We start from the raw sequence: 116,547 nt of genomic DNA, 5'->3' as shown, positions 1-116,547 counted from the left end.
AAGGACCCTAGGTGGGTTGGCCTCGCAGCACACTTGTCATGCATATTTTTATATATATAATCACTGATCATAATTATCACTGGCTAAACTTGTACAACATGTCAAAAAGTCCCCACAGTAAGATCTCCGCTTGGGGGATCATTCACACGGACAATTCCTGACCCAAAGGCCTGCAATACTGTTGAAAACCAAGAGAGGGAACCATACTCCAGACTTGATGCAAATAACCAATTCATAGTGCTTGAAATCCAATACACGATGTTTATGGGTTTCAGAATAGACAAAGCAACAATTAGTAGCAGTAGTGATGTTTTGGACATGTTTTTCCTACACCTGACATACAGAGGCCATGTCGTAGTTGTTCACTGTCCCCTATGAATACGGCCTGCCAGATGAAGGACTATGTCCAAAATGTCACTACTGCTAATAGTGTTGTGTCAATTCATTCTAAAACCCATATAGTTTACATTTATTGGACTTAAAGCAGCATGAATGAGTTATTAGCAGCACGTCTGGATTTCCCTCTCTCGGTTATCTACAGTATGCCCCTGACAAAGCAAAAAACTGACATCCTCCATTGTCATTGCTTCTAAGAAAGAATAGCTTGTAGTACAGAGCCTCTGAGACGGAGTATGCTGCCCAAAAGCCTGGCTGTTCGCATGAAGCAGGACTTGAGCGACCCTCCAGGAACAGAGGGGAAGGGGGGGTATATTATTTGTAATTTTGTTGGCAATTTTTTGGTTTTGTCGATTCAGGATCAGTCTTCAGGCGGCTGAGATGTTTACCACCATTTTCTAAATGCATTAAAGGAGATGTCTCGAGGAAGCAGTGATTTTTTTTTTTTGCCCAGTCCCCCTAATTAAACATACATTACTAATTACCCCTGTAAATGACTTTCCTAGCTGGTTCGTACTTACCGTTCCAGCGTTTCAGTAACTTATAAAAGTTTCCCCAAGATGGCCGCCGGCTTTTTCCCCGTCGCTCGCTGCAGCCCGACGTGCGCGCTCCCGAGACGCTGCCAGCTGTGTCTCCATGGCAACCGGACGCCCCGCAGCCGCCGACCAGACGCCTCGCAGCCGCCGACCAGACGCCCCGCACCGCCAGGCAGCAGGTAACCGGCGCTAGCCTCCGGCTCCCCAGCGCTACGCTCCCGGCTCCCCAGCGCTAGACCCTCAGCCCAGGTGAAGGCCCCGGAGCCCAGCGCTGGGCTCCGGGGCCTTCACCTATCAGTGAGCATCACCCCCGGCCTAGCGGCAGCCCCCCCCCGGCCTAGCGGCAGCCCCCCCATCGCAGCGGCAGCCCCCCCATCGCAGCGGCAGCCCCCCCCCGGCCTAGCGACAGCCCCCCCCATCGCAGCGGCAGCCCCCCCCGGCCTAGCGACAGCCCCCCCATCGCAGCGACAGCCCCCCCATCGCAGCGGCAGCCCCCCCCGGCGCAGCGACAGCCCCCCCGGCCCATCACTTACCTGGACAGCTGGACGGCAGGACAGCTGGGCGGCTTCTCCGGCAGCTCGGCAGCTCTGCACCTTCCTCTAACAGAGGAAGGTACAGAATGGCCGCTCCAGCGCGCTCCCGAGCAGTGACAGCTCATCTGCGCATGCGCAGAAGAGCTGTAGCGGGGAGCACACTGAAGCGGCTCGTGCTGAATGGAGAAGACCGGACTGCGCAAGCGCGTCTAAAAAAGCAAGCTGCCGGCGAATTTAGACGGAACCATGGAGACGAGGACGCTAGCAACGGAGCAGGTAAGTGAATAACTTCTGTATGGCTCATATTTAATGCACGATGTATATTACAAAGTGCATTAATATGGCCATACGGAAGTGTATAACCCCACTTTGTTTCGCGAGACCACCCCTTTAAGTACTGTTCTGTGACTGGCCAGTGTTGATCATGTGAGCAGCACTGGCCAATCACAGAATAGGTATAGTGAAACACAGCTGTAGTGTACAGACGTTAATGTATGGAAGGTTCTGAGTGATCTATGTAGTCTCAAGCTTTTGTGTATTGTCAGTCTGTTTTATGTTGTATGAATATGAAGTGTATTGCCTAGCTGCAGCACTGAATGCGTTACAATCTGAGTTATGTCTGGAAATGTAACTTTTGTAAGTCATGTGACCTTGTCCTATAAATGTGGTTGTAAGGTGCATGATTGGGGCTTTTTGCTGTTGGGTTCTGACTGAGCTGGCTAGCATTGGATTTTGGCTTTTTGGAGCTGTACGGAGTAGTCTGCTAACATGCAGGTACCATATATTTCTGAGCCTGCGCAAAGTTGCGTCTGGTGCTAGCTGTTAAGCATGGCCAAACTCTTGCTGTAACATCCGAAATCAATAAACATTTTTATTTTAAATCAAGGCATGCAAAGGGTTCATAGAGGGAAGCCCTCCCTCTGTGACATCATTGGACCCCTATGATATAATCGTGAAGAGCCAATGGGTTGCCATGGCAACAGAATGCCAGATACTGGTGTCCCTGCTGGCCATTGCCTATCCCGCAAGTGATAAGGGAATCACCAAGGCAGAAGAACCAAAATTATAGTAGCACAGGTTTCATAGAGTTGCTTTTTAAACTTTGTGTTTGTTTATTAATTAAAAGTTAATTAGCGGGCCTCAGCATAAGGCAGAAAACGGCCACTAAGGCAAAGGGTCTGACTTAGTGGCAAGACGCTAGCAAATACATATCAGTTGTCTTGTCATTGGTTGGGACGGGTAGTGATGTGCTACTGATGGGTCAGCCTTATAGGCGCATACGTGAGTGCCATTGGATCCTTTGGGGGATCAATCAATATCGATCACATTTGCCATGGTTTAGAGGTCAGCCATTTACCCTCTGCCCTGGACTCCATATTGATGTGCTATCTGACATTTTAAGTCTTCTATCTCTACACATATGAAGTTTTAACCCATCTCTAGTCTAGTACTCTAATCTCAGAATTCAGTTTTTCTGAACATTGCTAGGGGATTGGTAATATTTATGTTTTGTGCGCTAAGCCCCATTAAGATGGGACAAATGTTTATGGCTCACAGCAGGGCCTCAGGAGCAGACTTCAGTTCTCGCTCCCTCCCGCCCCTCTCCATTCAGTTAATACTGAATGGCTGCTATTTACACTGAGCGATCATCGTTCAGCTCATCGTCCATTGTTTATGCTGCATAAACGATGAGTGATGAGTTTAACTATCACAGTCATTGGAGAATAACAGTACCTACTTACACCTACAAATAGTCTTTTGTGGACTGACGGCCCCTTATAGAACCGTTTCTTTACATAAGCATGCAATAGATAAGGGCCCTCAATGACTACCATATAGGCCAAATATCTCCATAGGAAATCATCTCCTGTGTGTCGTCCCATTTCAGGAAAGCACAAAAATGTCATATTTCTGTAGTAAAGGGTTTTCTGGTTAGGTGATGTTTTTTATGCTTTTTCTTTCTGTCCTCTGGATAGGTGATAACTGATAGATCGGTGGGGATCCGACGGCCGGCCTCCCCTGCAGTCACCAGAATGTTAGTCCTGAAGTCTGCAGAATGAATAGAGTGGTGGCCGTACACGCACGCTGTTGCTCCATTTATTGCAGTAGGACAGCTGCAGTGGCCATTTTAACTTGTGAGCCACCACTTTGTTTATTTGGGAGACCTCAGGACCCTTATTCTGGCGATCAGGGGTCCCAGCAGTAGGGACCTGATCTATTGTTTTTAAAAAAAAATGTACTAAATCTGAAAACCCCTTTTAACTCTCTTTTTTCATATCTTAATGGCTATTCAGTGTTTGTATGTGTGTATCTGTGTGTATATGTATAATATATATAATATGTGGGGGGGGGGTATACATAGATTAGTGTTTGTTTATAATAGTCACACAAATATATTGCATGTAGAATATCGTCCGACTCCTCCTACATCATTAGGGTGCGTCACACAGGGCCAAGAATGATTTCGGTGTGGACTCCTGCACGGTGAATCAGCATATGCTGCAGATTTCACGGTTTTTAACCTAAAAGGTGAAATCTGTGGAAGTCCACACTGAAATCCAAGACAAAATCCTCACCGTTAAACTGCCTTAAATGACTGCTAATCTTTGTGTGACTTGGTTGCTTACGACTCCAGGCGACCCCCTCGCTGGCGCTCCTTGAGGCTGACGCTGCGGCCGGCACTGGCTTCCCCTCTGACTGCTGCGGTTCACTGGTCCCATCAGGTAATAATCCAGTCCTTAATGTCTGTTCCGTCTGTCCTCCAACGTATTTGGCCCCTAGATGGGTCTCCGCTGCGCTCTTTGTCTGCCTGGTCTTTGCTACAGGATAGATCTCCTTGGACTCTCTGAAGGACTTGCTGTTGCCTCTTCTTTCTTCTCCATCTGCCACTGTCACCATTTCTCCTCTTCTGGCTTCTCCAGCTGTTCCTGGCAAAATCCAATCCAGTTATATTAACATCTTGTCAGCAGCACCAGCAGTTCTCATCTGGCTTCAAGATGGCGTCTGACTGACCAACTGCCACTTTCCTTCTGGAAGCTCCGCCCACTCCAGGCTCCGCCCACTTCACTGCACTATTCAGAGGATTACTGTTATGTCTTGTCTTACAAGAACTAAATTAAAGGGCCAAAATCACCCCTTACAACAGTAAAAAAAAATAAAATTATATATAATATATAGTGTGCAAATGATCCAATGAGTCCAGATAGGCTGGCCTCACACAGCGCATTTTTCATGTGCTTTTTATATACGTTATCACTGGTTACACTTGTACAACGCACGTATGTTATGGAAAACATATGTTTTACATGTGGCTTTTCAGATTTTTCTTTCCTTGCATTTCATAAGTCAAAAAGCCCCACACAGTAAGATCTCAGCTTTGGGGCTTATTCACGCGGATGGATGCAATTTTGGTCTGCGTGTATTTTGTGCATTTTTCACTCACACAAAAAAAAAGGCCCAACTGACGTCACCTCTTCTTCACACTGTCTTCCGGCGTAAACGCAGTATATAAGCATGTAACAGCTGTAGCATAGTTTTTTTACGCTTCTATAGATTTAAATGTGCGATTTTGGTTTGTAAATACGGCTCACAATAACACATGCTGCAATTTTATTTATTTATTTTTTAACTAGCGCACGTCTGAATACACCAATGCAAATCAATGGTATTGTATATTGTCTGCATTATGTCCGTAAAATATACAGATAGAGCATATGCTTGTGTGAGTGAGGTTTTAAGCCGGGTTCACAGATTCTGGTCAAAAAACTCAACCAACTTGCAGCTTATTGTGGTTTTCAATCTATAGTTAATGACTGTGGGATTTGCTAAATACATTACTGTATTATCGGGAAGGAAGGGGGGCTAACCACCAACATGGAGAGAGATCTGGGAGGAGTTCCCCAGGGGATACTAATAATCCTGCAATATGGCTGCTCATATCATGACCTTCTGTTGGCATCCGCTGCCTTTTATCATCCAGTTGTTGCTGCCCGGGATCAGCCTCGCTCCTGCCTGTATCTGTGGTGGAGCTTCTAGTACCAGCTGCCCGTGTAATTGTAAATACATTTTATTAGTCTATTATAAAGCTTTAACCAAAAATCTGCATCTGCATTCTAATACAAATAATCAAGATATTTATATTGCTTGTTGTGGTACTTGATGGATGTTCAAAAATTAGATGTAATTGTGTTTGTGTCTAAACGATACCATAGATTCTACTTCATCTTCATGGACCCAAACATCTGCATCTCCCACTGTGTTCAGTCTACACCTAAGCCAGTACTGGACAAATGCTAGGAGCCAAGTATTTTAGTGTACCTACTAACTTGCTAATGGTCTACTTTGTTGATTGTTCTCTATTAGTGTCTTTAGAAGTTCCCATTGCTAGGCCACTAAAACCCAGCTTGGCTTCTGGGGCGGTCTATCCGGTTCCTGACGTCTACAGTATTTTAGACAATCTTAGTCTAAGCATCAGATGTGTAGAGTCGTATTAGGTGCTGTAGTTCCGTTGGATAGCCACTCGCTGGACAGCGCTGGTGATTTTTCACATAGTAATAAGCACATCAGTAGCAGAAGACATAACCTGAGGTGCCAAGAGCTGTGTCATTAACACTTACTTTACAAAGTGGGCAAACTGTCTTAAATTTTGGCAGGAGAGGGGAATATGTTTCCAGTTCAAAACTAAAGGGAGCAGAGGGGGCTGGCAATGAACTCAGAGACTTAGCAGTCTCTTGGTTTTCAGTGGAGTACCACCATTCTGGAAATTGCAGGACACTCCACCAAGAGCTTTCTTCCATACGCCACCCATTCTGAGGAGAAAAGAACAAGAAATGTTATTAGGAAATGTTAAGGAAATCCTCCCATTTGGTTATTTTTCCCCATCTGCAAAAGCTCAGGCATATAGAAATATTACTGCTACTACCTACATGCAACTTTATAGTTGTACTAGCTGATATACCCAGCTTCGCTTAAGTTAATTTGGTACAGGTGTTTACCTATTTGCACCCGAAATTTTTATGAAGTCATGGTTACTTCAGAGGAGACGAGGAATAAAATATGTATACACATAGAGAAGCATTAGAGTCTCCTCAGACTGCATGTACCAATGTCCCTTTGCAGAATGTGCCACCACTCCCATTCTCCTCACTTTTTATCCTAAAAGGTAACACCCCTTTTATTCAAATGTAACCCCAGACTAGAGGTTGCAGCCCTTTCTTAGCCTTAAAGGCATGCTCCATCTGTGCAGTCCATGGCCGCTTCCTTATGTACTTTACAGCCTTTCAGTATATGCATATAGAGGTCAGTTAGATTGTTCTCAGTATATACACATAAAGGTGAGGTAGCTTCTCCTCAGTATATACACACAGAGGTCAGTTAGATTGTTGTGCCAAATTTCACGCTTGTACAACACCAGGAAGTTACATTACCAAGTGGAAAAGAAAAAAGTGACTCATGCGCTCAGGGTGCGGTACCGACTGTGACTGCCTAAAAGGAGCACGTATGCGTGTATGGACCAGTGTAATCCGTAGAGCATAAAAGAAGGGGACAGAGCTCTCTGTGGTAAAATAAACGTGTATTTATTTATACAGAGCTTCAGACGTCAGTGCAGTGCAACGCGTTTCGGAGCTGAAACGCTCCTTTCTCAAGCACAAGGTAACTAGGTCCGTGTCACTCTAGGGGTTACATAGGGGTGCACTTACTTTTGCAATTCGCATTGAATAATCGAGTTCTGACCCCTTTACTTTTCCTATTTAGGATCTAAAGAATGGTCATGCCAAATTTCAAGTTTGTATGGCACCAGGCAGTTAGAGAATTAGATTATGTACATTACATAGGGGTTCCAATGCTTTTGCACTTAGCATTGAATAATCAAGTTGTGACCCCTTTACTTTTCCTATTTAGGATGTAAAAAATGTTACTGCCGATTTTTATGTTTGTACGACATCAGGAAGTTAGGGAATTAGTGGCCAGTCAGTAAGGGCTTACACACACACACACACACACACACACACACACACACACACACACACACACACACACACACACACACACACACACTAATATCTATCTATATGATATAATATATATATATATATATATATATATATATATATATATATATATATATATATATATAATACTCTAACTTTCTGGTGTCGTACAAACATGAAATTTGGCAGCAACATCATTTAGATCCTAAATAGGAAAAGTAAAGGGGTCACAACTCGATTATTCAATGCCAATTGCAGAAGGAAGTGCATCCGTATGTAATGTATTTTCCCGGTGTCGTACAAGCATGAACTTTGGAACAAGTATTCTTTAGGTCCTAAGTGAGGAGAGGCACATTCTGCAGAGGGACATCAGTACATGCAGCCTGATGAGAATCTTATGCTCTTCTATGTGTATACATATTTTATTCCTCGGCTCCTCTCAAGTACACGAACAACGCGTAAACGCCTGTATCAAATAAACTCGGGTGAAGCCGGGTATATAAGTTAATATGTATAATTTACTTGAGGGGATGGGGGTGGCTAGTGGATGTTAAAATAACAACAATACCTAAGTTTAGGTAATATGGTCAGTTTAAGTTGTTCCTCAACATATCACTAGGTGGCAGTGCTGTATCTGTTTTTCAGATCTCTTTTTAAGACGAGGTTTGCACAGGGACATAGTTCATTTACAATAATAGGTAGATGATTTCAGTTCTGTCCTGGTTCTGCTCTAATGGAAGAATGTAAACGCCAGACATTGTCTATCAGTACTCACTGTTCAAAAATGTATGCTGAGCTGTACATTATGGTAGTAGCAGAACTGCATCTAAAGTCAGGAAGGGTATGGTTTCTTTTTAGGTAGAGCGCCTAGTGAGGAGATTTATAACGCCTTCCATACTCTTCTGGGAGATTTATGCAAATAGGAAGATGGAACAATGCCTCTACAGTGACATGTATTAGAATGCAATATTCCTGCAAGTTAATGTCAGACATTTTAACAAGCCCTTTAACAATGGCTGGGAATATAAGCCAAGCCAGAGTCTTGTCTAGAAGGAAAAGATAAACCATACACAGACGACTGTTTCAGGGTATTTACCCCACAGCAGTGTGGAGTAGGTTTGCTGGCTTGAAGCCTATGATGTGGGTAAGCAAGTGTATGGTTTCTCCTTAGGAAGAGTACCTAGTGAAGAGATTTATAAGACCTTCCATGCTTCTCTAGGAAATTTATGCAAATAGATGGTGGCACTGCAGAGGCATTGTCCCATCTTCAATTTGCTTCTATTTCCCAGAGGAGCATGAATATATGCTAGTTAGCCGCTGTGTTCAGAATAGAACAGTCAAGCAGGGAGGTGTCTGTGATACTGAAGTTCGTTTCAGGGATGCATGCTGGGATTTGCACTTTCACTTTTCCTGAAATTCCACCCATACAAGCCTGCTGGAGTGAAAACTACCACAGGAGCATGGGGAAGTGCAATGGTTTGTAATTTGCATATAGAGACTGTTCATTTTGCTTGAAACACGTTTGTTTGCTTTTTTTTAGCTCTGTTTATTTTATGTGACACTTTGAATATTTTATACTGCAAGTAGCTAACCCTTTTAAGGGGTTTTCTGGGCAAAAAAGATCTATGATCAAGATGGGTAATCAATAATTCCAGGGACCCCCACCAGTGGGCATTAATAGCAATCAACTGATCGCCTGACCTGCTGTCAGTGCAGTGACATCATCAGGGACGAGAACATAATTGCCATAGCTGGCTATTCTGCCATAGAAATCAACGGACGTTGAAGCCGGCAATTACGCTTACGACACTTCCGCCTCTGACATCGGGTTTGGTCACGGAAGTGTAATAAGAGGCAGCACTCCTATTGACTTTAATGAGAGTAAAAAGCCAGCTACGGCACTTCCGATGGTGATGCCCGGACCTCTGCACTGACAGTGGCCCGGGAGATCTGATGATTGCCTGGCTTCCTGAGCAGTGAGTCTTTGCCGAATTAACTATTGATGGCCTATGCTCAGAATAGGTAACCAATAGTTTTTGCTCAGAAAACTCCTTTTAAGCTTGGGTTGCAAGTATTGACAGAAGGCCAGGCGGTCAGCTGATTGCCAGAAATCTTAAGGCTTGGTTCACACTGGGCGGATTTGCCACGGAAATTCCGCCCGAAATTTCGGCGTGGCAAATCCGCCTGCGGCCGCCTATCCCGGGTTTAGCCAGCCATGTGGACGAGATTTCTCAGAAATCTCGTCCACATGGGATGGCGAATCCGCCGCGGCAAAGCTGGCAGAAGCCGGCGTGGATTCGCCGGTCTCAGCATGTTCATTTTTTTCTTCTTCTGCTGTGGCTGTGCTCTCCTCTATGGGAGCGCCATCCGCAGTGGAAGAGCGAGTGGCCAGGCCGCTTCAAAACCCGCTGCTAAGTGCCGCGGGTTTTGAAGCAGCCCTTCTTCCGGCGGAAATCTTGCGTTTTTTTGCTGCGGCCAAGACGCGAGATTTCCGCCAGGATTCTGGTGTGTGTGAACGCAGCCTAAGAAGTGGGTGCTTGGCGGTTAACTATTAATTAACCATCTTCAGGATAAGTCATAGATAGTTTTTCGCCAGAAAACCCCTTTATAGGGGTTGGCCACTTGCAATACAAAATATCCAAACCAGATAGTAAACAGAGCCATAAAATACTTATTTCAAGCAAAATTAACTGTTTATATGTAATTAGCGTGCTACTTGCAACTTTGTCCACGTATTTTTTATCTAATCTGTGTTTTGCTGTATATTGAAACGTAAAAAGTTGAAATGGTGAAAGGAATGTAACTGCAATATGCTATGTCGGCACAGTTCTGAACACTGTTTTTGGTCTTGTCTAGAGATGAGCGAACGTACTCGGATAAGCACTACTCGTCCGAGTAATGTGCTTTATCCGAGTATCGCTGTACTCGTCTTGAAAGATTCGGGGAGCGCCGCGGAGCGGGGAGCTGCAGGGGAGAGCCGGGAGGAACGGAGGGGAGATCTTTCTCTCCCTCTCTCCCGCCCGCTCTCCCCTGCTCCCCGCCGCAACTCACCTGTCAGCAGCGGCGCTCCCCGAATCTTTCAAGACGAGCACAGCGATACTCGGATAAAGCACATTACTCGGACGAGTAGTGCTTATCCGAGTACGTTCGCTCATCTCTAGTCTTGTCCTCTTTTGCTAGGATATAAAGGTTTTGTGGGTGGTATACATGTGAGCACGCCACATATAGTTGCCCATGAGAAAATCGTGTTTTTTCTAAATGTAAACCTGCTACCTTAAGTGTTTGCCCTTGAGCCTTATTGATAGTATTAGTCACAGCTAATGCTGTTTTTAGAGGGAATTAAAAAGACAAATCCATCGGTGTTATTGGAATGCATGGAATTAAAACACTTTCTCCTTTTACAATGCAGTATATTGGAAGAGACGGGTATCGTTGTTGGGAGGAAAGCCAGAGGTCTGTATCAGGTGGTCTCCAGTACGCTTGTTGCGGAGGAGGAAGAGAGGAGCTTGATCATGGCTGAAGCATAATAATCACACAAGAAAGGAGGGAACATGGCCAGGTTTATATAGCTAGAACAGTAGTAGGATCTAGGAACAAGGCTAAAGTATGCAGGGGAACTTGTACAAGGGCCTGGATGGCTCCACAGGGAGAGCCGCTGCTCTGAGAGAAGGAGGTTCTGGGTTCAAATCCTAATAGCGAAGTTAAATTAAAAAAAAAATGCTCCCCACATACAATAATAATCGTATACTTGCCTCTCTTGGCTTCACTGCAGATCCAGCAGTGTATCCTCAATATGCTGCAGCCAATCACAGCACTGACTTCTGCAATTGGCTGCAGCAGCCTGTGATGTCCCATAAACTGCAGACCTGGTTCAGAAAATATAACATGTGGGAAAAAGTGAGTACACAATTGTTATTTTTATACATAGGGGGCAGGGATTTAAAACAAATTAACTCTGATTTTTCCAGGACTCAAAGTAGTCATTATTACTTTGTAGAGGGCACAGAGGGGAACTATTACTAAGTGGGGGAACAAAGCTGGCACTATTTCTTGTGGTGGTTACCACAAGGGAATTGTTACTATGTGTGAGCAGTATTACTTTGGCACAAGAGAGGACACTTACTGTGGGAAAACTGTGAGAGGCATTGGGGGTAGTGGCATCATGGGGAGAGTGTACAGAGACTTCAAGAAAGTTTTATGGCCGGATGGGGAAGAAAAGTGAAAATGGATGACCTCCTTCACAGAAGATGTCACTTGTAATCAATGGAGGTAACTACACTGTATATAATTGGTATCTAACTATTATATGGCGAATGCATTATATACAGGTTATTAGAACAGGACCACTGTATCTAAGCTGTAATGCTATGAAGGTTCTCTTATAGATATGCTGTCTGATTATATATTGTGGCAAGGTGGAGCACAGAATGGCCTGCAGTGGGGTTGCAAACAAGCCTTTTATAAAATCTATATAGATATCTATCTAAATATATAGATTTATACATCTTTAGATATATAGTTTATGTAAGGCTGAAAAAAGGCCTACTGTGTGTATAACTTCAGCTGATGGGGATGATGATTATCATTATTCTTATTATTGCTATTAATGTTATCCCAGAAGGCAATACACCACATGAGGTTTAAGTGAATTTTCCTCATTTTAGGGAAGAAGTTACATCCTGACTGCAAATGTGACAATCAAAAGTAATCCTTTGACTGACAAACCTTCAGAGGCAAGCTAGGAAGTACAATATAATCATCTGCTGAACTAACCTGCACAGAGAGGTGAAGAGTGTTGAATGCTCTCCAAGCCTATGATGCGTAAGTATGATGCTAGAGGAATGATAAGGGGCGGTAGACCAGGTGGTGCTATGCAAAAGTTTTACGACTGCAGCGCTGCATTGTGGGTGGCCGCAGAAGCCTGCCAGAGCCTGTGCCTTGCGAGTAAACATGTCGTCTCCTCAAGCAGGGGAAGGCAGGGTTGGAAGGCTGGATTGCAGGCGAAACCTTTTTCGGGTACAAGCAAGAGTTCTAGCGCAGCTAACCAATCACATTATTTACACTTTGCTTGCCTGCCTGCCGTGGATTATTCTAGGGGTCTTCCCAGCTCTCAACATTGTATCCACTGAGGGTCTACGTCTGGTAGATACTGTTGGAAGCAAAACTGCAGACCAGTTAATATGCCAACTCCACTGCATATCGCTTATGATAGTGTTATTATCCAAGTAGGAAACCTTGGTCAGGCATAACGTCATTGTACTTTTGAGTTACAACATATCCTGGGAGCTCGCTTGTGCTCCAGGTATCGTTCATGCCAGGCCATTTCAACACACCTGTGTGACCCACAGTCACTGCTATTTAAAAATTGTCAGGCCCCTGATTTATAATTCGGAGCAGACAGCAGCTGACGCCAATGATCAGGAAATACTGTACAGGCATGAACCTTCTTGCCATTTGATGCACCACCGACCAGGCATAAGGCCTTGCCCATAAGCATTCCCCAGCCTGCAAGAACTGAACTTACCTACCTGCTTACCTATCTACCATATTCCTCTCCATGGAAGAATTGAGACTACCTTTTAAAAAATGAGGACAGCAGCAGCAGAGACCAATCAGATTTTAGTAGACCGCCATCTCACCCTTGTGGGCTGAATGAAATTGTCGTTCCATCCAACATACAATTTATCCAGCTGCTGCAGCTTCTCAGGGAAGATAGGACATGTCTGCCCACTTCCAGCTCCAGTGGAGACTGACTTAAAATGGCCACTGTGCTCTGGTATTGATGGTTCCAAGCTGTGCGTGTCATAATAGAACCTTAATGACATCAAAAAGCAGCTTCAACTGTCAGACATCCAGGCTTATTGTATACAGTCTACCTATCTGCTGTAACATTATAAGGAAGGAGAGGGAGGAGGGATACAGGACCTTTATGAGTCAGGGAAAAATAACAGTACTCAGAAGCTCCAGGCATGGGGAGCAGGAAGACTCAGGCTGAGCCCTTCTACAGAGGAACGGGCTGGTGGGTGGAGCCAGCTGTCAGTGCTGATAGCAGATCTGGACACTTGACACATGCTCAGAGCAATCATGGACATGTCAAGTGACATGACCCTCCATCTTTGCCATTTTATAGGCTGGATTGCTTACTGAGTGAAGATTCACATGTGCAATATGCAGAGAATATAACTAACTGATTTCAATTGGTTCCTTGTTGTTTTCCTCACTTTGTGTGCGTGAGAAAAAACAGAGGATGCTCTACTTTTGCTTTACCTAAGGTCCGCAAATGCAGTGAGAAAAGACACATCTGGAAGTCAAGAAGCTAAATGGCCATTTAAAATCGGGGCAGGGTTGTGTCCTAACTGCAATTAACCATGGCCCTGTAAGTGCAAAAAGTAGAGTAAAATACGCCGATTTGTATGCAAAAAGTCTTATTCATTCCGCAAAAATGCATCTCTGAGGTTTGCACAAAAACCCCTATGCCCGTATGAAGCTACCTTGACTTACAGAAAGGTGTTTCTCAGCCTGATGGCATGACTTGCCAAACCAGGAAAACCGCACAGTACTCCTTATTTATATAAATTGGTAAATTATCCATTTTCCTGCCTGCCACAGATTAGAAAATTGTCAATTTAATATGGCCAACCCCTTTTAATTTTAGATCTGGGTTCCCCAACTTGTGTCCGATCCCCTGCTGCGTGGACCAGGGTTATGGTGATCCAGGATAGCAGAGGAAAACTCTGTAGGATAGACCAAAAAAGAACAGATCGACATCTGTAAGTTGGACAAACGCTTAGAGAAGGACTATCAGAGACGGGGCAGCTCAGGTAAAGTCTGCAACAAGCATCAATGTACCTAGCAATGGACAGAACTCTTTGCAGCAGCCACCCCTCATTGCATCTCACTGGGCTGCAGGTTTGTCATTGTTCAGACCTGTTCACATCATGTTTCGACCCTATGTTCCATAGGGTGCCATTCACCTGCTGGGGTCAAAAGATTCCTCTTTTGACCCATTTTGGGCCTGTATAGATCATTTTTTATTCTACAGAAAAGTATTGTTGACTATGCTTTTCTATAAAGAGTTATCCTACAAATAAATGTATACTCTGCTGTATATAGGGTTTTTTCTAAGCTTGGGAGTCTATAGATAATATATATGCCACTATATGCTTATTCACTGGCATACATCAGAACCTTCTGTCAGAGGTGCACAAAGTGACTAGGAGGCTTATAAAATTTGATTGAAATGTAACAAAGAGCCTCATGTTCAAAAATATTGCTGAGAAGCACTAAATCAATGTTTGATATGCAGTTGTGTGTCCATGTCTTTTTTTGCTGTATACGTTGGGCATTACTCCCAATGCAGTTAGTTGCATGTAAAAGTAAATGAACTCTTTTGGAATTAGCTGGGTTTCTGCATTGATTACTAAAATATTATCACAAGTCACAGTCATAGATAAACACAATATAACTAAACTAATAACTGCAGACACTTTTAGATGGAATGATTGTCAAAAAATTTCAAAACATCGTTGAAACTAGCGAAAATGAATGAATCGATTAAACTCCGCCAATGATCGAACGACACAAAATAATCGTTCACTTTTTGTTCATTGGTCATTTAATGCAGGCATAAAAATAATCGTTGGTTCATTCACTAATCCTTCTGTTTAAATAACGTTCATTCACTCGTTCTCATTCACTTATACAGCGATTGTGGACAACTGAAGGATTTCGTATTTGAACGAACAACGATGTATCTTCCTATGTAAACAGGCTGCCCAAGCGAACGATAATTTGGCCACTCTAAACTGACCCTTACAAATGGTTGTACTGTTCATGTCATTTATTGAGTACATTCAGTAAACATCCAAGGTGTGTGTGGGAAAAAGTAAAGGCCCATTTAGACACAACGATTATCGCTCAAGAGGTCATTTGAGCTACTTTTGAGCGATAATCGTTGTGTGCATTTACATGGCAAGGTGATTGCTCAAACGTTGACCAATCACCTTGCGCTCTGAGCTGGTGATGCAGAAGACAAGCAGGGCCGCTTGTCTTCTGCATCCAGCTGTTCTCTGCTCAGAGCGCTCGGCTGTTATACAGCCGAGTATGAAGAACATAGCGGAACCGCTGTGTTCTTCATACCCTGCCTGTGTTCAGGGAGCAGGATACAGCTGAAATAATAGTATCAGCTGTATCCCGCTGTAAATTCCTGATAAGTTCGAGCTTTGTCTTTCTGCATGCTGAAAGACAACGATCAGTGACGACTTAAAGAAAACTACATGATGTCAGTGCAGTTAGACACAACAATTATCACTCAAAAGATGGCTTTTGAGCAAATTTTGAGTGATAATTGTTGACTTTTTCAAGACCTCATTGGCAAAAGTTGTTTCAGTTAAGGAGATGAGTTTGATAGTTCGGGTATCACAGTTGCTTTGCTTATTAACCCCTTCCAATCCCATGTCTGACTTCGTCCGACATTGAGATTTCCCTGCATAGCTTCGATGTTGGGCAAGGTCTGACGCATGCTTCTAAGACTATGCAGGACAGCTCTCTGAGTAATGGGCATGCTGTTAATATCACTCTAAGAGCACAGCAGGCAATTCTGAAAGAGTTGAGCAAGAACCCAGAGGTAACAACTCTACAAACTGTAAAAACCTCTGTTCATGTTCTTCTATTGGGAAAATGCTGAATAAAAATGGTACTCACAAATACACCATGAAGGAAGCCGCTGCTGTCCAAAAAAAAAAACATTGCAGCTCTTTGAAGTTTGTCATCTTTGGAAGTTTCTCAATGCTTTCGGGAAAATGTTTTATGTATGGATGAGACAAAAGTGCAACTTGATAGCACTAGTACACAACACTGTTTGGATTAAAAAAAATACTGTATACAAACACCTCAACCAAACTGTGAAGCATGGTGGAGGGAACATCATGGTTTTGGGGCTGCTTTTCTGCCTTATGGCCTATACAACTTGGATTCATTGAGGGACAAATTGATTTCTAATGAATATCAAACCTTTTACAGGAGAACACAAGGACAGCAGTTAATGGCCTCAAGCTGAACAGGTGTGTGATGGAACAAAACAAGCAACCCCAGGCAAAGCAGCTAAAAGATGGTTGAAGATTTGTGTTGTGGAAGGACAAAGTCAGAGTTTTAACCTTAACTCTACCAAGATGCTGTGGCATGACCTGAAAAGGGCCGTGCACACAAGACTTCCTAGAAGTATTGATGAACTGAGGGAGGAATGGTCCAAACTTTCTCATCAACATTGTCTTATTTACAACTGCAGCAAATGTTTGGTGGAGTTTATTGCTGCTAGAGGAGGGTGTATTGAATACAAGGGTTCACATATTTTCTCTTACTGCACTCAATTTGCTTACTAAAAGACAAATAAGGAAAATAGAACACCACCTCTGCAGCGCCACCTATTGGATTGCAGCATTCCTTCAAATCAATGTCAGACCCTTTAAACAAGTCTTTAAGACCATAATTGGGAATGGAAAACCAATCATTGTCTTAAAGACTTGTTTAAAGTGTCTGACATTGATTTGAAGGAATGCTGCCATCCAATAGGTGGCGCTGCAGAGGTATTCCATTTTCCTTATTTGTATATTATCCAGAGGAACTAGGTGCTCTCCTTAAGGAGAAATAATACCCCTTCTGTATGACTAATAGACAATCTTCTCCATCTTTTTCTTTCCTCAGGACTTGATATGTTCAGATATTTGTGTCACAAGATAACAAGATTTTCAAAACAACATGACTTCATGACTCTCTATGACCAGATCTATTCTATTCTAAAGTGCCTATTGTGATTTTCCAGTGGTTGTGTTGTGAATTGCAAAACTCAAGTGTTTTGCTAGTACACCACAGTATTTAATTTAACTATTTTTATGAATTTCACTTATTGATCAAATTATGGATAAGATCTGGTGAACACCTCTGTATCTCTTTCTAGGACACTAGTTACAAAAATATTACATATTACAGTTTCTCTTGTTTTCACAGATACCAAACTCTATTTGTAAAGCCTTTTTCAATGTACCAAGTTTACAAGTTTAAATTGTACCAGGTGATACTGCTTTGCACAGCTTAAGGCTGGTTTAAACACAACCATTCTCGCTCAAAAATCACTCAAAGCCATCTTTTGAGCTAAAATCGTTGGGTCTAACTGCACGGACATCGTGCAGTTTTCGTTAATGAGTCGCTGATCGTTCTTTCAGCATGCTGAAAGCGAATGATCAGCCTTATCAGGAGTTCACAGCGGGATACCACTGATACTATTGTTTCAGCTGGTAGCCTGCTCTATGAGCAGAGCGGGGGTATGAAAAACCACAGTGCTCCAGCTGTGTTCTGCATACTCCGCACGGAGCGCACAGCTGTATACCAGCTGAGCGCTCTGTGAACACAGCCGGGGTATGAAGAACACAGCACTCCAGCTGTGTTCTGCATACCCCGTTCGGAGTGCTCAGCTGTATACCAGCTGAGCGCTCAGAGAAGAGAACAGCTGGATGCAGAAGACAATCGGCCCCTCTTGTCTTCTGCATACCCTGCTCGGAGTGCTCAGCTGTATACTAGCTGTGCGCTCCGTGAACACAATAGGAGTATACAGAAGACAGCGCTCAGCTGTCTTCTGTATACCCTGCTCAGAGCGCAAAATAATTGTTCAAAACGGTCTATCAAACTGCTGTTTGAGCGATCACCTTGCCCATTAAATGCACACAATGATTATAGCTCAAAAGATGTATTTTGAGCGACTTTTGAGTAAAAATCGTTTTGTCTAAACTAGTCGTTACAATAATGATTTTTATCTAGTAATTGTTTCCTAAATGTACGCTGACATTCTTACTACATGTTTCATCAAATTAATGGTCTTACCATAATTATGGAAATTACTATTCATGAGTTTAGTGAACATATTAAACAGCAGTGGTTACATTTTAACCATTATGCTAACACATTGTTCCAAAAAGCCTTCTGAACCCTGATTTAAACTCTGATAAATAGCCTGACCAACCAGCTTCCTCTGTACTTTAAACATGTTTCTGTTAACATTTGGCCCAAATAAAGGTTTTATACGAAATCTATCATGTCCCAGCACAGTATCAACACCATGCAATTTTCGAAAGTATTATGTGTGAAATTTTCTTTCCTAATAAAGGAAGCAAATGGTAAATGCAAAGAAGACAGGGAAAGTTAGATTTGTAATAAATCATAAAATACAACACATGGGCTGTCTAAGTTTTTGTTCTTATTATATTCAAATTTCCTCTTATCCTTGTATTTCCTTTTTTATATTTGAGATGGTGTACGGCTGGACAGGGGCACTTTTAGACTAGCTGTGACAGTGGACAAAATCAAAAGGGCAAAATTAAAAATTTCTGAAATATTTTAACACCACAGTCAATCAGTCATGGTAAGACCAATATTACCAATCACACCACATACCATACAGTTAAATCCAGTGACTCATAGAGGACATGTTCTGTAATTGTAGTCCTTCACTTTGCCTGTTTTTTTTTATGTGGTCCACACTATCATAAAGACTTCTTTCAGCCATGACTTGTGCTTGCAGAGCTAACTGTTCAGATGTCATTGTCTCCTCACTTTTCCAGAACGTTCCCTAACTTTTGCCAACCACCACAAACTCCCCATCCATCTTATACCCCTAATGTTGTGCTTATTGGTGCCCCATTTTACACTATTTGTAGCAGCTGGGATTCCTCTTGTTACTGGTATCTAATTTGTACATTCTAAACTGGATACCACATCTATAGGATTATGCAGGCATGGCATGGAACCGACTCATAGAAGTGTGGATTGGTGGTACTCGTAAAAAGGGAGACAAAAATGTATTCTACTAGCAGAGACCTGCATGTTAAGGTCAGCAGAGGTACCAGTAATTATCTGAAGTGCTCTTATGACCTGACTGTTGGAAGTAGAGCTGAGAGACTGGCAGGGCAGTCATTGAAGCTGCCAAGGGGAGTGGGAAATGTGAGCATAATAATATATATATTTATTCTTGGGGCCAGCAAGAACAGCTAACTTGTGTGGGGGCCACAGAAAAAGGGAGCTATTTACTTTGGGTCCACCAAGGAGACATTATTATTTTGTGGTGGGCACAGTATGGGAGCTATTACTATATAGGGTATAACAGGGTTTGCCTACAGGATGGCAGTCTACTGGCTTAGACTACCACATTTGGCACATCCAGAACACAGATCACTGCAGTTGATTGTGGTGCAACTAGCCACAACCACTATTTTTTTGCTTTTTAAGCAGGGGGAAAAAAGTGCAAAATAAAAGTCTAGCCTGTCCAGCCCCTGAGCGAAATGCCCGTATCTTCAAGCACGTCTTCATTGATCCTGTTATATATCCTCCCCCCATTTTGAATTTGGGAGCAGAACACTTTGTGTCGCTAAACCGTGCATTGTAGAAGGGACATTTCCCAACTGATGTGCGCGTCTGTGCTCAATTGAAAAAACAAACTTTTGCAGTGACATGAACCATAGGCTTACATGTCTGTTTTTCTCAGTTTTGATACATCCTCTTGAATGAGTCTTGGTCAGTGACAAGTTTCAATTTTCACCAAGCCTGAAAAAAAAAAATCGCTTTCACTTATCAAGGAAAGAGCGGCTGTATCAGGAAGGCAAACTAATGCTAATCCCTTTCCAATGCTTTAAAAGATAACACTTCAATGTTTTTAAGTACTAGTGATCATATGGAACCAAATGAGGAAGAGATAGATATTACTAGTATGACTAGATCTTTAGATGGGGAACAGACTCCTGACAACATTGAGATCCACTTTGATAACAGTAGAAAATCATAGAAAAAAACCTCCTAGGCCTATCTTATAGATACCAAGAGGGTAAAGTTCCCTATTAGAGATGAGCGAACGTACTCGTCCGAGCTTGATATTCGTGCGAATATTAGGGTGTTCGGGATGCTCGTTACTCGTAACGAGTACCACGCGGTGTTCCGGTTACTTTCAGTTTCCTCTGAGACGTTAGCGCGCTTTTCTGGCCAATTGAAAGACAGGGAAGGCATTACAACTTCCCCCTGTGATGTTCAAGCCCTATACCACCCCCCTGCTGTGAGTGGCTGGAAAAATCAGATGTCACCCGAGTATAAAAATCGGCCCCTCCCGCGGCTCGCCACACATGCCTTGTGACTTAGCTGAGGGAAAGTACTATCGTGCTGGAGCTGCTGTAGGGAGAGCGTTAGGAGTTAGTGTAGGCTTCAAGAACCCCAACGGTCCTTCTTAGGGCCACATCTACTAGTGTGCAGTACTGTGTTAGCACAGTATTTTTATTTTTTTTTTCCAAAATTGGATCTGCAGAGCATTGCGCCCTGCAATAGGGACAGAAGTGGGGGTTAGGCAGGGAGAGTGTTAGGAGTTAGTGTAGGCTTCAAGAACCCCAATGGTCCTTTCTAGGGCCACATCTATCCGTGTGCAGTACTGTCCAGGCTGCTGTTAGCAGTGTTGCATATTTTTTTTTTTCTTTCTCAAAACCGGCTGTGCAGAGCATTGCACCCGGCATTAATACTACAAGGATAGAATTGTGTAGGCAGGGCCAGAAGACATACATTATTCATTGAATACACGCAGTGTGGGTGTTCCTTGTAAAAAGCAGGGAAAAAATTCTATTTGGCCTGCCTCTGACAGTACTCAGGGCTCTGTGTACGTGTGTGCCGTGCGCTGAACGTTCAGAAAAAATCAGACGCAGTCAGCTACGTTTTACCGCAGGCGTGCGGCAATTTTTTTCCTGCATGGAAAATCCCTGATCTGCTGTAGGTAGCGAATTACTTTGCATCACTGCAGTTCTGGGACAAATTGGCAGGGCCACAGCACAGTTATTAAACTTAGTATTCATTGAATACACGCAGTGTGGGTGTTTCTTGTAAAAAGCAGGGAAAAAATTCTATTTGGCCTGCAGGCTTGCGCCAATTTATTTCCTGGGTGTGAAATCACTGGTAATACAGCATGCTGAGGGGTAGGGGTAGGGCTAGAGGACATGGACGCGGCCGAGGACGCGTAGGCCCAAGTGAGGGTGTGGGCACAGGCCGAGCTCCTGATCCAGGTGTGTCGCAGCCGACTGCTGCGCGATTAGGAGAGAGGCACGTTTCTGGCGTCCCCACATTCATCGCACAATTAATGGGTCCACGCGGGAGACCTTTATTAGAAAATGAGCAGTGTGAGCAGGTCCTGTCCTGGATGGCAGAAAGTGCTTCCAGCAAGCTATCATCCACCCAGAGTTCTGCGCCGTCCAGTGCTGCAAATCCGAATCCTCTGTCTGCTGCTCCTCCTTCCTCCCAGCCTCCTCACTCCACTACAATGACACATGCTCAGGAGCGGGAAGACTCTCAGGAACTGTTCTCGGGCCCCTGCTCAGATTGGGCAGCAGTGGTTCCTCTCCCACCAGAGGAGTTTATCGTCACTGATGCCCAACCATTGGAAAGTTCCCGGGGTCCGGGGCATGAGGCTGGGGACTTCCGGCAACTGTCTCAAGACCTTTCAGTGGGTGAGGAGGACGATGACGATGAGACACAGTTGTCTTGCAGTGAGGTAGTAGTAAGGGCAGTAAGTGCGAGGGAGGAGCGCACAGAGGATTCGGAGGAAGAGCAGCTGGACGATGAGGTGACTGACCCCACCTGGTGTGCAACGCCTACTCAGGACAGGTCTTCAGAGGGGGAGGCAGCAGCAGGGCAGGTTGCAAGAGCCAGTGCGGTGTCCAGGGGTAGAGGCAGGGCCAGACTGAATAATCCACCAACTGTTTCCCAAAGCGCCCCCTCGTGCCATGCCACCCTGCAGAGGCCGAGGTGCTCAAAGGTCTGGCAGTTTTTCACAGAGACGCCTGAGGACCGACGAACAGTGGTGTGCAACCTTTGTCGCGCCAAGATCAGCCGGGGAGCCACCACCAACAGCCTCACCACCACCAGCATGCGCAGACATATGATGGCCAAGCACCCCACAAGGTGGGACGAAGGCCGTTCACCGCCTCCAGTTTGCACCGCTGCCTCTCCCCCTGTGCCCCAACCTGCCACTGAGATCCAACCCCCCTCTCAGGACACAGGCACTACCGTCTCCTGGCCTGCACCCACACCCTCACCTCCGCTGTCCTCGGCCCCATCCACCAATGTCTCGCACCGCACAGTCCAGCCGTCGCTAGCGCAAGTGTTGGAGCGCAAGCGCAAGTACGCCGCCACGCACCCGCACGCTCAATCGTTAACCGTCCACATAGCCAAATTTATCAGCCTTGAGATGATGCCGTATAGGGTTGTGGAAACGGAGGCTTTCAAAGCTATGATGGCGGCGGCGGCCCCGCGCTACTCAGTTCCCAGTCGCCACTACTTTTCCCGATGTGCCGTCCCAGCCCTGCACGACCACGTCTCCCGCAACATTGTACGCGCCCTCACCAATGCGGTTAGTGGCAAGGTCCACTTAACTACGGACACGTGGACAAGCACAGGCGGGCAGGGCCACTACATCTCCCTGACGGCACATTGGGTGAATTTAGTGGAGGCTGGGACAGAGTCAGAGCCTGGGACCGCTCACGTCCTACCCACCCCCAGAATTGCGGGCCCCAGCTCGGTGGTGGTATGTTCGGCGGTGTATGCTTCGTCCACTAAAGCACCCTCCTCCTCCTCCTCCTCAACCTCTGTCTCGCAATCTAGATGTGTCAGCAGCAGCAGGACGTCGCCAGCAGTCGGTGTCGCGCGGCGTGGCAGCACAGCGGTGGGCAAGCGTCAGCAGGCCGTGCTGAAACTACTCAGCTTAGGAGAGAAGAGGCACACGGCCCACGAACTGCTGCAGGGTCTGACAGAGCAGACCGACCGTTGGCTTGCGCCGCTGAGCCTCCAACCGGGCATGGTCGTGTGTGACAACGGCCGTAACCTGGTGGCGGCTCTGCAGCTCGGCAGCCTCACGCACGTGCCATGCCTGGCCTACGTCTTTAATTTGGTGGTTCAGCGCTTTCTGAAAAGCTACCCACGCTTGTCAGACCTGCTCGTAAAGGTGCGCCGGCTCTGCGCACATTTCCGCAAGTCCCACACGGACGCTGCCACCCTGCGCACCCTGCAACATCGGTTTAATCTGCCAGTGCACCGACTGCTGTGCGACGTGCCCACACGGTGGAACTCTACGCTCCACATGTTGGCTAGGCTCTATGAGCAGCGTAGAGCTATAGTGGAATACCAACTCCAACATGGGCGGCGCAGTGGGAGTCAGCCTCCTCAATTCTTTTCAGAAGAGTGGGCCTGGTTGGCAGACATCTGCCAGGTCCTTCGAAACTTTGAGCAGTCTACCCAGGTGGTGAGCGGCGATGCTGCAATCATTAGCGTCACCATTCCTCTGCTATGCATCTTGAGAAGTTCCCTGCAAACCATAAAGGCAGCCGCTTTGCGCTCGGAAACAGAGCCGGGGGAAGACAGTATGTCGCTGGATAGTCAGAGCACCCTCCTGTCTATATCTCAGCGCGTTCAGGAGGAGGAGGAGGAGCATGAGGAGGATGAGGAGGAGGGGGAAGAGACAGCTTGGGCCACTGCTGACGGTACCCATGCTGCTAGCCTGTCATCATTTCAGCGTGTATGGCCTGAGGAGGAGGAGGAGGAGGAGGAGGATCCTGAAAGTGATCTTCCTAGTGCGGACAGCCATGTGTTGCGTACAGGTACCCTGGCACACATGGCTGACTTCATGTTAGGATGCCTTTCTCGTGACCCTCGCGTTACACGCATTCTGGCCACTACGGATTACTGGGTGTACACACTGCTCGACCCACGCTATAAGGAGAACCTTCCCACTCTCATTCCCGAAGAGGAAAGGGGTTCGAGAGTGTTGCTATACCACAGGACCCTGGCGGACAAGCTGATGGTAAAATTCCCATCCGACAGCGCTAGTGGCAGAAGGCGCCTTTCCGAGGGCCAGGTAGCAGGGGAGGTGCGGAGATCGAGCAGCATGTACAGCCCAGACAGTGCAACAGTCTTTAAGGGCCTGGACAGCTTTATGGCTCCCCACCAAGACTGTGTCACCGCTCCCCAGTCAAGGCTGAGTCGGCGGGAGCACTGTAAAAGGATGGTGAGGGAGTACGTAGCCGATCGCACGACCGTTCTCCGTGACGCCTCTGCCACCTACAACTACTGGGTGTCGAAGCTGGACACGTGGCCTGAACTAGCGCTGTATGCCCTGGAGGTGCTTGCTTGTCCTGCGGCTAGCGTCTTGTCGGAGAGGGTGTTTAGTGCGGCTGGGGGAATCATCACAGATAAGCGTACCCGCCTGTCAACCGACAGTGCCGACAGGCTAACACTCATCAAGATGAACAAAGCCTGGATTTCCCCAGACTTCTCTTCTCCACCAGCGGACACCAGCGATACGTAAGCAATACGTAGGCTGCACCCGCGGATGGAAGCTACATTCTCTCTCACCATCCAAAACGGGGACATTTCTGCTTCATCAATCTGTGTCTAATATTCCTCCTCCTCCTCCTGCTCCTCCTCCTGAAACCTCACGTAATCACGCTGAACGGGCAATTTTTCTTAGGGCCACAAGGCTCACTCATGTAATTTTTCTAAACAATTTTTATATGTTTCAATGCTATTAAAAGCGTTGAAACTTTAACTTGAACCAATTTTTCATTAAACTGGGCTGCCTCCAGGCCTAGTTACCACTTAAGCCACATTAACCAAAGCGATTAATGGGTTTCACCTGCCCTCTTGGTTGGCCAGGGCCAATTTTTGTGATGTACATTAGTACAGTTGATACAGCAATTTTTGTGGGCCCTCGCCTACAGTGTAATCAAATGAATTTTTAGCCCACCTGCATTACAGCTGACGTTACATCCGCTGTGTTGGGCAATGCAATGGGATATATTTATGTACCGCCGGTGGCTTCCTGGCACCCACCCATGCTGTGGGTCCACAGAGAATTATAAATGCATCTGTTTCCACATCTAAAGAACCCCAGTCAGACTGGGGCATGCAGTGTGGGCCGAAGCCCACCTGCATTAAGCACGACATTACTACCTCAGCTGTGTTGGGCAATGCAATGGGATATTTCTATGTACCGCCGGTGGTTTCCTGGCGCCCACCCATGCTGTGGGTTCACAGGGAATTATAAATGCATCTGTTTCCACTTGTAAAGAACCCCAGTCAGACTGGGGCATGCAGTGTGGGCCGAAGTCCACCTGCATTAAGCACGACATTACTACCTCAGCTGTGTTGGGCAATGCAATGGGATATTTTTGTGTATCGCCGGTGGGTTTCAGGGAGCCACCCATGCTGTCGGTCGACAGGGACTTCACAATAGGGAGTTGGACATGCCTGTGTCTATGAATTAAAAAGCCCGGTCTGACTGGGGCATGCAGAGACACCTTGACAGAATGAATAGTGTGTGGCACATAGGTTCCCCATTGCTATGCCCACGTGTGCAGCTCCTGATGGCGGTGGCACAGGATTCTATTTCTCATTGCTTCTGTACAGCATTGTGGGCTATCGCCCCGCCCCTTTTAAAGAGGGTCGCTGCCTAGCCGTGCCAACCCTCTGCAGTGTGTGCCTGCGGTTCCTCCTCATGGCAGACGCACTTCTAAATAGACATGAGGGTGGTGTGGCATGAGGGCAGCTGAAGGCTGCGCAGGGACACTTTGGTGTGCGCTGTGGGGGGGAGGGGGGGCGGTTGGTCAGCATGTAACCCAGGAGAAGTGGCAGTGGAGTGTCATGCAGGCAGTGATTGTGCTTTGTTGGAGGTAGTGTGGTGCTTAGCAAAGGTATGCCATGCTAATGAGGGCTTTTCAGAAGTAAAAGTTTTTGGGAGGGGGGGGGGGCCCGACTCTTGCCGCTATTGTGGCTTACTAGTGGGACCTGTGAACTTGAGATGCAGCCCAACATGTAGCCCCTCGCCTGCCCTATCCGTTGCTGTGTCGTTCCCATCACTTTCTTGAATTGCCCAGATTTTCACACAAGGAAACCTTAGCGAGCATCGGCGAAATACAAAAATGCTTGGGTCGCCCATTGACTTCAATGAACCCTCGAGCATCGCGAAAAGTTCGTCCCGAGTAACGAGCACCCGAGCATTTTGGTGCTCGCTCATCTCTATTCCCTATTCCTGCTTGCTGCTTTAGGCTCAATGATCACATTTCCAAAGCTCTAACTCATTTAGAAGACTTATCCACACTAAACTCAGCTAGCAAGGGCCATTGATAAAACTCTCAACCACTTAGATGGCTGCAGCTGTCACTGCGGATGGCCTGTGAAATCCACATCATCTCCTACCGACGGCGTGGCATCATCTGTACTGTGCATGTGCCGGCCGGAGGGGTCACGGTCCGGACACTGGTTTGGATCCCACATGCGGTATCTGACCTGGCCATGTGTATTTGGCCTTACACAGATGTCTGGGACTCTCACCGTTCAGTCCCCCTCTCTCTCTTTGTTCTCAGCCACACAGCAGTTCCTTTAACAACCTGGCTCAGTCCCAGCGCTCCCTGCGGACTATTGCACTCTTGGTCTGCAGCACTCTGATAGCACCTCTGGCTCGCTGTCCCAAACGCTGCGCTCTCCAAGTGGTGCAGCAGAAAAACTTTTCATTTTACAGCAGAGTTCTCAGCCAATCAACACTTGCAACAGAAAAAAAAAAAACTGCACTTCCAACAAATGGGAAGGTCCACATAAGCCATGGCTGCAACAATTACAGTAACGAACACGTGCTTCAGCACTCATACATATTTAAAGTTTGGGTCTGGATAATTTTCCACTGCTGACCAATCCTCTGGTAGTAGATGGACACATGTATGCCATTCAGGACCCACATCTAACAGCTGATAGTCTGACCTACTGTCAGTGCAGTGGGCCAAATGTTGTCATCAGTGGTCATCACATTAAGTCCAGGCACCAGCTTCACTCGTATTGAAACCAATGGGAGCGCTACCTTGCTCCTCCACTTCCTGCTCTTCACATGGTCAGGACTAGAGATGAGCGAGCATACTCGCTAAGGCAAACTACTTGAGCAAGTAGTGCCTTATGCGAGTACCTGCCCGCTCATCTCTAAAGATTCAGGTGCTGGCAGGGGAAAGCGGTGAGTTGTGGGAGTGAGCAGGGGGGAGAGAGTGAGAGCTCTTCCAACCCCCCGTTCCTCCCCGCTCTCCCCTGACGCTCCCCGCCCCCTGCTGGCACCCAAATCTTTAGTGACGAACAGGCAGGTACTCGCATAAGGCACTACTCGCTCTAGTAGTTTGCCTTAGTGAGTATGCTCGCTCATCTCCAGTCAGGACGTCCCATCCAGTCCTGACCAGGAAGTAGCAGTACAGCACTCCCATTGATTTCAATGAGAGTGAAGCTTGTGCCCCACATTTCCTCCATGTCCGTTGATATCAACATCTGGTTTGCTGCACAGCGGGCTGGATGATCGGCTGATGGTAGGCAATCCTGACCAGTGGAAGAGAAGTCTTTCAGTATTTGTGTAAAATTGCACAACTGCTATTTATACTAACTACATAAAAAGTGCGAGGCTCTTTATACACCTTTTGATCAAAATATGTAGGCTGATCCAGCATCCAGCTGAACCTTATTGGATGAGTTCCTAGCTCTATAGAAACCTCTCTTTGGAATAGAAATGGATAGGAAAGCTGTATATCTTGCTGTATACTGTAATTGAAGTGTATGACAAGTGTAGGTAGCCACTCGTGCACAAATGCACATCAAACAGAAAACAAAAAACACTCAGCACTTCCAACAAATAAATTAAATGTGAAAGGTGTATATAAGCAATAGCTATGCCACTAGTGACGTAGCATACATTGCCAAAATAGAAAAATGGTTACCAGCAGCATACTTTAACTCCCAATCTGGGCAGGACTGCAGGAATGCAACAGCCGCAGCGGAATCTGAACAATATTCGCAGAGTAAATCCAGAACACAGATAACGCAGCAGCATCAATAGGTGCAAAGAGTTGTAAAAACTTTATTCTCCCATAGCAGAAAAAAATAACAGCTACGCTTCTACCCTTTTGGTCTTTATCAAACTAAATAACCACTGAATATAATGCAGTATGAATAGTCACATAGTCACAATTATCCCACCAATCACATTATTAAACACACTCAGTTATACCTCCCATCTGTCAATATTATATTCAGTGGATATTTAGCTTGATAAAGACCAACAGGTAGAAACGTAACATACATTGCCCTGACCAAAAGTGCTATGCCATGTATATACACTATATCAGCAGAAGCAGCAAAACTGCACTGGAGTTGGGTGTCGGATCTCTGTTCGGGTGCAATATCGGAAATCAGAATGCTTAGAGCAACATTATTGGTGCAACATGATATCTCGATGTACATCATTGTAATATGCTGTAGTTAAAGCACTCATACACTTAAAGCTTTATTTCCATGGGCGTATATCGGCCAGCGTTTTCACGGCCGGCCGAAAAATGCTATCATCTGGGGCGTAGGAGCTCGTGACCGGGCGCACAAATCTAACGTTTGTGCGCCCGTTCACATGACATGGGCCCCTGCCCATATGCACCGAGGTCACCATGCTGTCGCCCCTCCCTTCCCCACGCAGGCTCACCTCTGCTCTCCTCCCTGCTCGTTCTTTGCAATGGGAGGCTCATATTTAATGCACGATGTATATTACATATATACGATGTATATTACATATATTAATATGGCCATACGGAAGTGTATAACCCCACTTTGTTTCGCGAGACCACCCCTTTAATACAGAGCTACAATTCGGACAACCCCTTTCAGCTATGGCTGCAATAATTACAGTAACACATGCTTCAGTACTCATACACACTTAATATCTGCTTAAATATGCACAACTGTTTTCTATACTAACCACATAATAAATACAAGGCTCTAAGGGAATAATTTAATCAAACCATATGGGTCTACCTGCCATGTCAGATGAACCTTACAGGAAGAGTTTCTAACTCTACAGACACCTCTCTTTGGGCTTAGAAAAGCCTCCACCTGGATGGGAAAGTTGGATATCTAACTGTATATCACTGAACCACCTGGGAGAGATGGGTAAATGGAGTGCATGACACATGTAGGCAACCACTGCTACATTAATGCACGTGCTACAAAAAAACTAAAGTTTGCACATCCAACAAATACCTAAATTGTGAAGGTGCACATAAGCTATGGCTGCAACAATTATAGTAACAAACATATGCTTCAGCACTCATACACACTTAATATCTGCATACAAATGCACAACCATTGTTTATGCTAACCGAATAAAAAATGCAAGCACATAATTTGATCAAACTATGTGGGCCCACCAGCCACATCCAGGCAAACCTTGATGGATCCTCAAGATAGGTCATCAATTATTAATTGGCTTGGGTTTCACGCTTGGAACCCCAGTTGATCAGGAAGTGAAAGCAGACTGAAGTTATAAGTGCTGGCCACAGGGTCCTCAGCCAATCAACTATTTATGACTTTTCCTGATGATAGGTCATCAATAGTATTTCCCTGGAAAAACCCTTTAAAGGTTTCTCCCAGAATTAAAAGCAAGCCTCGCTGTCTTGCATTTGTAAAATTAGTAGTTTTCAAATGGCCTATAAACAATTTTCTAAATTGAAGTGTTTCTCAGCAATTCTCCCCCCCCTCCTAACCCCCCCAAAAATCTCATGAGGTCTTTTTGTTTCTGCCTAGCTGCTAATGGAGGCATCCTCCATTGGTTCTCTTTCACAGGACAAGCATGTAGATGAAGTACAAAAAAATACCAGCGCTCCAGTGTTCGAAAAAATAACAGACAGGTGGTATATGGGGATAATATAACACCCGATTATACAGCATATGTCACTTACTTCTCAGGGGTGCTTGTTGAAAAGCACCCCTGGGTCCCGGAAAACAGGCAGAATCCCAATGGTAGGTCAGGAAATCTTTATTGTGCGACGCGTTTCGGCCGAACGTTTCGGCCTTTCTCAAGCATAAATTCACATACAAGCCTGCACAGTCAATCCCTATTATGTCTGTAACAGCTATGTTTCTTTTTCTGTGCAATGTTATAGAATCACAAAGACAAATGTTTCTAAAATCAAATGTACCCTAAATTAATGGCTGCGCAAACAATGTCAATAAATAAAAAACATGTATTACCCCCAAATAATAATGGAATCTTTATTCACATCACATTAAAAAAAACAAAAAAAACCAAATACTGTCACAAAATTAAAAAAAAAACCAGAATATATCATTCTACATGTTTTTAAAATTGGCAACTAAAATTTTTTCAGTTTAGAGGCCAATGGTTTGTAGTTAATTTTTTTTTGTCTGGAGCCCTGCCTTTAGATAGCAAGCCACAGATCTCGCCATAGCTCACAGTGCTCATTACCCCTACAGTATCAGGATATCACTTGTTGCTCTGTTAAGTTGCTTGCTCACTTGGTGTAAGTAATTGGTTATGTAGAGAGAGTCTTAGAAAGACACAATAATTCCACAATCAGGTAGGTATAGGAAAATCTGCTTATTAAAAAAAGTTATACAATAGGGACAACCCCTTCATTTTTAGCTTCAAAAACTTTATTGGAAATACTGCAGTTGAGAACAGGTTAGAGAGCCAAATAATCCCCATGCGAGGGGTACTAACAAATGGAAAGTCAAAACAAGGTGGTGACCACAATTTAAGTAACACACATCAGTAAAACACTTTAATTTTTAGACAACAGGTTTTTGGGTTCAAGGTTAATTGTTGAATTTTTCTAAAACTTCTACCATCAGTGGGTTTTTGAAACTAATTAAAATATTACTCATTTTGAGTAGTGTGTTTTTTTTTGGCTGCGAAGATGTTTCCAAACAGACCGTAAATAGGGCTTACGACACTTCCTTTCAAGGCTATGTTTGAACAATTTAAAGCATAAGAATCCAGAGGTCACTTAGATAATGATTGATTTGAGCTTGCAAATCTGTTTGCTGAACCGTTCCATCAACTAAAGTACATTTAAGTTAAAGTTCTGCGCTCATTCTTAAAACTCACCTAAAATGATCACTAGCAAATATATGTTTCTCCTTCTTTTCTTGCCTTATGCAGGTAAGATTTTTCTATGTCATTTGAACTGGGTATGTTTAATTATTTTTAGTAAGTATTTGCCACCACTGGGCCCAAGGTAGCCAGTATATTTAGAATTTTTTTAAAAATCTGTCCATTAGTCTCCTCGCTATAATGGATGCCTTTGCTATATGTTGTTTTCACTGTTGTTATACTGCAAAATTTTATGTTTCATTGATTAGAATATGGGGGGCTCTGGGCTTGTTCACACTAATCAAGTAACTGGACTAAATTATTGATGAATGATCTATCCCTAGGAGAGGATATTAGTATCAGCTTTTTGAAGTGGCTATGGCATTTGGGCATGTTAACAGCCTTTTCATATAGCTGAATGATAGGGATGTCAGGAGTTTGACCACCATAAAAACCTGCATGAAGACGGGAAAAAAATGAATATTGTTTTGTTGCTGTTTACTCTTAGATTTTTAGATATTTGCATTTCAATTAATTTGGTGCTTTGTTGATTAAAAATGTTGAAAAATCAGTTATATAATGGAGTACTATGGTACTATATAGACATTAGATACTGTAGAGAGTTGACAATCGTTATTCTTATTTAAGTTGGTTTGACATAGGTCCATTTTTTGTCCCCTGCGAAAGCTACATGCAGACCATTTCTCTGTACTAACTCTTACAGAAGAGATATAGTATTGCATGAATCCCATTTAACCCCTTGAGTGGCACGCCCGGAAAATTTCCGGGACGAGCTCCACTGCTCATAGCAACATAGCCCGGAAGATTTCCGGGCTATGTATCACTATGGGAGCTGCAGAGCACAATGCCACAAGCTGTGACAGTGTGCTCTGCCTGCACAGACCCACAGAGAACAAAGCAAGGGCTTTGAAAAACCAGCAGAAGATATTGCCGATATGCCGACAATCTTCTGCTTTGTTTACAGGTTGCCATAGAGACCATCGGCTTGTCAGAAGCAAGCCAATGGTCTCTGTGGCAGGGAGAGCTGGTTGTTAGCTGTCAGAGGACAGCTAGGTACTAGCTCTTACAGCAGAGATCAGAGAAAACCTCCGATCTCTGCTGTGTTAACCCTTTACATGCTGCAGTCCATGTGACTACAGCATGTAAAGGGCTGTCACTGCAGCTTGTAAAGGGCTGTCACCATCGGACCCCCGGAATGTGATCAGGGGTCCTGATGGGTCCCTGTGGAAGTCCCCTAAAGGGACAAAAAAAATAAATAAATTATAAAAAAAAAAAAGTTAAAAAATTATAAAAAAAATTATAAAAACACTTGTCTCCCTTTACTTTGTTAAAAAATCAAAAATACCATCACACACGTGGTATCCATGCATCGTAATGACCCAGAGAAGGAAGTTAATGCATTATTTAACCCCTTAATGACATGGCCCCTTTTTTTCGTTTTTCCCCATTTCTTTTTTTCCTCCCCCCTGTTTAAAAAAATCACAACTTGTCCCGCAAAAAACAAGCCCTCATATGGCCATGTCAATGGAAAAATGAAAAAGTTATGGCTCTTGAGACGCAACTGCAAAATTAGTTGAAATTCAATGATTAGACCATTTTAAAAAACCTGCCCTGGTGGGCACGACAGGGTGGTAGGAAACCCGCCACTCAAGGGGTTAATGAATGGCTGACTATGTAATATATAGTCACATCAAGTACATCGTAGTGGGAGCTGCTCTTTCTATGACATAGAAGAGACAATCCCTTTAAAACAAATATAGAACACATAGTTTAAAGGGGTTGTGCCACAATACACTTTTGTCATGTATCCATAGGATAGGTGATAAAAATCAGAATGGTGGGGCCTCACCATTGAGATTCCCATGGATCCCAAGAATAGAGGTCCCTGTCCTCCATCCTCCTCATTGCAAGCTCACTGCATGCACTCTCCCTCCCCTTCCTCAGCCCCATTGTGAGAAGGAGATTGAATGGAGCAGTGGTCGCGCATGCAAGGTACCATTCATCCATTCATCTATTCATCTTTATTGGGACTGTCAGAGATAGCGGAGCGCATGTACTTGGCTATTTCCGTCATCCTCAATAAAATGAATAGAGCGGCATAGCACATATGCAACCTCCATTGCATTCAATCTGTTGTTACTGGGTGGGTGGGTGCAGTGAGCCCACAGCAATGACAAGGGGGGGACATAGGACGCCCATTCTCAGGATCAGCGGGGGTCTCAATTGTTAAACCACTAAGATTAGAGATGAGCAAGCACACTCGGTTAAGGCAGATACTTGAGCGTGCATCTGCATACTCGTCCGAGCAAATGCGGGGGTGGCGGCGGGGGTTAGCAGGAGGGGGAGAGAGAGATTTCTCTCACTCTCTCCCCCTGCTCCCCCCCCCGGATTTGCTCGGACAAGTATGCAGATACTCCAGAAGAGCGATGCTTGCTCGAGTATCTGCCTTAACCGAGCGTGCTCGCTCATCTCTAACTAAGATCAGACTTTTATTACCTATCCTATCTATTGTGGCTCAACCCCTTTAATTTTGATATTGGAACTACTATAATTAAATCTTAGAACGGTATGTTGCTTACTCATGACTACGCAAGGGTGAACAACTTTTTTTGGTCCAAGAGCTACATTTTGCCATTGTGGTTAGTCCTCCATACTGAGATATTTGTCAAAATGGAATTTGTGCTTATTTATGTTTCCTTATGCTAGAGTTGTCACATTGCTGTAATAGTCACTGGCTCAGGAATCTCCGAATCTCCAGTAAACATTTTTTTTTATAGTTTTAAGTGATGAACTTGATGCCTATATAAAAACTGAAGGAGCATGGATGGTGGGTAAACAAAGAGGATTTTACACAACAGTCAATGATTTGGAATGTGCTAAGATGTGTGATGCAGAGCAGAAGTTTACTTGCAGGTAAGTTGCGTATAGAATTTAATGTGTCCAAGGGAAAATGTTTGAATGTATATACTAGTTCAGGGACCATAGAGGCCATGTAAAACGACTCTTTAAATAGTATCAACGGTGTCATTTGTTTAGGAACATCAATTAAAAAAATATTTTACTTTATCCAAATATACATGCTCATGACATTACCCTGCTATAACGTGACGTCTTTATATAATACAGGTTTGACCATATTTGGAATCATGCAATAGCCCTGTATATGTTTTAACGTATCTGGGATCATACAGTATATTAGATATTTGCATTATGTGCTATTGCAACATACAATACCATAATATCCAATAATATACTTAGCTATGTTTTCACTTAATTGACACTTTTCACTTCCAGAATCACTCTTAATAGTTAAAGAAGGTTGGCGTGAAAAGGTAAATCAAACTCCCAAGTTACCTGAAGAGCTCATGTACATGGCAGAGCTGCAGTTGGAATATAGCTGCACGTAATCCCTTCCCCTACCACACAATCATAGAATGGTAGAGTTCAAAAGGGACCTCCAGGAGCATCGGGTCCAACCCCCTGCTCAGTGCAGAATTCACTAAATCATCCCAAACAGATGTCTGTCTAGCCTCTGTTTGAACACTTCCATTGAAGGAGAACACACCACCTCCCGTGGTAACCTGTTCCACCCATTGATCACCCCCCACACTGTCAGAAAGTTTTTTCTAATATCTAATCTGTGTCTCCTCCCTTTTGGTTTCATCCCATTGCATCTAGTCTTTCCTTGTGCAAATGAGAATAGGGCTGCTCCCTCTGTACTGTGACAGCCCTTTAGATCAGGGATGTAACTATTGGATACAGAGGATGCGGTTGCACCTGGGCCCAGGAGCATTAGGGGGCCCATAAGGCCTCTCTCCTCCATATAGGGAGCCCAATACCAAAAAAAAATTATTATAATTGGGGGCCCTGTTACAGATTTCGCATCGGTGCCCAGAAGCTTCAAGTTACGCCTCTGCTTTAGGCCTCATGTCCACGGGGAAAATCAGATCCGCTGCGGATTTGTAACGCGGATTTGGGCTGCGGATGCAGTGCGGATGAGCTTAAAATTGTATTTTATTGCATGCGGGTGACATGCGGATGCGTTTTTTTTCACGCGCGTATGTACGCTGATGCAATTTTTACACTGCAGGTGTTTTGCCCACTTTACCCCACCTCCTAGTACTTTCTCCACCTCCCAGCCTTGAAATCCGCAGCGGATCTCCCGCACCCATTTAATTCACATTTAATATCCGCAGCGGATCTCCCGCACCCATAGAGATCAATGGGGGCCATCCGGAACGTGATCCGCACTTAACTGGAGCATGGCGCGTCTTTTTTCATGCACTGGAAATTTTTAAATCACTTTTACATACCATCCGCGGGTATTTATCTACCCGCGGGTGTCCAATGCATCCCTATGGGGCGCGGATCCGCGTGCGGGAAAAACGCTGCGTATTTTAAATAACAATTATCCCGTAGATATGAGGCCTTAGATATTTGTAGACAGTTATTAAGTCTCCTCTCAGCCTTCTTTTTTTGCAAGCTAAACATTCCCATCTCCTTCAACCATTACTCATAGGACATGATTTGCAGACCGCTCACCATCCTGGTAGCTCTTGTTTAAACTTACTCCAGTTTGTCTATGTCTTTTTAAAATTGTGGTGCCCAGAACAGGACACAGTATTCCAGATGAGGTCTGACTAAGGCTGCCTGCAGAGGGGCGGAAATTCCGCGGCAGGATTTCCCGTGGAATTTCCGCCCTTGGAAGCTGCCATACGATTGCGTTAGCAAACGCAATCCTAGGCAGACGGCTGCGTTTTGTCCGCGCGAAATCTCTCACGGCAAACAAATCGCAGCATGTTCTATTTCTGTGTGGGGCTCACAGCCAGCACATGAAAGATCCGGAGCTGCGGGGCGTGGGTGAGTATGCGCTGCTCTCTGCAGGCGCTCGGGTCAGGTCCCGCTGCGAGAATTCTCACAGCCGGATCCGACCTGACCGTCTGCAGGCGGCCTAAAGAAGAGTAGAGGGGGATAATGACCTCATGTGATCTGGACTATATGCTTCTCTTAATACATAGAATTGTGTTTGCCTTTATTGCTGCTGGATCACACTGTTGACTCATGTTCAGTCTGTGAGTATTAGTATACTCAAGTCTTTTTCACATGTACTGCTGCTTAGCTCATTCCCTCCTATTCTGTATATGCTATGCTCATTTTTCTTGCCAAGATGTAGAACCTTACATTTCTCCTTGTTAAATATCATTCTGTTAGTTGCTGCCCACTGTTCAAGCTTGTCTAGATCTTTTTGAATCCTCTCTCTCTTCTCTAGTGTTAAACAACAATCAGCAAAGGTAGTGCTCCAGAGATAGGTTAGGACAAGAGATAGCTAATTTGTGGATAGTTCAGGATGTAGGTGAGGAAAGATACACATATTAACTCATCCCGAAGTACCCGGGTTCCCCTATGATGAGGCAGTTACCTCATGAATAAAACTTTTATATGTAATATTGAGATCTGGAATTGATATATCCGCTGGACAGGAACCTTTCTTGTGATTTGACTGTCTTTCTGGATTAGGGGTGCACTCCGCGGAGTCACCTCTGTGAAGTAAGTACTTCACTTACAATATATAGTTTACTATCTGGAGTGCTGGGATTTGTTATGGCTTGAACTACTCTTTTCACTTTCTCTAGTGTTAGCTATAACTCCTAGCTTTGTGGCGTCAGTATATTTGATTCGTTTCCCCATAATTCCCTCCTCCAGATCATTTATAAAAATGTTAAACAACACTGGGCCTAGAACAGAGTCTTGTGCTACTCCACTTGTGACATTCTTCTACTTGGATGTGCAGCCATTTATGACCACTGTTTGACTACGATCACTTAGCCAGTTTGGAATCCACCTTACACTTGCCTTGTCAATCCCATATTTGGTCATTTTTTCAATAGGGATTATATGAGATACTTTGTCAAATGCTTTACTAAAGTCAAGATATACTATATCTACTGCATTTTCCTGATCAAACCAGTCGGTGATTCTGTCATTGAAGGCAAATTAGATTAGTCTGGCATGACTTGTTTGTTAAAGCCCATGCTGGCTCTGGTTAATTAGTCCATTCTCATCCAAGTACTTGCATACATGCTGTTTTATAATTTGTTCAAAGACCTCTCCCGGTATAGAAATCAGACTCACAGGCCTGTAGTTTCCTTGATCCATCTTATTCCCTAATTCATCTGGACTTGGACACTTGAATTAATTTAAGTTAGCTATGTGTTCCCTCACCATCTCTCTGCTTATAGATAGCCTGCATTCTTTTATTCCTTCAATAGCACAGGGAAGATCACCTGATGTTCCATCTACTTTCTGATGTTTCATTTACATCTATATAATATAAATACGTCATACGGTCAAGAAGGGTGTATGGAGCGGACTAGGGAGCCAATTCCACTCTATACCTGGTGACAATTAGCTGATTTTGGCATCTAACAGCCCCAGCAACTGCTATGATCAGAGATAACTCTGATCTCAGCAGTTAACTGTTTAGAAGCCGCAGTCAAAGCTGACCATGTGTCTAAACAGTGAGTGGGAGAGGGGCACCCCTCCTGTGCACCCCCTGCAACATAAACAGGTCTCAAAATATGGCAACAGAAAACAATTTTTGTTTAAAAAATACTAAGTAATAATAATAAGTAGAAAAACATTAAAAAAGGCTTTAGAAACTGGCGTCTCTATAATCATAGTGACCTATAGAACAATGTTTAGAGGTCATTTTTACTGCACTTTGAACATTGTAAAAGGTAAGCCCCCAAAAATATTCATCCCTACTTAAATATTTTTTTTGAGTTTTTTTTCTTATATTAAATAGTACCATTAAAAAATACAACTCAAGCTACAAATAACAAGCCTTGATGTGGCTACATGAATGCAAAAATAAAAATGTTACGGCTCTTGGAAGGTGGGGATAAAAAATGATAATAAAAAAAATGACAAATCTCTGGTGCTGAAGGTTGTAACTTGCAGCAGGGCTGGGGCAATAGATATTGTTGTACCTCTTGCTTCTCAGATGTAACTGAATGTAAAAATGACATTTTGTCATTTCATTTTCTTTTCAGCTGCACCTTCAGTACTAATTAGACACTAGTCACTCAGTTTATTTGACTGGACCCCATGAAATATTATTAGAGATGAGCGAGCATACTCGTCCGAGCTTGATGCTCATTCGAGCATTAGGGTACTCGAGATGCTCGTTACTCGAGGCGAGCACCACGATGTACTCGAGTCAATTCCATTTCCTTCCCTGCATGTTTAGCGCCATTTTCTGGCCAATAGAAATGCAGGCAAGGCATTACAACTTCCTCCTGTGACGTGCCAGCCCTATCCCACCTCCCTGCAGTGAGTGGCTGGCGAGATCAAGTGACCGCCGAGTACTTAAAGCGGTCCCGCCCGCGGCTCGCCTCAGACACACCCTGGGAGAGATCAGGGAGAGTGCTGCTGCTGCTATAGGGAAAGTGTTAGTGTAGGTCCTGTCTTGAAGAACCCCAACAGTCCTTCTTAGGGCCACAACTGACAGTGTGCATTAATGTTGTGGCTGCTGGGAGCAGTTTTGCACCAAAATTTTTTTTTTCATCTCGGGCTGGGCTGGCTATTACAGCTATAGCGTTCTAAGTCTGCAGTCTGTAATACAGAGTATAGGGACAGTACCGGTGAGACAGGGACAGTGGTAGTGTAGAATCCTGTCTACAAGAACCCCAACGGTCCTTCTTAGGGCTACCTGTGACCATGTGCATTTTACTGCGTGGCTGCTGGGAGTTGTAGTGCATCACTATTGCAGAGCCAGACCTTTTTGCAGCCTTGCATATAATTTTTTTCTGGCTGCAGTTTGCGTTACATTACCGCTGTCGGCCTCCAACTGTACGCCAATAATTCCCTAATTTTTTACACCGGTGTGTGTCCGCCGTCAACTTCACGCACAGTGTACGGCCACAGCCGCCGATAGAGGGAAAGCCATATACACGCTATACAGCCTGTATTCTTTTTCAAAATTTTTTTTTTAAAAAAAAGCTCCTTCTTACGGCTACCTGTGACCGTGTGCATTTTACTGCGTGGCTGCTGGGAGTTGTAGTGCATCACTATTGCAGAGCCAGACCTCTTTGCAGCCTTGCGTATAATTTTTTTCTGGCTGCAGTTTGCGTTACATTACCACTGTCAGCCTCCAACTGTACGCCAATAATTCCATAATTATTTACACCGCTCTGTGTCTGCTGTCAACTTCAGGCACAGCGTACGGCCACAGCCACTGATAGAGGGAAAGTCATATACACGCTATATAGCCTGTATTCTTTTTCAGAAAAATTTTACATAAAAGCTCCTTCTTACGGCTACCTCTGACCGTCCGAAATTTACTGGGTGTCTGGTGGGAGTTGTAGTGCATCACTATTGCACGGCTAGGCCTGTTTGCTGCCTTCCGTATTCTTTGTTTCTGCCTGGAGTTAGCGTTACAATACTGCTGTCAGCCTTCAACTGTACGCCAATAATTCCATAATTATTGCTCTATTCGTAATCCACCATGATGAGGTGTAGGGGTAGGGCTAGAGGCCGTGGACGAGGACGCGGGCGAGGACGCGGAGGTCCAAGTGAGGGTGTGGGCACAGGCCGAGTTCCTAGTCCAGTTGAATCGCAGCCAGCTGCTGCGGGATTAGGAGAGAGGCAAGTTTCTGGAGTCCCCAGCTTCATATCACAATTTTTGGGTCCACGTGGTAGACCTTTATTACAAACAGAGCAGTGTGAGCAGGTCCTATCGTGGATGGCAGAAAATGCATCCAGCAATGTATCGACCACCCAGTCTTCTACGCTGTCCACTGCTGCAACTCTGAATCCTCTCGCTGCTGCTCCTCCTTCCTCCAAGCCTCCTCACTCCATGAAAATGACACATTCTGATGAGCAGGCAGACTCCCAGGAACTGTTCTCGGGCCCCTGCCTTGATTGGGAAAAAATGGTTCCTCTCTCAACTGAGGACTTTGTCATGACTGATGCCCAACCTTTGGAAAGTTCCCGGGGTCCGGGTGATGAGGCTGGGGACTTACGGCAACTGTCTCAAGAGCTTTCAGTGGGTTAGGAGGACGATGATGATGAGACACAGTTGTCGATCAGTGAGATAGTAGTAAGGGCAGTAAGTCCGAGGGAGGAGCGCACAGAGGATTCGGAGGAAGAGCCGCTGGACGATGAGGTGACTGATCCCACCTGGTTTGCTAAGCCAACTGAGGACAGGTCTTCAGAGGGAGAGGCAAGTGCAGCAGCAGGACAGGTTGGAAGAGGCAGTGGGGTGGCCAGGGGTAGAGGCAGCGCCAGAGCGAAGAATCCCCCAACTGTTTCCCAAAGCACCCAATCGCGCCAAGTCACCCTGCAGAGGCCTAGGTCTTCAAAAGTGTGGATGTTTTTCAGTGAGAGCGCAGACAACCGACGAACAGTGGTGTGCAACCTGTGTTGCGCTAAGATCAGCTGGGGAGCCACCACTACCAGCCGTTCACTGCCTCCGGGTGGCACCACTGCCTCTCCCCCTGTGCCCCAACCTGCCACTCAGATCCAACTGCCCTCTCAGGACACAGGCACGAGCGCCTCCCATCCTGCACCCACACCTTCACCTCCGCTGTCCTCGACCCCATCCAGCAATGTCTCTCAGCGCAGCGTCCAGCGTTGGAGCGCAAGCGCAAATACGCCGCCACGCACCCGCATGCTCAAGCTTTAAACATGCACATTGCCAAATTGATCAGCCTGGAGATGCTGCCGTACAGGCTTGTGGAAATGGAGGCTTTCAAAAACATGATGGCGGCGGCGGTCCCACGCTACTCGGTCCCCAGTCGCCACTATTTTTCCCGGTGAGCCGTCCCAGCCCTACACCCGCACGTCTCCAGCAACAGCAATCGTGCCCTCACCAGCGCGGTTACTGGGAAGATCCACTTAACCACAGACACGTGGACAAGTACTGGCGGGCAGGGCCACTATATCTCCCTGACGGCACACTGGGTGAATTTGGTGGAGGCTGGGACAGAGTCAGAGCCTGGGACCGCTCACGTCGAACCCACACCCAGAACAGCGGATCCTTCCTTGGTTCTGGTATCTGCGGCGGTCTATGCCACCTCCCCTAAACCCTCCCCCTCCTCCTCCTCCTACACAACCTCTACCTCTCAATTAAGAAATGTGAGCAGCACGTTGCCAGCAGTCGGTGTGGCGCGGTAGCACAGCGGTGGGCAAGCGTCAGCAGGCCGTGCTGAAACTACTCAGCCTAGGTGACAAGAGGCACACGGCCCCCGAACTGTTGCAGGGTCTGACAGAGCAGACCGACCTCTGGCTTTTGCCGCTGAGCCTCCAACCGGGCATGGTCGTGCGTGACAACGGCCGTAACCTGGTGGCGGCTCTGCAGCTCGGCAGCCTCACACATGTGCCATGCCTGGCCCACATCTTCAATCTGGTGGTTCAGCGGTTTCTGAAAAACTACATGCACTTGTCTGACCTGCTCGGCAAGGTGCGCCGCGTCTGCGCACATTTCCGCAAGTCCACCACGGATGCTGCCACCCTAAGGACCCTGCAACATCGGTTTAATCTGCCAGAGCACTGACTGCTGTGCGACGTGCCCACACGGTGGAATTCTACGCTGCACATGTTGGCCAGGCTGTATGAGCAGCATAGAGCAATAGTGGAATACCAACTCCAACATGGGCGGCGTACTGGGAGTCAGCCTCCTCAATTCTTTACCAAGGAGTTGGCCTGGATGGCAGATATCTGCCAGGTCCTTGGAAACTTTGAGGAGTCTACCCAGATGGTGAGCGGCGATGCTGCAATCATTAGCGTCACCTTTCCTCTGCTATGCCTGCTGAGAAGTTCGCTGCAAAGCATAAAAGCTGATGCTTTGCAGTCGGAACAGGAGACGGGGGAAGAGAGTATGTTGCTTGATAGTCAGAGCACCCTCATGTCTATATCTCAGCGCGTTTTGGAGGAAGAGCAGGAGGAGGAGGGGGAAGAGACAGCTGGGCCCACTGCAGAGGGTACCCATGCTGCTTGCCTCTCATCTGTTCAGCGTGTATGGCCTGTGGAGGAGGAGGATCCTAGTGAGGACAGCGATGTGTTGCGTACTGGTACCCTGGCACACATGGCTGACTTCATGTTAGGCTGCCTTTCTCTTGACCCTCGTGTTAGATGCATTCTGGCCACTACAGATTACTGGGTGTACACCCTGCTCGACCCACGGTATAAGGAGAACCTTTCCACTCTCATTCCCGAAGAGGAAAGGGGTTCGAGAGTGATGCAATACCACAGGGCCCTGGTGGACAAACTGATGGTAAACTTTCCATCTGATAGCGGTAGTGGCAGAAGGCGCAGTTCCGAGGGACAAGTAGCAGGGGAGGCGCGGAGATCAGGCAGCATGTTCAACGCAGGCAGGGGAACACTTTCCAAGGCCTATGCCAGCTTTATGGCTCCCCAGCGAGACTGTGTCACCACTCCCCAGTCAAGGCTGAGTCGGAGGGAGCACTGTAAAAAGATGGTGAGGGAGTACGTAGCCGATCGTACCACCGTCCTCCGTGATGCCTCTGCTCCATACAACTACTGGGTGTCAAAGCTGGACTCGTGGCACGAACTTGCGCTGTATGCCCTGGAGGTGCTTGCTTGCCCTGACGCTAGCGTCTTGTCAGAGAGGGTGTTTAGTGCAGCTGGGGGAATCATCACGGATAAGCGTACCCACCTGTCAACTGCCAGTGCCGACATGCTGACACTCATAAAGATGAAAAAGCCTGGATTTCCCCAGACTTCTCTTCTCCACCAGCGGAGAGCAGCGGAACCTAAAGATTCTTTCCGCTGCAACCGCGGATGCAAGCATTCTTCTCTATCATGGGAAAAAAAGGGAGATTTACCTTTGTCAACCTGTGTATGATATTAGTCCTCCTCCTCCTGCTCCTCCTCCTAAAACAGCAGGTCATCACGCTGAACTGCCAATTTTTCTACGGCCCAAAAGGCTGTGCTTACAATTTTTTAACAATTTTTCAAAGTTTCAAAAGCATTGATACTTTAACATGAACCAATTTTTTTAACAGGGCTGCCTCCTGGCTCTGTTACAAATTAAGCAACAGCGAGCTGTATCTTTCAATAAATATTTATGGGTTTCACCTGCCCTCTTGGTTGAGCAATGTTTCAGGGGTACATATGTACACTTGCAACACTTATTTTTCAGGCCCTCATCTATACTTTTATCTAACTAATTTTTCTGGCCTATGCCTACACTCATGGTACCCCAATGTTTCAGGGGTTTGCCTATACACTCTTTCGACAGAAATGCTACTGGGGTCTGCCTATACTGCTGCTACATAAATGTTACTGGGGTCTGCGTATACTTCTGCAACAAAAATGTTACTGGTCTCTGCCTATATTTCTGCCAGGTTAATGTTACAGGGTTCTGCCTATACTTCAGCTACAGAAATGTTACAGGGGTCTGCCTATACTTCAGCTACAGAAATGTTACACGGGTCTGCCTATACTGCTGCTACTGAAATGTTACAGGGGTCTGCCTATACTGCTGCAACACAAATGTTACAGGGGTCTGTCTATACTGTTACTACAGAAATGTTACTGGGTTCTGTCTATACTGTTACTACTGAAATGTTACTAATACTGGGCTCTGCCTATACTGCTGCTACTGAAATGTTACAGGGGTCTGCCTATACTGCTGCAACACAAATGTTACAGGGGTCTGCCTATACTGTTACTACAGAAATGTTACTGGGGTCTGTCTATACTGTTACTACTGAAATGTTACTAATACTGGGCTCTGCCTATACTGCTGCTACTGAAATGTTACAGGGGTCTGCCGATACTGCTGCTACACAAATGTTACAGGGGTCTGCCTATACTTCTGCTACTGAAATGTTACAGGGGTCTGCCTATACTGCTGCTACATAAATTTTACTGGGGTCTGCCTATACTGTTACTACAGAAATGTTACTGTGGTCTGTCTATACTGTTACTACAGAAATGTTACTAATACTGGGCTCTGCCTATACTGCTGCTACTGAAATGTTACAGGGGTCTGCCTATACTGCTGCAACACAAATGTTACAGGGGTCTGTCTATACTGTTACTACAGAAATGTTACTTGGGGTCTGTCTATACTGTTACTACAGAAATGTTACTGGGGTCTGCCTATACTTCTGCTACAGAAATTTTACAGAGGTCTGCCTATACTGCTGCTACACAAATGTTACAGGGGTCTGCCTATACTGCTGTTACACAAATGTTACAGGGGTCTGCCTATACTGCTGCTACACAAATGTTACAGGGGTCTGCCAATACTGCTGCTACGTAAATGTTACTCGGGGGTCTGCGTATACTTCTGCTACTAAAATGTTACTGGGGTCTGCCTATACTTCTGTTACAGAAATGTTACAGGGGTCTGCCTATACTGTTACTACAGAAATGTTACTGGGGTCTCCCTAGACATCTGCCACATAACTGTTACTGAGTTCAGCTTATACCTTTGCTACAGGAATATTACAGGGGTCTGTGTATACTATGGGTGCACTAAGTCTTCCCATCGCGGTGTTCTACCTATCTGGCCCCAAAAAAACCCACTGACTGACTAGGGCATGGATTGTGGGCCGAGGCTAACATGTATTTTCTCTTAGCGTTACCACAGCTATCTGGGGCACTGCAATGGGTTTACTTTATGTACCTTCTCTGGGTTCCTGGGACCCACCCATGCTGTGGGTGCACACAGACTTCCCATAGTGGTGTTGTACCTACCTGGCACTAAAAAAAACCCCAGACTGACTAGGGCATGGAGTGTGGGCCGAAGCCAGCATGTATTTTCTCTCACGTTACCACAGCTATCCGGGGCACTGCAATGGGATTTCTTTATGTACCTTCTCTGGGTTCCTGGGACCCACCCATGCTGTGGGTGCACACAGACTTCCCATAGCAGTGTTGTACCTGCCTGGCACTTAAAAAAAAACAAAAGCAGACTGACTAGGGCATGGAGTGTTGGCTGAAGCCAACATGTATTTTCTCTCACGTTACCACAGCTATCTGGGGCACTGCATTGGGACAAACAAGAGGAGCGATACAGCGCTAATGAGACGTTCACAGCTACGCTAGCATAGGAGTCTGCTCTATGCCCGCGGTTGCTGAGGGTTTGTGCAGAGGCCTATGTCCTCGGCACAGTGAAAGTCTGCCATGTTTGGGCACTCTGATTTCTTTATGTGTACTGTCTTTAAGTTCCTTGGACCCACCCATGCTGTGGGTGCACACAGACTTCCCATAGAGGTGTTTTACCTGTCTGTCCCGAAAACACTGACAGACTTGGGTAGGGTGCAGAGCGCAGATGGTTTACCCCTTGCGTTGTCGATGAGGTATCGACACCCAAACAGAATGAGTAGTGTGTGGACACATAAATTCCCCATTGCTATGTCACTCGCAGCACCTTGGGCCACACAAGGTGTTGGCTGGGACAGAGGCAGACCCAGGGCCCGCTCACATACTTCCCACACAGAGTATTGCTGCATTGTGGAGATGTGTAGAAGTGCTGGGCTGGCACCTGAGTCCCCTTTATGACCACGTTTGCAGCTCCTGACAGAGGTGGCACAGGATTGGAATGAAGATCGAACGTCAATTTCTCATCGATTCTCAACAGCATTGTGGGCTATCGCCCCCCCCCTTTTTAAACAGGGTCGCTACCTGGCCCTGCCAACCCTCTGCAGTGTGTGCCTCCGGTTCCTCCTCATGGCAGACGCACTTATAAAAAGACATGAGGGTAGTGTGGCTATTAAGCGAGCGTGTGGCATGAGGGCAGCTGAAGGCTGCGCAGGGACACTTTTGTGTGCACTGCGGACGCAGGGTCGTGCAGTGGTTGGGCAGCATGTAACCCAGGAGAAGAGGCAGGGGTGTGTCCCGCAGGCAGTGATTGTGCTTGGTTGGAGGTAATGTGGTGCTTAGCTAAGGTGTGCCTTGCTAATGAGGGTTTGTCCAAAATAAAAATTGTTGGGGGGGGGGGGGCACACTCTTGCCGCTATTGTGGCTTAATAGTGAGACCTGGGAGCCTGAGATGCAGCCCTGCATGTTGCCCCTGGCCTGCCCTATCCATTTCTGTGGCATAACATGTGCCTTGGCTCACCATCAGAGCCACAGGCTTTATCTTTTGATTTTCTTTTCTTCTTTCTTTTTATTTGGTATCTTAGCACCTAGATTGAACTAGGGATAGTATTTTAGCTAATAACATCTTACCTGAATCAGAGTCAATACTGTAACTTATTGTGCTAAAACCAAGACAGCTCTCAGCAAGAATAGCATCTATCTTCTATTAGCTGTAGCTCAGTCAGTATCCACTTTACCTTGACTCTACTAATCTTGAGCTCTTTATTTTCTATCCCTATATTTGCGCTATGTGGTTCCATTAAAACCTTCAGGGATTTATTACCCCCGCGCATATTCTATAGTGATGCACTGATCCTCCACAACACCTTATCAATTGGGTGTGACAGGGATATTTCAGTCTATTGCCCAGAATTATTTAGGGTCATCCATTTATAGCTCCTGATGAACTGCTGGCAATTACAGCAGGGAAACGCGTAGAGCCGTTATATCTCTAAGTGATCCGTTTCTATCTAGCGTCAATACATATTGATAATTGACGTTAGCATAAATCTTAAATCTATGAGCTATTTGATTGTTGTAACAATTAAGTACATCAATCAACACAGACATTTATTGTCCAAGACAGGACCCATTACTAAGGTCCTCATACACGCTGACATTATCTGCGCTGGGCTATCATATGCTATTATAGATCCAGTTCCGCATCAATTGGACTCAATTAGAGATGAGCGAGCACCAAAATGCTCGGGTGCTCGTTACTCGGGACAAAATTATCGCGATGCTCGAGGGTTCGTTTCGAGTAACGAACCCCATTGAAGTCAATGGGCGACCCGAGCATTTTTGTATTTCGCCGATGCTCACTAAGGTTTTCATGTGTGAAAATCTGGGCAATTCAAGAAAGTGATGGGAACGACACAGCAACGGATAGGGCAGGCGAGGGGCTACATGTTGGGCTGCATCTCAAGTTCACAGGTCCCACTATTAAGCCACAATAGCGGCAAGAGTGGGGCCCCCCCCTCCCAAAAACTTTTACTTCTGAAAAGCCCTCATTAGCAATGCATACCTTAGTTAAGCACCACACTACCTCCAACAAAGCACAATCACTGCCTGCATGACACTCCACTGCCACTTCTCCTGGCTTACATGCTGTCCAACCACCCCCTCCCCCCCACAGCGCACACCAAAGTGTCCCTGCGCAGCCTTCAGCTGCCCTCATGCCACGCCACACTCATGTCTATTTAGAAGTGCGTCTGCCATGAGGAGGAACCGCAGGCACACACTGCAGAGGGTTGGCACGGCTAGGCAGCGACCCTCTTTAAAAGGGGCGGGGCGATAGCCCACAATGCTGTACAGAAGCAATGAGAAATAGAATCCTGTGCCACCGCCATCAGGAGCTGCACACGTGGGCATAGCAATGGGGAACCTATGTGCCACACACTATTCATTCTGTCAAGGTGTCTGCATGCCCCAGTCAGACCGGGCTTTTTAATTCATAGACACAGGCAGGTACAACTCCCTATTGTGAAGTCCCTGTGGACCGACAGCATGGGTGGCTCCCTGGAACCCACTGGCGGTACATAAAAATATCCCATTGCAGTGCCCATCACAGCTGAGGTAGTAATGTCATGTTTAATGCAGGTGGGCTTTGGCCCACACTGCATGCCCCAGTCAGACTGGGGTTCTTTACAAGTGGAAACAGATGCATTTATAATTCCCTGTGGACCCACAGCATGGGTGGGTGCCAGGAAGCCACCGGCGGTACATAGAAATATCCCATTGCATTGCCCAACACAGCTGAGGTAGTAATGTTGTGCTTAATACAGGTGGGCTTCGGCCCACACTGCATGCCCCAGTCAGACTGGGGTTCTTTACAAGTGGACAGATGTAGTAACAACTCGCTGTGGACCCACAGCATGGGTGGGTGCCAGGAAGCCACCGGCGGTACATAAATATATCCCATTGCATTGCTCAACACAGCTGAGGTAGTAATGTCGTGCTTAATACAGGTGGGCTTCGGCCCACACTGCATGCCCCAGTCAGACTGGGGTTCTTTACAAGTGGACAGATGTAGTAACAACTCGCTGTGGACCCACAGCATGGGTGGGTGCCAGGAAGCCACCGGCGGTACATAAATATATCCCATTGCATTGCTCAACACAGCTGAGGTAGTAATGTCGTGCTTAATACAGGTGGGCTTCGGCCCACACTGCATGCCCCAGTCAGACTGGGATTCTTTACAAGTGGACAGATGTAGGTTAAACTCCGTGTGCACCTACAGCATGGGTGGCTCCCTGGAACCCACCGGCGATACACAAAAATATCCCATTGCATTGCCCAACACAGCGGATGTAACGTCAGCTGTAATGCAGGTGGGCTAAAAATTCGTTTGATTACACTGTAGGCGAGGGCCCACAAAAATTGCTGTATTAACAGTACTAATGTACATCCAAAAAATTGGCCATGGCCAACCAAGAGGGCAGGTGAAACCCATTAATCGCTTTGGTTAATGTGGCTTAAGTGGTAACTAGGCCTGGAGGCAGCCCAGTTTAACGAAAAATTGGTTCAAGTTAAAGTTTCAACGCTTTTAAGAGCATTGAAACATATAAAAATTGTTTAGAAAAATTATATGAGTGAGCCTTGTGGCCCTAAGAAAAAATGCGTGATTACGTGAGGTTTCAGGAGGAGGAGCAGGAGGAATATTAGACACAGATTGATGAAGCAGAAATGTCCCCGTTTTGGATGGTGAGAGAGAACGTAGCTTCCATCCGCGGTTGCAGCCTACGTATTGCTTACGTATCGCTGCTGTCCGCTGGTGGAGAAGAGAAGTCTGGGGAAATCCAGGCTTTGTTCATCTTGATGAGTGTAAGCCTGTCGGCACTGTCGGTTGACAGGTGGGTACGCTTATCCGTGATGATTCCCCCAGCCACACTAAACACACTCTCTGACAAGACGCTAGCCGCAGGACAAGCAAGCACCTCCAGGGCATACAGCGCGAGTTCAGGCCACGTGTCCAGCTTCGACACCCAGTAGTTGTAGGGGGCAGAGGCGTCACGGAGGACGGTCGTGCGATCGGCTACGTACTCCCTCACCATCCTTTTACAGTGCTCCTGCCGACTCAGCCTTGACTGGGGAGCGGTGACACAGTCTTGCTGGGTAGCCATAAAGCTGGCAAAGGCCTTGGAGAATGTTCCCCTGCCTGCGCTGTACATGCTGCCTGATCTCTGCGCCTCCCCTGCTACCTGGCCCTCGGAACTGCGCCTTCTGCCACTAGCGCTGTCGGATGGGAAGTTTACCATCAGTTTGTCCACCAGCGCCCTGTGGTATAGCATCATTCTCGAACTCCTTTCCTCTTCGGGAATGAGAGTGCAAAGGCTCTCCTTATACCGTGGATCGAGCAGTGTGTACACCCAGTAATCCGTAGTGGCCAGAATGCGTGTAACGCGAGGGTCACGAGAAAGGCATCCTAACATGAAGTCAGCCATGTGTGCCAGGGTACCTGTACGCAACACATGGCTGTCTTCACTAGGAAGATCACTTTCAGGATCCTCCTCCTCCTCCTCTTCCTCCTCCTCAGGCCATACATGCTGAAAGGATGACAGCCCAGCAGCATGTGTACCCTCACCAGTGGGCCAAGCTGTCTCTTCCCCCTCCTCCTCATCCTCCTCATGCTCCTCCTCCTCCTCCTCCACGCGCTGAGATATAGACAGGCGGGTGCTCTGACTATCCAGCGACATACTGTCTTCCCCCGGTTCTGTTTCCGAGCGCAAAGCGTCTGCCTTTATGCTTTGCAGGGAACTTCTCAAGATACATAGCAGAGGAATGGTGACGCTAATGATTGCAGCATCGCCGCTCACCACCTGGGTAGACTCCTCAAATTTTCCAAGGACCTGGCAGATGTCTGCCAACCAGGCCCACTCTTCTGTAAATAATTGAGGAGGCTGACTCCCACTGCGCCGCGCAAGTTGGAGTTGGTATTCCACTATAGCTCTACGCTGCTCATAGAGTCTGGCCAACATGTGGAGCGTAGAGTTCCACTGTGTGGGCACGTCGCACAGCAGTCGGTGCACTGGCAGATTAAACCGATGTTGCAGTGTCCGCAGGGTGGCAGCGTGCGTGTGGGATTTGCGGAAATGTGCGCAGAGCTGGCGCACCTTTACAAGCAGGTATGACAAGTGGGGGTAGCTTTTCAGAAAGCGCTGAACCACCAAATTAAAGACATGGGCCAGGCATGGCACGTGCGTGAGGCTGCCGAGCTGCAGAGCCGCCACCAGCTTACAGCCGTTGTCACACACGACCATGACCGGTTGGAGGCTCAGCGGCGCAAGCCAGTGGTCGGTCTGCTCTGTCAGACCCTGCAGCAGTTCGTGGGCCGTGTGCCTCTTCTCTCCTAAGCTGAGTAGTTTCAGCACGGCCTGCTGACGCTTGCCCACCGCTGTGCTGCCACGCCGCGTTACACCGACTGCTGGCGACGTGCTGCTGACACATCTTGATTGCGAGACAGAGGTTGCGTTGGAGGAGGAGGAGGAGGAAGGTGCTTTAGTGGAGGAAGCATACACCGCCGCAGATACCACCACCGAGCTGTGGCCCGCAATTCTGGGGGTGGGTAGGACGTGAGCGGTCCCAGGCTCTGACTCTGTCCCAGCTTCCACTAAATTCACCCAATGTGCCATCAGGGAGATATAGTGGGCCTGCCCGCCTGTGCTTGTCCACGTGTCCTTTGTTAAGTGGACCTTGGCAGTAACTGCGTTGGTGAGGGCGCGTACAATGTTGCGGGAGACGTGGTCGTGCAGGGCTGGGACGGCACATCGGGAAAAGTAGTGGCGACTGGGAACCGAGTAGCGTGGGGCAGCTGCCGCCATCATGCTTTTGAAAGCCTCCGTTTCCACAAGCCTATACGGCAGCATCTCTAGGCTGATCAATTTTGCAATGTGCACGTTTAACGCTTGAGCGTGCGGGTGCGTGGCGTCGTACTTGCGCTTGCGCTCAAACTGTGGCACTAGCGACGTCTGGACGCTGCGCTGAGAGACATTGCTGGATGGGGCCGAGGACAGCGGAGGTGAGGGTGTGGGTGCAGGCCAGGAGACGGTAGTGCCTGTGTCCTCAGAGGGGGGTTGGATCTCAGTGGCAGGTTGGGGCACAGGGGGAGAGGCAGTGGTGCAAACCGGAGGCGGTGAACGGGCATCGTCCCACCTTGTGGGGTGCTTGGCCATCATATGCCTGCGCATGCTGTTAGTGGTGCCTCCCCAGCTGATCTTGGCGCGACAAAGGTTGCACACCACTGTTCGTCGGTCGTCAGGCGTCTCTGTGAAAAACTGCCACACCGTAGAGCACCTTGACCTGTGCAGGGTGGCATGGCGCGAGGGGGCGCTTTGGGAAACAGTTGGTGGATTATTCGGTCTGGCCCTGCCTCTACCCCTGGCCACCGCACTGGCTCGGCCTGTGCCCACACCCTCACTTGGCCCTCCGCGTCCTCGGCCACGTCCACATCCTCTAGGCCTACCCCTACCCCTCAGCATGCTGTATTACCAGTGATTTGATTTCCCAGGCAGGAAAGAAATTGGCGCAAGGCTGCACTCAACCGTAGCTGGTTGCGTCTGATTTTTTTACGTTCTCCACGCAGCACACACGTACCCAGAGCCCTTAGGACTGACACAGGCAGGGCAAATATACTTTCTTCCCTTTTGTTTAAAAGGATAGGCCCACTGCGTCTATTCACTGAATAATAAGTTTAATAACTGTGTTGCGGCCCTGCAAAACTGTCACAGAACTTTACTGTTGCAAAGTTACTAACTGTGGCAGAGCAGGAATTTCCCAGGCAGGAAAGAAATTGGCGCAAGGCTGCACTCAACCGTAGCTGGTTGCGTCTGATTTTTTTACGTTCTCCACGCAGCACACACGTACCCAGAGCCCTTAGGACTGACACAGGCAGGGCAAATATACTTTCTTCCCTTTTGTTTAAAAGGATAGGCCCACTGCGTCTATTCACTGAATAATAAGTTTAATAACTGTGTTGCGGCCCTGCAAAACTGTCACAGAACTTTACTGTTGCAGAGTTACTAACTGTGGCAGAGCAGGTATTTCCCAGGCAGGAAAGAAATTGGCGCAAGGCTGCACTCAACCGTAGCTGGTTGCGTCTGATTTTTTTTACATTCTCCACGCAGCACACTCGTACCCAAAGCCCTTAGGACTGACACAGGCAGGGCAAATATACTTTCTTCCCTGCTTTTTACAAGGAACACCCACACTGCGTGTATTCAATGAATAATGTATGTCTTCTGGCCCTGCCTACACAATTCTATCCCTGTAGTATTAATGCCGGGTGCAATGCTCTGCACAGCCGGTTTTGAGAAAAAAAAAAAAATGTAACACTGCTAACAGCAGCCTGGACAGTACTGCACACGGATAGATGTGGCCCTAGAAAGGACCGTTGGGGCTCTCGAAGCCTACACTAACTCCTAACACTCTCCCTGCCTAACCCCCACTTCTGTCCCTATTGCAGGGCGCAATGCTCTGCAGATCCAATTTTGGAGGAAAAAAAAAAAATACTGTGCTAACACAGTACTGCACACTAGCAGATGTGGCCCTAAGAAGGGCCGTTGGGGTTCTTGAAGCCTACACTAACTCCTAACGCTCTCCCTACAGCAGCTCCAGCACGATAGTACTTTCCCTCAGCTAAGTCACAAGGCATGTGTGGCGAGCCGCGGGAGGGGCCGATTTTTATACTCGGGTGACATCTGATCGCCCCAGCCACTCACAGCAGGGGGGTGGTATAGGGCTTGAACGTCACAGGGGGAAGTTGTAATGCCTTCCATGTCTTTCAATTGGCCAGAAAAGCGCGCTAACGTCTCAGAGAGGAAACTGAAAGTAACCGGAACACCGCGTGGTACTCGTTACGAGTAACGAGCATCCCGAACACCCTAATATTCGCACGAATATCAAGCTCGGACGAGTACGTTCGCTCATCTCTAGACTCAATCTATATTAGGGTATTACAGTCACTATACATCCTTCTACCTCACTGACAGTGACTTTTGCATGTGTCACATATAACCAGTGATCTCAATAACATCTCTAATAGTGACTGACTCACCCTAAGTTATTTCTGTCCCTTAGTCATTTTTGTTTTGTGCTTGTTTGTTGGCCCATATTCATATTTTTTAGTAAGGATTAGAGATGAGTGAGTATACTCGCTAAAGGCAATCGCTCGAGCGAGCATTGCCCTTAGCGAGTACCTGCCCGCTCGAGGCAAAAGGTTCGGGTGCCGGCGGTAGGCAGGGAGCTGCGGGGGAGAGCAGGGCGGAATGGAGGGGAGATCTCTCTCTCCCTCTCTCCCCCCCCCGCTCCCTCCTGCTGACTGCCGCTACTCACCGCTCCCCCGCACCTTTCGTCTCGAGCAGGCAGGTACTCGCTAAGGGCAATGCTCGCTCGAGCAATTGCCTAATTGCCTTCAGCGAGTATACTCGCTTATCTCTAGTAAGGATTCTATTAAAAGTTAAATTTTATTTTGTATATATCTGCGAAGGGATTCCACAATGCAAATCTGCCCTTGTACAGGTGGCCTTAAGCATGTAAGCCTATATAGTAAGTACTTGATGGTGGTGTTTTTTCCTGCATACTCACCATTTCTTCTATTGTAATTTGTATATTGGACTACAAAGGTTAATTTATAATATTTGGCTGTTTACCAGTGAGTGAATTTTTTTAGTTTGAGCCACTCATGGTGATTGGCCAGTCGTGTTTGCTTTGTGATAGTTAATCACTACTGAATGAGCTGTTTGTCTGCAATGCAGTCAGATTCAGTCAGGTGCTTGCTTAATTCAGCTACTTGCATTCCTTCTCGTATCTTTTTTTCACATCTAGTTTAATAAATCTAATATTTCTTTCAGATCATTTCTGTATAGCACAAAAATTCAATTTTGTGTAACACTCGTGGACAACCAGAAATCGGCACTTGTACACAGACGAAATGATATAGCTATGTATGAGAAAAAAAGTATGTATGTAATATAAAGTTTCAAAAACTAAAGAACTGTAACATCGCATACTTAATACCTGTTAGCTGTGAGTGGGGCTTTAAAAATTTCCTTTGGCTTTAGGCTGGTTTAGACACAACGACTCTCGCTCAAAAATTGCTCAAAGCCATCTTTTGAGTGAGAATCGTTGGGTCTAACTGCACTGACATCGTACAGTTTTCGTTAACGATGAGTCACTGATCGTTCTCTTTCAGCATGCTGAAAGAGAACCATCAGCCTTATCAGGAGTTCACAGCAGGATACAGCTAATACTATTGTTTCAGCTGTATCCTGCTCCCTGAACACAGCCGGGTTATGAAGAACAGAGCCGGGTTATGACGAACAGAGTCGGGTTATGAACAACACAGCGGTCCAGCTGTGTTCTGCATACCCTGCATGGAGCGCACAGCTGTACACTAGCTGAGCGTTTCAAGAAGAGAACAGCTGGATGCAGAAGACAAGTGGCCCTACTTGTCATCTGCATACCCCGCTCGGAGCGCTCAGCTGTATAACAGCTGTGCGCTCCATGAACAAAGCAGGAGAATACAGAAGACAGCGCTCCAGCTGTCTTCTTTATACCCTGCTCGGAGCGCAAAGTGATCGCTCAAAACTGTCAAACTGCTGTTTTGAGCAATCACCCTGTCCTGTAAATGCACACAACGATTATCGCTCAAAAGACGTCTTTTGAGCGACTTTTGAGCGAGAATTGTTGCGTCTAAACCAGGCATTACATAAAACATCTGGTTCAAGTTGAAACGCACTTCATTAATATCAATATGCAATGTAATTCAAAGGTCTGGAAACACCCATATAGAATGAAAATTGTCTGGAAAATGCTGATTCAATTTTGCATACAAGCTGCAGGGGAAGGGAAAAACCTGTTAGACCATGTGATCAACATGATGGCCATTTTGGATTACACTCTTATGTTTTCTATAGGAATGTTAGTGAGTGTTATTTTAAACTGGCAGAAAATGCACCAGAAAATAATAGTGTGCATCATTTTACATAACTTTAATTGTTCTCCTGTTAAAACAGTGATTTTATGTAAAATCCAAAAATTGACCATAATCTCTACACAATGTGTTCAAAATGCTGCCCACCATGTTAAGCCTATCCTTTTAACCCATTCATGATAAATCCTCACCAAAACATTAGGCTGAATGCTAGCACATATCTTCTCAGATTAAACAAGTGCCTTGATATGACCTAACAGAAATCCAAAGGGGTCAAATCAGGAGAATGTGGTGGCCACTTGATTGTAACCTTACGAACAATCCACATTTGGGGAAACTGCATATCAAGATAGTCTCTGACAATGTCCCCATAGTGAGGCAGGGCGCCATCTTGTTGGAAGAATTATGGACGTTTCATCCACTGACAGCCATGAAGGAAACACCTTTTCATCTAACAACCTTGTGCTGCTGTTGGCTCTTGATGTTACCTCAATGCCCACAATTTGGGCACCCCATGCATCACACTACATAGCATCACTTTAGGTGAGGTAACCATTTTATCTGATGCTAGGACACATTACAGACGTATTCTCTGCTAGAAACATTGTACATGTAGAAGTACTACATGATGTGCAATATGGCCATTGTTAGACAATAAAAAAATCAAATAATGACTTGAAGGCGAAAGTCAATTTATGGTTTCTCATCTGTGATGGAACCTCCGGCTGGAGGTTCCATTGCAGATCTAGCCCAAAATACCAGGGAAAAAGCGTGCATGCAGCGCTTTTTCTTTTGTTAAGAAGCCAGGCAGCTGAGCGGAAACCCTATTATAGTCAAGGGGATCTGTTCACCACTGTTCGGTTCCATCGTGAGACAAAGCCAGTCAACCGTGGGGATTCCCTTTTCCTACTCCGTGAATGGAGCAGAAAAGTGGAATCTCGAGGGCAAGTGTGAAACCACCCTATGCTTGTGTCTGTCTATCTATCTATCTATCTATCTATCTATCTATCTATCTATCTATCTATCTATCTATCTATCTATCTATCTATCTGTCTCATATGTGTCTCATATGTGTCTCATATGTGTCTCATATCTATCTATCTATCTATCTATCTATCTATCTATCTATCTATCTATCTCATATCTATCTATCTATCTATCTATCTATCTATCTATCTATCTATCTATCTATCTATCTGTGTGGTGTATGATTTGTGATCAAGGTGGGGATGGAGATAGGGCTGAATATTTTTGATAAATACAATGTTATATAATTTTATGTGGCATTTATTTTTGGATATGGAAATATCCTATAATGATTATTTAAAAGCTAAAAATAACCCACAACTGTTTTATATTTATTTTATAGTCTACCTTGAAGACTGCTTCTCAGGAGACGGAACAGATTACCGAGGAACAGAATCCAAAACACGATCTGGGAAAACATGTCAGGAATGGACAGCAACCAGTCCCCACCCCCCAAAGTAGAGAACAACAATATTTAATGTATAAGTGAAAAACTAGGCAGTGTACAATTTATTTCTATTCATAGTAATGTTCAAAGGACTTGGATTTATGTGTCACCATAAAAAGTACTGTATTTTCCGGCGTATAAGACAACTGGGCGTATAAGACGACCCCCAACTTTCATCTTATACGCCGGGAATACACTGTAGAAAAAATAAAAATCAATACTCACCTCCCGCAGTGCTGCTGCAGGCTGTCGCTCCCTCTTGCACACGGGGCTTGAATGGCTGTGATTGGCTAATGCAGTGCTGGCTTTCATTGGCTGACGCTGCGCTGAGTTAGCCAATCAGAGCATTAGCTTTCTGGAGGCGGGGCATTTAAGCCCCGCATCCAGAAAGCAATGATCAGTCGGTGTGGAGGAGGGAGCGACAGCCTGCAGCAGCACCACAGATCATCGCAGAACGCCGAGGGAGGAGAGTATTGATTTTTTTTTCTACAGCTTATTCCCGGTGTATAAGACAACCCCCGACTTTGGACAAGATTTTCTAGGGTTAAAAAGTCGTCTTATACGCCGGAAAATACGGTAGGTGATTTAGTTATTTTATTTGTTTTAATCTAATATAATTTTTGCTAAATTAGGGCTAATGCCCACGGACAGATTTCTGATGCGTTTCCCGCAGAGGAATTCCACAGCTATTAGGTTCTATTGAGCCTAATAGCTTTCCTGCTGCCAATGCTCACATGCGGACTTCTGCAGCAGGAGGTCTCCATTAATACAGTATTATTTCCGCGGCGGAATTCTGTGATAACTCACGTTTTTAAACGTAGTACTCCTGCAGCGGAAATCTGCGGCACTCGTGGGCATGAGCCCCTAATCTAAAATAAAAAATAATCCACCAATGTATTTGATATGACTTACAAACATGTGGTTGTCCACAAGACCTGCTTTTACCATATATGACTAGGTACATGCCCTGCTGATAACTGAACGCAGAGTCACATGACACGTGAAAGGAGCGTTCAAGTAATATAATCATGTTAGTCATGTTGCAGATATACAAAGTGAACAAACATTTACACAAAAATAGTAGCATTGCATGACATGCAAGAAACAAAATTTTGCAACTGCCGAGTCCAGGAAACACTGAGTATTTTCCCGTATTTCCTGAGTATTTTCGTTTTTTATTTGTTCATTGGGTCTATTGATTTTTTTCCAGTGTTGCTCTTCTTGATTGAGCAATGGAAAAGGACATTGTGAAATGAAACTTTTGCTTTGAGCAGAGTCTGCAGAGCTACTAGAGCCCCATTTACACCAGCCCATGATCGCTAAAAAATTGCTAATCGGCCATCGTTTTAGCGATAATCGGTGCGTGTAAATGTGCGCCCATCGTGTGCTTTTCGCGCTCTGCTAGCTGATCATTAAAATTCAGTCCAGCCTAAAAATTGTTCTTCACTCTTATTAGAAGTTCTCCAGGGGGAGTGGGGGGTGCTGATAACATTGTTTTCCCCTTGAGAACAAAGGATCTGAGCGCAGATAATAGCCCTCAGGCTATTAACTGCATTCAGTGAAGGCTTCATTTGCACGCTTAATTGGTACTTTAGTAGCTGAGTAGCTACTTAATAGTTTATGCAAAATGATTGCTCAGAGCTGTCACTCAAACTGTCGATCTTTGAGCGATCATCTACTGGTGTAAATGGGCCTTAAGTGTTTTTGCCAGCACCTAAACAAATAATGCCCCATACTGTCCTAGTCACTCTCATGTCAAGTTCTTTAGGGTTCTTTCACATGAATGGTTTTGATACAAGTTTTATGCAGTTTTTTAGGACAAATCAAGAAGTGGATAGTCAACGGAAGAGAATTATATAGTAAAGATTCTATTTATTTATTTTTTTAACCAACTCTTGATGAAATAGACGATACTGACCAAATGACGATAGTGTGAACCAATACAGTCTATATTTAAAGCACATCATCTTAATTAGCATAATATAAGAAGCACAACTTCGTAGTCTATTATTTTTTGAAGAAGTAAATATTTGCCTGAGATACCATTATGGTTAGCACAATGACTCTGACCAGCTCCGTACATGTATGTCAGGAACTTGGCACTAAACAACCAACTGTGAACATTAATGTAGTCCATTACAATGATTATTGTGTTTTTAATAATAATTTTATTATTCTTTTACCAGCTATACGCCTACAAAAAATCCAAATGCTGGGCTAGATTCAAATTTTTGTCGAAACCCAGATTCTGATCCGAATGGTCCCTGGTGTTATACTACAGACCTTAATGAACGTTTTGAGTTTTGCAACATTCCACAATGTGAAGGTCAGAAGGAATTTTTGTTTATTAATAATATAATTATAAGAAGAGAGATATGTCATTATTAATAGACCATGTGGTGGGTGGTGAGCATCTTCGGTCTTAGAAATGCTTGATCACTATGAATAAGGGGTAACAAGAATAACGCTGGATTTTAATATTTTTTGTAGAAGAATGTTTTCATTGTAATGGAGAAAATTATAGAGGTAAAGTTGCAAAAACAAGGTCTGGATTGGAGTGTCAAAACTGGAATTCACAAAAACCTCATGCGCATGGCTATAAACCTGAAAGGTAAAAGAAATACAGTGATACTAGATAAATAGCTTCCCTTGTGTTTGACTAAATCTTATAATTACATGTAAATAAGAAATGTAAAGCTGGAAAATGGAAAATTAATACAATATAAAGTTTAGTTGCTTTTTTTATACAAAATTCTTGCCAGCTATAGAAACAAAGCTTGGTTGTTAGAATACTGTTGCCATTTGATGTCTAGAATAGTGTATTTTGCTGTGCTGCTAAACCTGACTGACCGATAGTCAATAGGAAAAATCATAAAAAATCATAAAACAGATCCATTGTAATCCTCATGACTCCAGTAATAACAGAAGCATGATGCAAGTGTGAATAAAGCTTAAAAGATGTCTTCACAAAGGCCAAAATTAGCCCATACTACGCACCAAAACTCGCAGCTTAATTTGCCGCTGTGGAATTCCACACCAAAATCCGCATGTCTAACTGTGGATTTTGATATGGAATTGTAGTTAGTTTTTAAGCCATTTTCAATTCTGCATCAAAAGCTGCAGGCTTTTGTCCTGTGTCTTGCAGTGCGGATTGCAGGCTAATTACTGCACCCTAAGGCTAGCTACACACAGGTGAGTGCAATATCGGGCTGAGAAACTCGGCCTGATATCATACTCGTCAACCTGCGTTTTACTTGCAGAAGCAAGGTGATTTTTAGCCAAAATCGCCTTGCATCACTTCTGTGAAATTCCAATCCTATTGTGCAAGTTTCTTGCTCAATAATGGATCGGAAGTATTTCCCATTGATTTTAATGTGAAACCTTGCATCGTGCTCTCATGCACATCACACGGCATGTGAAAGTCATGTCATGCATTTAAGGTCCCACTGAAATCAATGAGTGATGCATTCCAAGGAACGCAAAAAAACTGAACATACAGCGATTTTTTTCCATCGCCACATCTCAGTTCATATTCACGCCAGACTCTCAGCTGTGTGAAACTAATCTAACACTATTAGCTTATCAAGCTAGGGAATGTGTCAAACATGACAAAAACATGCAAGAGGTAAATATGCCATGCTTATGGTTTTCTTTTAATAATTAGAGATGAGCGAGCACCAAAATGCTCGGGTACTCGTTACTCGGGACGAACTTTTCGCGATGCTTGAGGGTTCGTTTCGAATAACGAACCCCATTGAAGTCAATGGGCGACCCGAGCATTTTTGTATTTCGCCAATGCTCGCTAAGGTTTCCATGTGTGAAAATCTGGGCAATTCAAGAAAGTGATGGGAACGACACAGCAACGGATAGGGGAGGCGAGGGGCTACATGTTGGGCTGCATCTCAAGTTCACAGGTCCCACTATTAAGCCACAATAGCGGCAAGAGTGGGTGCCCCCCCCTCCCAACAACTTTTACTTCTGAAAAGCCCTCATTAGCATGGCATACCTTAGCTAAGCACCACACTACCTCCAACAAAGCACAATCACTGCCTGCATGACACTCCGCTGCCACTTCTCCTGGTTTACATGCTGCCCAAACCCCCCCCCCACGACCCAGTGTCCACAGCGCACACCAAACTGTCCCTGCCCAGCCTTTAGCTGCCCTCATGCCACGCCACCCTCACGTCTATTTATAAGTGCGTCTGCCACAGGAAAAGCAGGCACACACTGCAGAGGGTTGGCATGGCTAGGCAGCGACCCTCTTTAAAAGGGGCGGGGCGGTAGTCCACAATGCTGTACAGAAGCAATGAGAAATCCAATCCTGTGCCACCTCCATCTGGAGCTGCACACGTGGGCATAGCAATGGGGAACCTATGTGCCACACACTATTCATTCTGTCAAGGTGTCTGCACGCCCCAGTCAGACCGCGGTTTTTTATAAATAGTCACAGGCAGGTACAACTCCGCAATGGGAATTCTGTGTGCACCTACAGCATGGGTGGCTCCCTGGAACCCACCGGCGGTACATAAAAATATCCCATTGCATTGCCCAACACAGCTGAGGTAGTAATGTCGTGCTTAATGCAGGTGGGCTTCGGCCCACACTGCATGCCCCAGTCAGACTGGGGTTCTTTAGAAGTGGACAGATGTAGGTTAAACTCCGTGTGCACCTACAGCATGGGTAGGTGCCAGGAAGCCACCGGCGGTACATAAATATATCCCATTGCAGTGCCCTACTCAGCAGAGCTAACGTCAGATACAATACAGGTGGGCTTTGGCCCACACTGCATGCCCCAGTCAGACTGGTAATATGTACCTTAACAGTAACCTCGTTGGTGGTAATGTGGTGGTGACTGCGGACCTAGTAGCGTGGTTTTATGTAGTTGGTTTTCGGAATGTGGCCATGATTAAGTGGGCCGTGGCGGGGGGATGGTGGTGGTGCTCTCTTGTAGTGTCGTTAAAGGTGAAATTCTTGGACTGCCACCAGACGGACCAATGCAAAGGTATTTGCCAAGAATGTTTTCATTGTTGGAGGAGGAGGGGGATGTTTTGGAGGCACTATGTGTCCTCTCCACGTGTCCGTGGTTATATGCACCTTAACAGTAACCGCGTTGGTGGGAAATGGCCTCGCCGCCATCATGTCTTTGTGAAGCCTCTGTTTCCACACCCCAGTGACATACCATTAGCTGCGGTATAGGCAGAGCCCCGAATTATTAACATTTCAGCGGTAGTATTAGGGACAGGCCCCACTAACATATCACTAGCAGCAGTATAGGGGGAGCGCAGTCTTAGTTCCATTTCAGTAATAGTAGCACTCAAGACAGGCCCCAGTAACAATTCCGAAGCAGCAGTATAGGAGGAGCGCAGTCTTAGTTGTCATTTCAGTAATAGTAGCACTCAAGACAAGCCCCAGTAACAATTCTCATTGCAGCAGTATAGGAGGAGCGCAGTCTTAGTTCCATTTCAGTAATAGTAGCACTCAAGACAAGCCCCAGTAACAATTCCGAAGCAGCAGTATAGGAGGAGCGCAGTCTTAGTTCCATTTCAGTAATAGTAGCACTCAAGACAAGCCCCAGTAACAATTCCCATTGCAGCAGTATAGGAGGAGCGCAGTCTTAGTTCCATTTCAGTAATAGTAGCACTCAAGACAAGCCCCAGTAACAATTCCGAAGCAGCAGTATAGGAGGAGCGCAGTCTTAGTTCCATTTCAGTAATAGTAGCACTCAAGACAAGCCCCAGTAACAATTCTCATTGCAGCAGTATAGGAGGAGCGCAGTCTTAGTTCCATTTCAGTAATAGTAGCACTCAAGACAAGCCCCAGTAACAATTCCGTAGCAGCAGTATAGGAGGAGCGCAGTCTTAGTTCCATTTCAGTAATAGTAGCACTCAAGACAAGCCCCAGTAACAATTCCCATTGCAGCAGTTTAGGGAGATAACAGTCTCTTTCACATTTCAGTAGCTGCAGTATAGACAAGGCCCCAGTTACATTTATGTAGCAAAAGTGTAGGCCAACCCCACACACCTTTCTGTACGATGAGTGCAGGCGAAGAACATAGAAATTACTATGATTACACTGTAGGTGAGGGCCCCAAAAAATTGGTGTAGCAACAGTACTAATGTACCTCAGAAAAAATTGGCCATGCCCAACCAAGATGGCAGGTGAAACCCATTAATCGCTTTGGTTAATGTGGCTTAAGTGGTAACTAGGCTTGGAGGCAGCCCAGTTTAATGAAAAATTGGTTCAAGTTTAAGTTTCATCGTTTGTAAGAGCATTGAAACGTATAAAAATTGTTTGGAAACATTATATGAGTGAGCCTTGTGGCCCAAAGAAAAATTGCCCGTTCGGCGTGATTACATGAGGTTTCAGGAGGAGGAGCAGGAGGAGGAGGAGGAATATTATACACAGATTGATGAAGCAGAAATGTCACCGTTTTGGATGGTGATACAGAACGATGCTTCCATCCGCGGGTGCAGCCTACGTATTGCTTAGGTATCGCTGCTGTCCGCTGGTGGAGAAGAGAAGTCTGGGGAAATCCACGCTTTGTTCATCTTGATGAGTGTAAGCCTGTCGGCACTGTCGGTGGACAGGCGTGTACGCTTATCTGTGATGATTCCCCCAGCCGCACTAAACACCCTCTCTGACAAGACGCTAGCCGCAGGACAAGCAAGCACCTCCAGGGCATACAGCGCGAGTTCAGGCCACGTGTCCAGCTTCGACACCCAGTAGTTGTAGGGGGGAGAGGCGTCACGGAGGACGGTCGTGCGATCGGCTATGTACTCCCTCACCATCCTTTTACAGTGCTCCCGCCGACTCAGCCTTGACTGGGGAGCGGTGACACAGTCTTGGTGGGGAGCCATAAAGCTGTCCAGGGCCTTAAAGAGTGTTGCACTGCCTGTGCTGAACATGCTGCTCGATCTCCGCACCTCCCCTGCTACCTGGCCCTCGGAACTGCGCCTTCTGCCACTAGCGCTGTCGGAGGGGAATTTTACCATCAGCTTGTCCGCCAGGGTACTGTGGTATAGCAACACTCTCGAACCCCTTTCCTCTTCGGGAATGAGAGTCGAAAGGTTCTCCTTATACCGTGGGTCGAGCAGTGTGTACACCCAGTAATCCGTAGTGGCCAGAATTCGGGCAACACGAGGGTCACGAGAAAGGCATCCTAACATGAAGTCAGCCATGTGTGCCAGGGTACCTGTACGCAACACATGGCTGTCTTCACTAGGAAGATCACTTTCAGGATCCTCCTCCTCCTCCTCCTCCGCCTCCTCCTCCTCAGGCCATACACGCTGAAAGGATGACAGGCTAGCAGCATGGGTACCGTCAGCAGTGGGCCAAGCTGTCTCTTCCCCCTCCTCCTCCTCCTCCTCATGCTCATCCTCCTCCTTCTCAAAGCGCTGAGATATAGACAGGAGGGTGCTCTGACTATCCAGCGACATACTGTCTTCCCCCGCCTCCGTTTCCGAGCGCAAAGCATTTGCCTTTATGCTTTGCAGGGAACTTCTCAAGAGGCATAGCAGAGGAATGGTGACGCTAATGATTGCAGCATCGCCGCTCACCACCTGGGTAGACTCCTCAAACTTTCCAAGGACCTGGCAGATGTCTGCCAACCAGGCCCACTCTTCTGAAAATAATTGAGGAGGCTGAATCCCACTGCGCCGCCCATGTTGGAGTTGGTATTCCACTATAGCTCTACGCTGCTCATAGAGCCTGGCCAACATGTGGAGCGTAGAGTTCCACCGTGTGGGCACGTCGCACAGCAGTCGGTGCACTGGCAGATTAAACCGATGTTGCAGTGTCCGCAGGGTGGCAGCGTCCGTGTGGGACTTGCGGAAATGTGCACAGAGCCGGCGCACCTTTACGAGCAGGTCTGACAAGCGTGGGTAGCTTTTCAGAAAGCGCTGAACCACCAAATTAAAGACGTAGGCCAGGCATGGCACGTGCGTGAGGCTGCCGAGCTGCAGAGCCGCCACCAGGTTACGCCCGTTGTCACACACGACCATGCCCGGTTGGAGGCTCAGCGGCGCAAGCCAACGGTCGGTCTGCTCTGTCAGACCCCGCAGCAGTTCGTGGGCCGTGTGCCTCTTCTCTCCTAAGCTGAGTAGTTTCAGCACGGCCTGCTGACGCTTGCCCACCGCTGTGCTGCCACGCCGCGCGACACCGACTGCTGGCGACGTCCTGCTGCTGCTGACACATCTAGATTGCGAGACAGAGGTTGAGGAGGAGGAGGAGGGTGCTTTAGTGGAGGAAGCATACACCGCCGAACATACCACCACCGAGCTGGGGCCCGCAATTCTGGGGGTGGGTAGGACGTGAGCGGTCCCAGGCTCTGACTCTGTCCCAGCCTCCACTAAATTCACCCAATGTGCCGTCAGGGAGATGTAGTGGCCCTGCCCGCCTGTGCTTGTCCACGTGTCCGTTGTTAAGTGGACCTTGCCACTAACCGCATTGGTGAGGGCGCGTACAATGTTGCGGGAGACGTGGTCGTGCAGGGCTGGGATGGCACATCGGGAAAAGTAGTGGCGACTGGGAACCGAGTAGCGCGGGGCCGCCGCCGCCATCATACTTTTGAAAGACTCCGTTTCCACAACCCTATACGGCAGCATCTCAAGGCTGATAAATTTCGCTATGTGGACGGTTAACGCTTGAGCGTGCAGGTGCGTGGCGGCGTACTTGCGCTTGCGCTCAAAGACTTGCGCTAGCGACGTCTGGACGGTGCGGTGCGAGACATTGCTGGATTGGGCCGAGGACAGCGGAGGTGAGGGTGTGGGTGCAGGCCAGGAGACGGTAGTGCCTGTGTCCTGAGAGGGGGGTTGGATCTCAGTGGCAGGTTGGGGCACAGGGGGAGAGGCAGCGGTGCAAACCGGAGGCGGTGAACGGCCTTCGTCCCACCTCGTGGGGTGCTTGGCCATCATATGTCTGCGCATGCTGGTGGTGGTGAGGCTGTTGGTGGTGGCTCCCCGGCTGATCTTGGCGCGACAAAGGTTGCACACCACTGTTCGTCGGTCGTCAGGCGTCTCAGTGAAAAACTGCCAGACCGTAGAGCACCTCGGCCTCTGCAGGGTGGCATGGCGCGAGGGTGCGCTTTGGGAAACACTTGGTGGATTATTCGGTCTGGCCCTGCCTCTACCCCTGGACACCGCACTGCCTCTTGCAACCTGCCCTGCTGCTGCCCTTGCCTCCCCCTCTGAAGACCTGTCCTGAGTAGGCGTTGCACACCAGGTGGGGTCAGTCACCTCATCGTCCTGCTGCTCTTCCTCCGAATCCTCTGTGCGCTCCTCCCTCGCAGTTACTGCCCTTACTACTACCTCACTGCAAGACAACTGTGTCTCATCGTCATCGTCCTCCTCACCCACTGAAAGGTCTTGAGACAGTTGCCGGAAGTCCCCAGCCTCATCCCCCGGACCCCGGGAACTTTCCAATGGTTGGGCATCAGTGACGATAAACTCCTCTGGTGGGAGAGGAACCACTGCTGCCCAATCTGAGCAGGGGCCCGAGAACAGTTCCTGGGAGTCTTCCCGCTCCTGAGCATGTGTCATTGTAGTGGAGTAAGGAGGCTGGGAGGAAGGAGGAGCAGCAGCCAGAGGATTCGGATTTGCAGCACTGGACGGCGCAGAACTCTGGGTGGATGATAGCTTGCTCAAAGCACTTTCTGCCATCCACGACAGGACCTGCTCACACTGCTCATTTTCTAATAAAGGTCTCCCGCGTGGATCAGGAGCTCGGCCTGTGCCCACACCCTCACTTGGGCCTACGCGTCCTCGGCCACGTCCACGTCCTCTAGGCCTACCCCTACCCCTCAGCATGCTGTATTACCAGTGATTTCCCAGGCAGGAAATAAATTGGCGCAAGCCTGCAGGCCAAATAGAATTTTTCCCTTTTTTTTTTTTAAAGGGAAGGCCGGCCCACTGACTATATTCAATCAGATAAGAAATCTGTTCCACAGAAATGCAGTTATATGAAGTGCAGCAGAGCGGTGATTTTTCCCAGGCAGGCAGGAAATAAATTGGCACAAGACTGCTGTTAAACATAGCTGGCTGCGTATGATTTTTTTACTATCTCCACCCACCACACACGTACACAGAACGCTGAGGACTGACAGAGGCAGGCCAAATAGAATTTTTCCCTTTTTTTTTAAAGAAAAGGTCCACTGACTATATTCAATCAGATAAGAAATCTGTTCCACAGAAATGCAGTTATATGAAGTGCAGCAGAGCGGTGATTTTTCCCAGGCAGGCAGGAAATAAATTGGCGCAAGTCTGCTGTTAAACGTAGCTGGCTGCGTATGATTTTTTTACTATCTCCACCCACCACACACGTACACAGAACGCTGAGGACTGACAGAGGCAGGCCAAATAGAATTTTTCCCTTTTTTTTTTTAAAGAAAAGGTCCACTGACTATATTCAATCAGATAAGAAATCTGTTCCACAGAAATGCAGTTATATGAAGTGCAGCAGAGCGGTGATTTTTCCCAGGCAGGCAGGAAATAAATTGGCGCAAGACTGCTGTTAAACGTAGCTGGCTGCGTATGATTTTTTTACTATCTCCACCCACCACACACGTACACAGAACGCTGAGGACTGACAGAGGCAGGCCAAATAGAATTTTTCCCTTTTTTTTTTTTAAAGAAAAGGTCCACTGACTATATTCAATCAGATAAGAAATCTGTTCCACAGAAATGCAGTTATATGAAGTGCAGCAGAGCGGTGATTTTTCCCAGGCAGGCAGGAAATAAATTGGCGCAAAACTGCTGTTAAACGTAGCTGGCTGCGTATGATTTTTTACTATCTCCACCCACCACACATGTACCCAGAACGCTGAGGACTGACAGAGGCAGGCCAAATAGAATTTTTCCCTTTTTTTTTAAAGGGAAGGCCGGCCCACTGACTATATTCAATCAGATAAGAAATCTGTTCCACAGAAATGCAGTTATATGAAGTGCAGCAGAGCGGTGATTTTTCCCAGGCAGGCAGGAAATAAATTGGCGCAAGACTGCTGTTAAACGTAGCTGGCTGCGTATGATTTTTTTACTATCTCCACCCACCACACACGTACACAGAACGCTGAGGACTGACAGAGGCAGGCCAAATAGAATTTTTCCCTTTTTTTTTTTTAAAGAAAAGGCTCACTGACTATATTCAATCAATAATATATGTCTTCTGTCCCTGCCTACACAATTCTGTCCCTGTAGTATTACTGCAGGGCGCAATGCTCTGCACAGCCGATTTTGAAAAAAAAAAAAAATGCAACACTGCTAACAGCAGCCTGCACAGTACTGCACACGGTTAAATGTGGCCCTAAGAAGGACCGTTGGGGTTCTTGAAGCCTACACTCACTCCTAACACTCTCCCTGCCTAACCACCACTTCTGTCCCTGGACTATTACTGCAGGGTGCAATGCTCTGCAGACAGCCGATTTTGAAAAAAAAAAAATTGTGCAACACTGCTAACAGCACCCTCCACAGTACTGCACACGGATAGATGTGGCCCTGAGAAGGACCGTTGGGGTTCTTGAAGCCTACACTCACTCCTAACACTCTCCCTACAGCAGCAGCAGCAGCAGCACTTTCCCTCAGCTAACTCACAAGGCATCTGAGGCGAGCCGCGGGAGGGGCCGACTTTTATACTCGGGTGACATCTGATCTCCCCAGCCACTCACAGCAGGGGGGTGGTATAGGGCTTGAACGTCACAGGGGGAAGTTGTAATGCCTTCCCTGTCTTTCAATTGGCCAGAAAAGCGCGCTAACGTCTCACAGAGGAAAGTGAAAGTAACCCGAACACCGCGTGGTGCTTGTTAAGAGTAACGAGCATCCCGAACACCCTAATATTCGCCCGAGCATCAAGCTCGGACAAGTACGTTCGCTCATCACTATTAATAATCATAAATCATGAAAATATTCTTTTGTTTTACTATGAAGTCCTTAGAACGCGAACCAAAGATGTATGTACATTCCACATAACTGGCTTTGGCTTGAAAAACTGCAAGAAAGGCTGCAGCATTTTTCACAAAAAATACTGTGTGTAAAACCACCCTAGATTTCCCTCACACTGTTTTTTTGTGGTGCTTTTCCTAGTTTGTAAAAAGTATGGTTTCGCGATAGTGTTTTTAGGAAAAATACTGTTTTTTTGTAAACTTTTACTTCCACAAAAAAATGCTGTAGTAGATTAGGCTGCCTTCACACTGGTGCAAGACGCACAAATATGAACCCCATTCTTTTGACTAGGGTCATAGACATGAGTGATGTTTTCCTGCATGGCACTGTTATGCTATGTGGGAAACACATTACAGCATGTCCTATCTTTATGCGTGATCACCCATTGTCTCCAACAGGGCTGGCGGCAGCAGCGGCCCTATTGAAAGCAATGGTAGAATTGTTTTCATTTTAAGCCCAAAAATATGGCACAAGTGAAGTGTGTGTGAAAGAAGCCCAAGATGATTTTTTTCTCTTTCAGCGTACCAGAGAAGAATCTAATCAATAATTACTGTCGCAACCCAGATGGAGATCCACGACCATGGTGTTTAACTACTGATTTAAACACACGATGGGAATACTGCGATATTCCACGCTGCAGTGAGTTTCATAGTTTTGTTTCTCCATTCCTAGATGTAGTATTAAAATGCCTACTAAACATCAGCTTGTTTGCTTTTGTATTTTTTCATGCTCTTTTGTAATAGGATTACAGCTCTTAGAAATTGCATATAGGCATTTTCTATTACAAATGTGTGTCAACAGATAACATGCTAAAATTGAAAACTGTAGCAATTTAAGGGTGACTACCCACTACAGTTTTTTTCACTGCGAAATTTGCATTTACCAAATAGAGAATCTTTATTCAGATTATTGCTGCTGCCATTGAAGAAGCATAGACAGCTGGCAAGAGACAGCCGATGACGTGCTGGGGCGTTCCTGCATAACAGCTTAGGCAGATACATAGTTCATGGCTTCAATATTTTACAGAAATAGAGTAGATTTAGTCAATAACACATCCTTAGGGTTTATTCAGATGACCGTATGCACAAATACACTCGCCGCAGCACAACATATTTCTGCATGAATGAGGTTTTATGAAGTAGATTTGCATGCATCTGCGCATAGTACTATACTTTTTGCGCATGCAGGGCCAGTTCACACACACGTGCGACATACCCATTCTGTGAATTAAAAGGCTATATGACCTAATGAGGTCCAGATGTGTTCTTTTCCCCGCGTTTTGCACAGTGTTTCACGTTTTCCCTAGCATATGTGCACCCCTCCACAGACTTCTATACGGGTCTTGCTGCGAAAACGCAGGAAAGTAGAGCAGGTGCCACATGCTCATAAGGGAGTCTCATTGAAATCAATGAGCTCTATTCTGTGTTTAGTGCGTGTATATTTCCCCTCGTCATCATGACAGCATAAATTGGAGGTTGTCCTCTGATGCCCTGTGGGGACAGAAAGCATTAGAGCATAAAAGAACCTCCACCTCCACTAAACAGTGTCTTCCTGTCCCTTCAGGACAGCAGCGGAGAACTCCATTGCATGCTGCCTCCCCAGGGAAGACTTATCCTCCTGGGCCTCGTCGGGGCTAGCATGGGCAGGGTCCCAAGAAACGGTCCCCCTATCTGCCGGGACCGCTTGCCGTAGCGGTCCCTCCACTACAGCCCGGTTCCCTCAGTGGGTAGTGCCTCACCTGGGTTCCAACCAGTGGCTGTGCGGGCCGGAGCCTACGGAAGGGTCCGCTGGAGCCACGGCAGTCATCTCGGCGTCGGCCGCAGGATCACAGAGTCTCAACAGCGGAGACGTCTAATTCCAGATCTGATGCCGGCAGTCATCAGACACCCTGTAAAAGGTGTAGAGCCTTGGCCGGAGCTCAAAAATTTAAAGCCCAGCAGCTGCAAGAAGAGCTCTGCTGGTGGTTCGCAGTGACAGTCGCCTGATCCTCCAGTACCATTAAAAGATTCCATAGGTCTGACGCTGGGATGTCCGCCAGAGAGGAATCTGAGACTCCACAGTGAGTGGTCCAGTGGGCCGACCAATGCACTTGCACCATGACACAAACACTTAACAACTGTATTCTATGTCTTGCGGGACAGGGATATACAGAAACCTAGAGAGGCCAAGAGAAATGTATTACCCCTTATCTGAATGATTTCCTCCTTGTGGTGGAAACCCACACAATCTTGGATTCTCAGTTAGAAATCACTCTCTTTACTTCAGGGTTTAGGCTGGGTCATCAATTCTCAGAAGTACAGCCTAGGTCCAGAACCTAGGAAAAGGTTTTTGGGTGTCATCCTAGATTCCCACCTTCAGTGCTCTTCCCTACCCCCCTCAAGAACGCAACATATTTTAGATGCGTGTACAGCCCTACATAAAAAATCTGGGGTGTCTATTAGGGAAGCCATCAGTGTTCTAGGCTTTATGACATCCTGCATCAATACTTTGTTGCCCTTCATAGTTATAGACAACTAAAAGATTCAATCTTTATTAAACAAACGTTAAAATAGGGGATAACTCACATAAGCTCATACATAGGATCCTCAATAACTAAGACAGGGCGATCTAAGTCGACTTATGAGGATTCCAAATGTATTTCAGCTCACCCTGTTCAAAGACCCACCTAGAAGATGGGTTTATACTTCCTACACAAATCTTGAGGATGGTGGGTGTGTTCAGCCATGCCTGGTCCCCAGGGGACTCACAATCCTCTGATTTGCGGAGGAAGTATAAACCCACCTTCTAGGTGAGTCTTTCGCTGCTATTTAACCAGGGCAACCTGGATACAATGTCACAACCTCTTGCCTACCGTCAAGGCCTGAGGCTGTACCTGTTTTTCGTTTTATCTCTCTCTCTCTCTGAAACTGGACACACAGCTGGGGCCTGTGTTCAGGGCTACTATCTAGCAGACCTTGCCTGTTAACCCCTTCTTCTCATGGGAGCTGTGAGGCACCACTCTTTTATACCCTGTAGTGTGGGATACTTATAAAAATACCTGTAGGGTTGCACACCCTCAGCTATGCAATATATCGAACTACTGAGATAGTGGTGTACTGAAAGTAGGCTGCTGCTACCTAGACATGTGGGAACAGTAGGGAACCACATTTATTGTGTTCCCAACTGGTGTTTAGCCCGTAGCCCAGCATGTTCATCTGAGCCTAGGGAGATTGTATACCCGGTAACTATTATGTTGAATTACAGGATCTGCAGTTCAGGTTCATAGGGGGAGAAAGTTCAAAAATATTTTCTTTGGAGCAACATAACTAGAAAGGTGCCTAATGAACTGTTCTTACTAACAGAGAAACGCGTCGAACCTATACTGCTGTTGGTCTTGAATCAAAAAATTGTGTTATCGCTCTGTTAACCTTGAACCCTGCAAATAGCTTTTCACTTTTATGCCCACCCTGGTTGAATGGTTCATGCAATTGCATGCACTGTCATACTAAGGAGAAAATGTGACATTGACTCTATCGTTTCATAGCTATAATAGAAGTCAAGTAGACCCTTGGTTATCATATGCTTCGGTTCTACATTCCCCTCAAAACTTTGAAAAATTTTGATTTGATTGCCCTGACAGAGCGAGCCCATTGCTACGCCACTTGGGCTACCAAATCAATTTTTGAACAGGGTGAGCTCAAATACATTTGAATCCTCATAAGTCGACTTAGATCAGCTTGTCTTAGTTATTGAGGATCCTATGTATGAGTTTATGGGAGTTTGCCCATGTTAGCCCCTATTTTAACATTTGTTTAATAAAGATTGAATCTTTTAGTTGTCTATAACTGTGAAGGGATTAGTGTTTGATATATAGACAAATACTGCCGCAGTGAAAAAATACTGTGCCTTGGGCTCAGTTCCAAAGCAGAGAGTTGCAAACCCTTATCCTCAGAAAGTGGAACAGGACCCAGGCTTCTCTAAATGAGAAGGGATAAAATACTCTCTGGTGGTGGATGTCCGTAGACAATCTCTGTAAAGTCTCTGAATGGAACCGTGAACCTGCAGTAGTGGTCACAACCGATGCCAGCGCTATGGTCTGGGGGGCCCACTTGCAGGGGAGGCACATACAGGGCTCCTGGGGCTCTCATGAGATATCCAATACCTCCAACTTTAAGGCATTGAATGCAGCCTGGAAGTCCCTATGCAACCTTCACACAGATTTATTTGGGAGACACGTTAAGATCCTCTCAGACAATGAGTGCAGTATCATTCATTCGCCACCAGGGTGCCACCAGGAATCCTCTTTTCCAGCAGTTAGCAAGGAAGATCCTACGCTGGGTGGAGCAAGAAACCTCATCTCTGTTGGCCTTTCACATAAGAGGAGCAGAAAACACAACTGCGGATTACCTCAGCAGAAAGGAAGTGGACCCTGGAGGATGGGAATTGTATCCCGAGGTGTTGAGATCACTCGCCACAAAGTGGAGAACACACCACAAATAGATCTGTTCGTCTCCAGTAGAAACGCCAAGTGCCGGCAGGGTGCAGACACTCAGGCAGTAAGCACTGACGCCCTCTCGCACACTTGGGACTGGGATCTGGCTTATGCTTCTCTCCCCCTGCCCCAGATACCACTTGTTCTGAGAAAGATACAGGGATCAAGGACCGCAGTAGTATTAGTAGTTCCCTATTGGCCCAAGAGACTTTGGTTCCCTTTGTTAAAATCCCTCGCTGTTGGAGATCCCATCCAGACCATCTACGTCAAGGTCCACTGTTTTACACGGAGGTCCAGAGGTTCAAAATAACCTCCTGGATGCTGAGAGGGTAAAGTTCTTAGGCCTAGATCTATCCAACAAGGTGGTGTCGACCATCTGTGAGAGCTTTAAGCCTTCAACTAGAAAGATCTATTCGAAGGTTTGGGGAAAATTTTCATAATGGATGGAGGCAGGATATTCAAGAACTAGTTCATCCTGACATCCCCAGAATTCTAGACTTCCTTCGGGAAGGTCTGGATAAAGGGTTAAGTCCGAACACCTTGAAGGTTCAGGTTGCCGCCTTGGGGGCGTACTTCGACCTCTCTCTAGTGGACCACAGGTGGGTCAGGAAGTTTCTGAGGGGCGCTAGTAGGCTTCACCCTTTTGTTTAGGAACACCTCCCTGGGACCTATCCATAGTACTACAAGCATTCTGTGATCCGTCCTTTGAACCCCTGGTGTACCTATCCATTTCCACCCTTACGTATAAGGTATCCTTTCTAGTGCCAGTCAAATCAGCTAGACTGGTAGTTGAGATCCAGGCCCTTTCCCATAGACTTCCCTATATGACAGTTCAAACAGACAGAATAACATTTACATTAGACCCTTTTTTCAGCCAAAAGTCCTGATGGATTTTCATAGAGGTCAAACAATTACTCTTCCTTCTTTCTGTCAGGATTGCCAGAATGATAAAAAACAGAAATTCGATAGCTTAGACGTTAGGAGGGCTATATAAGCATATTTAGAGGCAACAAAATCATTCAGAAAATCTGATAAACGTTTTGTTCAATTTCAGGGGCCGGCCAAAGGAAAGGCCGCTTCTAAAGACACGATTGCTCGATGGGTCAGGCGAGCCATCCAAGAGGCCTACAAGTCCCGGGGCGTTTCCCCTCCTGAAGGATTAAAGGCCCACTCCACTCAAGCCATAGTGTGTTCTTGGGCTGAGAAGGCCCAAGCTTCTACTGATCAGATTTGCAGGGCTGCTACGTGGTCTAGTAGCCACACATTTGTAAAACATTACAGACGTGACATAGAGTCCGGTCAAGAAATGGCCTTCGGAAGTAGGGTGTTACAGGCTGTAGTCCCGCCCTAAAGCCCTTTGTATGATTTGGTATTCTTCCAACGTATGCTGTCATGATGATGAGGGGAAAATAGGAATTTATCCTACTGTTCATTCCCTTTCTTGAAGTCATCATGACAGCATATGGGCTTTTCTCCCCCTGCCTGTAAAATTTTAATCCTCTTCACATACAAATAATGTGTGGATGTATTTTTTTTCTGTTGAAGGTGTGTGAATACAATAAAACACACCTTCTGGTTAAGCAATTAGTCACTGTGGTTATTTGGGAAACACTGATGTTTGGTGGAAGTTCTTTTATGCTCTGCTGCTTCGTGTCCCCCAGGGTATCAGAGGACAACCTCCATTGTATGCTGTCATGATGACCTTAAGAAAGGGAATTAATGGTAGGATAAATAACTATTTTTACATATGTAAGAACATGCGCAAATACAGTTGTGTGATGGCTGTGATTTGTTCATCGAGCGCTGCAGTGATTGGCTGAACCGCAGCGCTCGAAAACCAATCAGAGCCAGCACTTGCTGGAGGTAGAGTTTTTCAACTCTCACCAGGAAGCACTGGCAGAAGACTACAGACAAGTGTACCGGAGCTGCAGAGGAGACATGCGGTGAAGCGGACAGTGCCTGTTAGGTAATATATAGATTTTTTTTAAATTTTGAATGCAGGTAGGAGTTATTTTTGGGGTGGGGCTTATATTTCAACTTGCTCACCAAAATGCGATTTCCCCATGGATGCAAGGTGTTTTTATATCAACACCGCCTCGCATCACTTCGGGGAAAGAGCGATCTAACAGCCATGGTTGACATTTCTCCCACTGTTTTCTCTTTGCATCGCATCACATGTAACTAGCACGTGGTGCAATGCTGCCCCACCCCCATTGAAAACAATGGAAGATGCAAGGGCACACCCCAAGATAGAATGTGCCGCAATGTGATACGGGAAAACATTGCTCATGTGTATGACCCTATTAAAAAAAATAGGGTTTGCATTCATGCAGGATTTGTGCATCTTATAACACACAAACCTTGTGAGATTTTCTCAACCTAAAGCCCCTTACACACGGGCGGAAATTCCGTGGTAGGATTTCCCGCACAATTTACGCCCGTGCCCGCCTGCATAGGATTGTATTACAAAACGCAATCCTATGCAGACTGCAGTGCTTTGTCCGCGTGAAAATACACACGGAAAACAAATCGCGGCATGTTCTATTTCTATGTGGGTTTCGCAGGGGCCCGCACTGAAATGTCACTCCCGGCGCCCCAGCTCCGCTCTGCGCATGCATCAGGTGGGTGGCATCCAGCACATCACAGAACCGGAGCCGCGGGAGCAGGTGAGAGCCGCACTGGTCCCTGCAGGAACGCAGGTCGGATCCTGCAGCAAGAATTCTCGCAGGGGATCTGACCCGGCCGTCTGCAGGGGACCTAAACGTTGTATCGCTGGAATTATGCTGATGTAGAGAATAATGCTATCACAATAATTATTTTGCCCACTGAACGCCGTAAAAATGAAATGGCAGAATTTATTTTTTTCCCAAGTCCCTTCCCCAAAAATTAATAAAAGTTATACAATACATTATATGTATCCAAAAATGATGCCATTAAAAAATAAAACCTGTCCTGCAAAAAGCAAGCCCTCATATGGCTATGTCGACGTAGAAATTAAAAAGTTATGGCTCCTAGAATGCGATAATGAAAAAAACTGAAAAATGTGTTGGTCATTAAGGCACAAACAGACTTGGTCACTAAAGGGTTAATACAAAGCAACACTATTTGGGCCTCTATATATATAACAAAGGAAAACTCAAAATTTTTGTATGTACAGTATTCACTCTCTTTTCTATTTCGAATATTACAAATGGCACATGGTAATTGAGTGGCCCTATCACTAATTTTCCATTTACAGGAGCTTCAAGTTACAGCTCTGAGTTTAACCAATTTTCTTGCATTTTGTAGAATTGTAGTTTTCTTTCTAATAGAGTACAACAAAATCTTACTTTCTTCTATACTTATTACAGCTTCCAAACCCCCAACATCTGCACCAGGGTTGCAATGCTTATCTGGGAATGGAGAGTCCTATATAGGAAAGATTGCGGTAACAACATCTGGAAAAACATGTCAGCCCTGGAGTTCTCAGGAACCACATACCCATTCCAGAACACCTGAGAACTATCCTTGCAAGTAAGAAGATGATATCTGTTCAGTTTAGCACTGCATTTGCTATTAATTCTGCTTGAGGCTACAATGACACTGGCGAGAATCGCACGTGAGTTTTTGCTTTGCAAAATGCACAAACCTCAAACAAGTATGAACTCCATACTTTTGAATGGACATATTCACATGAGTAATTTTTTTTTTCTGCTGCAAGAAAAAAAATAAATTAAAAAATCGCAGCATGTTCTTTCTTTTGGTGCTCCCTCGGAACAATGGGACGTTGTAAAAAGACATCGTATGGCACTCACATGCCATGCGGTGTGCATGCAAGTGCAATGTGATGTTTCTCATTGAAATCGATGGAAAACACTTGCGATCCTCTGACGCAGGTGAAACAAGCATTGGAAAATCGCAATTTCACGGAAGTGATGCAAAGCATTTTTTGAATGAAAAACGCCTCGCATCTGCCCTCTGTCAAATGCAGTATTTGTTTAAATGCTGGGCCTGCACAAAAAAAAAAAAAGAAACAAAAAGAAAAAAATGCAACCCCCTCCCCCCCAAACAACTGATAAAATACTGGTCAAACAGCTGATTGAATTATGTTATAGCCATGGCCTTAAGTGAGCAGGTAATGACACATATTTCCTTGGGGCTATATCACTCTTCTTCTGCTTCCTTAGTGTGGTTCACACATGGTCTAGAAAGATTGGCGCACTACAACTTAAAGGGAATCTGCCACCTATTTTTATGTATTTATGCAGTGGTTTGGTAGAAATTCACATTTTGTTAGTAGAAGCCACATAGAGGACTAGTCCTCAATATTCATGTGCTCTGACTAGCCCCGCCCACTCCATCCTCTGGCCACTGATTGACAGTTGTCGCTCTGTGCTCAGTAATAGGGAGACAGCTGTCACACAGTGGCTGGAGGGTGGTGTGGGTGTGGCTATCTACATGGGTGGATGTGGTTAGTCTCAGCACATAAATATCAAGGACTCATTGATCACCCTCACTGATCACAGAATGCTGTGATTTTCCTCCCGGGAGCAGAGAATCGCTACGATTCTCCGCTTGTGAACAGGGGGGGCTGTGCTTTCCATAGCAAAGTTATGGAAAGCGTGCAATGCGTTTCCCAGGGTCGGATTATTGCCGCAGGGAGCGCAATGCAAAAGCGCCCGTGGACAGGCAGCCTAAGTGTTTCCTCACCATATCTCTGCTTATAGATAGCCTGCATTCTTTATTCCCCCAATAGCACAGGAAGATCAGTTGATGTTCCATCTACTTTCTGAGAGAAAACAGATGCAAAATAAGAATTTAAAAGTTCGGCCTTCTCAACATCATTCTTAACCAATTCACCATTTTCATCTTGTAAGCATCCTTGACTTTTCTGTTGCTTTTGACATACCCCCAAATTTCTTTTTTATTGCTTTCGACCTCAATTCAATATTACCTTTTCTTACACTTGCCCTACAGTTTCTGCAGACCGCATTATATTCTTCTTTAGATATTCCCCCCTCTTTCCATTTGATAAACATATTTTTCTTCATTTTTAACGTGTGCAAGTTCTGTGTTCATCAATCCTGGTCTCTTTAAATGCTTCCGATTCTTCCTTCTTTTAGGGATTGTTATTGTGATATGAGAGTCATTAAATCATTATTTACCAACCTTGTCATTAAGAAAATACAACCATGGGATTCTTCCTATCCTCTTTCTAAGTTCATTAAAATCTGCCTTTCTGAAATCCAACCTTGAGGCCTGAATTTTCTCAGGTCTTCCTCCCCTTTTTATCCAAAATTCAAGGATAGCATGATCACTGCATCCTAAGATCCCAGCCGCTCTTACATCATCAACCATTCCCTCCCTGTTGGTAAGAATTAGGTCCAAGATGGCAGATCCCGTTGTTTTCTCTTCGGCCTTTTGGAAGATAAAGTGGTCAACAAGAGCGGATAAGAATTTGTTGGATCCATTACTTTTACCTGAGAGAGATTCCCAACAAATATCTGGATAGTTAAAATCTCCCATGATCACCATGTCATGCTTCTTTGAGAGCTTGGCTATCTGATGTAGAAAGAGTTCATCAATATCTTCTGTTTGTCCAGGTGGCCTATAGTAAATGCCCACAATGGTGTCCTTTCTGTTCTCTCCTAGTATTCTTACCCAAACAGTTTCTTCAGAACTACCATGCTCTGAAGCTTGAATCTCTGTGGAGATTAATGTTTTCCTAACATACAATGAATACCCCCCCCCCCTTTTTTAGGTCTGTTTCTTATAAATAAGTTGTATCCTTCAAGCCTTGTATTCCAATCATGTGTATCATTCCACCAAGTTTTTGTGATGCATATGACATCATATTTCTCTTCCTGTGTTAGGAGCTCCAATTCCCCTTGTTTGTTTCCCATACTCTGTGCATTTGTGTCGGCGTCTCTTGCTCTTCTACTTTCCTTCTGAATTTTTTGTCTTTGTTCTTTCTTTCCACTTCTAATAACAAGGTTCTCAAATGTATTAATTAGCTGTATATTTTTACCTGGCCTTTCACTTCCCTTCCCATATTGTTCTAGTTTAAAGCTCTCCTAATGAGTGAAGCAAGGCGCCCACCAAATATATGCTTACCTGTTTTTGTAAGGTGCAACCTATCTCTAGCAAGCAGTCCATCATATAGATAATTCACTTCATGGTCTAGAAATCCAAATCTTTGCTGATGGCACCATCGATGTAGCCAGTTGTTCAGCTCAAAAATCCCGTTCCATCTTCTTATTCCATGGCCATCCACTGGGAGGATGGATGAGAAAACTGCCTAGTTCCTTCACCTTCTTTCCGAGGTCTTCAAAGCCTCTGCAGATAGTTGCAAGATCTTTTTTTGTAGTGTCATGTATTAGTAGGAATAGGTGGTGTTCTGTAGGACTGAAGAGTCTTTACAGCCTGTCAGACACATCTTTGATTTGTGCACCTGGAAGACAGCACACCTCTTGTGAGGAGTCAGGTCTGCAGACAGCGGCCTCTGTTCCTCTCAATAGGGAATCCCTCACAATCGCCACTCTCCTTTTCTTCTTCACAACATCACTTCTTTTTCTCCATTCAAGAGGACTCTGTGTGCTTACTACACAGTTATTTCTTGCTGTACCTCTTTGTCCTCTGCTCTGTTCTTAGAGGGTAGAGTCATTTCTTGCTGTACCTCTTTCTGCTCAGGATAGCATACGTTTCTCCTTCTCTTTCTCCCTATGCAACATATAGCATACGTTGCAGCTCACCATATGGCTCCTCTCCTTCACCATGTTGTCAGTTGATGTCCACTTCCAAACTTCTAAAAGTCAAGAATTGTAGTGAAGATACCTAACCTATAAAATATCACTAAATGTCTGGCAATGTCCTCTGAGCAGCTAGACCTGGCAATCTTCCCGCTTAGTTATTTTTTGCTCTTCCCAGAATGCACAGGGAATATGCAAATGATCTTCCCGCAGCTCCAATCTCTGATCTGGCCATGTCCTCCGAGCAGCTAGACCCAGCAATCTTCCCCCTTACAGTGATTCTTTGCTCTTCCTGAAATGCACAGGGAATACACAAATGATCTTCCTGCAGCTCCAATCTCTGATCTAGCGATGTCCTCTGAGCAGCTAGACCCAGCAATCTTCCCGCTTACAGTGATTCCTTGCTCTTCCCAGAATGCACAGGGAATACGCAAATGATCTTCCTGCAGCTCCAATCTTTGATCTGGCGATGTCCTCCGAGCAGCTAGACTCAGCAATCTTCCTGCTTACAGTGATTCCTTGTTCTTCCCAGAATGTACAGGGAATAGGCAAATGATCTTCCTGCAGCTCCAATCTCTGATCTGGCGATGTCCTCCGGGCAGCTAGACCCGGCGAATCCCAGCAATATTCCCACTTAAAGTGATTCTTTGCTCTTCCCAAAATGCATAGGGAATATGCAAATGATTCTCCTGCAGCTCCAATCTCTGATCAGGCAATGTCCTCCAAGCAGCTAGACCTGGCTAATCCTGGCAATCTTCCCGCTTACAGTGATTCTTTGCTCTTCCCAGAATGCACCGGAAATATGCAAATGATCTTCCTGCAGCTCCAATCTCTAATAAATTGGACTTTAATAAGGCAGCACTGCTGCTTTCATAGTGCTTAAGAAGCACAACAGAGCAGATTTACCAATGCAATCTAATAGTTAGATAGAGCAAACTAAGCCTAGACAGTCTTTACATGTGCCAGATTTATCACAGTGACTCTGTTGGATGTTAAATCTGGTGCATTGTTATACTGTCAAGTTTAACTTAATACCACCTATTAGTTGGCTTAGTTTACACCAGACTATGCACCAAAAGTTGGCATAAATTTCTGGCGCACAATTTTGTATATAGGCCATGTCCCTTTCCAATAAGCCACACCCCATTTCAGTGAAGCCACATCTCTTTTCCACAACATCACATCCCTTTTTCAGATGTGCCAATAAAAGTGTCTGAAACACTTAGTAAATGTGGTGCAAAGCATGCAAGACAGTTATGTGATGCAATTTTAGCCAGAAAACTGCATTTTCAATAGTAAAATTGCTATAATGTATAGTGCAGTTGAGAGAACAACATTTGGGAAGTCAAGCCCTGTCTGTTTTGCTTAGTTGCATAGTGTTTCGCTGATGCAGCCACCCTCTCTGTAGGAATTTAGTAAAAAGGTTACCAGACAACACTGGCACTATAGCTCCTACTGTGTTAAAACAAAAAGAGCAGTACCTCCTCTGCCATGGGGATTCAGCGCTGTAGTTCTGCCATCCTCCCGTTTTTTGTTGTGAAAGATGATGTGTTCAGGAATCACCTGACCACTGCAGCCAATCGGAGGATGTGACATCACCAATCTTAATTCCTGGTATGGTGGTGCCCCGGATGAGAGCATTGTGGACGGGTGGTGATGCTGCAGTGGTCTGGTAAGTTCCAGTGACATCATCTTCCACAACAAACACCGGGAGGATGGCAGGACTACAGCACTGAATCCCCATGGCAGAGGAGGGGTAAGTACTGCTCTTTTTGTTATTTTAACACAGTAGGAACTATAGTGGCAATGTTGTCCGATAACCAGAAAACCCCTTTAACAAATTTGCAAAGTTAAATGCAAATAACATAGATGTATATAACCTGTGGAGCAGTCCGCAAGTAGTTATATATGGTTATATTTACTATGTTTGTATTTTCTTTCAGAGGTTAATGAAGGGTTAATTCACCTTTCTTCATAATTAGCACATTCTTCATTATGATTACTATATTATGAGTTTTTTGATATGACCAAATACTTAGATGAACGACATAAATAGGATCGGAATGGTCATATGAGGCCTAAATACATCCGCTACTCTGAAGTTTCTTGCCTTTATTCTGTTTCAAAACAAATATATATTTTGAAATCCTCAAAAATTATTATGAATTCATTTCATTTTCAGGAATCTAGAAAATAATTATTGCAGAAACCCAGATAAAGAGTCAATGCCCTGGTGTTATACCACTGACCAATCCAAACGATGGGAATACTGTGATATACCCAGCTGTGATGCTACACCTGTTGGTAAATATATTTATAACTTTACACAATATTGCATGATTTGCTTCCCCCCAGCATACACAAAGCAGCCATAAAATTAATACCACTAGATCATGACAATGGCACCCGTTAAGAAGTCTGATACAGTTGCAAAAAAAAGTAAGTAAACATTTTGGAATTTTCTGGATTTCTGCATTAATTGTTAAAAAATACAGTGCAGGGAGAAACTGTAAGTGAACCTTTATGTGAATGACTTCTCCAAAAACAAAATCGACAAAGTGTTCAATTAAAGGGGTGTTCCAGAACGTAGCTATTGCAGACCTAGCCTTAGGATCAGCTGATTGAAGTAACAGCGGTAAGGCCACTGCAGTCCGTACCAGGCACAATAATGTGGCACAACGTGTGGCGCAGAGTGCTAAGGCAGCAGAAATGCAGTCGTAAGATCTTGCTCATGACCTGAAGGTTGCAAGTTCATGGTTCAGGTAGCTGGTTTAAGGCTGACTCAGCCTTCCATCTTTCCGAGGTCGGTAAGATAAGTGCCCAGCTTGGTGGAGGTAATAACTATATTACTTGAAAGAGCTGCAGAATAAGTTGGCACTATACAAATAACAAGATTTATTTTATTTATTTGTATAGTAGTTGTGACTAGTATAGAAGGTGTGATAACTTGGGAGTTGTTAGCTCATCAGATCACCATCTTTCCTCTACCAGATGAATGGTCACACACCAGTAAACCATATCCAGGTTAGAGGTTTGGTACAAACTTAGTAAATCTGTCCTTTATTGTGGTAAATCAACAGCAATCATAATACAATCTTCACACTGTTGCTACTCATCACAATTAACATGAATACATGGCCACTAAATAACAAAATTTTTTAACCCTGTGTACCATACAGGCCTAGCACCTTAACATATAGTACATAACATCATACCCATCCAGGGTGTCAACCTAGGGGCTGCCCACCCCTGTCAGGTTCATAGCTTTCTCAGCCAACATCAAGCGTTCAGCCGTGGACCTCTCAGGGCCCTCTCCCAGGGACAGAGTATCCCAGAATGGACACATGAGCTCAGAAACTCATTAGCTTTCTATACTGCAGCCTCACCCATCCAGGTTAATTGGGGGTAAACAAAAAAAAAACTTTCTGTGCTGGGGATTTTCCTCTCAAAACCTGTTCACAATCCCCCTAGAGGACACATCTGTTACTGCATTCATACAAAGGTTAAATGTTAATATGACTAGAATACTTGTCTCCTGCCCAGTAGATAGGAGATAACTAGCTGATTGGTGGAGGTCTGACAATTGGATCCCCCACTAATTTCCATAACAGGGTTCCTGTATCCTCCTGACAGATTGGCAAAATGAATGGCACAGCAGCATGCATGTTCAGCCATTGCTTTATTCATTTCAATGAGAACACTGGAGATTGCTGGCTGCTTAAACTCATCTGTTTTCAGCACTCCCATTAAAATGAATGGGGCCAAGCATGCATGCTGTATTCACTTCATTGTGTTACTACTTGTGCACATTGCATGCCAGGTTATCATTCATTAACTGCTGCTTAACTATTGCATTCAAATTTTGAAATGAAATACTTGTATATGTATAAAGTCATTTTTTATTGCTATGTTCTACAGTTGTACCTACAGCAACCATATCACCTGCAGCTTCCGAATGTTACACGGGAAATGGTGAATCATACAGAGGTACAACATACATAACCATTTCAGGTAAAAGATGTCAAGATTGGAGCTCTATGACACCACACAAACATATTCGAACGCCTGACAAACATCCAAATGCGTGAGTAAATTTTCATCAGACTATGTAATTTACTACTGATTTTAGACATCACTTTTTTATTTTGATTCGCTGCAGAGTTAATATGTCCATGCTTATTAATCCCTGTGATGACATAAGCGTGCATTTTGACAGGTTTTACTACAGAATAAGTGACATCCATGGCTGCCTGCTCTAAAACCTATGCAGACTTTTTAGCAGCATGCATTGTGCATCAGTGAAGATCTAATTATGTATCAGTGAAGATCTAATAAAGGCCGCCTGCAGACGACCGGATCTGATTCCCTGCAAGAATTATCGCAGCGGTATCCAACCCGCGTCCCTGCAGGGACCAGTGCGGCTCTCACCTTCTCCCGCGGCTCCGTGTCTGTGATGTGCCCGCTGCCGCCCAGCCGGCGCAGAGCGGAGCCAGGGCACCGGGAGTGACATTTCTGTGCAGGCCTCTGTGAGACCTGCACAGAAATAGAGCATGCCGCGATTTGTTTTCCGCATGTATTTTCACACGGACAAATCACGGCCATCTGCATATGATTGCGTTTTGTAAAGCAATCCTATGCAGGCGAGCATGGGCGGAAATTCTGTGGGAAATCCCGACGCGGAATTTCAGCCCGTGTGCAGGGGGCCATACTGTGACAATGTCTTTAACCCTGAATGTCCACAGCAAAATTTTGGCACATTCTAAGGGTGTATACATTCTATTTAATGCATATGTTTTACTTGTTTATAGAGAAGCAGTCTGTTTTAATTTTTAAGCTTTATATGTGGTAAAATGTGGAAAAGCAAAAATTTAAATTTCCTTCTTGTTTTCCTTTTTTAGTTCAATATAATTAGTTTAACTAGATAAATGTATGCCACAAAATAATCCCAGAACTATCTTGTGGGAAAATGTTTTAAAACATCATGAAGTTTCTCAAACCAACATCATCACTGTAACATCTAGGAACAAAGGACTCCATTTTTTTTCTAGGATGTCTCCATCATTTATGCATAAGAATAGACAGAGGTGGGGCTAAGAAGCCAAATATAAGTGATAAGTAATAATTTATGTAGATTTGATACAACATACAGCACTGTGCAAAAGTTTTAGGCAGGTGTGGGAAAAATGCAGCAAAGAAAGAATGACTTAAAAAATAGAAGCGTTAATAGTTTATTTTTGTAAGTTAAACACATTTTAAACAGTCTTTACATGATACACAAATAGCTCTATAGGTGGCTTAAAATTGGGTAAGTAACAGCCAAGCTCTACTACAAAGGGGATGTTGTGGAGGACAGTTTCATGTCATAGGTCATACATCATGACAAGACTGAGTACAGCAACAAGACACAATGTAGTTATACTGCATGAACAAGGTGTCTCCTAGGGAAAGATTTCAAATTAGACTGGGGTTTCAAGATGTGCCGTTCAAGTTCTTTTGGAAAAGTCAAAAAAGCGGGCAACATTGAGGACTGTAGATGCAGTGGTCGGCCAAGGAAACTTAGTGCAGTGAATGAAAGACACATCATGCTTACTTCCCTTTGAAATCAGAAGATTCAAGCAGTGCCATCAGCCCAGAACTGGCAGAAACCAGTGGGATCCAGGTACATCCATCTACTGTTTAGAGACGTGTGGTCAAAAGTGGTCTTCATGGAAGAATTGCAGTCAAAAAGCCATACCTTCGATCTAGAAACAAGGCTAACCAACTCAACTATGCATAAAAACATAAGAACTGGGGTGCAGAAAATTTTTAACAAATACTCTGGACTGATGAGTCAAAACATGAAATATTTGGCTGCGGCAGAAGACAATTTATTTACTGAACGGCTGGAGAGTGGTACAATAATGAGTGTCTGCAGGCAACAGTGAAGCATGGTGGAGGCTTCTTGCAAATTTGGGGCTGCATTTCAGCAAATGGAGTTGAGATTTGGTCAGTATTAATGGTGTCCTTAATGATGAGAAATACAGGCAGATACTTATCCATCATTTAAAACAAACAGCGAGGCATCTCATTGGCGCCAAATTTATTCTGCAGCAGGACAACAACCCCAAACATACAGCAAATGTCATTAAGAACTATTTTCAGCGAAAAGTAGGATTCCTTTAAGTAATGATATGGTCCCCACAGACCCCTGATCTCAATATCATCTGTCTGGGATTATATAAAGAAACAGAAAGATTTGAGCAAGCTACATCCACAGAAGATCTAACATATTTGGAACAACCTCACTGCTGTGTTTCTTCAAAAACTGTGTGCAAATGTACCTAGAAGAATTGATGCTGCGATCACACCAAATATTGATATGAGTAAGATTTCTCTTTTGTTCAATCACTTTGTATTTTAGTAATTCACAAAATCAAACTATTACATTTGTATTTTTGAAAGCATTCTTACTATGCAACATTTTTTCCACATCTGCCTAAAATATTTGCACAGTACTCTATATTTTGTGATATTGACACTTTATTATTATAAATGGTCCATGCCATTCATGTAAAATGCATCCATGTCACACAGGCGAGCACGATATCAGGCAATAAACTCATTCCAATATTGCGCTTGCCAATGTGCAATTTTTACAATGATGTCAAGTGTTTTTGACTAAAAGTTGTATCGCTTCTGTGAAATTGCGATTGAATTGCATCTCAATAGGGAGGGTGCAGCTGTGCTCGGGGAGAAGATGGCTAGGAGGTTGGAGGAGTGTTTCAACTAGGGACTGGGGTTGGGGCAAAAAAGAGTAATAGGGGGGAAGACAGTGTAGACAGTGACCTGGACCAAGTAATGGGAATGGGGGTCGAGCGGGGGTGGGATTAGTGCAGTTAAAACTGACAGAATAGCTAACAAGTAGCATAATGAATATAAAGAATAACAACCATATAAATTGTATGGCAACAAATGCAAGAAGTTTGATCAGAAAAGTGGGTGAGGTTGAAGTGAGAATGTCTGAAGAAAATTATGATCTAGTAGGAATAACGGAAACATGGCTTAATGATGAGTGTGATTGGACGGTGAATATACCAGGTAACAATCTCTTCAGAAGAGACCGAGGGAATTAGAAGAGAGCCAAAGAGAGCAAAGATAACCCTATAAAATTATTTTACAATTATATAAACGGTAAAAGGATTTGCACTGAGAGCACTGGCCCTTTAACAAATAATGCAGGAGAAATCATAGAAGATGATGGGGGGAAGGCGAATCTATTAAGTAGTTTTTTCTCAAGCGTATTCACGAAGAAAAAAGAAATGTCACATGAGATGCAGGGGCATAAAATGAAAACCCCTGCAAAATGTCACCTGGCTAACTCAGGAGGAAGTACAGAGCTGGTTAAAAAAGATTCAAATCAACAAATCGCCTGGCCCAGATGGAATACGCCGAAGGGCCCCAAGGGAAATAAGAAACGTGATAGACAGGCCGCTATTTCTTATATTTAGGGACACTATTGAGAGCAGGGTTGTACCACTGGATTGGCATATTGCCAGTGTGGTTCCTATAATAGCAAAAGGGGTCAATAAGAGAGGCTGGTAAATACAGGTCCTTAAGTCTCACTTAAATAATTGGAAAAATATTCAAGGGGTTTCTGAGAGATGCCATACTGGAATACCTGAAGGAAAACAACGGTGTATCTCCTCATCAGCATGGGTTCATGAGGGGATCGATCATGTCAGACCAATTTGATCAGCTTCTACAATGAAGTAAGTTCCAGGCTGGACCTGGGAGAGTCTATTGATCTTGTATATCTAGATTTTTCTAAAGCATTTGACACCATGCCGCATAATAGGTTGAAGGGGGTTCTTTACTGTAAGAGCAATGAGACTGTGGAACTCTTTGCCTGAGAACGTGGGGATGGCAAAATTGCTAGAGGTGTTTAAGAAGAGACTAGATGGCTTTCTAGAGTGCCATGATATTACAGGATATACACATTAAATACAAGCTGAGTTGTTGATCCGGGTCTTGTAGACAGGTAGGAACTTTCAAAACATTGATCCAGGGATTATTCTGACTGCCATTATGGAGTCAGGAAGGAATTTTTCCCCCACACGGGCTAAATTGGCTTCTGCCTCAATGGATTCCTCTAAATCAACAAGGAGAGGGGGTCAGTGGAAACGGGCTGAACCAGATGGACAATGCCTCCTTTCAGCCTTTTTTGTTATTTTCCTATATTCTTTAGATGTGTGTGTATGTATATATGTGTGTATCTGTATACATAATATATATATATGAGCATATGATGTCAGAGTTTGCTCAAGCAGCCCATTTATACAGGCAGATAAGTACTTTGCTTGCTAAATCGTTCAGTCATTCACATTTACTGTACCAGTGAAAGAGAATGACTGAACTGATATTTCAACCAAACGATTAGTGAATGAGCCAACTATTATTTTAATGCTTGCATGAAATGAACGATAAGCATACAAATTATTATTCCATCTAAATACACCTCAATTTAGCATATGACCCAAGCTTACAAACCAGTAGAGTGGTTCAGTTCTATTTAGAGACCTTAGATACATTATAAAGCATCTTGGCTTATATTTTCTTTCAAAAACAGCAATAATCATCATCCAACACCTAAGTACTGTACATTCTAAAACACTTTTTGTATTTGCAGGGATCTTCAAAAAAATTACTGCAGAAATCCAGATGGCGATAAGAGCCCATGGTGCTACACCACTGATCCAAGTGTGAGATGGGAGTACTGTAACTTAAAAAAATGCTTTGAAACCCCACAAATAGAACAACAACCTGCTCAAACAACAAAACCTACTATAGTTTCTTCTAGTCCAGGTAAAGCTAAGTATTTTAATTTTATGAAACAGATTAAATGAAAGTTATCTGTGGTGCAATAATAACAACTTTAAAAAAAAGAGTGGTTCAAAAATTTAGGATACTGGTAATTTCAAAATAAAAACATTGTTTCCTAAATCACTGGAAAAGCAGAGCTCCTACAAGTTAAGCTATATCAGATAAAGGCATTGTGCCTTTCCTTGGTTATTCCCCTATATTTACAACATTAATTCCAAAAACGTTGGGACGCTGTGTAAAATGTAAATCAATGTAAAGAAAAAAAGAATGCAATGATTTGGAAATCTCATATAACCATACTTTATTCACAACAGAAGGTAAAACACATATCAGAAGGTGAAAGTGAGACATTTTTCTATTTATTTTTTTTTTAAAAACAAACTCATTAAAAAATTGATGGCAGCAGCAAATCTCTAAAAAAATGTGATTGTTCTCAGCAAGAGAAACGACGTAATCTTGTAGATATGATACCTTTTAATGGCTAACAAAAATACATGATGTAATAATAGCGAGCTTGCGAACCAACGCAGGGTTCTTCTTCAGGCTTATGGTTGGATCTGAAGAGGCATGCATATTTATACATACTTATAACATACATACTTATGACAAGGCACAGATATGGATGTGATTGGTTCGCACTTAAAAGGAATTCTGCAACAGCAAACAAACTTTTTTTGTCTAGGCACTGATAGCGGAGTGAAAGTTTTATGGTCCCTAAATTACTGTTGGAGGGGGGGAGGTCAGCAGGCTTGAATTGCTACAAGAGGTACACAGACATTTTTAGCTAAACACTGATAAGGGAGTGAAAGTTTATGGTCCCTGAATTACTGTTGATGGGGGCCTTATCTGTATAATAAATGTCTCACACTTCCCATTCACGCATAAATCCTGGGGAATAACTGACTGCGGACAGGATACGGATCCCCAACACACAGCAGGACTATAAGATCCCAGGGACATTCACATGTTGCTCGTCCAATGTTGTGTACCTGATCCAGTGCAGTAAATGTCCTGTTGGGGGTCTTTATGTTGGAGAAACAGGACAGAAACTGAAAGCCAGGATGAAATCTCATCGCCACACGATTGAACACAGAAAAAGAGAATTACCTGTGGCCGAGCACTTCTCTAACCATGGACATAACATAGGAGATATGAGAGTTTTGATATTGAAGGGTGGTTTCAAGTCACAAAACCACAGAAGAATTTGGGAATATAAATTGATAACAACCTTTGACACGCTGAATACTGGGTTAAATTATTCCCCAGGATTTATGCGTGAATGGGAAGTGTGAGACATTTATTATACAGATAAGACCCCCATCAACAGTAATTCAGGGACCATAAACTTTCACTCCCTTATCAGTGTTTAGCTAAAAATGTTTGTGTATATCTTGTAGCAATTCAAGCCTGCTGACCTCCCCCCCTCCAACAGTAATTTAGGGACCATAAAACTTTCACTCCGCTATCAGTGCCTAGACAAAAAAAGTTTGTTTGCTGTTGCAGAATTCCTTTTAAGTGCGAACCAATCACATCCATATCTGTGCCTTGTCATAAGTATGTATGTTATAAGTATGTATAAATATGCATGCCTCTTCAGATCCAACCATAAGCCTGAAGAAGAACCCTGCGTTGGTTCGCAAGCTCGCTATTATTACATCATGTATTTTTGTTAGCCATTAAAAGGTATCATATCTACAAGATAACGTCGTTTCTCTTGCTGAGAACAATCACATTTTGCTCTACTGGCTAACACCGTACCAGATCTTTGTTTTCATTATATCTAAAAAATTTGAGATGGGTAACAGCAAAAGGCTGGAAAAGTAAGATATACTAATACAAATCAGCTGGAGAGTCCATTTTCTATGACTGTCTGTAGAAGGTGCATGTTAGAGAGGCAGAGTCTCTCGGAAACATAGATGGTCAGAGGTTCACCAATCTGTGAAAAATAGCATCTAAAAAATGTGGAACAATTTCAGAAATTGTGCTGCCTATTACCTCAATACATACCAATGATTCTGGTTGCTTTCACACAAAGAAAATTTCTAGGAAGGGCTCTTCTATCTCTTGAAAAGCTTTCCCACTTGGCTGTTAATTACCTCATTAGGCAGGTTAAACCCAGAGCAAAGCCCTTCTGAACATACTCCTCTGAGTTGATTCCTTCTGACACAAACATGCCATTCAAGCAGCCACCCTGCCACATCCTCCTCCCTTGATAAAGCGCTTAGGACTTTATCATATTGAACAACCCTCCCTCCAAAGTCAAAGTTCCTATACTGCAGTAAAATTACTTTTGAAGTGACCCCTACAGTACAATTACATAATAGCAACACTTCACAGGTGTATAGGATAGTGATTTAGGGGGTTTCGTATTTCCCACCACTATTTGTTGCACTAACTTTGAATAGTTTCTTGTGCTGTTCCTCTTCACAGTCCCAATATGTGAGATCAACACTCCTGTCTTTAGTGTGTCACAGATTGCTTGTTAAGCCTTTCTACTTCAGCCTTCATTTCAAGGGCCTCTTACAGGGTGCATGCCAAGGAGAGCACTTTGGTTTCTTTTTCAGCACGTTTATGTTTGTTAGATTATTTAACAGAAATGGTTCTCTCCTCACCAAGCAACTGGTTAAACCTCTACATCTGCCTTGCCACTAATATATAATATTATATTGTGTAAACGTGTGATCATTCGTTCACAACACAGGTAGACACGGGCAAGTTAAAATCCAAATTCTCATTTATTTACACTTTCACAGCAATATCGGCTTGCATCAGCACAGCTCTCGGTGACTAACTCAGTTGTCCTTTACTCCAGGCTTCAATCATAAACAGTACAACTGTGGCTCTCACCGAGCTGTCTTCAGTCCAGATCCCACACAGCTTTCCTCAGGAATGCTTCACTCAGCTTTCCAGGGCAACTTCACCCAGCTTTTCTGAGGCACATAAGGTGTCTTTCAATGTCTGGGTCCCTCTCTCTCTCTAGCTTTCAGCCCACTTTCTCCCCTGAATGTGATAGGAACTGACACCTTTATCCTACTTCCTCCCACACCTATGGGTGTTTTCCCCATCTCAGGCACCAGAATGCCTTCCACAGTCCACTACAGGCCCCCCTGTGCACTGCATCTCCACTTTATACATTTTTTTTCCTACTGGCTATGGTGACCCTACCATACTTTTGTCCATGCCCTTTCAATATGGTGCTGAGGAAGTATGACCCCAGATGCCATGATTGATGGGCTGTAACACAGTATCCAAACTTGCACTGTGAGAATGTATTGGTAAGTTATTGCCACATTCCTTATATGGTCTGAGTGACTAAGGTGATATATGGTGCTACCATCTTCAACTTGGAGAGATGGCCTCAGATGCTTAGTTTGATAGTGCTCCTGTAGATTCGTGTAAATAGTCAGGTTGAGAGGAAGGCCATGGAAAAGAAGGATCATGAGTGAACTACAAGTTGCCATTAAGGCCGCAAAGTTTTAAGTGCCATGGTTGATTACCACATGGGACTATGGCAGAATCCGAGGAACCAGGGATGGACAGAGACACAGTAAGCGTAAGCTGCAAGTGGGACACTGGGCTGAAAGGCAGTGCCAGTCTGCAGAGAGGCCATGAAACTGATAGCCACAACACACAAGGCAGGGACACTATTGCCACTGCTGCCACTTGTGGACTGTAAAATAGGTTGTTGTAACGTTTAAATACTGTGTCTCTCACTTGTGGTAAGAGTTGTGTGCGTTTGTAATTTCTTTTCAGTAAAAAGACTGTTCATTGCATTGAAATCTGGTTGTGCCTGCTACATTATTTTCAACTCTACACCTGTTGGGTTGGCTCATGTCATATCCATCTAATTCTAGTGTGAATGTAACTTCAGCTAATATATTATGTAAGTAAGGCTTCACTCACATCGGTGTTATGGCTTTCCATTTCTCTGTTCCATTTTTTTTTTTTAAGTTATGCAAATAGAAAGCTTTCAGCTTGCTTCAGTTCAGATTACTGAGCAGCATACTAAGTTATTTGTTCAGTTAGAAAGATGGAAATCAAACAAAACAAAACAAACTGAGAGCTTTCCTTTTGCTTTCCATTTTTAACACCTCATTGAAATCAATGCGGGAAAAACATAAATCTGTTTATTTCCGTTTTAATTCAGTTTCTCTGTTCTAAAAAGGGAACAAAGAAACAGAAAACCCTAATGAAACCATAATGCAGATGTGAATGGGGCGTACATCAAATCAAATCAAATGTTGAAACTCTGTGGTCCACAATTCCTAAATGACTTCCCTGTGCGCATGTCTTCTAGGCTGTGTAATTGGTAAAGGCCAAGACTATCGTGGCACAAAGTCTGTAACTGTGAAGGGATATACCTGTCAAGCATGGAATTCACAGATACCCCATAAACATACAAGCTTTACTCCGGACACTCACCCAAATTCTGGTTTGGATTATAATGTAAGATGCTAAGGTTAATTAAAAACACCAACATTGCATTTTTCTTTGCATGTTCAGTTTATTTTCTGTTTGTCTCCCTCCTTCCATCATCTGTAGTAATCACTATATTTTTCATATACCTGGTATATGTGCCCTAATTGCCAAGCAAGCTATAAATACATTTCAAGGAGCATGCTCACTTCCTAAGTCTAAATTCTATAGGCTTATTAGCAAATGAGTACAGGTGGAAATTTGACAAAATCATATCAGGGTATATATATATATAATTTTTTTTTTTTAAGTTAAAGGGGTTGTCCCGCGAAAGCAAGTGGGTCTATACACTTCTGTATGGCCATATTAATGCACTTTGTAATGTACATTGTGCATTAATTATGAGCCATACAGAAGTTATCAAAAGTTATTCACTTACCTGTTCCGTTGCTGGCGTCCTCGTCTCCATGGTTGCCGTCTAATTTTCGCCGTCTAATGGCCAAATTAGACACGCTTGCGCAGTCCGGGTCTTCTTCTCTTCTCAATGGGGCTCCGTGTAGCTCCGTGTAGCTCCGCCCCGTCACGTGCCGATTCCAGCCAATCAGGAGGCTGGAATCGGCAATGGACCGCACAGAAGAGCTGCGGTCCACGGAGGTAGAAGATCCCGGCGGCCATCTTCAACCGGTAAGTAAGAAGTCACCGGAGCGCGGGGATTCAGGTAAGCGCTGTGCGGTGTTCTTTTTTAACCCCTGCATCGGGGTTGTCTCGCCCCGAACGGGGGGGGGGGGGTTGAAAAAAAAACAAACCCGTTTCGGCGCGGGACAACCCCTTTAATATAGGAACAATTCTAGTGAGTTTAAGGCCCATTAGACTTTAGTCATCGCTGAGTGGAGTCGGATGTCTCTCTAAGGGCTCCTGCACACTTTTATTTTTCTTGCGCATTTTTTTCATGCGATTGTCAATGGGACTTTCTAATGTTAACCCCTTAGTGACCGGGCTTTTTTGCTTTTTTCCATTTTTGTTGTTTCCTACTCCCTTTAAAAAAATCGTAGCTCCTTTATTTATCCATCGAAGTCACTGTATGAGGGCTTGTTTTTTGCAGGACGAGTTGTATTTTTCAATGGCACTATTTATTGTACCATATAATGTACTGAAAAACTTTTTAAAAATTCTTAGCGGAGAGAAATGGGAAAAAAAACGACATTCCACCATCTTTCGGTGCGTCCTGTTTCTACGACGCACAAACTGCAACAAAAACGACCTGATATTTCTATTCTATGGGTCAGTACGATTACTACGATACCAAACTCATATAGTATTGTTTTTGCTGTAGTACTTGTATTTTTTTTTTAAGATATTACATTTTTTTCAATTATTTTCTGCGGTCATTTTGTGCACGCGATAACTTTTTATTTTTTCATCGACGTAGTTGAGCAAGGGCTCATTTTTTGCGGGATGTCCTGTAGTTTCCGATAGTATCAATTTGGAATACATACGACTTTTTGATCGCTTTTTATTGCATTTTTTCTGGGAGACAGGGTAACTAAAAAAATGCATTTCTGGCGTTCTTTATTTTTTTTTTCAGATGACGTTCACCGTGCAGAAAAAATAATTTGCTGCTTTGATAGATCGGACTTTTACGGACGCGGCGATATTAAATACATATTTTTATTTTATTCTTTAGATTTTTTTAATAATAGATATGGCAAAAGGGGGGTGATTTAAACTTTTAGAACTTTTTTTTTTTTTTACAATTTAAAAAACTTTATTGATCTTTTTTTTCACTTTACTTTGAAGTCCCCCTGGGGGACTTTAACATGCGATGCTTTGATCGCTCCTGCAGTATGACGTAATGCTATAGCATTACGTCATACTGCTTTTTTACAGGCAGTCTTTCAAGCCACCCTGTGTGGATGGCTTGATAGGCAGTCTGCTAAGGCAGCCCTGGGGCCATTCATTAGGCCCCCGGCTGCCATGATACCTGCACAGATCCCCCGATCTCACCGCGGGGGGGCCATGCGGGACCCCCAAACAGCGTTCGGGGGATTTAAATGCCGATGTCAGAATTGACAGCGGCATTTAAAGGGTTAATAGCTGCGATCGGCTGAACGGCCGAGCGCGGCTATTGCCCGCGGATGTCAGCTGTAATAAAGAGCTGACGTCCGCGCTGTATGGAGGGAGATAGCGGCGCTACCTCCCTCCCTAAACGTCCTGCAGCTGCAGGACGTAAAAACACTATGGCCCGGTCGTTAAGGGGTTAAAAATGCATCACAGACAAATTGCAAAGCAGCAACTTGCGATGTGTTTTTAACATTAGAAAGTCCAATTGACTATTGCGTGACAAAAATGCAGGGATATCACGTGAAAAAACACACAAGAAAAACGCAAGTGTGCAGGAGCCCTAATGCGTGTAGGAGCCACTCGTTTTTTCCCTGATGACTATGACTGCTTTCTGGCTGCAGTAACACACAGATGTTTGGCTGAGCTAAATGTTCATGTGCATGGGGCAGCTGGGGCAGAGATCGTTCATCTGACAGTTTTTTAACATGTTTGGGCAACTTTCATTTTTCACAGAATCCATAAAAATCACAGAAGTTGGCCATACCTACTTGTATACCGATACAATACATGGAATATTACATAGCTGCAATACACTGATAAACAGCCACTCTCTTCCCTCTACATGTGGTAGGTGTGTGATCAGTTGTTCATTAGTATATTGTACCTGTGCAGTACTCTTCATACAGCAATTTGCCATCTGCACGCTGGGAATGTGGTGCCTATACCTACCCTTATACTTTGTATTGGTATACTAGTTAGTATGGCTGCCTAATGTGATTTTTGAATTGAGATGTCTTTTTCTGTGATTTGTTTGTAATCTATGCCAGTAGTTTCATCTACAGTATTTAAAGAGTAACTATATTTTTAATGTGCAAAATAGGCAAAAAAATTCTAAGCATTTTTTTTCAATAGTTTTTGTCAGTCTATTATGTACAATTTTGTTACAGAACTCCTCTTCAGCTATGCAGCTAGGTAAAGACGGGGCTGACACATCTGTCTTTACCTCACTGCAAAGCAGTAGAGGGCACCTCCCAACTGTGTCTGCACCAGCTGCCCACTGCTGTTTTCATGCATAATACTAGTTTATTAATAAATGTCTACATTTTATTTAATTTGCTTCCAATCCTCCTGCTCCCTCAATCTGTCCCACCACCAGAAGTGTTTTCTTAATCCTCATCCTTCTCCTGCGACTGTCCCCAGAAGCGATCTCAGAAGTCGTTCTGTATTGCAGATAGGCTCTTAGTGCATTGGGTGTACAGCAGTACATGTCACAACCTGAGGAACCTAGAGCCCTGTCAGTGCATCGGGTGCAGTCCATAAAAAAATCAAGGAATTGTTGTTTTACTGCAAAACTCTGCATGCAGTTACATCTCAGGCAGATATGCAAATAATTTGAGTTATGGATGATTAGATGAACGGTCTTGTCACCTTGAGCCCTAAAAGTGGTTTCACCATTGGCCTATAAAAAGCTCTCAGAGCCTACTTTTCTATAGTGGACCTCTTCTGCCGCTTGTGTAGAGCTTGTTGACCACTAGACACCTCTGAAGAGATTTTGAAGTTAACAGAGTTTGAGAGGTTGTTGGGGGGCCCAAGATAAACTTTTGCACCTGGACCCATGAGCCTTTAGCTACACCCCTGATCCCTACTAAACATTTCAGATATCTTGAATGGCCATTCCTTGACAGGCAGGTACTGGAGGCAAAATGGGGTCCACCATACTAATATGTAGAGTCTAATAAATTGCTTATTCACTGTATACAAATCTAGGCCTATGGTAACAGTTTCTAAGTACTTTTATTCATTGATATCATATTAAAAAATGATACAGCATGTTTATTTAATGATAACATATTGAAATTGCTCTTATTGTGCACTACAAATGCTAAAACCCAGTGTGTTTTTCTCCTGCTCGATTATAGTACTGCAGAAACCCCGATGGAGATATCAATGGCCCTTGGTGCTTTATTACGGATCCTGGAGCATTAAGCTGGGATTACTGTGACATTCCTACGTGTGGTAAATATTTTTCAGTCACTCCAAAACTAACAAATTTCCAAAAGCAATTTTTGTTTTACAAATTAAGTCATAAGTAGTTGGAAGCTAAGTTTGTATTTTTCTATTAATGTAAACTTAGCTGATTTTAAATAACGGCAAAATAATTACAGTGGAAATACAAACCTCTTTAAGCATGGAAAGTAGTAAGACACTTGGTGAAACATCAGTTAAAAACATAACCTTTTGGCAGTAACCTTTCTCCAGCTCCCTATGAATGGGGGATAAGAGTGTAAAATATTCATTGGAGATGTGGTAATATGTGGAGGGAGAGCCTTACTTGCTGTAATAGATATCTTGGGACCTCGTGTGGCACAGTGTTAAGGCAGCAGAAATTCATCCCTAAGCTCTCGCTCACGACCTGAAGGTTGCGTGCTCAATCCCGCTGGTTCAGGTAGCCGGCTCAAGGTTGACTCAGCCTTCCATCCTTATGGGGTCGGTAAAATGAGTACCCAGCTTGGTGGGGGGTAATGTATAAAGTACCTGAAAGTGCTGCGGAAAAAGTTGGCTCTATACAAATAACAAGATCACAAAAATGAAATAATACTACATAAGTCCAATCACATATTCCTATTCTATATATGTTCACCGTGATGCATCAAAGCAGATCTTCTGGCGTATTAGACTCAAAGTCCACACTTTAAGTCAAATAAGGTTTTAAAGTTTGTGTGAGTTCAAAATAAAGCACAACTTTGTAGTGCATTCTTCACAAAATCTAGCACATTGTGAGTACCCATTCCTTTATAAAAGTCCAGTTCCTACATAAAAACTATTTACATAGCATATTAGGTATACTGTGCAAAGAGATACATCTGGTCCAGATAATGACACATGAGAGTGGCCCAATTCAGATCACTGACTATTGGATCCGACCTTAATCTTAGTTTTTTAAGCGCTGCGGAATAAGTTGGCACTATACAAATAAAGATTATTTTTTTTGTTTTTGTTTTTAGACTCAATAAATATGTATTGTTTAGAGATGAGCGAGCACCCGCTCGGGTCCGCGTTGAGTCGAGCTTTTCGTAAAATTCAAGAGCTCTACTCAAGTAACGAACCCCATTGACTACAATGGGAGATTCAAGCATTTTTGTATGTCGGACGCCGGGTCCCGAGCTTTTTTTTTTTTTTCTTGGTTCGTGTTCTCTTTCTCTCTCTCTCTCTCTCTCTCTCTCTCCCTCCCACTGCCTGCCTGCCAAAAAAAATTTGCCATTGACATGCGCGCTGCGTTGCGGCGGGGAGGGGCCAAAACAGGCACGTCACAGCGGGGAAGAGCCCAAAACCGGGGCGGTGTCGAACACGGCATGATGCTCGTTCGAGTAATGAGCACCATCGAGTACGCTAATACTCGAACGAGCATCAAGCTCAGCAGAGTATGTTCGCTCAACTCTAGTATTGTTTAAAATGTATTTTAGGTTCAAAAAGTTTATTCGAAATTATTATTGTAAGACGTTACAAATAAACAACACAAAATCAAATGAAGACATGAGACGTTTCCACATATGATCTTGTATACATAATAAGAGAAAGGAAAAAAAATAATGTTGCTTCTGATTGGAGCGCAATTAACTTGGAATCCGCACAAGAGAAAAGAGAAACAACTGCGGAAAGAAACTATGAGGGAACTGGCAAGTAAAATAGTGATACATCTAGCTAGCCTAAGTGTTAGAAAAGAAACGGACAAATACAGAATACCACGTAACAAGAAAGGGAAAGTAGACAGGAAGTGGGTGGCTGGGAGACCAAAACGAGGCCCTGGTTCAAATGACGCACAGGCAGAGTGTAGTACCACCATACACCCACTGTGCGTATGGCCGGAGGCCTAGTCCTTGTCATGGTGACACCACAATCTAATTAGACTCTCCAAATGATATGCCACAGAAATAACGGAGACGAGTTCAGTAATTTAGTAATCTGAGAGAGAGCAGATTTACTAACTGGAGTTATTTGCAATGAACACAGTGGATTACAGTACTTGGTGAAAGTGCAATTGAAACTGGAATACAGGTCCAGCAAGCAGGCAAAGTACAGTTGTAATGATGACACTTGAGCTTCAACATTCTCTAATTGTATTTACGGTAGATTGAAAAACTAGACAATTTCCCCACTAGTAGATTTGACTAATGGAATGATTTAAATGAACTGAAGAATAACTGAAGCAGAAGGATACGCGGCTAGAAGACTGATCACGGCTTTGACTTCACCGGAAAGTTATGACTCACTATTTTTGTAGAAGTGGATCTCGGAAAGATGCTTCTCTTCTTCTGCTGTGGGATGCCAAGGGTATGGGTGTTACGACGATTCCCTAACTGCTCTGTCTCCCTTCTATTTATCATCTCTCTCCTTTCTTCCTGCACTTTCTCAACTCCTCCTCCTGCATACTACAGACCTACAGACTACTAGAGCTGCTTCCTTGCCCTTGGGCTCTGCACCAGTAAGATTAAACCTGGCTATCAGCCAATCAGGAGCCAGCTGACATTAGGGATGAGCTCATTGCTTAAAGCCGAAGGAGGAGACACAGGGTCTCTCCCACAGATGGCACCTTCTGTATCCAAGGATGGCATACAGACAGGTAAGACAGGGCTGTGTGCTTTATGTGTTTTGTAGTGCCCGCTGGGACACTATAAGAGCAGCGGCAGGACACAGTGAGTTCTCGGCTTAGAGCTGGCTGGTGTCAATCCAGGCCTTGAACTTATCCGAGGACTGGAACAAGATCGAAACCTGCCAGATTCTGCAGTACTCTTCATGAGCATCATTCTCGCCGGTCCTCATTTCTTCATAAAGCATAAAGTCGTTTAGCTCCTCCACCCACATCATTGTTGAAGGAGAGGTCAAAAACCGCCACAATCTGGGGATAATCCTTCTGGTTGCCAAAATAAAGAATCTCAGCAGGCCGCTGTAGATGGTCTGGCGTTCTATGCCACCGGGAATGGATTTTAAAGTGTAGATCTTGTATTTTACAAACAGAAGAAAGTTTATGGCACAGAACCCAGGGGAAGAGCCAGGGAAGAGGGCTAGTGTGTGCGTTCAAGGCCCCCCTGGCCTCAGGAGTATAAGGAGTCCCTGTGACCGCACTGTTTTGCTGTGGGGAGTCCTCTAAGGGCACCAACAGATGAGGGAGAAGGGCTGGAGCTCGAATGCTGCTGGTGAACAGGTGGGTTGGAAGCTCTGAGCAGGGCTTCCCAGGGCCCCCCGCCCCATCTTGGCCTGCGCTCCGTGGCCCCCACAGCTGTGAAGAAACGCCGCAAGGCTTTCTCCGGGCAGCCCCGTTGCCTTCCAAGGGCAGTCCTGCACCTTTTTTCTTCCCATCAGCAGACAAGCGGGAGGTTGCAGCAGCAGGAGAGGTAAGTACAGCAGCGCTGGTGCTGGGAGAGATGAGGAGACACGTCTCACTCGTTCTTGGCAGACCATCACCCTTAAAAAGTACTTTAAATAATAGACTTTTGCTCACCTATACTATGCGTTATGTCATTCACTGTCAGGTTTAATTTATGCTTTATCTGACTACAGTTTATCCCTTCAGCCTCAACAGAAATTGAGTGTGGAAAACCAAAGAAAAAGCAGAGGAAGTGCTTTGGAAGAATTGTAGGTGGGTGTGAAGCAAACCCACATTCTTGGCCATGGCAGATCAGTCTTCGTACTAGGTATGTCCCTATATTTCTAGTTTCTTTTACATAACATATTATATGCACTCACATAACTGAGTTACAAACTGAAATACAGTGGTTCTTCCTCAAGCTATAATGGTCTCAGGTTACAATATTTTCTTTCATGGACCATTGTAACTTAAAATGAAATTGAACATACAATATCACAGACTGTCCGAATCTACAGCACATGCATTTGCTGAAAACTTAGCCATCCAATATAAACATTTCACAAGTAACACACCTCTATTACTGAAGTGCATGCATTGGTTGGCTGGCAAGTAGGTGTACATAAAGAGTGAGAATAAGAGACAACGATAGACAGAGTGTAGTCAAGTCATGATGTATACTTGGGATACCAAAAATGCTTTGGTATACATGGTACACCAAAACATTATTGGTAACCAATTGTGTCCTGTAGAGGTTTTTACCATGTGAAACTACAACTGATACTACGTGACTCACAGGTGAATTTCTTAGAACCCATTCCTTTTCTTCTCTGTCTGCTCAGACCTTCATGACTTCTGCAGCTAATTCTTGCCTCTGCAGAGTTTGTGGTCCACAGAGCTTTGGTGCCTCCGAAAATAATGTCACACATTTTGTCATCTCAAAATAGTGCTACTTACTGTGTATCAGAAATAAATGGTATTCTACGCTTTAAGGCTGGGCTCACATGAATGTTTGGTAAAACGCTGCATGTATAACACAGCATTTTACTGCTGTGTAAGTTGTGATCAGCCCTTTTGCGGTGTATAGCAGCGATTTTGCATTGCACATGAGAGTGTATCTCAAGCAAGCTGTCATGCTTGAGATGCACTACAATGATTATGTCTGTTTGACAACAGAGATCATGACAATGCAGGTGAATAGAAACACAAAGTATGTAATAAAGATGTATAACTTTCAAATGTATGCTTTATTTAATGTATATAAAACTTGTCAACTCCTTGAATAACTTTACTGTAAATCTAAATGTATGTCTACATATGTTATTCATTTCGTGATGTTATGGTTGCTATTTTCCAGCTATAATTTGCACTTTTGTGGTGGAACACTGATTGATCGCCAGTGGGTTATTACTGCTGCACATTGTTTGGAAAGGTATTTTTTATACTTAAGTTTGTGCCAATCATGCAGTTTAGGTAAAAGAAAAAAAAAGATTACATATATACAGTACTGTGCAAAAGTAAAAAAATGGTGCTGAGTAAGAATGCCTTCAAAAATAGAAGTGTTAATAGTTTACTCTGACAATTAACAAAATGCAAAGTGAATGATCAAAAGAGAAATCTAAAGCAAATCAATATTTGTTGTGACTGGACTGCTCTTTGCCTTCAGGACACCTTCTATTCCTCTAGGTACTCTTTCACACAGTTTTACATAACCGGTATTTTTTTCAGATTCAAAACATTTATTAATTTTTAAATAACTGTGATATATTACCCAGAGGATCATGAATGGCCTTATAAGTCTCCTCACTCACTCATCTTCTGAGTGTTCTCCCTAAGGAGAAAAGATAGCATTCCTGAATTTTAAAGAAATGGGTAACAGATAATCAACACAATACACAGACATAGAGGTACATAGCAAATGAGGGAAAACAGTTCCCACAGCATAGGTGACACAGATAGACAAGGATATAATTATGAAAAAACTAGAAAATCATCTAAAAGCTGGGGATTAAGGCATAACTAAATAAAAATGATTAAAGACCACTTGGTGCCATCTAATAGTTGAAGAGACCAGAACAGCATTTATAAATGTGAGAGACAGACTGAGTGAAGGAGTAAGAAAATTAAATTAAAAAAAGGGGGTGAAATATAGAAGACAAGGAAAGAAAGAAAAGCAGGGAAAAGCAGAAGAAATAAGTAGGGGAGTAGGAAGGAGAAAACCATGCAAGCACTAATTCCAACCACAGATAAAGGCGGGAAGGTAGCTGAGGTTCCAAAAATGTGTATAGATGCAGAAGAACAACACTCTGGAGGGTGCACAGGCGTGGGAAGATGTAATCAACCCATAAGGGTATGTTCACATGGTAGAATTTGTCATGGAATTCTCCACCGTGGTATTTGGCACATATCTGCATGCATATTTAGCCCTGTCAATGGGCAACAACCATATGCAGAATTCCAATGTGGAAACATGAGTTTCCATGTCAATAACTGACTAGATAGATAGATAGATATTATACAAAAAAGGTTGTTGCATGGAAGTATAAGGGTATACAGGTATACACAACAAGACAGTATTTTGAAAGCTGACGGGTAGAAAAATAAATTAAAGATACCAGACTTGGGGTATCCGGCCCAAGGTTCTGATTGGCGGAGTTCCTGGAAACAAAGGGACAGTCCATATGCCGCAGTATACCTCCATGGTTCAGCAATTTGGATAAGGAATCCACTTAGTTTTAAGCCTCCGCAGAACCACCCCCCTGCCGGCTTTTTCCTGATGTTATCAAGGCGGGTTGAGTATATGCAGGGAAAGATCTGTGGGGAAACCCCAATTTAATATTTGGGCCATATTTTCCAGAGAGGGCCTACAATGGGAAAGATATGGCCATCATGTTTAGTATCAGGAATTTACCTATCTATAGATACTAAACATGATAGGGTACAGATGATCGGCTATGCCTATAGGCAATTCTGAGGGTTCTGGGGGTCGCATAGAGACTGAAGTAACTGTGCCAGGTCTGCAATGTCGTCTCGGGTCTGAAAATGTACCTGACATAGAGCTGGGGCCTCCGTGTGACCCATAATCTCCTATATTAAATTCTCCTTTGATACAGACACTAGCAGTCGCGGTACCAGCACATCTACAAGAAATACCCAAGGTGTGGAACCACACCGGGAAGGGGTCAATTAACATCTATCTACCTGTCACTGCTTTAACTTTATTGCCATCATGATCAAAAGTCTTCCTGAGAGAGATTGTACATCAGGGATGTGAGGGGAGAAAGGGGAGATTAAAACATTTAACTCATCTTTCCCAGTATCCTGAGTGGCAAGGTACTATGGATAGTTGGGGGACATTTTATCAATACCTCTATATCACAGGTATCCCAGTGATGCCAAGTGTTCACACAATGAGTTGAGCCTCAAGGGTATAGGCAATCGATTCCTCCATGCTCTGTATCATGGTAACCTCCCCAAACTAGTCTTCAGTTAAAGTATTGCTGATACACTATGTTTAATGTTTATATATACTCATTGTTAAAAAAAAATCAAGCACCCAGAAGGAATTGTCAGAACTGAATGAAATTTTATATATGTGATTGTAATGTTTATATAAGTAAATGATTACAATATCAGAGCAAAAGGATTTCTTTTTTTGCTGAGCACTTGTTAGGAACTCTTAACAAAAATTTTAGGTAAATCCACAAACAGCAGAAGTTGAAAAGTTGCAAATTTAGAGGGTATAGCCTACTTTTTAATCATTTCATTGCTCAAATGCATCCTAAATTACATACATTTATTTACTCATCCTTTAGAAATATTCTAAATGTTTTTTGTTCCTATGCAGTTCCCCTTGCTTCTGTTTTTTCCTGTCGACTTGTATCAGTGCATGAATGTCTTACTTTGAAGCACTGCTGCTAGGCAAGAATATATTATCACATGGAGGCACCTTATGCCAGCCCACAGGATGCCTACAAGTCTATATTACAGTACATTGCATATTGCCAGGCTTTAAACTTTTTTGACTGTTACTTTAAATTAAGTTTCTGGCAATAAGGCACAATACAACAATTAACTTTAATGGCAGTATATTCCAGAAAATCTTGTTTTCTATTGTAGATGCCAAGTGAGCTGAAGTTTGCTTTGTTTTTCAGCCTTAGAAACAAGTATGTTTGCATTTTAATGAAGGCATCATTCTCCCAAGTATAACAAGTAAAAGGAATTTCACTGAAGCACGATTTACTACAACAATGTGCCTTTTCTAGAGTAGTGTCTATTCATAATTCTGTCTGTAACAATTCGGTACACAGGTCTACTCGACCAACATTTTATAAGATACAACTTGGAATTCACAAGGAAAAAGGCACTGAGACTTCCAGGCAAATCTTAGATGTTGAAAAGATCATTTTGGAACCAAGAAAGGCAGATATTGCTTTACTGAAACTGAAGAGGTAACTAATATTCATGCAACATTCTGTAGCCTCATGTAAGATTGTACAACTAAGATAAATGATGAAGCGTGTAAGGGTACCAGAGTATGTGGCATATTTGCTGCGGACCTCCTGCTGCAGAAAACCCACAGCAAATACACACTGCGAATCTAAAGAGTAAGGCCGCCTTCACACGGGCGGGTCGGACCCCACATGCAGGATTCCTGCAGCAGAGTTCAACTCGGTGCCCTACTGGTGCTTCCTGCGTACCTATCCTTCGACTTCTGTTCAGTGCTGCAGATGTGCTAACCAGCACTCTGTTGCGCATGCGCAGTAGCCTACAGCACTCTGCAGTGATGTGTGTCCCGCAATACTTCCGCAATGCTCACTGCGGAAATGCCGCGGGACGGGCTTTGATCGCCTTCCAGCGTGTCTTGCACAAAATCACAGCAGGCTGCGATTTCTCACCCACAAGCAGAAAATCGCAATTAATTTCTGCTCGTGGGCAGGAAATCAGGGATTGCCATAGCATGCTATGGGCTGGATTTATTGCAGAACCCAGAGGCGGAATCCCGCTCCGGGTTTCGCAATGCAAACCTATGGGAAGGCGGCCTAAATCCACACCTAATGCTATGTAAACACAGGGTAGAACTTGCTGTGGAGTGTCCACAGCAGATCTGCATCATGCATGCAGACAGACGGAGTTTTTCTGCAAAAACCGGAGTGAGTGTCCGCCTCAGAGTTCCACAGAAAATACCCCCCATTGTATGCAATGGAAAAGTGATTTTTTTATCCACACAAGCGGAAACCAATTGCAGTTTCCGCTCGCTGAGAAAAAGTAATCGCACAATGCTTCTTCCATTGAAGTCAATGGAAGCTGTCTGAGCCGTGGCTCATCCACAATGTCCAATAGCAAGCTGTGCAGACCATCTGCAGTACAGAAAGAAGAAAAAGAAAGCATGCATGTGCGGCCGCTGCTGCTGCCAGGGCCGAATTTAACTGCAGGGTTCCGCATGTGGAATCCGACCCGCCCATGTGCATATGGCCTAACATTGATAGGCTGGCTGACCTGTTGCAGAGAAGCCAGTAAACACTTGTGTATATTGTTTCTGCTGAATTTAGAAAGGTATTTTGCCCCAGTGCTTCTGGGCATTACTTTAGTGTATGACTCTTTAACTTTGGACTTCATACCGCATCTGTCTGCCCCTTCTCCTGGTTCTGTCAGTAGTTGCTCTTGAGCCTAGTCCGCAGCTAGTTTGTTCTGTCTGCCCTCTATAATTCCTTTCTTCCTAATTTCACCTGCATGTACATAGACTCTATCTAAGTTTCTGATGTGGGGTTATCCTTTTTAGGGTGTGTGCTCTGCTTTATAAGCAGGTCCATCCAGGTCAACATCAGGGAAAGATCCTAGATTCCATCTGCAACCGTTGCTTACTCTCTAATGACTAGTTTCTTCATTACCTCTTGTGTTCTACACATCATCCAGCCTGTCCCTGTCCTTTGTCTCCTTTTCTGTTGGACGGTTACCTTGACAGGACCGGAGGGATGTGAAAGTATGAAATGCATAAAAAAGAAATTTAGCTAGGCGCAGTATGGGTTAAATCCAGTCAGGGCCTACAACACTTCCAGCAATATGTGGTCGTACTGTTATATTACGATGCATTGAGGCTTCTATTTGGTTGTGCCCGTACAATATTTTTATTATTATAGTAGGTGGTCATAGTGTCTACACTAGCTGTTTCTGCAACCACATCTCCAGTTGAACCGAAGTTGGATTTACTAGATCGGTTTTCTGATAATTGTAATGATTTCGTTACCTTCATGGAGGCTAGTAAATTGTACTACAGGTTAAGACCTAAGTCTTTGGGGAACTAGTGATATCTTGGTTGCAGGGAAACCCACATGTTAGATGCTCTAACATCAGTAGATATTTTTTTCTCCACATTTGTTCTTCTCTATGACAACATGGATCAGGTTGCCCTGGCCGAGAGTTGAGTCTATGCCCTTCAGCAGGGTAAACATCCAGTAGAAGACTATCGCACAGAGTTTTGTTGCTGTTCAGACAACATTACTTAGAGGAATGGTCCAGCTTTGAAGAGTCAGTTTTGTCATGGGTTGTCAAGTCAAGTTAAGGATGTGATGATCCTATACTCAACACCCAGTACTCTGGAAGAGGATGTGCCCTTGGGTATTAATATTGATTGCTGTCTTTGGGAGAGAGCTCGGGAGAGGGTATGCCTTGAGTCCCCTTCTTCATCTACCTCATTCACTGCTATGGGTTCTCAGCAGCCCATGCAAATGGGGGTGGTTTGCAAAAAAAAGGAATGTAGAGACAGATGACTTGAGGAAGGATTATATGCATATTGTGGCCATAAAGGTCATTTAGTTCACAATTGTTAGTCCTAGTGGATGTTGAGGATGGTTCCCTAGGCCTAAAGGTTGCTGGGTTAGCATCATCCGAAATCATCCTCCCTGCTTAGTTAACAACGGATAATTTCAACATTCCTGTCACAATTTTTTTAGATAGTGGTTCAAACACTAATCTAATCAATTTTCAGCTTTCAACTTACTCAGGACTAAAAATTGTGCCCCTCACAAATCATGTTCCAGTATCCATGATAGACTCATCTCCATTGTCTCGGGAACATATTAAGTTAGTAGTCCAAGAGTTACATTTAAAGATTGTGAGTAGGTAGAGACTCAAAAGCATGGAGAAGGTTATCATTTCAGTTTTTCCTCCTCACTCACACAAAATCATAAACCTTTTGTTTTCTGCATGATAGGTTGTATTTTTCAGTGATAATATTTAATGTACACTTACAACTATACCATTTTTTGCTGGACTACTTTAAAAAATATATCTTTAAAAAATATATATATTTTCTACCATCATAACTTTTTTATTTTTCCGTCAACAGAGTTGTGTGATTTCTATTGCTACCACTTTGGAGTACATACAACATTTTGATCATTTTTTCTAAAAAACTTTCTTAGAGACATTTTTTTTTTTCTTAATTTTTAATACCTTTTATTTTTTCTAATAATTAAGAAAACTTTTTTCACTCAGCTTTGCAATTTTTTATAGTCCTCATAGGGGACGAAAACTTGCGGTCATTTGATCACTCATAGAGTATAACGCAATACAATAGTATTGCATTATACCGCATTTTGACATGGATTGATAAGCAATCAGCCATAGCAACCTTGAGGGCTTTTTAAAGGCCCCAGGCTGTTGCTGTGCCAACAAAACGGCACCTCGCAATCTCATCGCAGGACATTCGGGACCTCAGAATACCAGTCAGGGTATTTAAATTCCGCTGTCAGAATTTAACAGCCAAACCAGCATGATGTAACTGTACGTCCTGTGGAATTAAGGGATTAAGCAGTTGTCCACTTGAGTCTTTGCAGAGAATGCCAGTAATACACTTGTGTATACGCTCAGTTTAGTGGGGTATTTTGTCTTAGTGCTTCTGGGCATTACTTTAGTGTGTGACTCTTTAACTTTGGACCTCGGACTGCATCTGTCTGCCCCTTCTCCTGGTCCAGCCTGCAGTCACCTTTGAGCTTTGTACACATTTGTTTTGTCTGTTCTGTTCCACCCTACCCTTTTTTATCTCCTCTCTTTCACATTCCACCTAGGGATATTACAGGGACTCCATCTCGGTTCCTGACATGGAGTTGCCATTTTTATGACTGGCACTCTGCTTTATAGGCAAGTCCAGCAAGAGGAAGATCAGGGAAAGATCCATAGTTATGGGTATATATGAGCGAAGTACTCGTTGCTCGTTAGTCATGGTGGAGGGGGCAGGGAGAGGCAGAGGGAATATTCCCATCATTAATACAGGAGACTCATAATTTCATCACTGCTATTAACCCTTTCCAATCCAATTTGTATTTTGGTTCTCCTAGGGGGCTTACTCTTTTTCTGCTGTTATACAACGGCGCAATGTGCTGGCTAAAGCCAGTACTGCATGAGGTGACACGTTGGATAGGCTCCGACAGCAGAGAGGCTGGCAATATACAGTAAGAGAGCCCCGACGGACATCTTCAAACATCGGAGCTGTACAGCCTTAAATCATAATGTCTTTAGATATCAGACAGTGGATTGGAGAGGGTTAATAAAATATTTTTTTATTGATTGAACTAATCGAATCACGGATCTGTACCTGTGATTGAAGTGTGGACCTTAAACAGCATATTTAGATGACCGATCAGCTTTAGGGTGCTTTCACACAGGCAATAGATGCCATTGTTTTCAATGGGTCTATTTTCATGTGCGTTTTTCCTATCAGACGCTGCGAGATGGAAAAAATGCAGCGTGTCCTGTTTTGCAGAAACCTCTTGTATTATTTGCTATGAGGAAGTTGAAAATCGCATCGCACTTGCACGTTCATATGAGTTACAATGCAATTTTTTAATTTAAATTTTTTTTTTCCTATCGGAAATACGTGATTTTCATAGTGAGGTGATGCGATCTTCCTGTAAATCGCATTGCACTTGCAGTGAAAATTGCATTGTTACAAGCGCGATTTCGGTCTGATATTGCACTTGTCAGTGTGAATCCAGCCTCAGTAGAAAAGAGAAGGCTAGTGCTCACTATGCTTGTACATATTTTAAGGGTTCATTCACAATGGCAAGTGCAATATTGGTCTCTGATCGATATCACGCTTGTAAAATTCTGTTGTTCACTGTGAGTGCATTCTGATTTGTAAGAAAATTGCATTGCATCGCTGAACATGCGTTTTTCATATGCAGCAAAAATTGCATGTATTTTCAATAGGAACAATTAAAAATCTCATCGCATTCATGCGATGCAATTTTTTTCTCACTCACTGCCAACTTTTTGAAGAGGATTTTCCACTATGGATCTGCTGTGGAATGTCCACTGTGGACATAGCCTTATGCCTGGCTTAGGGCGCCCACCCACTGGCGATTTTTTTTCCCTGCGAAATTCGCAGCATTTTTTTCTCTGCAGGGGTCTATGGGACTTGTAATGTTAAAATCGCGATCGCGCAAAATCGCGATTTCGCGGTAAATTGTGATTTTGCGCGATCGCGATTTTAACATTACAAGTCCCATAGACCCCTGCAGAGAAAAAAATGCTGCGAATTTCGCAGGGAAAAAAATCGTCAGTGGGTGGGCGCCCTTAGACACAACGATTCCTGCTCAAAAGACATCTTTTGAACGATAATTGTTGTGTGCATTTACAGGGCAAGGTGATCGCTCAAGATTCACTCAAATGGCAGTTTGATTGACAGTTTTGAGCAAACACTTTGCGATCCAAATGGGGTATATAGGAGACAAGAGCCGCTTGTCTTCTGTATACTCCTGCTGTCTTCACAGAGCTCACAGCTGGTATACAGCTGTGCACTCCTTGCGAGGTATGCAGAACACAGCTGAAGCGCTGTGTTCTTTATACTCCGGCTGTGTTCACTGAGCGCTCAGCTGGTATATAGCTGTGCGCTCCATACGGGCTATGCAGAAGACAGCTGGAGCGCTGTGTTCTTCATACTTCAGCTGTGTTTACGGAGTGCTCAGCTGGTATACAGCTGTGCGCTCCGTGTGGGGTATGCAGAACACAGCAGGACCGTTGTCTTCTTCATACTCTGGCTGTGTTCTCCAAATGGAGTACAAGCTGAAACAATAGTATCAGTGGTATCCCACTGTGAACTCAGCTCACACCACTGATAAGGTTCATCGTTGTCTTTCAGCTTGCTGAAAGAGAACGATGAACACCTCGTTAACGAAAACTGCATGATGTCCAAGCAGTTGGACCCAATGATTCTCGCTCAAACGATGGCTTTGAGCAATTTTTTAGGGAGAATAGTTGGGTCTAAATGGGCCTTTATGGTTCTTGGAAGGTGTGAATGAATAAAACTGGCTTTGATGTCAAGTGGTCAAAACACAAGCAAATAAATTCCATATGGCCATATAGTCGTATTACAGCAGCATGCCTGTGCTTTAATATGCTTGTGTGAAACTGGCCTAAGGTACGTTAAATAGACCATATCCTTTTAAGTAGTTCGTGGGAGTTCTACCAAGTTTTAGTGTTTTTTGTTATGGGGAAAGAGGGAAAGGATGGGGCAATAAAAATTTTTGCACAGGGCACCATGTACCTTTAGGCTGGCCTGCTTGTATCCCTAATCCATAATATCCAGCAAACAAAAAAGCTGCAGACCAGACATGATGAGTTGATGGAGTCTATTTACAAGGTATAAACAAATCATACAACCAAAACTTGTTTCATGATGATCATAAATCTCACGCTCATTTCTTCTACAGCCCAGCAGTAATAACTGATGAAGTTCTCCCAGCCTGTTTACCAGCTCATAATTACGTGGTACCAGATAAATCTGAATGTTATGTAACGGGATGGGGAGAAACTAAAGGTAAATATACTGCAGTCATTTAGGATAGTCCTGTACAATTTGTTGCTCTTACTATTTACTTCATTGCTACAGGGTAAATGCTTATAAGGTTGTGGACTTCACCTGTGCATTATAACTATATAATTATCATGGCTATTATTATAGTGTAGACATGCCTTATTTATATTGTAGGATTCTTTGTGTTCTTTTAAGCCAGATCACTATAAACTCTTTTCAAACTTAAACTAGACAGTCTTAAAATGACCAGATTTATCACAGTGGCTCTGCTGAATGATAAATCTGTTGAATCTTTAGACTGTCTACTCTGACTTTATACTATTAATTAGTTAGCTTAGTTTAACCCAAAATTTTGGCGCAAGTCACATTTAGACAATGCCTTCTTTTCCATTAAGAAATGTCTTTGTTGGGCAGGTCATAAAAAGTGTTCAGAAGTGTCTAAAACACATTAATAAATGTGAAGCAAAGCATTTTTTACAGTTTTTGGTACAATACGCTCCAGAAAACCATCACAATTTTAATAGTAAGGGTGCTTTCACACCTGCGCTTGGGATTCCTGCTCCGTCCCCACGATCAAACAGTTCCGTCTGTGGATGGAACCGAACTCCGCCGGGCAGACCTCATTGGCTTTAATGGGGTCTACCTGCTCTACAGCCACCTGCTTGGCTTTTGGACAGAAGGAAAGGTGCTGCATGCAGTCCTTTTTCTTCCAGTATTCGCGGCTGAAGTCTTGATGGAACCTTCGGTGTGAGGTTATGACGCAGTTGTCAAACAGCCAAAATCTGCCCCTTTTTGTCTAATGCATATAGATTAAAATAAAAAAACAAACTAGTGGTGGCATTTATACACAGATGAGAGCTCCATACAGTTGTCTCTGATGGTTCAGACTAGTATTTCTAGATTTCTACATGCAGAATGTCTAGATGAATATTAACCCTTTCCAATGCAATTTGTATCCTGGTTTTCCTAGGGGGCTGACTCTTTTTCTGTTATACAATAGCGCTATAAGCTGGCTAAAGCCCGTACTGCATGAGGTGACATATTGGATAGGCACTGACAGCAGAGAGGCTGCCAATATACAGTAAGAGCACCCCAACGGACGTCTTCCAATATCGGAACTGTACAGCCTTAAATCATAATGTCTTCAGGCGTCAGACAGTGGATTCGAAAGGGTTAAGCGCTGCGGAATAAGTTGGTGCTATACAAATAGATTACTATTATCATTTTCTTCTATCATTCAATCCTGTACATAATACTGGTTGGCTCTGAGAAGGCATGTACTGTGTACTTTCTGCATTATTCATATTTTTTGCCTTCCTCTAGCTCATCAAGGGGGGTGGAAACAGGCTAAACTGGATGGGCATTGTCCGGCTTCAGCCTAACATACTATGTGATATATCTAGTTGAATAAACTGTGCTTTTATCTTGTGTATTATACTAAGAATTATATAGAAACTTCTAATACCCAATATCAAATAGAAAAATGATGTAATCTGAATGTAAATACTACCAATGTGTGTGTCCTACTGCCAGGCACTGGTAAAGAAGGTGTTCTCAAAGAAGCTGGATTCCCTGTGATTGAAAACAAAATATGCAACAGCCCTGAATACCTCAATGGTAAAGTTACAAGCCGGGAGCTGTGTGCTGGGAATATCCAAGGTGGAGTGGACAGCTGTCAGGTATGAAACATTTTTTTAGGAAACTTTTAGGCCCAATGTCTACGGGCGGATTTTATTTGCGGAACCTGTGCGGGAGATCTGCAAATCAAGCCATCCATAGGGATGCATTAACGCCCGCAGGACATTAAAAAGCATGTGGATGTGATTTTTTTTTTCTGGCGTGTGAATCGCACGTGCAGGAAGAAATCGCAACATGCTCCGTTTTCCTGCGGTTCCCGCGCGATCTGATCTGCGGACTGCCTGTAGCTTACACCGCCTGCAGCTGGGCCTCTTGTGAACCCAGTGCTGCTAGTCAGGGGAAGCGGAGTTCGATTGGATACGAAAATGCTGCGTAATTTGCAGTTGCATTTCCGCTACGTGTTAACATATCCTAAGCCAATTATTGAATATACTTTATTTAACTACTTTTAAAATTTGATATACAGATTTGTTAAGGCTTATTTTTTCTATTCCATCTTGAGTAGACTGCACTATAATAAAATTAAAATTAAATTAATCAGACATGTAGCAACCGGTTTTCTGATACCAAGGGCAAATGTATTTATTTTCCGTTTTAAATAAAAATACAGATTTTTGGAGAAAGCTGGTCTATTTTGTCTTACAGGGTGACAGTGGAGGGCCACTAGCCTGTTTCGATGGAGAAAAGTATATTATACAAGGGGTGACTTCCTGGGGTCTTGGTTGTGCAGAGCCAATGAAGCCTGGTGTATACGCACGCGTGTCTTCGTTTATCCCATGGATTGAAAAGACAATAAGTGAAAATTAATTAGTAGTATTTTTTAAATGAATGGAGCTGACAAGTTACACTGTAATGAATAATAAAAACTACATTGTATCTGCCAGTTTAAGCTTTTATGGCTACAATATGTTATGCTTTTGACAAAGTAATCCACTTTCATGAATATTTTACTATGCTAAGATACAAAACTATGTGATATTGAAATATCTCGCACATCAGAATGGTAATAGTCAAGCGCGCTGTACTTATGAGGAACCTGTACCATTTTTTAATCTTCTTCTGTGACGTGCAATTGAGTTAAAAGCACAAGAATCAAAATGACTATTAATAATTGAGCCATATATCTGACAGTCTAGCTCTAGCTTTTGTCACAGCATACTTTTAAAGACATAAAGAAAAGATATATCTGTGTAGAAGTGTGAAGTCTGCACTGAGTTCACATACATTACATATGGCCCATTTAGACACAGCGATTATCGCTCAAAAGCCGTCTTTTGGCTGAACAATTGAGCTAATTACAGAGCTCAGACCTCCCGCTGAGTTCCGTAACAGCTCTCAGAAGCTCATTTGCATGCAAATGAAGCTAATAAAATACTAATAGCAATTAGTGCCTATTAGTACTTTGTGTAAAACAATCACTGATCTTTCAATCTTTTGAAAGATATCTGTGTGTGTAAATGGGCCTTTAAACTCTTTTATCAAATCCACCATCACCACATCCTGAGGCAGAGAGTTCCATAGTCTCACTGCTCTTACTGTAAAAAACCCTTCTATCCTCTAGATGTTACTGTCTTGTTACTGTCACAGTCTTGGGTATAAATAGATGATGGGAGAGATCGCTGTATTGTCCCCGATATATCTATACATAGTTATTAAGTCACCCCTCAGCCATCTTTTTCCCCGAACTAAATAACCACACTTTTGATAACCTCTGGATATTGTAGTCCATCCATTCTGTTTATTACTTTAGTACCCCGACTTTATACCCACTCAAGCTCTTGTATATCCTTCCTGAGCACTGGTGCCCAAAACTGTACATCATATTCTATGTGTGGTCTGACCATTGACTTGCAAAGAGAAACAACTATGTTCTCATCATGTGCTCCTAGACCTCTTTTGATGCTCCCTATGATGCTATTTGCCTTGGCAGCAGCTGCCTGACACTTGGTTGCTCCAATTTTACAGTTTACTAAAATCCCCAAGTCTTTTTTCATTTCAGCCCCCAACTTATCCAGATTCATTTACAACTGCATACTGTCCTTTCTTCTGTTGATTACTTTACACAGTTTTGTATCATCTGAAGATACAGTCAAACCTCTAGTTTCATTGGTAATCCATCCGAAAGCAATCGTCTAAACTTGAAACCAATATAACTCGAGGCAATTATTTCCATAGGAATCAATGTAAAACCAATTAATTTATTCTAGACATTCCAAAAAACACACCAAACCACATTTTTGTACAGCCTTTAGCACTGATTTTTCAGCGTAGCGTTAAATGCTGTACAATGCTCCCATTCATTCCAATGGGGCTGTTCACACAAGCTTTTTTGGCCCTGTGTCGGCCATTGAAATTAATGGGCAGCGGTTTTAGCGCTGCCGAAAATGCGTCACAACGTGGTACCGTGATTTTTGGCAGAGTTAAACATCCTAGCTAACCTATCTGAGAGAAGAAAAAAATCAATACTCACCGTTGGTATCCCGGGGTCCACTCTCCGGACCTCCGTGCAGACTGCTTGGCACTTGTCAAACCGGCAGAGCATCTGGCTAGTGACAGGGATTGAAATTCCCTGCCTCCAGCAAGACATTGTGTGATTGGCTGAGTCGGCTAAGTGACAGCCTGCTCAGCCAATGATGGCCAGCGCTGGATGCTCCAATCACAGCCATTCATCCATGTATGGCTGTAATTGGAGCAATCCATGAATGGCTGTGACTGGACAGCGAGGTCACATGGGCCAGCAGCCACTGGCGAAGCTAGAAGAAGCCGGCAAAAGTAGGGGCAAAATTTTGCCTGGAAAAATTAACGAAACTGGAAACTGGCGAAAGAAGAAGGCAGCGAAAGTAGAGGTTTGACTGTATTGATATTTTACTGTGCAATTCCTCTACCAGGTCATTAATAAATATAGTAACAAGAATAATGCCCAGTACTGCCCCCTGTGGTACCCCACTAGTAACAGTGACCCAGACAGTGTCCATAACACTAATAACTACCCTCCGCTTTCTATCATTGAGCCAATTACTTACCCACTTACTCACATTTGCACCCACCCTCATTTTATATACCAACCTTTTGTGTGGCACAGTATCAAACACTTTGGAAAAGTCCAGATACACAAGATCCAATGATTCTCCCAGTTCCAGTTTAGAACTTACCTCCATCGAAGCTGATCAAGTTGGTTTGACAGGAGCGACCCCTCAAAAACCCATGCTAATCCTGAGTTATACAGCTATTTTTCTTGACTACTCCAGGATAGCATCTCTTATAAACCCTTCAAACATTTTACCTACAATAGAAGAAAG

General features: G+C 44.3%; 1 protein-coding gene across 1 annotated transcript; it reads left to right on the top strand.

Annotated features, from left to right (window-relative positions):
• Positions 1–31,394: 31,394 nt before the first annotated feature.
• On the top strand, positions 31,395–114,107 carry PLG (plasminogen). The gene is made up of 19 exons (XM_066590732.1): positions 31,395–31,495; positions 34,225–34,360; positions 54,409–54,515; positions 56,860–56,974; positions 59,151–59,290; positions 59,455–59,575; positions 69,415–69,533; positions 76,716–76,878; positions 82,276–82,397; positions 84,012–84,177; positions 88,759–88,934; positions 93,250–93,398; positions 97,349–97,445; positions 101,002–101,122; positions 102,152–102,226; positions 105,105–105,245; positions 111,507–111,613; positions 113,144–113,289; positions 113,894–114,107. Exons 1-19 carry the CDS (start codon positions 31,447–31,449, stop codon positions 114,053–114,055), a joined length of 2,412 nt encoding a protein of 803 aa, XP_066446829.1. The 5' UTR covers positions 31,395–31,446; the 3' UTR covers positions 114,056–114,107.
• Positions 114,108–116,547: the final 2,440 nt, after the last annotated feature.

Source organism: Eleutherodactylus coqui, chromosome 1 (genome assembly GCF_035609145.1).
Source record: "Eleutherodactylus coqui strain aEleCoq1 chromosome 1, aEleCoq1.hap1, whole genome shotgun sequence".
Taxonomy (NCBI): domain Eukaryota; kingdom Metazoa; phylum Chordata; class Amphibia; order Anura; family Eleutherodactylidae; genus Eleutherodactylus; species Eleutherodactylus coqui.
This window is presented reverse-complemented; position numbering and strand designations above follow the sequence as displayed.

What these genes read in the sequence shown, in the direction of transcription:
- PLG (XM_066590732.1), top strand. Translation starts at nt 31,447, where the DNA reads ATGATCACTAGCAAATATATGTTTCTCCTTCTTTTCTTGCCTTATGCA. An exon ending in CTGTGATGCTACACCTGTTG is followed by an intron (nt 82,398 to 84,011) that starts GTAAATATATTT and finishes TATGTTCTACAG; the next exon opens with TTGTACCTACAGCAACCATA. An exon ending in ATTCTGGTTTGGATTATAAT is followed by an intron (nt 93,399 to 97,348) that starts GTAAGATGCTAA and finishes GCTCGATTATAG; the next exon opens with TACTGCAGAAACCCCGATGG.